This window comes from Rhinatrema bivittatum, chromosome 8 (assembly GCF_901001135.1).
Source record: "Rhinatrema bivittatum chromosome 8, aRhiBiv1.1, whole genome shotgun sequence".
Taxonomy (NCBI): Eukaryota; Metazoa; Chordata; class Amphibia; order Gymnophiona; family Rhinatrematidae; genus Rhinatrema; species Rhinatrema bivittatum.
The window spans coordinates 163,947,994-164,053,859 of record NC_042622.1 but is presented as its reverse complement, the minus strand read 5'-3'; the positions used below and the strand labels follow the sequence as shown (position 1 = coordinate 164,053,859).

Here is a 105,866-nt window from a genome sequence, read left to right as displayed (position 1 = left end):
TGCTTGGGCTGTGAGGGTGGAGGGGGTCCTTTTTTTGGGCTGGAGAGGGGATGTCTGCTCTGGGAGATGGGGGGAGGTGGAGATCCTCCTTGGGCTGGAGAAGCTGGGTCTGGGAGAAGGGGTTGGTCCTTGGACTGGAGAAGAGACACTGGGTCTAGGAGAAGGGTGGTCCTGCTTGGGCTGTGAGAGCAGAGGAGCTCCTTTTTTGGGCTAGAGAGGAGACTCTGGGTGTGGGAGACTAGGGGTCTTCCTTGGGCTGGAGAGGGGAAGGGGTTGTCCTTGGGCTGGAGTGAGACGGTGGGTCTGGGAGATGGGGGGAGGGGGTTCTCCTTGGGCTAGAGAGGAGACCCTGCGTTTGGGAGAGGGGAGTGGTCCTTGGGCTGGGAGAGGTGTGAGGGTCCTTTTGGGCTGGAGAGGAGACACCGGGTCTGGAGACGGGAGTCTTCCTCGGGCTGCAGCGGGGATGCTGGGTCTGGAAAAGGGGGGGGGGTGTTCCTCCTTGTGCTGGTGCGGAGATGCTGGGGCTAGAAGGGGGAGGTCCTTTTTTGGGCTGGGAGACGGGGAGGGGATCTTCCTTGGGTTGGTCAGAGATGTTAGGTCTGGGGGAGGGGAGCCTCCTCAGGCTGGACAGGAGATGCGGGATGTGGGGGGTTTTTTTTTGGGGGGGGGGGGTCCTCCTTGGGCTGGAGAAGAGTCGCCGATGGGGCTGGGGCCAGCAGATTACTGAGCAGAATCTCTGCCAACCTGCGACTATAAGAAGGGAGGTGGGTGGAGCAGTGGGAGCCGACAGGATTCGTTATCGAGCGTGGCACGCGCATCGCCTCTTCTGTCAGCACCCGATCATTTTATAAGATAGAAAAGGACGAAAAGATCACAAAATGGCAAGAAGTGAAATAAAGATGCAGATTATGGACAGCACAATATCCGGTTCGGGCTTATGCCACTTTTCATATTTTGCTGCTCTTTTCCCCTGGATTTGCGCTCTCAGCTTTGCGAAATCTTTTCGCGTTTCTGCAGGATTGCATTCCAAGTGTCGTCTGTCCCTTCCGAGCCGCCGTAGTTAGGCGCTTGATGTCTCTTCTACTTCCGTCCTGACAGACTCCGCCCCTCATGCTTGGAACAGTAGCTTTTGATTGGTCGGGCTGTTTTCGCCATGCTTCATGCCTGTTCTCTTCTAATTGGCAACGGCGGCACTACGGAAGCGGAGTGAGGATGGTTGTGGCGGCCGTGGGTGAGGGATGCTTGTGCGATATCGCGCCGTAGCGCGTGTGCTGAGGGCGATGACCTTTGCTCGCTATCCCGATAGTCAGTGTGTCCTGCCATGTTGACGTTACGATAGTTATTGTCAGAGAATGGGACGTGATAAAGTTATGAGATGCTGGGCCCTCTCCTTTCGTTATTGCACCGGGTATAACCTGTCCTCCTCTCTCTATGCTTCACCCCCAGCCCTCCCCTTTTTGTTCCCTAGGCTGGGGCCGGTACGGGCGGACTGTTCAGTGCTCTTCCTTACCTGTCCTTGCCTGCGGGTCGGAAGACGGACGCTCAATTATGCCCTAGGAACTCTAGCGCTTCCTTTTACCGCGGGCCCTCATTTAAATACTTGATTGGGCGCCCAGAAGAGCGCCTCCTTTTTGACAGAAGTGGCGGCTGTTAGCGGGTTTGACAGCTGACGCTCAATCTTACCGGCGTCGGTTCTCAAACCCACGGGCCGAATTTTTTTATTTTTTTTAATTTTGGGTCCTCCGACTTAATATCGCTATGATATTAAGTAGGAGGGTTACAGAAAAGCAGTTTTTTCTGCTTTTCTCTACACTTTCCCGGTGCCGGCAGAAATGTGCGGCTTGGCTGCACATTTTACTTTCTGTATGGCACGGGAATAACTAATAGGCCCATCAACATGCATTTGCATGTTTCGGGCGCTATTAATTTCCAGTGGGTGGTTGGCCCCGTGTTTTTGACGCGCTATTACCCCTTACTGTATAAGGGGTAAAAATAACGTGTCAAAAACGCGTGGCCAATCGCGGGCTAACTGTATCGGCCTGATAGTGAGAGAAGTGCAGCAGGAGGCACGCTTCTTACTTAACTGATTAGTAGAGCTGCTGATTCTAGTCTATTGGCCGGAGTGGCTAAGTTAACTGAGTATTTTAGGGTACAAAAGGGTCAAGGTGACCACAGCCAATATCACTCTAAGGCTACCAAAAACGTTGTTATGAGAATTACTGTTGTAGTCAAAGAACGTGAGAGGTGACCCACAATACAGCTCTAAAGTAAAAAAAAAACAAACCCCAAATGAGCGCTCTTTATGTTGGCATCATTGAGCTGATTGAATCTCGAGATAGGGACCAACATGGTCTGACTCCAATGTGTGTAATCCTTCGTCTAGGGCTGACCTGAGCTGTAGCATCCTTTCCTATTCCAGTACTACAATACTCGCCCTGTGAAATGCGTATTGGGATTTGGAACTTTCTGATGTTCCTGCTGAGACTACTTGAGCCCAAGGATGAAGAGATTTCCTTCAACTCTGTATTCTGCTGTGATTGTGCCAGTCAGCCAGCTACAATGGGATTGGAACATGACTGGGTATTTCTCTGCCTTGATCTTGTCTTACAGAGGCACTGCGGGGGAAGTATACAGCACTTTGCATTGCAGCCATTGTGCTTGTGGTGGGGCTGCCACTATGGTGGAAAACAACAGAGACTTATCGGGCCTCACTACCATACTCTGAGATCAGCAAACTGGAGACACTGAGGGTAAGAAGCTGCATGCAGCTAGACAGTTCCTGTTCCTGGTCTTTGAAATCTTTAGTGCTTATGTCCATGGACCTGATGGAAACAGTTTGAGAACTGTAGGTCCTGTGGCCTGGTTCTGTTAGGTTTTACTGGTGTGTGTGTGTGTGACATTAGTTATTTATACTTTGACTTGGTTAGGAGATCATTGGGAGGGAACAAAATTTAAAAAAAAATTGCATCTACTCGGAGGTTTCAGTGACTGTAAGGCTGTGAAGTCTTCACTATTTAGATTGTGTGTATGTGTGTGTGTGTGAAACTGTGGGGAGCTTTACACGGGTTATATCTGATCGCTTACCTGGCCAACATCAGAATTATATCTTTTTCATAGAGTAGCATCTGATTATAGTATGCCCAACCTACAATTCTGCCAGTGTAACTAACTCCTACCCTGCAGCACCCCTCTGCTATTCCATTACTGAGACTGTCATAAACAGTTCTACCACTACCAATGCACCTCTCTATGCCCTGCCCTGCTACTCCAGTACCAAGATCCCCCACCCCTGACACACACAACTCTGCCAGTACACCTCAGTTCTGCCCTGCAGCACTTTTCCTGTTCCGGTACTGAGACTTCCCCCTCACACACACAGCTCTGCCACTGCACCTCACTCCTGCCCTGCAGCACCCTTTGCTATTCTAGTAGTGAGATCCTCCCCTCCCTCCACATACAGCTCTGCCAATACACTTCAGTTCTCTCCTGCAGCTCCCTCCTCTGCTATTCCATTTCAGAGACCCTCACAAACAGCTCTACCAGTACCAATGCATCTCGCTATGCCTTGCAGTATCCCTGCTGTGTCAATACCGAGATCCACACATACATACATATACTCACACATCATTGCCAATTCACCTCACTCCTGCCCTGCAGCACTTCTCCTTTTCCAGTACTGAGACTCCCTCCTCTCACACAGTTCTGGCAATGCTCCTCGCTCTGCTCTTTAGTCATTCATGTGCTAAAACAGAGCTCTGCCATTGTACTTCAGTTTTGCCAGGAAGCACTCCTTCTATTCTATACCTGGTTCTCTCCTGGAAAGGATTCTGTTGTGATAAGTTGTGTGTTTTACTTGTAAAATGTTTGTTCCCTGTACGTACCCGGATCAGTCCAGACTCCTGGGTTTTGCCTCCCCTCCAGCAGATGGAGACAGAGAAAGTTCTGACAGACTCTGCCATATATACCAGGGTGCCTCCCACAGTCTGCCAGTGTTATTCTGTCTCCAGCAGATGGTAGGGGTGCCAAACTCACAGTCTGGAATAGGTTACTTAGTAGATTAGGTTCTTTTCTGTTTGCTATAATTATAAAGCTTTTATTTAAAAAAAAAAAAAAAAAAAAAAAAAAAAGAAAAGTTAGAAAAGAGCAAGAGATCAAAAGATAGAAAGATTGCTGGAGAGTGCACTTCAGCCTCCCAGGGGGTCTGCAGGTTCTGAGGGGACTATCCCCCACTGGTGTGAGGCAGCTGCGGCAGGGGTTGAGAGCCTTTTTGCCTGGTGCAGCAGTCGCTGGGGTGATTCTGGGGAGCCTGGATCACTCACCCCAGCAGCACCGACCAACGACCATGGCAGACCGGCAAGTTTAGTAAAAAAAAAAAAAAAAGTGATGACAAGTTATTCAGGCAACATCCAACAAGGACTGAATTACACAGTCTGGATAAACAGATATGCATGGGTGTAGCTTGCTTATTGTGGTGGTTAATACCCTTAACTAATTAAGCTATTTCAATTAGATGCAGTTCCTACATTGCTCTCTATATTAATGGTGGGGGTGGAAGGGAAATAAAATAAAAAAGGTTACTAAGAGCCAAGAGAAACAGATAAGTATTTGAGAGAGAAAAAAAAAAGTGCAAAAGCTTGCTGGGCAGACTGGATGGGCCGTTTGGTCTTCTTCTGCCGTCATTTCTATGTATGTTTCTATGTATGAAAGTTAAATATTTTCTCACTCTCCCTTGTTGTCTTTGCTGCGACTGTGTGTGCGCCGGTATTTACTTACGGTCGGTTTTCCTTTTTGCTATAATTTCTGAGGGTTGAAGGGGATCTTCAGTTTTTCTGTGCCGATGCCGCGCAGAGCAGCTTGCCGCGCCTGTCCCGAGACAGACTTTGTTCTGCTGCTTCCCCGGTGGCGAGGGATCCTCAGCGGGCATCAGGGGGGTCGTGATTCGGGGTCGATGGGTGGCGCTGGCAGTCGGAGAGCTGCCACTCCCCTCCCCCTGTCCTTTCCCGCTGAGCACAGGAAACGGCGCTATTTTGGGTGCCTTTTCGTCGGCGGCACAGATCGCAGTGGGGGAGGAGAATCTCCCACCGCAGCTTTCCCCACAGCGGCCGGCTCCGAGACTGCGTTCTATTGCGCAGGCTGATTCACTGACACAGGGAGAAGAACCCGATTCCGATTCGGAGGACTCTGCCTCATCTTTTTCTTCTGAGTTTGTTTTGGTCATGCATAAGGCCTTTAAGGCCAGGAAAGCCAGCAAGAAATGCGCTATTCCGGGACCGGAGCCTTTGGATCCACCTCCCAAGGCCCAGAAGAGGGCTGTGTCCCAGGGGCCCGCAGGGGCTCTTAGGGAGAAGCGCCCCTTACTGACCAGGGTGCCGCAGGTTGACTCAGACATCTTCAGACGCAGTGTAAGTAGTATTATGCACTGACTTTCTGAGGCACCTCATTTCTGCTGTATTCCTGAATACTAGTTTTTAGACAAAGAAAGCAGGGGACCCTGACTATGTGCTGGAATGCAATGAGCCGACACCCCAGACTCATTAGCTGATTGGTCTAATACATACTCAAATCAAATGTACCGCACTTATCTAAAAACAACACTCTGAATATGCTCTGATTGGTCAGTATGAAGGGTTTATAATGCAATGCACACTGTTGGAAGAGCTGAGTAACTGGGTGTTAATACGATTGTTGTGAGGACCTGTGTTACTCCCCGGGACAAATTATTTCCTCATGCTTTGTTCCGGTCCCTGTCCCTTTGTCTTTGTCTTTCTCTAATAAAGTTTTGGTTTCAGGTTACAATTTGCAGTCTTTTCTCTCGAATCAACAGCAGCAGATCCAGATGGGCAGGATTTGCAGTCCCAGCCTCTGAGGGGGGTAGAGGGAGACGGGGACCAGCAGCAGAGTGCTGCACATGGTTCTTTTGTCATTGAGGGAGATGACCCGAAGGTTGTTCGTCTGTTCAGAAAAGAGGAACTGGTTCCGCTCATTCCCTCCATTTTGGAGGAATTGGGAATAGACGCTCCTGAGGAAGAGTCTCGCTTGGGAACAATGGATCCTGTGTTATTGGGCTTGAGGGGTCCACCTACCTCCTTTTCACTTCCATTTCTCGGCCACGGATCTCCTCTTTAAGGAATGGGACACCCCAGATTTGGGGTTGAAAGTCACAAAAGCTATGGACAAACTTTATCCACTACCTGAGGAGGCATTGGAGGTTCTTCATGTTCCCAAGGTGGATGCCGCAGTTTCGGCGGTGACAAAAAAGACCACGATTCCAGTAACAGGGGCGACGGTCCTGAAGGATCTACAGGATTGTAAGCTGGAATTGTTACTTAAAAAGATTTTTGAGGTCTCTGCACTTGGTGTCCAAGCGGCAATGTGTAGCAATTTTGGTTTGAGAGCTGGCCTTTGCTGGGTACAGCAACTACAGGCGAATGAATCTCTGTCTGAGGAAGAAGCTCGTCAAGCGGGACACCTTGAGTCAGTGGTTGCTTATAGTGCAAACGCCCTGTATGATCTTTTACGAACATCAGCCAGGTCTATGGTGTCCGCTGTTTCGGCCCGTAGATTATTATGGTTACGGAACTGGTCAGCGGATGCTTCCTTGAAGTCTCGACTGGGCTCCTTACCTTTTAAGGGCAAGCTGTTGTTTGGAAAAGAACTTGAGGATATGATCCAGTCTCTGGGAGAGAATAAGGTTCATCACTTGCCAGAAGACAGGCCACGGTCGAGGGGGTCATTTACTTCTCGAACCCGGTTTCATGGAGGTCGACGTTCTAGGACGTCCAGAGTGCCCACGGCTCCCTTTCAGCAGAACTCTAGCAGACAACAGTCGTGGTCTCAGTCTTTTCGTGGACGACGCTTCGGCAGACCAGGTACCTCTCAGTCCATGCCAGTCGGAAAGTCTTCACAATGATGGATGGCCGATCCATTCCTCGGTTCCAATGGTAGGAGGCAGATTGTCTCTGTTTTACGAGGAATGGGCCAAAATCACAGCAGACCAGTGGGTACTCTCTGTGATAAAACACAGCTACGCTTTAGATTTTGTTCACCTCGCCCTCAGTTTCTGGTCTCCCTGTGCGGATATGCCACAAAGCGTCGGGTGGTAAAACAGACGCTGCAGCGCTTGATCGACCTCGGTGCTATTGTCCCAGTTCCACATTCTACTCTACGGAGAGGCTGCTACTCCATTTACTTCGTCGTGCCAAAGAAAGAAGGATCCTTCAGACCAATTCTCGACTTAAAGCGAGTCAACAGATGTTTGCAGATACCTCGTGTCCGGATGGAGACGTTGAGGTCCGTAATTGCCTCTGTGAGGCCGGGAGAATTTCTCGCCTCTCTGGATTTGACGGAGGCGTATCTGCACATCGGGATCAGGCCAAATCATCAGAAGTTCCTGAGATTTTCCATCCTGGGACAGCATTATCAGTTTCAGACGCTACCTTTTGGGCTTGCTACGGCACCCAGGACATTCACCAAGATAATGGTGGTGGGCTCAGCTGCGCAAAGAGGGATTGTTGGTCCACCCATACTTGGACGATTGGCTGATTCGGGCAAAGTCGGAACCGCTTTGCCAGGCAGCAATACAACGGGTACTGCAAGTTCTGAAGGATCTCGGATGGGTGGTCAACTTCTCCAAAAGTCATCTAACACCTTCCCAGGTGTTGGAGTTTTTGGGTGCTTTGTTCGACACCAGACAAGGGAGAGTTTTCCTAACATCCAACAGCATTGCCAAATTGCAAGGTCAGGTGCAGCTCTTACTGTCCAAGCGCTCTCCGAAAGTCTGGGATTACTTACAGGTTCTGGGTTCCATGACCCCCACTCTGGAACTGGTTCCATGGGCTTTCGCTCACATGCGCCCTTTACAGTCAGCCTTACTTTTCCGCTGGAATCCGGTTTCCGAACAGTTCCATCAGCTACTGCTGCTGACTGAGTCCACTCGCTCCAGTCTGGATTGGTGGCTCATTTCGGACAATTTGAATCTGGGGGGGGGTTCCCTTGGTTCTCCCAGATTGGACGGTGGTAACTACAGATGCCAGTCTCTCCGGCTGGGGAGGAGTTTGTCTCTGGAAGTCAATGCAGGGATGTTGGTCTCCGGAAGAATCTCGGTGGTCCATCAATTGTCTGGAAACCAGAGTGGTCCGGTTGGCGTTGGAGGCCTTCCTCCTGCTTATCAGAGGTGCTGTCAGACAATGCAACCACGGTGGCATATATCAATCGCCAGGGAGGAACAAGGAGCCAACCACTGGCGGTGGAGGCTCGGTTGTTAATTGCGTGGGCGGAACAGAATCTGATCAGCATAGCAGCATCTCACATTGCCGGAGTCGACAACGTTCACGTGGATTTTCTAAGTCGGCATCTTCTCAATCCAGGAGAATGGGAGTTGGCGGACAAGGCCTTTCAGCTCATCTGCGACAGATGGGGCACTCCGTGCATGGATCTAATGGCGACGTTCAAAAATGCCAAGGCTCCGCGCTTCTTTGCTCGTCGCAGAGACACAGGAGCAGAGGGAGTAGATGCTCTGGTCCTGCCCTGGCCGACAACTATTCTGCTGTACCTGTTTCCTCCTAGGCCTCTAATAGGCAAGGTGCTCAGACGGATAGAGAGGCATCTGGCCTACATGATCTTAGTGGCTCCCGAGTGGCCGCATCGTCCGTGGTTTGCGGATCTAGTCAACCTAGCGGTGGAGGATCCCCTGAGGTTTCCGTAGCTTCCGAACCTTCTTCATCAGGGACTTGTCTGTTTCGACCAGGCCGATCGCTTCTGTCTAGCGGCATGGGCTTTTGAGAGGCGGCATCTAAACGGCAAAGGTTATTTCGATGCGGTGATGGCTACACTGTTGCGTTCAAGGAAGACTTCCACCTCTCTCTCTTACGTCCGCGTCTGGAAGGTCTTTGAGTCTTGGTGTGTAGACCGGGGGATTCTGCCCACTCGTGCGTCCATTTCGGACATCTTGGGTTTCCTACAAGCAGGTTTAGCTAAGGGCTTGTCCTGTAGTTCCTTGAAGGTGCAGGTGGCGGCTCTTGGCTCCTTGCGCGGTTCCATTCAGGGGGCAGCGTTGGTGGCGCATCCTGATGTCTCTCGCTTCTTGCGAGGGGTGAAGCATTTGCGGCCTCCGGTGAAGGTGATGTCCTTCCTGGAATCTCAACTTAGTCCTTAGGGTTTTGGGTTCGGCACCTTTTGAGCCATTGCGAGGGGCAATGTTGAAAGATTTCACATTGAAAGTGGTGTTTTTGGTGGTGATTTCCTTTGTTCGAAGGGTGTCCAAGCTTCAAGCTTTATCGTACAGGGAGCCATTCTTACGGATTTCGGATTCTGGTGTGTCTCTGCGGACGGTTCCCTCCTTTCTCCCGAAGGTAGTTTCCTCCTTCATTTGAATCAGTCTGTGGAGCTCCCGCCCTTCTCTAATCTGGATAGGTCGGATTCGTTTTCTAAGGATTTACGGAAGTTGGATGTTCGCCAGGCTCTACTATGTTATCTTGAAGCATCAAATAGCTTTCGTGTCTCGGATCACCTCTTTGTACTCTGGAGTGGTCCAAAGAGAGGTAATATGGCATCCAAGACCACGATTGTCCGGTGGCTGAAGGAGGTGATAAATTCCACATATTTATTACAAGGTAAGTCCTTGCCAGTCGGACTTCGGGCACATTCGACAAGATCTCAGGCAGCTTCCTGGGCGGAATGCCAGGAGATTTCTCTGCAGGAGATTTGCAGGGCGGCCACATGGAAATCATTGCATACCTTTGCAAGGCATTACCGTCTGGATGTTCAGGCTCTGGATGCGGGCAGTTTCGGGGCAGGCATGCTGAGAGCGGGCCTCTCCGGATCCCATCCCAGGTAGGTGAGCTCTGGTACATCCCAGGAGTCTGGACTGATCTGGGTACGTACAGGGAAAAGAAAATTGGTTCTTACCTGATAATTTTCGTTCCTGTAGTACCACGGATCAGTCCAGAATCCCACCCTTCTTGACACTGCGACAGTTGATGCATAGAAATAATGGAGAGTCCGCTCGTTTAGTGTTGATTTATTCTGGTCTGCAGATCAGTCTTGGTTACCCTGTTTTTCATGGGTTAGGGTCACGTGTGGGGTTAGTGATCCAGTTCAGTTTATGGTTCTATATAGTTAGTTTGTTGGACCATGCTGCTTTGACACTGAGTAATACTGGCAGACTGTGGGTGGCACCCATATATATGGCAGAGTTTGTCAGAACTTTCTCTGTCTCCTTCTGCTGGAGGGGAGGCAAAACCCAGGAATCTGGACTGATCCGTGGTACTACAGGAACGAAAATTATCAGGTAAGAACCAATTTTCTTTTCTGGTCCAGCTCCATCTGACCGTGTTGGTAGATGTTATCTTTGCCAAGGGGACTCTGACAGGAGAGCAGCAGAGGAGGTTACCTGCCAGTCAGTCCAGGGAGAAAGACTTTCCATTGAACTGTAAGTCCTTCTGAGTCCTGATTTCAATTTATTCCCACTGCAGTTGTTTTCTGTCTTCTGACATCTTTTTTTCATATTGAAATTTTCTATCTGTTTTTTTTCTTTACCTATATAAGTCCTCTTCCTTTTTCTGCTGTTGCTTTATTGCTTGGTCCTGTGTACGTTCATTCACTACTTCAGTTCAAAGAAAGTGTTTAGTCTACATTACAGCCAGGGGCCCTCTAGCACCGATTCAGTGTTCCTGTGTCTAGATACTGTTCTGTTTCTTCTTCAGCAAAAACAAGTTTTGTGCGCCGATATGAGTTCAAGTATAGAGGAGCGACAGCACAGGAGGAGGCAGCTCTACGAACACACAGCCTCCCAGGTACACACCTTTGATTCTTCAGTCATTCACTGCTGCAAGAAAGGAATCAGCATTCAGTTCTGCTAAATTTCCAGCATTACAGCTTTGTGCCAGCAGAGGGCACCATTGGTCACTTTGCCAGCACAAAACTCTTCCCCTAGAATTAGACTTTATTGTAGGAATTTTTAATATAGGCAACTGTTTGATCACATTTTTAATGTCTACAAAGAATCCACCACTACCACTTTGGACACTGAACCCAGAAAGTTCCAGAAACTAAACATGATCAGGACTGGTTTTGCAGGAAAAAAAGCTGGTGATGTAGTATGAGGCACACTTATCTTTAAAACTGAATGAACCCAAAGACCCAAAATTAGAAGATGCACTGACCCAGTGATCTGGCATGGTGTTAGGGGATGCTTCTTCCTCTGAGCAAGCACTGTGACCCAGTGTCCCATCATAGTTTTAGGGGATGATTCTCCCTCTGAGCCGGCAGTGCCCCAGTGTCCCAGCATGGTTTTAGGGGATGCTCCTCCCTCTGATCCAGTACTGATCCAGTGTCCCAGCATGATATTTGGGGATGCTCCTCCCTCTGATCCAGCACTGACCCAGTGTCCCAGCATGGCATTAAGGGTCACTCTTCCCTGTGAGCCAGTACTGACCCAGTGTCCCAGCATGGTGTTAGGGGAACTCCTCCCTCTGAGCCAGCCTTGACCCAGTGTCCCAGCATGGTTTTAGGGGATGCTCCTCCCTCTGAGCCAGTACTGACTCAGTGTCCAAGCATAGTGTTAGGGACACTCCTCCCTGAGTTGGTGTTTTAGTAGCATGGTTTCCCTGTATGTACCAGGATCAGTCCAGACTGCTGGGTTATGCCTCCCTTCCAGCAGATGGAGTCGGAGAGAAACTGAAAAGGCACCTCCCATATACCCTGGTGCACCACCTGCGATCCCTCAGTATATCTCTGACTCCAGCAGGTGAGAGAGCATAACCTGCGGTCCTGATCTCCTCTAAATTGGGAAGGGTTCCTCGGTCAGGTTTGATTTAAAATTTGTGGGGAATCCTATGACTAGATCAATTAAAAAAAAAAAAAAAAGTCAAACAAGAGCCTTAGCAGGCCAGGCAGGGCATTGCCCTAGAGCCTTTTCCCAGAGTGTAATTGCTCCCCTGCCCAGTGAGAGGAGGGGGAGGATTCATCAGTGGGCCGGTCACTCTCCCCCTCCGCCTCCAGAGATGCCTAATTCCTCGGAGAAGATGGGGCAGAGGAGTATTGTTATTTAACCCTCTGCAGGCTCTAAAGTTTTCGAATAAAGTTTAAAAAAAAAAAAAGACAATAAAGAAACTTCAGCCAGCTGCTGAGGGCAGCAATTAAAAAAAAAAAGAAAAACAAGGTAATTTACTTTATTTTGTATTGCCCTGTGCCTGCTTTCCTCACTTGGGTCTCCGGAAGGGGTGGCCTGCCACCCGGTCCCGTTTCACGCCGTTTTCGCGCCGCTTCAGGATGCCTAGGGGGACTGTCTGTGCCGCGTGTGGGGAGGCGGGGCTATGGCTCTCGCGCGAAGGCCTCTGCTCCCGATGTGTCCCCAGGGACAAGGGGCCTTCGCGGAGAACGGCCCCGACGGGAAAACCTCTGCTGCCGCGGCAGAAAGCCTCGGGCAGGCAGCGGCACGGCTCGCTCCCGATATCGGGGGCGGCGGCCATCTTGCCCTCTTCTGAGCAGGCGGTGGCCATTTTAGAGCAGTCGGGAAGTGATGCTGATTCAATAGGGGAAGAAGGGGATTTCCCTCCTCAGTCTCCTCCGGACCTTAGCCCTCACCGACCCCGCGATTTGCAAGGGAAGATTGATTCACCTCCATTGGGCACAAAGGGAGGTCCTTTGAAAAGACCACATCCCTTTTCCTCACAGTTTGTGCTATTACTACATAAGGCTTACATGGAAGCCGAAGCTGAATGGGAGCAAGGGGTCCCTATCCCCGATAAACGTGGTAAACCTTCTCCAGGTCAGGATGGCCTGGAATTGGGGGGTTCTGGTACGGTCTCAGCTTCTAGGCCTTCCCCCAGCGCAGATGCGGATCCGTTATCCCTGGGCTCGCACTCTCCGGATACAGGAATTGACGGGGCTGTACGGACTCAGTAGAAGGGGATGATCCGCAAGTACTTCGGTTGTTCCGCAAGGAGGAACTGGACCCTTTCATCACGCATGTCCTTCAGGAGCTGGGGATTCCGGTTCCACAGGCAGACTCCGATTCTTTGCCAGGGGACTTAGAGTTGTCCGGGCTCCGCGAGCCGTCCCATACATTTCCCTTTCATCAAAAGCTTTCTCAGATTGTATCCCGGGAATGGGATGCTCCGGAGGCTACTTTGAGAGTCAGCCGTGCTATGGATAAACTTTACCCGCTCCCTCTTGATTCCTTGGAGCTCCTTAAGGTGCTTAAGGTGGATTCGGCGGTCACGGCCATTGCTAAGCATACCACCATCCCAGTGACAGGGGGGCACGGCTCTTAAGGATCTTCAGGATCGGAAATTAGAAGTGTTACTTAAGCGGATTTTTGAGGTTTCAGCTGGGTACAACAGCTATTAACGCTCCGCTGGGTACAACAGCTATTAATGGCTCAGGATTTGCCTCCGGAGGAAGCTGAACAAGCGAACCGCATGGAGTCGGCGGTGGCTTATGCTGCAGATGCCTTGTATGACCTCTTACGCACCTTGGCCCGTTCCATGGCTTCGGCAGTCTCAGCACGGCGGCTACGATGGCTGCGTCACTGGGCGGCAGATGCCTCTTCCAAGGCGCAGCTAGGTTCCTTTCCGTTTCGAGGTAAACTTTTGTTTGGGGACAAGTTGGAGCAACTTATTCGCTCGCTGGGGGAGAACAAGGTGTTCAAGTTACCTGAGGACAAGCCCAAATCCTTTCGTGCTACAGGCGCTTTCCGTGGCCGTTTTCGAGGGTCAACGCCGGTTTCGCTCCCGGAGGAGCTCATCGTCATATGCCCCGAGGCAACCACCCACACGATCGCAAGCATGGACACATTACTTTCGGGGCAGACGGCCACCGAGCACTGGTGTGTCTCATGCCTTTGCCAACAATAAGATGACACAATGAGGGGACGCTGGTCCATCCCTCCGTTCCGGAAGTCGGGGGACAACTCTTCCACTTTCGGGAGGAATGGGCCAGGATTACTTCTGACCAGTGGGTTCTCAACATTATAAACCACGGCTACGCTTTGGATTTTGCACGACCCCTGCATGATCTGTTCCTCGTTTCTCCCAGCGGGTCTCCGGCAAAACAGCAGGTGATTTCGCAGACACTAGTGCGGCTACAGGCCCTGGGGGCTATAGTTCCGGTGCCAATAGCTGAACAACGAACAGGTCACTACTCAGTTTACTTCATCGTTCCCAAGAAGGAGGGCACTTTTCGACCAATACTGGATTTAAAGCAAGTCAACAGAGCATTACAGATACCGCGATTCAGGATGGAGACCTTACGTTCAGTCATTGCGGCCTTTCACAAAGGCAAATTTTTGGCTTCTTTGGATCTAACAGAGGCCTACCTACACATAGGGATCCAGAAGTTTCATCAGCGGTTTCTACGGTTCATGATCATTGGATCCCATTACCAATTCTGTGCCCTGCCGTTCGGTCTAGCGACTGCCCCGAGAGTCTTCACCAAGGTTATGGTGGTGGTAGCAGCGAGCCTTCAGAGGGAAGGCATATTGGTACACCCGTACTTGGACGACTGGCTCATTCGGGCAAAATCACGGATACTCTGTGAGGAGGCAGTACGGGCGGTCCTACACTGTCTGAGTTCCCTCGGCTGGGTGGTCAACCAGTCCAAGAGCAAGCTGACGCCTTCCCAGAGTTTGGAGTTTCTGGGAGCCCTTTTCGACACCAAATTGGGCAGGGTTTTCCTGCCACAGGTGAGGATGGAGCGTCTGATGGCACAGGTTCGTCGTCTATTAGCTCTTCCCTTGCCGGTGGCGTGGGATTACTTGCAGGTTCTTGGGTATATAGCGTCCACTCTGGAGTTAGTTCCTTGGGCTTTTGCGCATATGCGACCTTTACAGAAAGTACTCCTTTCACGGTGGGACCCCCAAGTCCGAAGAGTTCGGGTTGCCTTTACCGCTTCTAGACCCGGCCAGGTCCAGCCTGCATTGGTGGTTGGTGCCGGCGCACTTGCTCCAGGGCTTGGATTTGGAGCCCTTTCAGTGGATCATTGTCACGACAAATGCCAGCCTGACGGGTTGGGGAGCAGTCTGTCAGTCTCTGTCCGCCCAGGGGCTTTGGATGCCCCAGCAGACCAAGTGGTCCATCAATCGTCTGGAAACCAGGGCGGTTCGCCTGGTGTTACAGCGTTTTCTCCCCCTGGTATAGCATCGAGCAGTTCGGATTTTGTCCGACAATTCGACTACGGTGGCTTATATAAATCGCCAAGGGGGTACCAGGAGTCAGCTGGTAGCTACCGAAGCAAGCAGATTGATGGATTGGGCGGAGAAGCATCTGCTTCGCATAGCAGCGACACACATAGCCGGCGTCGACAACATTCAGGCGGATTATCTCAGCCATCAGCAGCTAGATCCAGGGGAATGGGAACTGTCTCAGGAGGCGCTAAAGCTCATCATTCAAAGATGGGGGACTCCTCGGTTAGACCTCATGGCGACTTGTTCGAATGCGAAGGCAGCGTGCTTCTTCAGTCGCAGAAGAGAACACGGGTCGGAAGGGGTGGACGCATTGGTTCTTCCATGGCCCACTCATGTTCTTCTTTACGTGTTTCCCCCGTGGCCGCTGATCGGGAAAATATTGCATCGAATCAAGTCCCACAGGGGACCAGTCATCCTCGTGGCTCCGGAGTGGCCAAGGAGGCCGTGGTTCGCCGACCTGGTCAACTTAGCGGTGGAAGGTCCCTTGCGTCTCGGTCACCTGCCTCGCCTTCTTGGAGTCTGAATTTGGTTCTTCGTGGTCTCTGTACTTCTCCTTTTGAGCCGCTACGGAGAGCTACATTTAAGGATTTAACTCTTAAAACGGTTTTCCTCGTGGCTATTTGTTCAGCTAGACGAATTTCAGAGCTTCAAGCGTTGTCCTGTAGGGAACCTTTTCTCCGTATTTCTGATTCGGGAGTCTCGCTTCGCACCGTTCCTTCCTTCTTGTTGAAAGTAGTTTCGGCTTTTCATGTCAATCAGACGGTTGAATTACTAGCCTTCTCCGTGAGCGACACTAACACTCCTCGAGACAAGGAGCTTCGGCGGTTAGTTGTTCGAAGGACGCTGTTACAGTACTTGGAAATTACCAATCCTTTTCGGTTATCCGACCATCTTTTTGTTTTGTGGAGCAGTCCTAAGAAGGGGACTAAGGCTTCGAAGACTACTATAGCCCGATGGTTAAAGGATGCGATTGCTTCGACTTACATTTGTCAGGGACGTGCTGTTCCGGAGGGACTTAAGGCACACTCTCTTCGATCTCAAGCGGCTTCTTGGGCGGAGAGTAGTCTTGTCTCACCTCAAGAAATTTGCTGGGCGGCTACTTGGAAATCTTTACAGACGTTTGCCAGACACTACCGATTGGATGTTCGACATCCAGCGGTGGATGTGTTTGGCAGCGGTGTGTAGAGAGCGGGACTCTCTAGGTCCCACTCCATTTAGGGCAGCTTGGGTACTTCCCAGCAGTCTGGACTGATACTGGTACGTACAGGGAAAGGAAAATTAGTTCTTACCTGATAATTTTCGTTCCTGTAGTACCAAGGATCAGTCCAGACGCCCGCCCATAGCAATATGAGTCCCGCAAGTATTCTGGTATTTCTGTTTCTTTTTTATTCCAGTTTTCGAGAGCATTTGGATTATACTTATGTACGATGGCATTTTTCGCCTGGTTTCCTCGTTTTCCAAAAGTTCAGGTTTGACTTGATCTAGTCACGGGTTGTTACCATAAGTTTTTATCATTCTGCTTTGATATCGATTATACTGAGGGATCGCAGGTGGTGCACCAGGGTATATGGGAGGTGCCTTTTCAGTTTCTCTCTGACTCCATCTGCTGGAAGGGAGGCATAACCCAGCAGTCTGGACTGATCCTTGCTACTACAGGAACGAAAATTATCAGGTAAGAACTAATTTTCCTATTAGCATCCTGAGGACTTTTAATGATCCAGTAGTTGGAGACGTACTTATTTATTGGTGTTATAAATCACTTCCCTCATTACACAGCATTCGCCCAAAGCGGTGTGCAGACTCAACATCTCCATGCATGAAACAAGCCATTAAATCAAATACAAAAAATTGTACAGCAAATTGTGGTTCCTGTTCGTACACCAGATCAGTCCAGATAAGTGGGTTTTGCATCCCTACCAGCGGATGGAGGCAGAGAGAGGCTGCGTTAGGCCATGTTCCCTTTCTCTCCTTCGTGCCGTGATCACGCGGCTTCTGTTCCTCTGCAGCAGGCCTGGTCAAATGGAGGCAAGATGGTGTCGTCAGTGGTTTCCCAGTGCGGGAAAGTTTGTCAGGCCGATGGCCTGGCTCGGAGACATCTGAATGCAGCAGTGCTATGCTGCGATTCGTTTCTGGAGGGGAGGGGCCCTCCAGGGGGAACGAGGCCGATAGGAAAGCCACAGGTTCCCAAGGTTCTGTCAGGATCAATACTGGGAGCATAAACAGCCTGTCAGGCAGGAGAAGGGCTACAGCTCAGAAGGTGATGGACTCCTCTCCCCGATTTTCTCTGGCAATCCCGTCGGGGGGGAGGGAGGGAGAGATGAAAGCTCAGGGCCAGACAAGTGAGAGGATGATGTGGCGTTTTCCTCAGAATTTGTCTTGCTTATGCATAAGGCCTTTTAAACCAGGAAAAACACTGGCTATAAAAGCAGTCAGCCATCTCAACCTGCTGCAAAGAGGCCGAGGGGCTCCTTGGTTAAGGGGTATGGGGATTTCCTTCACTGGCTGGGCCTGGACCATTCTGAGGGGCCTGGCGGCTCAGATGATTGGGACTTGGATAACCTGGAAGATGATCTTGGGGTTGGTCTGGTGGTGGGTCAGGATGACCCAGCAGATCTCACAGCGGCTGTTGATCAGGCTGATCCCGAAGAGGTCCCAATAACGGAGGGATATAACCCGCGGGTGGTTCGTCTGTTCTGTAAGGAGTCGAGGCCCTTTATTTCTCATGTTGGGAAGGAACTGGGTATTAGGGTGGTCCAGGAGGAGTCAGACAATGAAGGGGTGAATCCAGTGGTGTTTGGACTCCGGGGCCCACCGAAAGACTTTCCTCTCCCTAAAAGGATCAAGAAGCTGGTGAACCAGGAATGGGAATTCCCGGAGATGAGCCCCAAGGTGGCTAGAGCTGTAGCAAAATTGTATCCCCTCACAGAGGATATCCTGCAGCTGCTGGTATTGCTGAAGGTGCATGCTTCGGTCTCGATGGTCACTAACAAGATGACCATTCTGGTTGCAGGTTTGGCAATGTTAAAGGATGAGCAGGCCTGTAAGCTAGAGATTCATCAGGAGAGAATGTTTGAAGTCTTGGCGCTGAGCCTGTGAGCGGCAGTCTGTGGAAGTCTGATGCAGAGGGTTTGTTTACACTGGGTCTAGAAGTCTCAGGAGAAGTCTTCAGCAGACGCTGGTGTTAATAGCCAGGTCACTCAGGTGGAGGCCAGGATTGCATATGAGGTCGATATGCTTTATGACTTGAGCGGGACTTCAGCGGTGTGACATCTGCTGTGGTTGCAGAATTGGTCAGCTGATATGTGGTCCAAGTCTCATCTCTGTAATCTTCCCTTTAAAGGAAGGAAAATTGTTGTTCAAGGAGGACCTGAAACAATTGATGAAGGTTGTGGGGGAGTCTAAAGGGAATAAGCTGCCGGAGGATAAGATAAGTCAGGAAGTCTTTTCCACCTCCCTCTAGATTTTGGGAGGTGCTGCAGTTTTCTTCCCAGTAAGGGTTCTGCACTGTCTTCGGTACAGAACCAGGTGTCCGGTAGGTAGCAGTCCTTTCAAGGCACCTGTAGATTTCTCTGAAAGGGCTCTGACCAGGGGGCCGGTGGCAATAAAGCTTCACAATGAAGCTAGGCTTGTCCACTCTCTCAAGGTGCTGGTGAAAGGCCATCTGTCACAGTTTTACAAAGAGCGGATCAAGAGTACCCCAGACCAATAGGTCCTAGAGGTAATAAGGGATGGCTAAGCTTTAGAATGTTTTCGCCCCATCACGGAAGCATGGTGTCTCATTGCATTGTCTGAGGCAAGCAAGTGGCGATTCGGGACCTGTTGTGTTGCCTTTAGTTGCTGACGTGATAGAACCAGTGGCGGCCAGGAAATGTGGTCGCAGGAGGTATTTGATTTACTGTGTCATGCCAAAAAAGAAAGGAGCCTTTCATCCCATCCTCGATCTGCAAAGGGGTGAAATGTGATACTGCGAGTTCCCCGTTTTTCTGTATGAAAACGTTGCAGACGGTGATAGCAGCAGTTTGTTGAGTGGAGTTTTTCAGGCCTCGCTGGACTTGACGGAAGCCTATCTGCATGTACCCATTCGGGAAGAACATCAAAGTTTCTTCATGTTATGGTTCTGGGATAACTCTTCCAGTTTCAGGCCCTCCCATTTGATTTGGTGACTGCACCTCGCACGTTCACAAAGGTGATGGTGGTGGCAGTGACTCTCCATAGGGAGGGAATCGTAGTTCATACTTATCTGGATGACTAGTTTATCTGAGGGAAATTGGAGGAGGTTTGCCAGCAGTCTGTGCACACGGTGATGGATATGTTGCGGTATTCGAGCTGGGTGGTGAATTTGGTGAAGAGTCACCTGAAACCTACCCAGATGCTGGAAATCTTGGGGGTGAAGTTTGATACTCATCTCAGCAGAGTGTTTCTCACCTCTGAGAGGATTCGGAGTTACAATCCCAGGTGGTGCAGATTTTGCAGATGCCAATGCCTAGGGCTTGGGATTATCTTCAGGACCTGGGGTCAATGGCATCTATGTTCAATTTGGTCCCATGGGATTTTGCCCACATGCGCCCTCTACAGAGGGTGTTGCTGTCACGTTAGAATCAGTTGTTGAAGTTTCATTGGCCTTTACTGCTGTCGTAGTGGCTGTATTGGCCCAATTTGGAGAAAGGGATAGGCCTGGAGGTTTGGATTGGGTTATAGGGATCACAGATGCCAACCTCAAAGGTCGAGGGGGACGATCTGTCAGGAACATCTGGCACAAGGACTGTGGTCGCCAATGGAAGCATCCTGGTCTATCAGTCGCTTGGAAACAAGAGCAGTGTGTAGGGCATTGTTGGAATTCCTTCCACAAGTCCGAGGTCAAATGGTAAGAGTGTGTTTGGACAATGCGACAATGGTGGCTTATATCAGTCTGTAAGGGGGACCGAAGAGTTGTGCAGTTGCCCAAGTAGCCCAGGACCTTTTTGCCTGGGCAGAGCAACATTTGCAGGGGATAAGCTGCTTCACATGTCGTGGGAATGGACAACGCGCAACAGACTATCTCAGCAGGCAACAGTTGGACCCAGGGGAATGGGAGCTGTTGAAGGAGGCCTTCAGCCCTATCCAGTCTTGTAGGGACAGTTTCCGTTTGGATCTGATAATCTCAAGGAGCAACGCCAAGGCAGCAAGTTTCTTCAGCTAAAGGCACAGACGCTTGGGTTCTTCCATGGCCGACAAGGATCCTGCTGTACGTGTCCCCTCTGTGTCAGTTAATAGAGTGTTCAGGAACATCGAGAAGCATCCGGGCCAGGTGGTACTGGTGGTGCCAGAGAAGCTGCGTCGTCCGTGATTCACAGATCTGGTTCAGCATGCAATTGATGGTTCCCTGAGATTGCCTCATTTGCAGGGGCTATTAAGGCAAGGTCCTATTTTCTTGGATTGGGCGGATCACTTTTGTCTCAAGACTTGACTTTTGAGAGCAGGTGCTTGCAACAAAAAGGATATTCTGAGCCCGTGATTTTCAAGGGCTTAGTTTACAATTCCTTGTGGGTTCAAGTGGCAGCCATGGCGTGTCTGAGGTATACTCCAGGGAAAAGATCGTTAGCCTCACATCTGGATGTTGTGAGGTTTTTGAAGGGAGTCTAGCTTCTGCGGCCACTGGTGCATAGATTGGGTCTGGTATGGAATTTAAACTTGGTCTTGTGGGTGCTTTGTGGGCCTCCATTTTGAGCCGTTGAGGAAGGCGTCGTTAAAGGACCTCGCGCTGAAGGTGGTATTTTTGGAGGCGATTTGTTCATTCAGAAGGATCTCGCAGCTGCAGGCTTTGTCCTCTAGGGAACTATTTCTGAAGATTTCAGATGAGGGGGTGTCGTTATGCACAGTGCCCTTGTTCCTATCTAAGGTGGAATCTTCGTTTCACCTGAATCAGACTGTGGAGCTCCTATCTTCCTGAATTGGTCTGCTGAGTCACCAAAGACAAAGGTCACAAACAGTTTTCGGTAGTCGGATCATTTGCTTGAATTGTTTGGAGGTGCTGGAAATGGATGCAAGGCCTCCAAGGGCACAATAGTGCATTGGCTGAAGGAAGCTATTGATTCGGCCTACTTTCTTAAGGGGAGAAGAATTCCAGAGGGGGGTTGCGTGCGCACCCTACTAGAGCGCAGCCACCTTCAGGGCTGAGTATCAGTTAGTGTTGCCACAGGAGATTTGTAGAGCGCTGATGCGGTCTTCTTTTCACACTTTATCTTGCCATTACTGTTTAGATGTTCAGGCTCCAGGAGAGCCGACCTTTGACGAAAGTGTATTGAGAGGGGGACTCTCATGGACCTGTCCAGTATACGGGTGCTTTGATACATTCCACTTGTCTGAACTGATCTGGGGTATGAACAGGAAAGGAAAATTTGGTTCTTACCTACTAATTTTCATTCCTGAAGTACCATGGATCAGTCCAGAGACTCAGCCCTTTAATGTTCTCTAGACCGTTACGATAAATCCGTGTTCTGGCATGCTTACTGGGAAGAACTGTCAGACTGTATCTATACAGAACCTAAAGAGGTTTGCCAGGTTGTGGTTAGCCCCTTGGGTTGATTTGTGATTTTTCTGTTTGGGGGGGCTCCAACTTTTGGGTTTGGCGTTCGCCCTCAATTAGGGAGATGTTGAGCTGTTGAGGAATTGTTACTCTATAGTTGGCTTGGGTACAGCTCAATACTGAGGGACTGCAGGTGGCACATTCTGTTATGTAGCATTGCCTCAAAGTTTTTAGTTCTCTGCCTCCATTTGCAAAACCCACTTGTCTTGACTGATCTGTGGTACTTCAGGAACGAAAATTAGCAGGTAAGAACCAAATTTCCTTTGCAGTTAGTAATAAAGTGTGCTCTGTGTAGCTAACGCAGCGCCCTGATTAGTTTTTGGATGGGCTAGCAGGTGAAGTTCCCTCTTCCTTTGATCCTTTTTCATAAAGTCAGACTTGGTAAGCTCAGGGTTCTTGGTGAAGCCCGGCAGAGGAGATGCAGTCTGGTTCTAATGGAGTCTCCTCCTTTGCAGAGGCAGACGAGGCTTTGCAGCGGCTGAACAAAGCGTCCGTGGGCTTGCTCTCTGTTTATGTTATTCCAGAAACCTCCACGCTCCTGCTACAGGTAGGCTTGTTTATTTTCTCAAAAGCTGTGCTTTCACATGGGTTCTGTACTGTGAAGCTGCTGGGAGATCCCAGCTCCTTATGACCCCATCCATGATTTCTCATGTACATAGGCATGAGCGTGTGCCAGTGGCAAGGGACGCAAGAGACAGTGAGCTCTCTCTCCTCTTGTTTTATGCTAAGAAATATCAAGAAATCCATTGAAAAGATTCATTAGAGCAGCAGGGAACACAGTATGTAATGCTTAGACCTTACTGGAGGGCCACATTCATAAGAACAGCTAAAGTGGGCCAGGACAAAGCATCTTCTCTCAGACTGCAGCTGGCAGCAGGTGCTCAGAGGGATTGTATAAGAAACTCGGCCTGTGGAGAGTTGTTCACCCCTGCCAGACCTTTCTTGTTTCCATCACCTTAAGCATTGAGCTTAAGGTGATGTCTCTGACTGGTACAGTATGTGATAGCCTGGGACTGATGCATCTTCCATGAATGTGTCTAATCCCTTTCTGACCTCCGTTTTACTGTTTACTGCTCACCCCTACACATCCTGCGATGAGTCCCCAGGGTACCATCCTACTGTCTTATTCAACCTGCCACCTGATAATTCAAGAAGGCACCAGATAACACAGTGTGAATAAGTGAATAATTGCATTTATACCCCTTTGTAATCTCCCCACTCAGACTGGAAGGGCCTTTGGGTCCTCAATGTGCTGCTGTGGCTGCGAGGAGGGACCTGGCTTCAGGGCTTCTGCTTGCCAGGTTGACCGGGCCTGGGAATACAGCAGAGGCGGCCCCTAGATGGGAGGAGAGTACCCTGTCATTATGCAATGACACAGAGTCTCAGAAAGCATGGGTTGCACTTAAAGTGGGAGGAGAACAAATCTGCAGGATTTGGTAAATAAAAGCTCATGACAGCAAATTGCAGCCTCCGTTCTGAACACGCTGAAAGAGAGAGGGGAAGTGCTGGGCCAGAAAGAATTCAGACAGAAAAACTCCATCCCCTGGAAAACTTTACCATGAAAGGGCTGTGCAGTATAGTAACTGGAGACTTTTCCGTTTCTCTGCAGGGCACCAGTGGCTACATGGGGAAGCATCGCAGCGCTGTGCTGAAGTCCGCCTGGGACCCCGGGCTCCGCACAGAGGAGATTCTCACTGCCCTTCTCAGGAAGGTGGAGCGCATTGTGCAGGCCATGACCTTTACTGATGATGTCATCAGTGCCGCATTGTCTGACCGTGTTCCCATTGGCAGTTTGAGCAGCGAGGCATTTGCAGATAACAAGAGAGCTTTCAAGTCCAACTTAGGTGGGTGCATGGGGAGGAGGCCTGGCTCCATGCCAGAAACCCTCAGCCGCTGCCTTTTAATCTCTCTGCATGGCAGAGCCCCTGGTGCCTTGACACTCCCCATAGAGAGAAGACAACGTTCAGTAAGAGATTGTCAGTGAATACAGCTGTGCTCTTACAGAGGTCTTTTCCCCACGTAGTTACAAGCTTCTTTCACTGGCTAATCCATTTGTGTTTGGTGTCTGCTTGTGAGATGCCACCAGGAGCCGCAGCTGCACCATTTTTTTTTTTCGCCACTCCTTCCCTGAGCCCAAGGCACCCTGTCTGGTAAAGAGTGAGGGGCAGAGTTCCTCCTTTCCCTGTCATCTCATCTCTTGCCTTTCTCTCTAAAGGTTACGAGATTACGTTCAGCCTGCTGAATCCGGACCCCAAGTCTCATGATTTACATTGGAACATTGAGGCTGCAGTTGATAACTACATACAGCCCTTTCTGGACAAGTTAGCGTTCGTGGCAAACTTCTCGGTAGACTCTCAGGTAGGAGGTGTGAGGAGATAAGGCAGAGAGTCCTGCAGGTAAGGTGGTGAGGACTGGGAAGGCCCAGCTGACCCAGAATTTTGATCGCCAATTCTTCTTCTTTCTTTTTCTTCCAGATCTTGTACTACGTACTACTGGGGGTGACACCCCGCTATGACAAGAACACCTCCAGCTACATCCTGAATGCTAACAGCCTGCCTCATGTCATAAACCCTCTAGAGGCCAGGCTTGGTGAGCCAGTCTTTTCTATGTTGTCACACTTCTCCTGCTGCAGGCCCTTTTTCTGCTGCCTCTTTCCTTTCCATTTCATTCTGTCAGCTAGGCATCAATACGTCTCTCCTCCTGTCTTAGTGGCCCTTTGCCTAATTAACAGTGACTGCTAGAGCCACTTCTCTTGGTTTGTAAAGAACTTTACTTTAGGATGGATTTGGTGAAAAGTGCTATTTCTGCAAAATGGATTTCTCTCTGGCGCTTGTGGCTGCAGAGGAGAGGTCCAAGGAGGCACATAAGAGAGGCTGAGAAACTCTGTAATGTGGAAAAGGGTTTAGCATGGTGTGGGGAAAACAGAGAGGAGCCAAATCTCGGTGCAAATTCCCGAGCTGATGTGGTATGCAGGGAAAGGGGTTGGAGAGTCCCTCCTGCTAACCCTGATCTTATTTTCAGGTTCCAGTGCCGCGTCGCTTTACCCCGTTCTGAACTTTCTGCTGTATGTTCCTGAAAGTGTTCATTCACCGCTGTACATCCAGAACCTGGATGGAAGCCCTGTGACCACCAATGCCTTCCACAGCCCACGCTGGGGTGGGATCATGGTAAGGTAGCGTGGCTCTTTTACTGGGTGATGCCTGAGCTGAGGCGTTCATGGGCGAGAGAGAGAGATGTACTGTGACTCTTTTGGGGCAGTGTCTCCAAAGGACTTTGTTTTACATATTCCATGACCTGAATTATCCTCACTCAACCAGGGTGTGTAGGATCCAATCTCAAGCTCTCAGAAGTACATCATCTTACTACTTGGTTTGTGCCTTCAGGAGCTCATGGAGTGCAATATGCATAGGCAGCATGTGAAGGTGCACCTGGAAGCTCTTTTAATGAGGCTTGTGGCACCCAATACAAATGGGATTATTTCTGTATTTTGCTGCCACATTTTCTTGGTCTCTGACTATATTGTTTTATACTTGAGGATCTTCTCTTTCTCCAAGGACAAGCAGGATGGTAGTCCTCACACATGCGTGACATCATCAGATAGAGCCCAGCACGGAACTTTGATCTCAAAGATTCTAGAACTTTCAAACATGCCCTACTGAGCATGTGCAGCTGTAGTCATCACCCTGCCCCCTAGGCAGAGTCCCTCAGTCTCTTCCCCCCCCCCCCCCCCCCCCCCCCTGCGGAGTCGTGTGTGTCACGGTATTCAGCTTTGCTCTCTCCTCACAGTTTTTGTAAGCAATTTTTTTCTAGAGCTGCCGCTGTTTTCTTTCCTTTACCTTAGTGTACTTTTAATTTTTCCTTTTTCTTCTTCTTTCCTGTGTCTGCCAGACGCATGGCAGGCCCTTAGACACTGTGCAGAGTGTATTTCTATCCTTTATTAAAAAAAAATAATACTGCACTGGCAGTTTAGTATCTGCGTCCTCTCCTTGCTCTTTTTGTTTTTGTACCTTTGTCAGGTGCTGGAAGGACTGACTGAATGTAGTCCGTGGGTGATCCGTGTAGGCCACTGAGCCCGGGGACTCGCCTGAGTTCTACCCGGGCAGAAGTTTCATGTTTCACCAATTGATTGGCATTGATAGAGGTTCAGACAGTGCAGAGTTCCCTGTATGTACCCGGATCATTCCAGACTCCTGGGTTTATGCATCCGTGCCAGCAGATGGAGACAGAGAAAGTTTAACTGACATTGCTTGATAAGCACAGGTGCCACCTGCAGTTCCTCAGTATTTCTCTGTCTCCAGCAGATGGTGGCTGGTGCATTCACTTGCAGTGTCTGGTGATTTTTCGGTCTTTTTTTTCTTTTTCTGTTTCTTTTTCTCAGGATCATTTCTCTCCACCTCAACCAAACCCTTCCCTGTTTGGTTGAGGTGGACGAGCTGGCGGTCGGTGACTTTTTTGTATGCTTGCTCCGGCTCCCATCTATGAGGTGCAAATCTGGTGGTCAAGATCCCTCCCTTCACAAGGCCACCTAGGTGGCTTTTCAGCTGCTTTTTGTTTTTAGGGCTCTCCTAGCTTTCAGGCTGAGCTGAAGCTGGACAGCTCCCCTCGGCCTTAGGAGAGCAGAGGCCCTGTTATTTTTGTAAAGTTTAAAAAAAAAAAAAAACTGTTTTAGCAGGAAGCAGCTGCAGCAGGACGGTAAATCTCTCCAGGCCTCTCTGGGCGGCATTTTTGCTATCTTGGCGGCGTTTTTCGGGGGACAGTCTCGCTGGGCTCCGTGGTTAACCATGTGCTATGGTTCGCGGTCGGGCCTGCTGCGCATATGGTGCGGTTCCTGCTCACCTCAACCGTCTCTCTCTGCTCGGTGTGTGTTTCGGGTGGTGAGGGGCCTTCTCTTTCCCCTCCTCCCGTGAAACGCCGGCATGTCGGGCCTCCTTCCGCCGCCCATATAGTTGTTGTCAGGGACGGGGTTTCCCACATCGGGCTTTCAGCCTCAGCCAGCACAGCAACAGTGGTCATTTTAGGTTCCCTGACAGACTTGGCAGCGCTTTCGGGGGGGCTGGAGGACATCCCCCCCCTAACTGCTTTCTCCAGTGCACACGGGCTGTGTAGGGGGACAGAGGAGCCTGGATGACACGCTGCTGGTGGATTTAGCTCGGTCGGGGAGTGCTGGGCCTATGGGGTCTGCTCCCCGCGGTTTCTCCCTGGAATTTATTTTACTGCTCTACCGCGCTTTTTTGGCACAGCAGGAAGGGTCAGACCTTCAGCTGGGGGGAATGGCCCCCTCCTCCTCCCTCCCCAGCCATTCAGGCGGCTGGGTCTGGAGCTGTTTGGTCACGAGGTACTTTGGTCCCTGGGGTGCAGCGTTTACTGGGGCTACCACAGTCGGACGGGTTCCGGGGGGCCCTCGGAGACTCCTGGGGATACAAGGCTCCCCTTGGAGGGGATTCCGGCCCCTAATCGTGGGGAGGACAACCCAGATGTTGCGGACCCAGATGCTGCCAATACAGATCTGGGGGATGATGTGGCTGATATGCCAGTGTCTGGGGACGATCCCAGAATTATTCATTTGTTTCTTCAGGAGGAATTGGCCCCCTTAATTCCGCTGGTCCTTGAGGAGCTTGGTTTGAAGCTCCCTCAGTCGGATATGGACCTAGATGGGGCGGACCCGGTTCTGGATGGGACTTGTGGTCCTCCCTCGGCCTTTCCTTACCATTGGTCCGTGCAGAGGATGGTGGACCAGGAGTAGAGTTCTCCGGATGCAGGATTACGAGTGGGTCAAGCTATGTCAAAGCTCTATCCTTTACCTGAGCAGACGTTAGAGCTCTTCGCTATGCCGAAGGTGGATGCTGTGGTATTGGCTGTCACCAAGAAGATGACTATTCCAGTGGCGGGGCCGCGGCTTTAAAGGATGTCCAAGACCGTAAGCTGGAGATTCACCTCAAGTGGATCTTGAGGTTTCTGCTTTGAGCCTTTGGGCGGCTATTTGCTCAGCTTCCTGCAGCGGACATGCTTGCATTGGGTTCAACAGCTGCAAGGGGGACCAAGCTGGTCTTGCGGAGCGCTTGGAGGCTTCAGTGGCGTACATAGCTGACACCTTGTATGACTTAGTGTGGACCTCTTCACGGCTTATGGCTCCTGCGGTGTCAGCCAGGAAATTATTGTGGTTGCGGCATCAGTCAGCAGATGTGGCGTCTTTTGTTTGGCGAGGACCTCGAGCAGTTGGTAAAACAGGGGACAACAAGGTCCACAAGTTGCCAGAGGATAGGCCTAAGTCCAGACAGTCCTTTTAGTCTCAGGCCCATTTCTGTGACGGCAGAAGGCCTCAATATGCGAGGGGGGCAACAACCCCGCAGAGGCAGTTTGCGAGTCGTAGTCAGTCCTGGGCACAGACTTTTTGGGGAGCTCGGAGGCCTTTTAGAGCCCTCTCCAGAGGTGGGGCTCTGAGGGCAAAATCCTCCCAATGAGGCGAGGCCGGCCCACTCCATCGTTTCCTTCTTAGGGGGGCATCTAGCGCTTTTGTACGAGGAGTGGGCCAGTCTCGCTCAGGATCAGTGGGTCCTCTCGATCATAAGAGATGGTTACGCTTTAGAATTTGCTCGTCCCGTCAGCAACCTCTTTTTGGTCTCCCCTTGCGCTTCGTTGACAAAGCGACGCGCAGTTCGGGAGACCTTGGACAGGCTGTGGGGTTTAGGAGCCCTGGTGCTGGTTCCCTCTTAAGAACAGGGCACCGGGTGGTTCTCCATTTATTTTGTGGTTACCAAAAAGGAGGGCACTTTTTTGGCCTATTCTGGATTTAAAAAGAGTAAATGCAGTGCTGAAAGTCCTGAGATTTCTCATGGAAACCCTAAGGTCGGTGATTGCAGCAATTCGCAGTCCAGAATTCCTAGCTTCCTTGGATCTAATGGAGGTGTAGCTTCATATCCCCATTCTTCGGGATCACCAGCGTTATCTGAGGTTCATGGTTCTCGGTCAACATTTCTAGATTCAGGCCCTTCCTTTCGGCCTAGCCACGGTGCCGTGGACCTTCACCAAGATCATGGTAGCACATTTAAGACTAATCGGAGAAAATTCTTTTTCACTCAATGCACAATAAAGCTCTGGAATTTGTTGCCAGAGGATGTGGTTAGTGCAGTTAGTGTAGCTGGGTTCAAAAAAGGTTTGGATAAGTTCTTGGAGGAGAAGTCCATTAACGGCTATTAATCAAGTTTACTTAGGGAATAGCCACTGCTATTAATTGCATCAGTAGCATGGGATCTTCTTAGTGTTTGGATAATTGCCAGGTTCTTGTGGCCTGGTTTGGCCTGTGTTGGAAACAGGCTGCTGGGCTTGATGGACCCTTGGTCTGACCCAGCATGGCAATTTCTTATGTTCTTAGTAGTGGCGGCGGCTTGCGGCTGAGGGAGTTCTGGTACATCCTTATCTCAACGATTGGTTCATCAGGGCAGAGTTGGAGGCCAGTTGTCACTCAGCGGTCAGGAAGGTCATTCAACTCCTTCAGTCGTTGGGCTGGGTGGTGAATTTCGCCAAGAGCCATCTCAATCTGACCCAGTGTCTCGAGTATCTGGGAGCCTGGTTCGACACGATCATGGGCAAGGTGTTCTTGATGGACAAGAGAGTGAACAAATGGAAGTCACAGATCCACCGTCTATTGGTGTTGCGGGTGCCCAAAGCTTGGGATTTTTTTGCAGGTTCTGGGATCCATGGCTTCCACCCTTGAGTTGGTTCCCTGGGCTTTTGCGCATATGAGACTATTACAGATAGCTCTGTTGGCACAATGGAATCCGCCGTCGGAGCTTTTTCATCAGCCGGTATCGCTGGATGTTCCTACGAGGGAGATCCTCTCTTGGTGGCTCCAAAAATCTCACCACCTTCCGGGGGTCACTCTAGAGGTACCAGATGGGATCGTTGTTACTACCCATGCTAGTCTGTCTATCTGTGTGGGGCAGTTTGCCAGCTTCAGTCTGCTCAGGGGGTATGGTCGCTGGAAGAGCGCTCCTGGTCTATCAACTGCTTGGATACCAGGGCGGTGTGATTAGCATTGCTGGCCTTTCTACCGATGGTCCAAAGTCGTTCAGTCAGAATTCTGTTGGACAATGTGACGACCGTGGCTTATATCAATTGACAAGGCGGTACTAAGAGCCGGATGTTAGCTCAAGAGGCTCAGGAGTTAATGATCTGGGTGGAGGCACACTTGATCCAGATAGCGGCCTCTCATATTGTGGGCAACAAGAATGTCCAGATGGATTTTCTAAGTCACAGTCTTCTAGATCCGGGCGAACGGGAGCTGTCAGAGTCGGCGATGCAGCTCATTCATGAGAAGTGGTGGCGTCCACATGTAGATCTGATGGCGTCTCGCCACAATGCAAAAGCCCCACGATTTTTCAGCCGCAGACGAGACTACAGAGCCGAGGGAGTCGATGCTCTAGTGAATCCTTAGCCTCAGGGAGTTCTAAGTTCTATTTTACGTGTTTCCTCCGTGGTCTCTGGTGGGCAAGGTTTTGCGCAGAATAGAGAGACACCCGGGGGATGTCGTATTGGTGGCTCCGGAGTGGTCAAGTTGCCCGTGGTTTGCAGATCTCATCAACTTGGCCGTGGACAGTCCAATACAGTTCAGTCACCTCTCTCATCTGCTCCATCAAGGTCCCATATTTTTCGATCAGGCAGATCGCTTATGTCTAGCGGCTTGGCTTTTGAGAGGCAACGTTTAAGGCGCAGGGCATACCAGAGTCGGTTATTATTACACTTCTGCATGTGAGGCGCACGTCTACCTTGTTGTCTTAAGTCTGAGTCTGGAAGGTTTTTGAGGCTTGGTGTGTGGCCAAAGGTGTTGCTGCTTTGCAGGCTTCGGTGTCACAGATTTTATCCTTCCTGCAAGATGGCTTGGACAAAGGCTTAGCATTTAACTCTCTCCGACTTCAGGTAGCGGCTCTGACCTCTTTGCAAGGAACGATTGACAGAAGATCTTTGTCCTCTCATCCTGATGTTGTACGTTTTTTTCGAGGGGGTCAAGAATTTGTCTTCTGGTACAGAAGATCTGTCCATCTTGGAATCTTAATCTGGTCCTTGTAGCTTTGTGTGAACCACCTTTTGAGCCTCTTCGTAGGGCGACTATTAAGGATTTGATCTTGACGTTTGTTTTCATGGTAGCCGTTTGTTTGGCGTGGAGAATATCTGAGTTGCAGGCTTTATCTTGTCGGGACCCGTTCCTACAGATTTCGGATTCGGGAATCCTTACGAACGGTTCCATCTTTCCTTCCCAAGGTGGTCTCAGCTTTTCATGTTAATTAGACGGTCGAATATCCAACTTTTCCCAATTTGGATGCTGCTTCTCATGCGAGGGAACTCAGGCATTTGGATGTTCGGAGGGCCTTACTGAGATATCTGGAGATGACCAGTGCCTTTCGGAGATCTGATCACCTATTTGTTTTGTGGAGCGGCGCGAAGAAAGGGCTCTTGGCTTCCAAAGCTACCATTGTGAGGTGGCTCAAGGAGGCTATTGGGTCAGCCTATATTCTTTAGGGCCGCCAGCTGCCGGACGGTTTACGGGCTCATTCTACTCTATTGCAAGTGGCCTCGTAGGCGGAGGCTCAGTTGGTGTCACCACAAGAGATTTGTTGGGCAGCTACATGGAAGTCGCTGCATACCTTTTCAAGACATTATCGCCTAGACATCCGGGATCCAGAAACTCGTTCTTTCGGCGAGAGTGTTTCGTGAGCAGGACTCTCCAGGACCCACCCCGGCTAGGGGGCTTTGGTACATCTCAGTAGTCTGGAATGATCCAGGTACGTACAGGGAAAGAAAAATTGGTTCTTACCTGCCAATTCTCGTTCCTGTAGTACCATGGATCATTCCAGAGCCCACCCGCCCGCTTGATGGAGGTGGAGAGTCTTCCACTCAGCTGTGCTCTTTTTGCTATGCAGATTTTTCTTCAGAGCTTTAACAAGTGTTTTCAAGTTGTTTTTTTTAACAAGTTTTTGCTAGTGAGTTTTTGTGCTTGGGTGCATATTATTTCTGAGGAACTGCAGGTGGCACCAGTGCTTATCAAGCAGTGTCAGTTAAACTTTCTCTTTCTCCATCTGCTGGCACAGATGTATAAACCAGGAGTCTGGAATGATCCATGGTACTATAGGAATGAAAATTAGCAGGTAAGAACCAATTTTCCTATTGAGGAGACATCGGAGGCCATGCCTGGATTCGTGCACCTTCATCATCCATAACCACTGGTGAGGAATGCCATCGAGCTCACAGCATCAACATCCTTGGACAGATAAGTGAGTTGAGGGGAATAGTCGATGGCGCTGGCAGCCATCAGTTTCTATGGGCACCGATGAGGCATGTCGGGGCTGTGTCAGGGCTGCAGAGCCTCTGCCTGCAGGCGCTCCTGGCATCCTTGGTACCGCCGGTCCATCGATGCCTTCAGGCACTGGAGTCTCTATCAGTGCCGCCGGGCTGTTGAGGTCTGTGGGTGCCTGTGGCGCCAGGGATGGCACTATAAACCGTTGAAATGATAAAGATTCAGTCAAGTGCCATTGAAGTCCTGGGTGCAGAGTTGTTTGGTGTACTTGTGTGAACCATGTTGGTGAGCGTGAAAGTGCTATGGGCCCTACAGGCGCCTTCACCACATTGGGAACCAGGGACGCAATCAGATGCCGCGTGACATGACTGCAGAGCACCATGGGTACCACTGGTCGCCATGGACTTAGCTGCTGTCTTTCCATGAGGGAAATGGTGGTGAGCAATTCCTGACGCAGTTTCAAGGGCTGTGTCCCACCCTCTTGGAGCGTTATCAGGTACCGGAAGGGATGATGCCATAGAACACCACCCACCACCCACCACCATGCCATACTGGGGACACCATTGTCACACTGTTCCTATGCACTCCACTGGGAGTGATGGTGATAGTGGAGTGCACCACGCGTGGTCAGATAAGGCAAGGCATCTACTCCAAGCACCCTGGGCAATGGCAGGCAGCATTCTCCCTGTCTGTGCAGTTCTCAGCCATACCAGGTTCTGCCATCGTCATGTCAAGGTCTCAGCCTCCTTGTCAGTTGTACCCCACAAAGTACTGGGGAGCACTGGTGAGGAAGGCATCATCACACACTCTGTGATTTGCCTTTTAGCAGTACGCAACCACCGACTCTAGTGCTCGGTCCTTGCTGTGCTGTGGGATTCTACCCATAAGCCCAGCGTGTGGAGTCATAGGTGTGATGCCATCCATAGGATGGGATACCACTGTATGAGTACTGGTCAGTGTGCTTTTACAGTGGAGAGCTCTATTCTCCAGTTGCCCTCTACTGTATGGGGGTGTGGGTGCATTTGTGTTTCCCTCGGGGCAAGCACAACAGGTTGTGTGCCACAGCCGCAGGACTGACTAGGACTGCATTCCTGGTCAAGGGGAGTAGAGCCCAGGAGATTAGTGTTGGGAGTCTACTTCTTCAGCCTATCGCCATATCCATGGCTGAGGGAGTTGGGAGTCGAGGGACCCCGTAACAGAGGTGCTGTTCTTTGATTGCAGTGGCTTGCAAGCTATATATCCCCATTTTAGGGATAACCCTGTCTGCAGACAAGGGGGTCCTGGTTCGTGCAATGATTGTTCCATTTACTGGACCGCGTGCTTCTTTGGGGGTAGTATATTTAATCACGGCGGAGGTATTAATACCTAAGCTAAGTTTGTGGACAGTCTGTTCCGAGATCACACTGACCCTATCCTGGAACACTTAAGGCTTCCAGGCTGGTGAAGGCATCCTGTTCAACAGGGGTTTGCATTTGCAGCACCCTGGTTTCCTGTGTCTTAGTGGAGTGTTTCTGGATTTCTTCCCTGTGGAATTTGCTCTCAGTTTCAGCTGTTCCAAGCAGGCTGAGGGCCCTATCTTGGTGGGTAACTCCTTACTGGCATTGATAGTGAATTATTCACTTGGAGTTGAGATATACAATCTAGCAACTTATGCCTACCAGTCCAGTGGTCTGCCTCCTTGTGTTCTTCGCTCCTGACTTCCAATTGAAATTTCAGGGAGGAGGGCGAGAAAAGCTAAGGCATTTGTGGTATATCTTAGTGTATACCTGCAGGGAAAGATTCATCACTTTTTCCCTATATTTTTGCCAAGCTATGGCCAATATTGCCTTTAGCTTTTCTCACTTCACTAGGTTGCCCAAAGTGCTTTCCTGCTCACCTGAATTATCCTGTACGCAGGATGGATAGCCCTGCCCTTAATAGGGTGCAGCATGGGTGAGCTTCAGGCCTAACATATCTCCCTGCTTGGAGGTTTGGGCTAGCGATCCCATTCAGGGATTGCCTTTCATCCCCTGAAACTCTTGATGCTGTTCTGCTGGTCAATTATATCTGGTGCTTTGGCACATAGGGTCTGTCACAGCCCCTGTTTGTGTTGCTGATTATTCTTCCAAGCGTTGCTTGGGTTTTCTGCCCATTATGCTTATTAGTCAAACATGGGTGGACTTTCTGTCCTTCAGATGTCAGTTGACTGCAGTTTGTTTCTGGGGAGTTCTCAAGCCCCAGTTGGTTTTTTGGTTGTCTTGTAACACTGAAGAAAACAGTGCAGTCTTCATCCAAGAGTCTTTCTCTTGTTTACATCTCTAGACTTTTTCTGTATTAGGGGGTTCTAGACCTACTGTTGTCAGGATTTATTGATCCGAAAGCCTGCTTGTAATGTTTTTCGTGATGCAGAGTATGTTTCTTGCTAGCACTCGCATCATTCTCCTGCTTTAGGTGCCTCTGCTATGCATCGGGGTTTTGTGTCTGTCTCTTCTCTTTGTAGAACCCAACTCTTTTCCCATTTAGACTCCTCTGTGGGTTGGCTGCTGGGGCCCTCAGGCAAAAGGGAGAGGTGGTGCTTTCAGCACAATGCAGTTTCCCGCTTTGTCCTGCTCAGACAGCCTATAACTTGGGATTTACCCATGTGTGAGGACTACCCATCCTGCTTGTCCTCAGAGAAAGCAAAGTTATTTACTTATAACAGGTATTCTCTGAGGACAGTAGGATGTTAGTCCTCACAAAACCCACCCGCCTTCCCTCGGAGTTGGTTTCTCTATGAATTAGCTCTATCGTGGACTGAGGGACTCTGCCTAGGGAGCAGTGTGATAACTACAGCTGCACATGCTCACTAGGGCATGTTTGAAAGTTCTAGACTCTGAGATAAAAATTCCACACCGGGTTCCATCCGATGATGTCACCCATGTGTGAGGACTTAGATCCTGCTGTCCTTGGAGAACACCTGTTACAGGTAAACAACTCTGCTTTCTCCCCACATCGTACAAAATAGTCGCTTGGGACCAACCCTTCTCCGAGGAATGCTGTTTTTGTAATTGTCTTCTCCTGTGTGGGGTCTACTGAAAATATCTTCCTGCTATGTCCTTTAACAGTCTGGGGCAGTCCACAGCAGTGGATTTTGTCCTTGTACCAGCAGATGGCAGCAGAGTAAGTGAATTCTTCTGTGACATCATTGCCACTACTTAGAAGCACTGCAGCCCAAAGAAAGCCAGGATTCTCTGCCTCCAGCAGATGGTAGAACAACACCTGGTGGTGAGGTAGGATTGGGATTGGCAAGGCAATGGTGTAGTTTGAAGGCTGAGCCCATTGGAGGGGTCCCAGTCCCAGAGGGGACCTAGTTGATCTAAATTAAAAAAAAAAATGGAGAGGAGAAAATTTGGTTTTTGCAGCCTTGCCTTAAGCTTTCAACATTGAAAGAAATCCTCTCCTTCCCCCACCTTGTTTTCTGCTCAGAAGCTCTATCTAAAGGCATCGATTAGAGCAAAAAGGAAAGACACAGTAAGGCTAGAGGAGCTCCTTACTGAAGAGAACCACAGAGCTAGGCCAGTCACTGCAGTGGCTTGGACCTAAACCTGGGCAGAGGAGATGGCCCAGGGTCTGTAGTGACAAGAAGGTTTGAGCGACCACACAAGGTAAGAGCCTATTGGTGCGAGGAAGGGGCTTAATTTTGCTCATTACCTCATTTTTCTTTCTGCAGGATGGAGTGGTGCGAGTGTGGCCACCACTACAGTGTATGTGATTGCGAGTGTCCTGCCTCTTCAGGACCGCTGTGCTCAGTGTGAGCTAGAGCGGGAGAGGACCCTGGGGAGTGCTCCCTCTGTGGCAGCTTCTTTAGCGGCGGCAAAGATATGTGGCTATGTTGCTCAACCTGGTCCTGATCCCAAGGAAATTTTTAGTGGGCCCGTTTTGCCGGGAACGACCACCATCTTGCCCTCTCCCCTCGTGGAGATTCTGGAGTCCCCACAGCACTTGGCCAGCTACAACATGGATGCGGATCTCCCCCGGCTCTGGTTCCACTTGAAGCTGCTCCTCCTCTGGTTTCTAGGAGTCAGGCAAAGGATTTTTCAGGACTTAGCGCTGAAATTTTCTGCTTTCTGTGCCATTCAGAAGCCTGGTCAAGCTCCTTTTAGCTGCTTTTCGAGGAGGATTTGGAACATTTTGTGAAGAATTTGGGGGACTGCAAGCCACTCCCTGAGCCTGGTCAAAGTCAGGGCAAGCTTTGGGACTACAGGCACTATAAACCATGGAAGTTTTCAGGATCTTACTCCTTTCATGCCTCACAGGGCGCAAAAGGTGAGGGTCACTTCTTTTGCATTTTCCGCAGGTGAAAGCTGAACTCAGCAGCTCCTTCAGGATCCAGTTGATCTTCTCAATGAAGGGCAGCAAGTCCACTCCTTGCTGCTTCTAGTGGACAGCTTATGGAATTTTTATCATCAGTGAACTATGATAACTTCAGATCATTGGGTCTTGGATATAATCTGTCTCAGTTTTGCCCTGGAGTTGGTCGCTTCTCTTACTGACATCTTTATGGTTATCTCCCTGTGGTTTGGCTGTCAAGCAAAAAGCAGTTCGCAAAACTCTGATCAGGCTCCAGTTGTTGAAGGCTATAGTGCCGGTTCCCTTGTTAGAGCAAGGCCAAGATCATTATTCCATTTATTTTGTAGTCCCCAAGAAGGACTGTTCTCAGAGATCCATTCTCTATTTCAAGGGTGTGAACAACAATTTCCGGATGGAAACATTGCGCTTAGTTTTGGTAGCAGTCCAGAAGGGAGAGTTCCTTTCCTCTCTGGACCCCTCAGAGGCTTAGCCTCATATTCCCATCTGGAAGGAGGATCAGAGATACCTCTGTTTTTGCATAGTTACAGAAGCACTTTCAGTTCCAGGCATTCCCATTTGTGTTGACAACTGCTCTGAGAACATTCATGAAGATTATGGTAGCAGCCTTTTGATGTGGAAGGTGTTTTGGTACATCCTTATCTGAACGATTAGTTAGTGAAGACCAAATCCTATCAGGAAGGAATTCAGGCTTCTGCCAGAGTGGATCAAGTTTTAGAAGGCTTGGGCTAGGTTACCAAGAGCAAGCTTATTCCTTCACCGTCCCTATAGCATCTGGAAGTGCACTTTGATACTCATGAGGGTTACGTGTTCTTAACTGTGAAAAGGGGCAAACAAGCTGATTTCTCAGGTAAGGAGTTTTTCCGCCCTGGCTGCCCCAAAGGCTTGGAACTATCTACAGCTGCTCAGGTCCATAGTGGCATCTGTAGATATTGGCCCATGGACCAGAGCTCATATGTGACTTCATTTCTCTTTTGCTGGTCACTCAATCTCAGAATTATGAGATCTGTCTTTCCGTGCCTCCACTAATAAGAAACAGTCTTCTCTGGTGGTCTGTTCCTCAGAATCTGTTACATGGGGTCAGCCTGATGCTTTCCTCCTGGTTTTGGTTATGGTGGATGCAGGGTTTTTATTAAAGAGGATGTTGGGGAGATACTGGTGCTGGAAACTGTATTCAGTGGTAAAGATTCAGAAGAACTGAAACAATCCCTGTGAAGCTCAAAGATGTAATAAGGCAGAGTGACAAACTAAAGAGCAGCAAATCACCCGGACCAGAAGGCATAAGCCCCAGAGTTCTGAAAGAACTAAAAATTGAAATTGCAGATCTATTGCTAGTAATTTGCAACCTATCATTAAAATCGTACCCATTGTACCCGAAGATTGGAGTGTGATTAATGTAATTTCAATCTTTAAAAAGGGATCAAGGGGTGATCTGGGAAACTATAGACTGTTTAGTCCGAATTCAGTCCTTGGACAAATCATGGAAACTATTGTAAAGAATAAAATTACAGAACAAATAGAAAGACATGGATAAATGGGACACAGCCAGCATGGATTTACACAAGGGAAGTCTTGTCTCACCAATCTGTTACATTTTTTTGAATGGGTTAATAAATATAAGGATAATGGTGAGTCGGTGCATTTTCAGAAGGTGTTTGGCAAAGTGCCCCATGAGAGATTCCTGAGAAAATTAAACAGTCACAAGACAGGAGGAAATGTCCAATTGTGGATTGCAAACTGGTTAAAAGAAAATGGAGAATAGGATTAAATGGTCAGTTTTCTTAGTGGAGAAGGGTAAACAGTGGAGTGCCTCAGAGATCGGTACTGGGACCGGTGCTTTTCAATATATTTCTAAATGATCTGGAAAGGGGAACAAATGAGGTGATCAAATTTGTAGATGACACACAATTATTCTGAATGGTTAAATCACAAGTGGATTGTGATAAATTGCAAGAGGTCTTTGTGAGACTGGTAGATTGGGCATCCAAATGGCAGATGAAATTTAATGCAGATATGTGCAATGTGATGTATATTGGAAAAAGTAACCCACACTGTAGTTACACAATGTTAGATTCCATATTAGGTGTAATTACTCAGGAAAAGGATCTAAGTGACAAAACTTTGCAATCCTTGGTTCATTGTGCAGCAGCAGTCAACAATATAAACAATGTTAGGAATGAAGAATAAAATAGAGGATGTCATAATCCCTCTTTATTGCTCCATGGTTGTATTGGAAAAGGTACAGAGAAGGGCGACCAAAATGATAAAGGGGACAGAATGGCTCTCCTATGAGGAAAGGGTAAAAAGAGGTTAGAGCTGTTCAGCTTGGAGAAGAGATGGGTGAGGGGATATGATAGTCTATAATCACGAGTGGAATAGAATGGGTAAATGTAAATCAGTTATTTACTCTTTCAAATAATTCAAGGACTAGGGGACACTCCATGAAGGTAATAAGTAGCACATTTATTTATTTAAAAAGATTTATATTCCGCTTATAACAATAGTATGTGCTAAGCAGATTACAGTACATGAGTATATATTAAAACAATATAATCATTAAAATAAACACGGTATATAAAAAAAACAGTACGTAAACCTGTTCGAGTTGCATTGGCACAAAATTGGTATGTTATTTCGATTCAAATGCCTGCCTAAAATGTACTGTCTTCAAATGTTTTCTAAACTGACTAAAGTCATCAAGCAAACACAAAGCCTTTGACAATGAGTTCTATAATAGAGGTCCTGAGACAAAAAATGATCAAAACAAACCAGATAAAATTCTTTCACTCAAAGGAAAATTGGTTCTTACCTGCTAATTTTTGTTCCTGTAGTACCACAGATCAGTCCAGACTGCTGGGTTTTGCCTCCCTTCCAGCAGATGGAGACAGAGAAATTTTCACACGCACCGCCTCTTAACTTGGTGTGCCACCTGCTGCTCCTCAATATTTACTCTTACCCCAGCAGAACAATCTTATAGACCATCCTACTTATGAATTAACCTAACTTTTATCCCCCAAATGAGCAGAGGATGAAGAACAAAACTTTGACAATTGAAACAAGGAACTTCCTTAAAACAATATGAAAAGCCTATGCCATTCTTCAGAAAAGGCTAGAGAAAATACACACCCCTAAACCCTTCATTGGGTGGGTGTCTGGACTGATCTGTGGTACTACAGGAACAAAAATTAGCAGGTAAGAACCAATTTTCCTTTCCCTGTACGTACCCGGATCAGTCCAGACTGCTGGGATGTACCCAAGCTCTCCTAATTAGGGTAGGACTGCGAGAGTCCCGCTCGGACAACACTGGCCCCAAAATTGCTGGACGTCCAAACGGTAGTGTCGAGCAAAAGTGTGTAAAGACTTCCAGGTAGCCTTCCAGCTGGGAGACCAGCTGGCATTCCACCCAGGAAGCAGTCTGCGCTCGAGTAGAATGAGCTTTCAGCCCTACTGGGACTGAGTGACCACAACAGATATATGCTGATGCAATGGCCTCCTTCATCCAACTAGTGTTCCCTGTACGTACCAGGATCAGTCCAGGACACCTGGGTTGTGACTCCGCACCAGTAGATGGAGACAGACTAATACTTGTGGGCGGAGCCATATATGCCCCTGTGCCAGTCACAGCCCCTCAGTCTTACTCTGTCTCCAGTAGGTGGTGCAGGTCCGGTCACAGCTCCTCCCTGCCCTGATTCTGGGGCCCCCTGGCGATACGGGGCCCAACTCGTCACAATGAAGAGTGGTCGGCCCATCTCCCGCCGCAGCCCCAGCACTCCGTTGCCAACGTCGGGGCGTGGTTGATGTCTTCTCGGGAGATGGGCCGGTGTAACGTCGGACCAGTGGGTCCTCAGCGTAATATTATACGGCTACGCGTTAGATTTTTGCTCGCACTCCAGTGGACAAGTTCCTTGTCTCGCCCTGCAAGGCCCCGAGAAGAGGGCGGCGGTGCTAGGCACCATTCGACGCTTAGAAGCATTGGGAGCCATTTTCCCCGTCCCGGTCAGCCAACACGGCAGGGGCTGTTACTCCATTTACTTCATCGTCCCAAAGAAAGGCGGCTCGTCCAGACCAATCCTGGATCTCAAAGGGGTAAACCGATACCTGCGCGTTCCTCACTTCAAAATGGAGGCGATTCGGTCGGTCATCGCCGCGGTAGGACCGGCGAGTTCCTGGCCTCCCTGGATCTCACGGAGGCGTATCTTCACATAGGCGTTCAGCCGGCGTGCCAACGCTTCCTCAGGTTCTGCATTCTAGGACGGCTTTACCAGTTCCGGGCGCTCCCGTTTGGGCTCGCAACGGCTCCTCGTACATTCACGAAGGTGATGGTAGTGGTGGCAGCGCAGTTGCGCCGGGAAGGTCTCCTGGTCCATCCTTATCTGAACGATTGGCTGATTCGGGCGAAGTCCGGGAATCAGTGTCGAATGGCAGTGGACAGGGTTCTCCACCTCCTGCAGTCCCTAGGAGGGGTGGTCAACTTCAGCAAAAGTCATCTGGCACCCACGCGGACCTTTGAATATCTAGAAGCGGGGTTCGACACGAAGCAAGGCACGGTGTTCCTGTCACGCGACCGGGTATGCCAACTGCTATCTCAGGTACAGCGTTTACTGTCGCTCCGTCGACCGCGGGTCTGCGACTACCTTACGGTCCTCGGATCTATGGCTTCCACGCTGGCGCTGGTCCCCTGGGCGTTCGCTCACCTGCGACCATTACAGTCTTCTTTACTGGCCCGCTGGAAGCCGGGCTCGGAGGACTTCCACCTTCCGCTTCCTCTAGCGGGTCACGCAAGGTCCACTGGAAGCCGGGCTCGGAGGACTTCCACCTTCCGCTTCCTCTAGCGGGTCACGCGAGGTCCAGCCTGCTTTTGGGGCTGGATCCCAGTCATCTGTTTTTCTGGAGTCTCCATTCCGGCACTCGACTGGACAGTGGTAACCACGGATGCCAGCCTCTCTGGTTGGGGAGCGGTCTGCCTACGGAGTTCGGTCCAAGGCCAATGATCGGTGTCGCAAACCCAAGGGTCTATCAATCGCCTAGAGACCAGAGCGGTCCGTCTGGCCTTACAACACTTCCTTCCGTTGCTGTGGGGAAGGGCAGTCCGGGTGTTGTTGGACAATGCGACCACCGTGGCTTACGTCAACCGCCAGGGCGGAACGAGGAACCCCCAGGTGGTGGAGGAGGCTCAACGCTTGATGGCCTGGTCGGAGCTGCATCTCAGCAACATAGCAGCATCTCACATTGCGGGAGTCGACAACGTTCAGGCGGATTTCTCAGCCGTCATCGTCTAGATCCCGGAGAGTGGGAGCTGGGGGACGAAGCGTTCCTTCTCATTTGCGAAACGTGGGGTGTGCCCCACCTGGATCTGATGGCCACATGGCACAATGCGAAGGCTCCGCGATTTTACAGCCGACGTCGAGAACGGGGGGCAGAAGGCGTCGATGCGTTGGTGCTTCCCTGGCCGACGGACGGGTGGCTCTACGTGTTTCCCCGTGGCCGGTGATCGGCAAGATTCTGCGGCGCATAGAGTTGCACCCGGCCAAGGTGCTCTTGGAGGCACCGGAGTGGCCGCGCCGGCTGTGGTTCGCAGACTTCGTCCAGCTGGCGGTAACGGCGCCCCTTCGGCTCCAAGGAATGGCGGGCCTACTCCGCCAGGACCCCGTCTGTTTGGAAGAGGCGGATCACTTCGGTCTCGCGGCATGATTTTTGAGAGGAGGCGCCTGACGAGTAAAGGTTACTCGGATGCGGTGGTGGCTACGTTGCTGCGTTCCAGGAAACAGTCGACGTTTCTGGCTTATGTCCATGTCTGGGTGGTCCTTGAGGAATGGGCGAGGTAAGGTCCGTGGTGCGTCCTTGGCGCTTCACCCGGATGTTTCTCGTTTTCTTCGGGGGGCTATACGGCTCCCTTGTCCGGCTTGGAACCTCAATTGGGTTCTCTCCGCTCTCTGTGCGGCACCGTTTGAGCCCTTGCAACGCGTAACGCTTAAGGATCTCACTTTAAAAACGGCGTTCTTGGTGGCGATTGCCTCGGCGCGGCGTGTCTCCGGGCTACAGGCCCTGTCCTGTAGGGAGCTTTTCTTGCGTATTTCAGATTCCGGTGTTTCTCTGCGGACGGTTCCTTCCTTTCTTCCGAAAGTTGTGTCGTCTTTTCATGTGAATCAATCGGTGGAGCTGCCCGCTTTCGCGGGTGGGGCGACCTCCGTTCCAGAAGCAAGGGACTTACGGAAGCTAGACGTGCGGAGATCCCTCCTTTGGTATCTGGAGGTCACTAATCCGTTTCGGATCACGGGTCATCTGTTTGTCCTGTTCTCTGGTCCAAGGAAAGGGGCCGCAGCGTCTCGCACTACGATCGCCCGTTGGCTCAGGGAGGCCATTGGTTCGGCCTCCTTGATGCGTGGAATGCCACTTCCTGTGGGCCGGAGGGCTCACTCGACTCGATCTCAAGCAATGTCTTGGGCAGAAGCTTCGCAGGTGTCGCCTCAAGAGCTTTGCGAGGCAGCTACCTGGAAGTCGTTGCATACCTTGTTCAGGCATTGCGGGTTGGATGTCAGGGCTACAGATCCCGGGTGTTTTGAAGAGAGGGTACTCCGAGCGGGACTCTCTGCTTCCCACCCTCAGTAGGTTTGCTCTGGTACATCCCAGGTGTCCTGGACTGATCCTGGTACGTACAGGGAAAGGAAAATTAGTTTCTTACCTGATAATTTTCGTTCCTGTAGTACCAAGGATCAGTCCAGGATCCCGCCCGCAGTGCTGCGCTGAAGTAATGGAGAGTCCGCTCATTGTTCTAACTTACTCTGTTCCGCTTGTTCGCTCTCTCGGTTGGGGAGTCTGTTTCCAGAAGGGGTGTTCTTCCCCGTTTTTGTGTGTGGTTACTAGCTAGTTTGGTTCTCTGGTTATGTTCTACTTTGACATTCCGTATGACTGAGGGGCTGTGACTGGCACAGGGGCATATATGGCTCCGCCCACAAGTTTTAGTCTGTCTCCATCTACTGGTGCGGAGTCACAACCCAGGTGTCCTGGACTGATCCTTGGTACTACAGGAACGAAAATTATCAGGTAAGAAACTAATTTTCCTATAGTGGCTTTAGACGCCTTCTGTCCTTTCTTCACGCCATGCCATAAGACAAAAAGGTGATCCGATAAATGAAATCCATTGGTAGCCTCCAAATAGTGCAACGAGGCCCATCTGATGTCCAGATGCCTCAGTTCTCTGGAATGAGGATCCTTCAGCTCCACATCTGTAAAGGCCGGAAGCTCCACTGTTTGATCCAGATGAAAAGCGGAGACCACCTTCGGCAAAAAGGATGGGACCGTTCGAAGCGAAACTCCGGAGTCCAAGATGTGTTATAGGGTAAGGCCCGAATCTCAGCCACCCTCCTGGCTGAACAAATGGCCACCAGAAACACCACTTTCAGCGTGAGATCCTTCAAGGTAGCCCTCCTGATAAACTCAAAGGGTGCTTCGCACAAACCCTGGAGAACCAAGTTCAAGTTCCATGAGGGACACAGCTGACGAGTTGGTGGGCGAAGATGCTTCACCCCGCGGAGAAAACGCACTACATCAGGATGAGCTGCCAGAGAAGAACTCTGGATCTGGCCCTGCAGACATCAGAGAGCGGAGATCTGAGCCTTTAGGGAATTAAATGATAACCCTTTCTGAAGCCCGTCCTGCAGAAAGGAAAGGACCAGGGGGACCGAGGCTTTTCAAGGATCCACCCCCCAAGGCTGACACCAGGACTCAAAGATCTTCCAAACACGAACATATGCCAAGGAGGAAGAGGCTTTACGGGCTCTTAGTAGAGTAGTAATCACCTCTTCTGGGATATCCTTTTGTCGTCAACTGACGCCTCTCAAAAGCCAGGCCACAAGACAAAAGCGATCTGCCTGATTGAAAAATATAGGGCCTTGGCGGAGGAGATTTGGGAAATGACTCAACCATAGGGGACCATCCAAGCACAGATTCACGAGGTCCGTGAACCATGGCCAGCGCAGCTACTCTGGAGCTATGAGAATCACTCGTCCCGGGTGAAGTTTGATCCTCCTGATCACCTTGTCCACCAGCGGCCACGGAGGGAATACAGAAAGTAGAATATTGTGCGGCCAGGAAACTACCAGAGCATCGACTCCCTCTGCACAGTGATCCCACCTGTAACTGAAGAAGCGCTACACCTTGGTGTTTACATGGTTTGCCATGAGGTCCACATGAGGCTTGACCCACTGGCGAGATATCAGGCGCATGGTGTCGTCGGACAGCTCCCATTCTCCCGGGTCTAGCTGGAGACGGCTGAGGAAATCTGCTTGGATGTTGGTTGACCCTGCAGTGTGTGACACAGTCAACATCTTCAGATGGCGCTCCACCCAGGACATCAACAGCTCCACTTTGAGGGCTACCGGACGACTCCTGGTTGATATAGGCCACTGTTGTCGCATTGTCTGACAAAACTCTGACCACCTGATTGCACAGGAGGGGGAGGAAACTTTCCAGAGCCAAGCAAAAGGCCCATGTCTCGAGCCAATTGATCGACCAGGACGCCTCTTCCAGAGACCACTGGCCCTGAACCATTCAATCCTGACATACTGCTCCCCAGATGGAAAGGCTGGCATCTGTCGTCACCACCATCCACCAGGGTACCTCCAGATCCACTCCGTGCTCCAAGTGTTCCTGGACAAGCCACCATGAAAGACTGGACCTGGCAATGTCTGTAAGCGGCAGTGGGAGATAAAATTGCTCTGACAGTGGGTTCAAATGGGACAACAAAGCAGCTTGTACAGGTCTCATGCGCAAAGGCCCACGGAACCAACTCCAGGCTCGATGCCATGGAACCAAGAACCTGTAAGTAATCCCAGACCCTGGGCACTGAGGTTCACAACAGGGACTGGACTTGGCTGCGCAATTTGATGATCCTGTCGCCGGAGAGGAATACTTTGCCCACTTAAGTATCAAAACATGCTCCCAAAAATTCCAGAACCTGGGAGGGGACAAGATGGCTCTTGGTGAGGTTGAACACCCAACCCAGGGACCTTAGGCGACGTAAAACCATATCCACTGCTTGCAAGCATAGGTTTGCCGACTTTGCCCAAATGAGCCAATCGTCCAGATAGGGATGTACCAACACTCCCTCTTTCTGCAGGGACGCCTCCACCACCATCACCTTGGTAAAGGTCCATGGAGCCATGGCAAGGCTGAATGGCAGAGCACAAAATTGGAACTGTTGTCAGAGAACCACAAATCTGAGGAACCTCTGATGATCCTGACATATCCCGATGTGGAGATAGGCTTCCGTCAGATTCAGGGACGCCAAGTATTCACCCTTCTGCACGGCTGCAATGACCGGAGCGTCTCCATGTGAAAATGGGGCACCTTGAGAGCCACGTTGACCTTCTTCAAGTCCAGGATGGGGCGAAAGGTTCCTTCTTTCTTGGGAACACCGAAGTAAATGGAATAACGTCCCTTTCCCTGTTCTGCTTGAGGGACTGGTAAATGGCCCCCAGACTTCGGAGTCGTTGCAGGGTCTGGCGAATGAGGAACTCCTTTCCCGGAGACCCGCAGGGGAATACCGGAACAGGCTTCAGAGTGGACGAGCAAATTCTGAATCGTAGCCGCGTTCTATCACACTGAGAACCCACCTGTCCAACTTGATTTTGACCCACTTCTCGAGAAAGAGAGTCAGCCGACACCCTATAACAGGATCCGTTGAGTGGGTCGGTCTCGACTCATTGGGTGGACTTGACCCTGCTGGGTCCTTGTCCGGCACTGCCACGGGTCGCTTGATGCCCACAATAGGCTGGAGACCAAGACTGGAACCTCCCGAGGTTTGTCTTTGGCCCGTGTTCTGAGCCCAGCTCTGACAAAAATGCCACTGGCCGTGAGAGCAGGTGGAAAGGAAGGCTTTCTGCCCTTTTGGCTTGTCTTCCGGAAGCTTGTGGACCACCTTATTACCCAGATGCTTGATCAGCTGCTCCAGGTCTTCCCCGAACAGGAGCTTGCCCTTTAAAAGGGAGTGCCCCCACCTGAGCCTTACAAGAAACATCAGCTGCCCAGTTCTGCAGCCACAGAAGCCTCCGAGCGGACACCATAGACACCATAGTGTGCGACGAAGTGTAAAGCAGATCATAAAGTGCATCCGCACCATAAGCCACTGCGACCTCCAAATACTCGGCTTGCTTCACCTCCGAAGGAGCTAGGTCTTTGGCACTTTGCAACTGCTGCACCCAGCGCAGGCTCGCCCTGAGCATATAACTGCTACAAACCACAGCACAAATGCCCAGGGCAGAAACTTCAAAAATCTTTTTAAGATATCCTTTCGATTTGTGATCTTGAAGATCCTTCAAAGCCGCTGCTCCTGCCACTGGAATGGTAGTCCGCTTGGTAACCACGGAAACAAACGCGTCCACCTTAGGAAGACTCAGCATCTCCAACATGTCCTCAGGCAATGGATACAACTTATCCATTGCCCTGCTGGCCTTGAGGTCCGTTTCCGGGGAGTCCCACTCCCAGAGCATCATCTGTTTCAGCATGGTGTGCAAGGGAAAGCTCTTAGCAGGCCCGCGAAGACTGGATCCACCGTGTCTGGGCTTGGCTCCAAGAGGGAGTCCACAGTGCCAGCTCCGTGAGGACACGAGGAATCAAAGGAGTCAGTTCTTCCCTCTGGAATAAGCAGACCATCTTAGGGTCGTCTTCCTCCACTGGGGGAATTTGATCAGGCGTGACGCCGAGGTCCGTGACGTCCGAGGGCGAAGTGGGGTTTGCGGGCCCCTCCCCCGGGTCCGAATCTTCCGAAGAGGTCTCCCGGACGGTCCCCCATACCACAGGGGCTTGAACTCGCCGAATCTGAATAGCCGCCGGTGCCTCCTCCTTTCTGGGCATCTTACCCGACGGGCCCGAAGACCACTGAAGGCTAGAAGTCCCCCTCTTGCAAGAACTGCTGGCCAGGAAAGCCTGGTGTATCAGCAGTTCAAAACTTTGGCGAGAAGAGCGCAGGACCCGCAGATGTAACCTCCAGGGGGTCAGGGTCCACATCAGGGAGCTCCCCCCGGCCCCTCGAGCCGTCACTCTTTTCCTCCACAGTGCGAAAAGCGCCTAAAATGGCCATCGTTCCTGCGCTAAGTGTGAATGGGTCAGCTGGGGGTTCCGGAACAGTGAGCAGCTTTCCGGTGCTGTGCTGCTGTAAACCTGTCACTGCAGGCGTGCCAGGAGAGCCCTCTTTCTCCCCCCGGGGGAGGCAGCAGCTGCAACAATCAGACAAAGCATGGTTGGAAAGCCGATCACTGCAGCTTGAGCACCGACGCGTGCGCGGCATGCTGCCACAGAGGAAACACGGGGCAGGCGCGGGAAGCCAAGAAGGGTAAAAGAAACGGCCCACCTCACTGTAAAGACGTTCTGCCGCACAGCACTGCAGAAAACAAATGCCTCCACGCTGTTGGGTTTTTTTTTGGTTTTTTTTTTAAACTTACCAAGAGCCCCAGAGAAGGGAAAACAGGGATACTTCCCTGAAGAAACTGGCAGAGGCTGTAGGAGACCGGTGCTGAAGGAGAGAGGGAGCTGGACCACCAGCTGTCACCCCGCTGGCAGACTCAGGAGCAAAGTTTGGGGTTCCCACCGCTGCTCGTCCAACGCCTACAATCAGGGAGGATGGTCCCACTAGGACCTCACTACTCCCTGGGAGACCACAAAACTGGAAATTCTACATCTGTTTTTTTTTTGTTTTGTTTTTTTTTGGGGGAGGGGGCAGGGGTTATGTTTAGCTTGGGATCAGAACCACAGGTTTTACACCACCTCCATCTGCTGGAGACAGAGAAATACTGAGGAGCAGCAGGTGGCACACCAAGTTAAGAGGCGGTGCCTGTGAAACTTTCTCTGTCTCCATCTGCTGGAAGGGAGGCAAAACCCAGCAGTCTGGACTGATCCGTCTACGTACAGGGAACGCACAATTAAACTCTGGAATTCATTGCTGGAGAATGTGGGTAAGACAATTAATATAGCTGAGTTTAAAAAAGATTTGGACAAGCTCTTGGAGGAGAAGTCCATAAACTATTATTAACCAAATAGACTTAGGGAATAACCACTACTTATCATTGCACGATAGCAACATGGGATCTATCTACTGTTTGGGATCCTGCCAGGTACTTGTATCCTAGATTGGCCTCTGTTGCAAACAGAGTACTGGGCTTGATGGACCCTTGATCTGACCCAGTATGACAAATCTTATGTTCTTAAGTCTCTCTGGCTGGGGAGGTCATTCTCTGGAGCAGGTAGACCAGGGATCTCGGTTGCCAGAAGAAGATCCTGGTCCATCAACAGACTGAGGATCAGGGTGATACAGCTGGCCCTGTTCCAGTTCCTTCCCTTGCTCTGTGGAAAAGCAGAGTATTTTCCGACACTGCAGTAGCAAATGTGATCAGACAGTGGGGGACCAGGAGCTGGGGGGTGTTGGAAGAGATGGACGAATTATTTCCTTGGGTGGAACAGAACCTGCAGCTGAGGGCGGCTTGCATCATGGGCCAGGACAACGTTGAAGCCAATTATCTGAGCAGGAATCCTCTGGAGACAGGAGAATGGGAGTTCAATGGGAGCTTCAAGCAGGGTTCTCACTGGGGCATGCCTCACATGGATTTCATGGCATTCTGCAAAAATGAAAAGGTGCCTCAGTTTTTCAGTCTTCGCAGAGACTTAGGGGTAGAGGGCATAGATGCTGTTTCAGCTTTGGCTGAAGGTGGAGCTTCTTTATGTCTTTCCCCTGAAGCCTCTGATCAGCAGAGTGCTATAGTATGTCATGTCGAGGGCAATCAGGTGATTCCGTTAGCTCCAGATTGGCCTTAGTTTGTGGATCTAAAGGGGGTTCAAGTTGACTGCTCATTGCATCTGCCAGAGTCTCGGACACTTGGTGAGGGTCTAGTTCTCATGGAGGATCCAGCTCTATTCTGTATTATAGCTTGGCTTTTGAAAGGCACAGTTGAAGGCTGCTCTGCACCTGTTCTCTTACCCTTCTCAAAGCATGGAGAACGTCCTCCTCTCTGGCCTAAATTCGAGTTTGGCCAGTTTGAGTGTTTTTGCTTGGATTGCGGGGTTTCCCCCTGGTGTGTAGATATTCCTAGCGTCCTGGCTTTTCTTCAGAAGGGTCTCAGCAAGGGATTAGCTTTGAATTCCGTTAAAGTACAGGAGGTAGTAGTCCCTTACTATAGGGGCAAGCTGATTGGTACATCAGTTGCAACTCATCCAGATGTATCTCTGTTTCTTCGAGCCATTAAAAGACTGAGACCCCCATTTAGACCTTTAGTACTGCAGTGAGATCTGTCTAGTTTTGCAGGGCTTGTCACCTTCATTTTTGAGCCTCTCAAGTGAGCTTTGCTCAAGGACCTCTCCTTGAAGATGGGATTTTTGGTTGCCATCTGCTTGACTCTATGCATTTTTGAGATCCAACCTTTGCCCTGTAGGGATCCCTTCCTTATTACTTTGTCAGATGTGTTGTCCTTTCACCCGGTTCCTTCCTTTTTGCCGAAGGTCTTGTCAGAATTTCATATTAATCGGTTGATCTTCCAGCATTTTCTAAGGAAGAGTGTCAGGTTGTAAATAGGTCTTTGCAGTTGCTTGACTGTCATCAGATATCTTGAGGTTACATATTCTTTTCAGAAATCTGCTGGGTTTTTTCATTGTGTTTGGAGGGCCGCTTAAAGGGGAGGCAACTTCGAAGGCAGCTTTGGCTAGATGGATCAAATGTGCCATCTCTTCAACATATTTGCTCAAGGGCTGGCAGGCCAAGAAGCTCATCTGCACTCATTCCACTAGAACGCAGTCTTCATCATGGGCTGAGGAAGTAGTGATTTCTCACTTCTGACATTTGCAAGGTGGCAGCTTGGTCATTTTTGCGTTCTTTTTTCAAAACCTTACAGATTAAGAACATAAGAAATTGCCATACTGGTCGGACCAAGGGTCCATCGAGCCCAGCATCCTGTTTTCAAGTGGCCAAACCAGGCTACGAGAACCTGGCAAGTACCCCAACACTAAGAAGATCCCATGCTACTAATGCCAGTAGTAGCAGAGACCATTCCCTAAGTCAATTAGATTAATAGCAGTTAATGGACTTCTCCTCCAAGAACTTATCCAAGACGTTATGATGAAAGAGGACTCAGCTTTTGGAGCTGGGGTTCTCAGGGCGGCCCTTGCTTGCTTGCTTCCTCCCTCCCTAATTAGTTGGGCTTTGGTGCTTTCCACTGGTATGGACTGACGTAGACTGGTGTAGCAGGACAAGATGGAAGGAGAAATTTTTACCTGTTAATTTCCTTTCTATGAGTCCTGCTATGGCAGTCCAGGATGCTCCCGGGAAGTTGGGCCTTGTTTTTTTTTTTTGTTTTGTTTTTTTTGTAGCAAACTTCTGCTCGCTGGATTTCTGTCTTGATTAGGAAAATTAGTTCTTACCTGCTAATTTTCATTCCTGTAATACCACAGATCAGTCCAGACAAGTGGGTTTTGCAGGGAATAAAAACTTTTCTGGCACTGCTACATAACTGAGAGTGCCACCTGCAGTCCCTCAGTATTGACCTGTACCCAAGCCAAGTAGAGTGAAAAACACCAAATTACCCTAACCAGGGTGAACAAAGAATTCATGGTTGGAGCCCCCCTTGTCAAACAAAGGAACCAAAAAAACCATTGTGACTCTACCAGTTCTGAATGTATACACACAGAAAAATTACAGACTGAGTCCATAAAGGTCTTTCCACAACAGGGGAACAGGTCTGTAGGCTGATCTGTGGTATTACAGGAACAAAAATTAGCAGGTAAGAACCAATTTTCCTTTCTTGTTTATACCCAGATCAGTCCAGATAAGTGGCATGTACCCAAATTCCCCTACACTGAGCAGGCACCTGAAAAACCTGCTTGCAACACATTCTCGCCAAATGTAGTCTCATCCGATGCCGTGACATCCAGTCAGTAATGCTGGGTGCAAGTGTGAAGGGAAGACCATGCTACTGCCCTACAGATCTCCTGAGGACAGACCAACTGACATTCTGTCCAGGAGGCTACCTGGGCCCTAGTAGAATGCACCCGCAACCCCTCTGGAATCTTCCAGCGCTTACAAAGATAGGCCGAGAAAATAGCCTCTTTTAACCATCTAGCAGTTGTAGCCTTGGAATCTTTATTTCCTTCTTTGCCCTACCAAATAAGACAGATGATCCAAATGCCAAAAACTGTTAGTGACCTTTAGATAGTGTAACAGGATCCATCTCACATCCAACAAGTGAAGCTTCCTAGACTGTGAAGTCTCCGAAGCCCAGTTCAGAAACTCCACTATCTGGTTAAGATGGAAAGAGGAAACTACCTTCTGCAAAACCGATATCTGCCTGGCCGAATAAATCACCACCAGGAAGATCGCTTTCAAAGTAAGATCCTTCAGGGTCGCTCTTCACAGAGCACTCACAGAACCAAATTCAAGCTCCATGCTGGACACAACCTGTGCACCGGAGGTCTCAAATGTTTGGCCCCCTTTAGAAACTGTACCACATCCAGGTGAAGACACCAAGACACTTCTAAGCAGCTTATTCCTGAGACAACCCAAAGCCACCACTTGAACACGAAGTGAATTATAGGCCATGAATTCAGGGCCAGGGAAGAACCAGAGCGTCCAAGCCCTCTGCGCCGACCTGTGACTGAAAAAGCAAGGCACTTTGGCATTTTTCCGAGTCGCCATTAAATCCATCTATGGGTTGCCCCACCTGGTGCAAATCAGGTCGAAGGCCACCATTGACACCTTCTATTCTACTGGATCCAACTGTTGCCTGCTGAGATAATCTGCCTGCACATTGTCCACTTTGGCAATATGTGAAACCACTATCTCCTCCAGATATGATAGAGGTGTTTAAAATCATGAGAGGTCTAGAACGGGTAGATGTGAATCGGTTTTTAACTCTTTCGGATAATAGAAAGACTAGGGGGCACTCCATGAAGTTAGCATGTGGCACATTTAAAACTAATCGGAGAAAGTTCTTTTTCACTCAACGCACAATTAAACTCTGGAATTTGTTGCCAGAAGATGTGGTTAGTGCAGTTAGTATAGCTGTGTTTAAAAAAGGATTGGATAAGTTCTTGGAGAAGAAGTCCAAAACCTGCTATTAATTAAGTTGACTTAGATAATAACCTTTTGCTATTACTAGCAACGGTAACATGGAATAGACTTAGTTTTTGGATACTTGCCAGGTTCTTATGGCCTGGATTGGCCACTGTTGGAAACAGGATGCTGGGCTTGATGGACCCTTGGTCTGACTCAGTATGGCATGTTCTTATGTTCTTAGATACTGTTCTGCCCAAACAAAGAGTTCCTGGGCCTTGAGAGCCACACCGTGTCTCTTAGTCCTGCCCTGACGATTGATATAAGCAACTGTTGTGGCATTGTCCGAGAACACTCTCATTACTCACACTCGAACCTGCAGGAGAAAACAAAGCAATGCTTTGTGCACTGCTTTCATTTCTAGATGATTGATAGACCAGGCTGCTTCCCTAGCAACCACAGACCTTGGGCAGACTGCCCCCAACCACTGAGGCCTGCATCTGTGGTCACCATCACCACCCAGTCTGGAGTCTCCAGATTTACCCCTTTCTCCAAATTGCAGCAAGAAAGCCATCAGGACAGACTGGATTTGGAGTCCCCCTGAAGTGGTAACGGCCGCTGAAAATCCTCCTCCAACAGATCCCACCAGGATAGTAAAGCTCTCTGGAGAAGGACGCAGGTGGGTGAAGTCCCTCGGAACCACTTCCAGAGTAGACAGCATTGAACCCAGCACCTGTAAATCCAGGCTCTGGGGATCGGAAGGCGTAACAAACGAAGTATCTTCCCTGCAAATTTGTTTCCCCAGGGTTAGAAACACCTTGCCAATCCAGGTGTCATATCGCACTCCCAGATACTCTAGAGACTGGGTTGCTGCCAGATGACTCTTTGACAAATTTATCACCCAGCCGAGCGCGCGCAACGTTTCCATGACTCAGTACACTGCCTGAGTGTATTCCATCTGCGACTTTGCTCGGATAAGCTAGTCGTCCAGGTAATGATGCACTAGAATCCCCAACCTTCTCAGGGATGCCGCCACAACTACCATCACTTTTGTGAACAGCCGTGGCGCATTTCGCTAGCCTGAAAGGGAAAGCCTGAAACTGGAAATGCTGCCCTAATACCATGAACTGCAGAAACATCCAACCGTATGCAGGTATGCCTCCGTCAGATCTAAGGAAGCCAGAAACTCTCCTTCCTGTACTACTGCTACATTGCCGTGTTGACCTTCTGAAGATCCAGAATAGGCCTAAATGTGCCTTCCTTTTTGGGCACCACAAAATAAATGGAGTACCTGCCTTTTCCTCTCTCTGCCAGAGGCACTGGCACAATCGCCTCTTTCTCTTGCAGATGGAGCAATGTCTCTTGGACTGCCTCCCGCTTGCTTCAGGATACACAGTGGAACACCAGAAAAGCCTCTCTCAGTGGAAAAGAAAATTCTAAGGCATAATCTTCTCTTACCACCTGTAGAACCCACTGGTCTAACGTGATTTTGGTCCACTCCTCAAAGAAAAGGGTTAATCTCCCCTCACTGCTTCTATGGAAGAATGGACCTGCCTGAATTCATTGTGAGGTCTTACCTGTTCTGGTCCCCTGATAAGAACCCTCCCTGGAAGTCCTGTGGGCACTCCGAAAGGACCGCTACCATGCAAAAATTTGCTTCTGCCCTGAGGCTGGCGGCCCCTTGCCAGATTGAAAACACCTCAAGTCTTGGAAATGAGAACGCATTGGAAAAGTCTTTTTGACTGCTTTCTTGTCCTCCGGAAGCTTATTCTCCTTAGACTCCCCAGACTGCTGCTTCAGCTGTTCCAAATCCTCTCCAAACAGCAGCTTTCCCTTAAAGGGAAAATTACACAATTGCGACTTGAACCAAACATCTGCCGCCCAATTGCACAACCACAGGAGCCTGCAATCCACCATTGCCAAAACCATGTTCCTGGGCGAAGTGCGCACCAAGTCAAAGAGTGCATCTGCCACATAGACTACCCCAACCTCCAATTGGGCCTCCTGCCTGGAAATGTCCACTGCAGCATGCTCCTCCTCCTGTGCCTTCTGCATCCAGTGTAAGCAGGCTCTTTGCATCAGGCTCCCACAAATGGCCACCTGGAGATTCAACACTGAAACCTCAAACATCCTTTAAATGGATCTCCAGCTTTGGTCCTGAACATCCTTCAGTGCAGTCGAACAAAAGGAATGGTGGTGGTCTTAGTGAGTGCTGACACAGCCGCATCTACCTTAGGTAGTCTAAAAAGCTCTAAGGCCTCCTACAACAGCAAGTACAATTTTGCCATTGCCCTGATGACCTTCAAGCCAGCCTCCGGGGAATCCCATTCCCAGTTCACTAACATCCTTATCTTCTTGGGCAACAGAAAAGCCTTCGGTGGCCCCTGAAGTCCATCCGGGACTGGGTCCATGCCCTCATTGTCCGAGTCCTCCTGGGTAAAATCCCCAGCTCCTCCAGGACGTGAGGAATGAGAGGTTTCAATTCTTCCCTTCCAGAACAACCAGACAACCTTCGGGTCATCCCCCTCCGAAAACGGCGCCTGAGACGTGCATTTTTTTTTTTTGGCACGGGGGGGGGGGGGGGGGGGGAATAGATAATAGCCTCATCAACATCACATTTGCATGTGATGAGTGCTATTACCTACGCATGTTTTGGATGCACTAACTCCCGTTTTGCATCGGGTGTTATGGACGCTCGTCCAAAACGCATGTCCATATGTGGGTTAAACCGTGCACTGCAGCCAGCGCATGGTATAGCATCAGCCTGTATGTTGGAAGTTTAACATTATTATTGGGGTTGCTATGATGCGTTTTGTTACAGTGCTTTGTCAAGGGAATCCTGGCTTTCTCCGGGCTGCAGCACCTAAAAGCAGTGATGATGATGTCATAGAAAAATTCACTGTGTGCTCTGCCTCCGACTGCTGGTGGAGCAGGACTCATGAAAGGAAATTAACAGAGAAAAATTTCTCCTTCCTGTTGAAAGTGGTTACAATGTAGCAAGATTTACTAGCTGCTCTCCTAGTTGTACACCAGCCTGAACCTCTCCTGGCTCGGCTGTGCCTGGTGAAGCTCTTCTGGCTCGCCACATGGCGGCGTTTCTCCTAGCCATATCTGTGTCCAGGAGGCTCTTCTCCCAGTTCTACCTGGGCCAGGATGACTCTTCTGGCTGTGTCCCGAAGGATCTTCTCTCGCATACAGCTTGGTCCAGCTTGGCTGTGTGCAGGAGGCTTTTCTTTCTGCTGTGACCGGGTACAGGGTGAGTCTTCTCCTGGCTGTATCTAGGGCAGTTCTTCTCACAGCTGCAGGTGCTTGTCCTGTGCAGAATCTTTTCCAGGCCGAGCTACACTGACATGAAACCCCCAAAAAATGGTTTCTCATTTTATATCTAGAAGGTGATTCTGCAGCTTCAGCATAGTCCAATCTGCTGTTTTTGTGCTTGTTTTGTAGGTCTATAATGTGAATTACAGAGGTGCAGGTAACATGACATTCCCTGTTCGTGTTGATATTGACATGGTGCCAGTGATGGAGGTTTTCCTTACTCAGCTGCGGTAAGAACTTTGCCAGCGTTAGTGGGTCTCCTCTCATCACTGTTGTAAATGTTTATTCTGTTCATTTTTTTAGCTTTCTTTTCTGGAAGCTTTAGTGGGAAGAGAAGGTGCGTGTATGCTCGCACGCATGTCTGATATCTCCATCCATTCCTCCCTCTGCAGGTTGCTCTTCGGGATTTCAAGGGGGTCCATGCCAGCAGACTTTCTCCTGGAGAGTCCAGGGAATGAGGGGTTGACAGACTGGGAACTGGACCGCTTGCTGTGGTCCAGGACAGTTGAGAATATTGCCACAGTGAGCACAACCCTGACCTCCTTGGCTCAGCTGCTGGACCAGATTGGAAACATTGTCATTAACGATAATGTGGCCTCTGAGGTGAGTGAAGGGAGCAGGGCATTGGCAGTAGAAAGCATCCATGCACTGACATGTCTTGCTGAAAGTACCTCTTATGCTATAAGTGTTACTGACGTGAAGAAAGTAACTCCTGTAGACCAGGAAAGGGTTCCCCACAAAAAAACTTACTCATTATGAACTGCACATGAATTTCACAGTTTGAGTTTTTAAAGGTTTTAAACAAGGAAGGACATATTCCTGTCCTCCCTTGTCTCCTGTGTGCAGCAGAACTTCTTCTGTAAACCAGTGAGTGGAGGGGGGAGCAAAGCAGTCACTCCACCAATCTGAGTAGCCAAATATGCCCTTATGCCCTCTAGTGTCTGGTGGCACTCACCTGCCCGAGGGACCAACAGTGAGCCTTAGCCCTGATTGTAAGATTGTGCTTCTGTCCACTGCCTAGCTCAAGGTCGGAAGAGAAAAGCTGTCTGGAGGCTCATCTCTGTTCTGCCTTCTGCAGGCCTAAGAAAATAGCCTGTCGCATGCTGACATCTGATCCTGCTCCACTCTGACCATTTCTGCTTTTCTATCTGCTTGTGTTGCCTTGCCTAGGTGTACCGTGCTGTGGACTCTGTTCATGCAGCAATGCTGGAGCTGGAAGCAGGGAGGCTGGAACCTGCATTCAGGTCTAGTAAAGATGCCATCACCTCCTCTGAAAAAGCCTTTTTTGACCCGTCATTACTCCATCTCCTGTACTTCCCCGACGATCAGAAGTTTGCCATCTACATTCCGCTCTTCCTGCCTATGGCTGTCCCCATCCTGCTGTCCCTGATAAAAATTGCCAAGGAACAGAAGCAAAGGGAGAAGGAGCCCTCCAAAAGTGACTGAGTTAGCCCCATGTCTGAGGAAGTCAAGGGCACCAGGAACTGAGGAGAGAACGTTTGTTATTTATTGACAATTTGAAGATGACCTGGGTCTGAAGCATGATTTAGGTTTTTACAGGAGAATATAGGGTGAAAGTGATGGTGTACAGTAGGGTCTTGTGTTGAAGGAAGGCTGAGTTGTGAGGAGGTGGTGTCTAGAAGAAAGACTGTTAAGGTTGGCTTTGCAATGGCCTGCCATGTCTCTTACGCTCTAAAATGTGACTTCAGACTAACTGGGGTAGAGATGCCATTTTACACACAAACCTCAGACTAAGGCAAAAGCATCCATTAATAAGTCTCTGAGAGCTGTTCGGCAAAAGGTGAATGTTTTTAACCTTTCAGTAATGGTAATGTAGCCTGTGTTCAAGTTCTGATTTCCTAAACCAGAGGTGCCCAAATGGGTCCTAGAGGACCCCCAGCCAGTCAGGTTTTCAGGATGAATACAATGAATTTGCATGCTGTGGAGGTTGTGCATGCAAATCTACATCATGCATATTCATTGTGGATATCATGAAAACTTGATTGGCTAGGGGTCCTCTAGCACAGCTGTGGGTACCTGTGGTCCTAAACAAAGGTATAATGCAACTACTGTCTGTACCCCTTCATACTTTGCCTTACGTAGGTTTGTTGTTGGAAAGGTGGGTAATAAATGCGCCACCAGATGACTCTTCGTTCCACCCTGCTGGCAGTTGTCACATTGTCTGAGAACATTCGCACCACTTTGTCTTGAATGAGTAGGAGAAACGCCAACAAGGCTTTGCGCACTGCCCTGGTTTCCAGCCGATTGATGACCAGTTCACCTCCTCTGATGACCACTGACACTTGGCTGATTTTCCTTGACACATCGCCCCCAACCGGAGAGCCTGGCATCCATGGTCCCCACCACCCAGGTGGGAACTTCCAGATCCATCTCTTTCTCCAGAGTGTGCCGATACAGCCAACAGGAGAGACTAGACCTGGCATCCTCCGGCAATGGCAAAGAAAGCGGAAATTCCTCTGAAAGTGAATTCCAACAGGATACCAGCACCCTCTGCATTGTGCGCATGTGAGCAAAAGCCCATGGAATTAATTCCACTGTAGAAACAGACCCTGGGAACCAACAGATGCAGCAGCCAAAGGACCTGACTCTGCGTAGTCAGGAACACCTTCCCCATCTGAGTATCAAAGCGTGCCCCAAGATATTCCAATCACTGGGCCAGCTTCAAACAACTCTTTGCCAGATTCGTCACCCAGCCTAATGAATCCATAAGCTGCAGGACCTGCTGGACTGAGCAACAGCACTCCACTTCCAACTTTGCCCATACTAGCCAATCGTCCAGGTACGGGTGCACCAGGATACTTCCTGAGCGCCGCCGTCACTACCATCATCACCTTTGTGAACATGCGCGGCGCTGTCGCCAATCCAAAGGGAAGGGCCCAAAATTGGAAATGCTTCCACAGGACCACGAATCTCAGGAACCTCTGGTGTTTGGCCCAAATGGGGATATGGAGATAAGCTTCTGACAAGTTCAACAACACCAGAAACTCCCCTTTGCACACTGCAGCTATCATCGTGCTCATCGTCTCCATTCGAAACCACAGCACACGGAGGGCAGCATTGACCTTCTGCAGATTAAGAATGGGCCGAAAAGTCCCCTCCTTTTTGGGCACCACAAAATACAAGGAGTACCAACCTTGCCCCCTCTCCTGAAGGGACACTGGAATAATGGAGCGGAGGAGCTGCAGCAAATGCAAAGTATACTGTACTACCTTTCCCTTGTACCAGGAGATGCAGCGGGAGATTACAAAGGCATCTCTGAGCAGATGAGAGAATTCTAAGACAGAGCTGTCTCTTACCACAACCAGGACCCACTGGTCCGACATGATCCTAGTCCACTCCTCTTAAAAGAGGGACAGCCTCACTCTGATAGCCTCTGGAGAGGAATGGACCAGCCCACCTTCATTGACCCATCTTACTTCCATCTCCCCCCTGGGTCCACCATCCCTTGGATGTCTGCGTTGGGCTCAAAAAGACTGCTGTGTGCCCGAACTCTGTTTTTGCGCCGCCAGCCCAGGACTCATGCCAGCACAAAACCTCCTCATCTCTCAGAACCAATCTCGTGGAGGAAAAGATTTCTTGGGGGTTTTCCTGACCACAAGCAACTTTACCCTTCGACTCCCCCAACTGCTTCATAAGCTGCTTCAGATCCTCCCCAAACAGCAGCTTGCCCCTGAAGGGGAGTTTAGACAGCTGGGCTTTAGACCACACATCCATCAACCAATTTCGTAGCCATAGAATTCTCTGCGCTGCAATTGCAGAGACCATACTTCTGGCATCAGTCCAGATCATGTGATAAAGGGCATCCACCACCTAGGCCACTCCTGCTTCCAAGCCGTTGTCCTCTGCACCCAGCACAAGCAGGCTCTCTGCACCAAGCTTCCACACACCACTGCACAAAGACTCAAAGCTGAAACGTCAAACAGCCTCTTAGGCAGAATTTCTAGTTTCAATCCTGGATGTCCTTCAGAGAGGCCGAACCTGCCCCTGGGATGGTCGTTTTCTTGGTTACCACAGAAACCGCCACATCCACCTTGGGAATTTTCTACGACTCAGTCTGTTCCAGCAAGGACACTGGTCCAGATCCTGCATCAGATCCACGAAAGTGCTATAACAGGGTCTTTGTCCGGATCCACCAGACCTCCCTGCATCTGATCCGGATCATCCGTCTCATCTGACGTGTCTTCTAGAGCAGACTGATTGAGACCCAAGGACTGCAAGATTCCTATGGACTCTGCACGCCTCCAATCTCTAGGCTTCTTAGCCGTCCGGGACTTCCTAGGCAAAGGTCTCTTGGTCCCTGCTCTCTTGCTGCCCAAGTAGGCCTTATAGAGCAGAAGGACAAAATCCTTTGAAAAAGCTTCAGGATCCGACGAAGAAGGATCCGGATCAAAGTCCCCCTGTGCCTCTTCCCTTCCCCTGCCACCAGCAGGGTCTTGCTGAGAGGGAAGTCCCAAGGCTCTGCAACAGCAGCCTGCCTCCCAGCACGTGCAGACAAAATGGTTGCCGGCTTCCCCCCCCCCCCCCCCCCCGAGCCTCCAGAACCAGGCCAGTCGCCCTTGTGCTCCTGCCACCCCCCTGGGGGTCCCGCAGAAGTCCCAGGCCTCCGGAGATGCATTCCCAGCAAAACGCAGCCGACTCAAGGAGAGCCCTTCTTAAACCGCAGCTGCAACAAACTGCTGTGCTGCACGGGAGGTGGCATGCCGGTGCAATCGGGCCTAAAAATAGCCCCTACCCCCAGATGAGAGGAGAGAATGGAGCTGTCCAGTGCTAAAATGACCCCTGGGCCCGACAGAAAAAATAATTCCTCTCTCTCCCCCCCCCCCGCCTTGCATCTTACCTGCCTCCCAGCAGAGAACTAATTCAGCTGCTCAAACTGCCTCAGCCCTGCTCTTGCTGCTCTTCTTGCAGTCTTTTTTTTTTTTTTTTTTTTTTTTTTAATATATTTAAAGACACATATAGGGAAGTAAACTCAAATACTTCCCTGCTTCTGAAAGAGGCTGAGCACTGTGGGTGCCAGGGACCCAAAGGGGGTGAGGGAACCAAGACTCTCCTGGCTTTCAGCCCCCCGCCACCCCCCAAAAAAGGGCTGAGCCAGAACAGGGATCTCCAACCCTCCGCTTGCTCTGCTTTACCCATGGGATGGCCCACAAGGGAACCTAATACCTTGGTGACCCAAATCTTAAAATTTTCTCTTTTCTTTTTTTTTGAAACTCTGGACTACAGTTTTGCACCTCTACCATCTGCTGGAGACCAAGAAATACTTAGGGAAATACTGAGGGGCTGCAGGTGGCACTCTCCGTTATGTAGCAATGTTTCAAAGTTTTGTTCTCTACCTCCATCTACTGGTAGGGATGCATAAGCCCCACTTGTAGGGACTGATGTCTGGTACGAACAAAAATGAATGAGTTTGAATATTAATGTTAATACTTTGTAATAGAATCAGGATTGTGCAGGAAGCCAGTGCAGTGAGATCAGTAATGATGTACTGTGATCAAATTTCCTGGTTCTAATAAAAATCTAGCTGAGGCATTTTGTAATAGTTGTAATGGTTTCAAGAGACATGCAGGAAAATTGAGTAATAGAGAGTTATAGTCTACATGTGAGAAAATAAAAGTTTGCAATACAGTATGGAAGTCTTTGAAAGTTAATAAAGTTTTCAACTGATGTAATATATATACCTTGGTATAACCTGTATTAATTTATTGATGTGCTTTTTCATAGTAAGGTTTTCATCCAGGTGCCTACCTAAATTCTGTACTTGGGTTGTGGGAGTAATTTGAAAAGTATCTAAGTCTAGAACCGGAGGTTTAACTATAGAAGGATTTCTCCTTAACCAAATAACTTTAGTCTTTCTATGCTTTAATGGTAGTTTAAGATGGAATAGTTCTTCTTGTATTGCTTTCATATAGGTCGATAGTGTTGATACTGTATTTTTATATGCTTTAGAGAATGGTATATAACATTATCAGCATATACAAACAATGAGCTTCCGCAATCCACCACTAGTTTGTACAGTGGAAGCATATAAATATTGGATAGTGTTACCAAAAGGGCTGAACCTTGAAGGACACCTTATCAGATAGGTGAGTGCCCAATTTGACTTGGAATGACCTATTAGCTAGGAAAGAAGAGAACCATCTGCGAACACTCCCTTAGCTCTCAAGCTTGCTTAGCTGATGGCATAACAGGGTCTGGTTCACAGTGTCAAAGGTGGCTGTTAAATTGAGTCACACAAGAAAATAAGATTCACAGAATCAAGCCCTCATCAAACAGAGTCCATCAAAGAGAACAGTTGATTAGGGAAAAGAATATCTTGGGCTTCCAAATGATTCACCAGTTTGGCTAGCACAGCTTTTTCCAGTACTTTTGAGAGAAAAGACAAGTTGGATATGGGCCCAGTGTTGTCCCAGTTGTAGATTCTAGCAGTTTTATTTTTCACAATCAGCTTTGTCATAGCTTGGTTTAATCCAGATGCTACAGTTTCTGCCAAAAGAGAGAGGTTAATTAAAGTTATGATGGTTAGAGTGATAACACAATGTACTTGTTTCGGGGTACTGGCTGGAATTGGATCTCGTGAGAGAATAGCAGGGCTATTTTGGCAAGAATTTGGCTAATTTCAAGATTTGTTACTCTGTTAAATGTAGTCCATGTCACCAGGCCATGTGGCTCTTCAGGGCCTCCTGTGATAGAACAGAGAGGGGGATGAGTTTTCAGTCTATTAATTTTATCTAGAAAAGATGTAGCATCCTTCTTCCAATCAGCATTTGAGGTGTTGACGGCGGGCTAGAGCAGGTGGTGCTACCTACCAATGCCAGGAGTATGCGCGCGCATAGCATTCACTTTTAAAGGGAAAGCTTCCTTCTGGAGATGAGACCGAATCCAAAGGGCCCTGGCACAGGATTACAGCAGCTGGCATGGGGCAGAAGCTTTCCTGATGTCACCGGCCAGGGCCGTCCTTTGCTTCTGTGCTTGTAGCACGCTGTGACCTAGGCCTGCCTTTTGCCGCATTGCATTTAGGGGTTTGTAGTTCTGACTCGGCAGTCCACGAGAGCTACGCATTCCAGCAGGCAGTTGGGTAAAAGCAGGCCTCGATGAAAGCCTGAGTGGGGGGGAGCCGGAGGTTACTTTCTCCTCCTCCCCCTTCCCGTGAGATCCGCGGTTTCCGTAGCTGCCGGTAGCGCCCTGGCCCCTCCCTCCCTCCCTCGCTGTAAGGGCGGGCCGGGGGAGGAGCGCTATACCTGTGAGCGGCGGTGGTACAGCGAGGGTGCTCGGCGCCGGTCCCCGGAGGATGAGTTGTTCTTCGCCCAGCGCCGCGGACGCGCTCCCCGGTACCCGGAGGCCGCAGGAGCCCCGCACCGAGGAGGAGCCGCCGCGGCCTGGCTCCGTCAGCCCCGAGGACGTCCTGCGACTGCGGAAGGTGACGGCGGGTCAGTACCGGGCGCTGTACGCCGCGTCGCCTTTTTACCTAGGGGATGGATGGGCTCTGTATGCGGCCTGGGCCTCATTAGCTGGGCTTCCTGTGCTCACTGCGGCCTCTTCCTCGTTTACTTTTCATTTTCTTGTGGTTCATTCAGTTCCTGCTCTGAGCCCAGCACTGGGCTGAGTATCTTCTCTCTGCAGGCCTCGGGGAGCCCCAGGGCTGGGGAGGTTCCCTCTGTAGGGCTGGGGATGAGAGTGTTATTCCCCTTTGTGTAGGTCTAAGGAGAGGATGGTGGTCATGGTCCCCTCTGGGGTCCCTTTGTGTAGAGCTGGGGTGGGGAGAGTGTTGTGTCCTTTAGTAAAGGACCACCTTGGGGCTCTGGAGATTACCTTTGTCCTGTAACTCGCCACCAGCTTTTCAAACTTATGTTAAAAGCAGCTTTATTAGCTAAAAACATCAAAATATCAAGTTTCCTATTTCTGAACTTCTGTATCGTCTTTTGGCCTTTTTGCTGTGTTCTTCCTCTTTCTAAATATTATTTTTACAGTTTTACACTTTTGGAATTTGTGTAAACATCTTTCAGATTTGACATCAATTTAAGTTTCTTTTCCTGAGCCCACTCTTCACTTGTACAACTGGGACACCAACTTCATATGCTCTGAGGGTTAAAACAAAGCATTTCATAACCCAAATAAAAATGTACATTTCCATACATAGAAATATTGCAGATGTCTAATGGGACGGACACGGAACAGATTCCCAGGACTTACAGTCCAGGGTAACCTTATTGGCTTGCTCCTTGTTCCACACATAGGACCCCAGAGGCAGACTGAGCTCCAGAGTCTAAATGCATACATGAGATGATGGTGTAGGGAAGAGGGGTTTAAATTTGGTAGGAAATGGACAACAATCTGGGGAAGGGGGAGCCTATTCCAACAGGAGATATATTCAAAGGATACTAACATAAGAAGATATATGCTATACTGGATCCAAGGGTCTATCAAGCCAGTATCCTGTCTCCAACAGTAGCAAAGTCAAGTCACAAGTACCTGGTAAGTACCCAAGCATTAAATAGATCCCATGCTACTAATGCTGGCAACAAGCAGTGGCTATTCCCTGTTGATTAATAGTAGTTTATGGACTTCTCTTCCGGGAACTTATCCAAACTTTTTTAAACCCAAGTACACTAACTATCTTAACCACATCTTCTGGCAGTGAATTCCAAAGCTTAATTTGTGTTTAAATGAAAAAGAATTTTCTCTGGTTTGTATCTGGATGTCGTTATGAGTGGAGTGCAATGGGTAAATGCAAATCAGTTTATTCTTTAAAAAAAATGGAAAGACTAGGGGGTCACTCCATGAAGTTACTAAGTAGCACCTTTAAAAGTGGGGAAAATACTTTTTACTCAACGCACAATTAAGCTGTGGAATTCATTGCTGCAGGATGTGGTAAAAGCTGTTAGTGTAACAGTGTTTTAAAAAAAAAAAAAAAAAGGTATGGACAATTTCCTGGGGGAAAAGTCCATAAACTGTTATTAACCGGGTAGATTTGGGGAAAACCACCACTTCTTTTGGGACTCTGCCAGGTACTTGTGATCTGTATTGGCCACTGTTCGAAACAGATCAGTCCAGACAAGTGGGTTATGCATCCCTACCAGCAGATGGAGGCAGAGAACAAAACCATGAGGTACTGCTTCATAACCGAGAGTGCCTCCTGCAGTCCCTCAGTATTTCTCTGTTTCCAGCAGATGGTCGAGGTACTAACCTGCAGTCTGATCAAATTTATTTTGAGAGACACATCTGGTTTTTCTGACGTTCCGAAGCCTTCCTGAGATTTTAGGCTCCTTCGTGGACCATCCCTCAGGTGGAGCAGGGCGACCAGGGGTTGGAAACCCCTGGCTGGTTTTCACCCTCGACCGGCAGGAGAACCTGATAGCCAGGGGACTGGCTCCCTCAGGGTCACTGAGACCCCCTCCTGAGTCTGCACCAGCCTGTCAGGGAAGTTACGTTTTCTTTAATTAAGCTGTTAAAAAAAAAAAAAAAGTGGTCATTTCGTTTTGCAGCAGCTGGAAGGAACAGTCGGTGGTGAGTGCCTTAGAAACATAGAAATGACAGCAGAAAAAGACCAATCAGCCCATCCAGTCTGCCCAGCAAGCTCCCACATTTATTTTCCCATACTTATCTGTTTCACCAACCACCAAGTTCAGGGCCCTTGTTGGTGGTAACTGTTTGATTCAGAACATAAGAAATTGCCATGCTGGGTCAGACCAAGGGTCCATAAAGCCCAGCATCTTGTTTGCCAAAGGAGGCCAAACCAGGCTACAAGAACCTTGCAAGTACCCAAACACTAAGAAGATCCCATGCTACTGAGTTAACTTGATTAATAGCAGGTAATGGACTTCTCTTCCAAGAACTTATCCAAACCTTTTTTGAACCCAGCTACACTAACTGCCCTAACCACATCCTTTGGCAACAAATTCCAGAGCTTAATTGTGCATTGAGTGAAAAATAATTTTCTCCCATTAGTCTTAAATGTGCTACTTGCTAACTTCATGGAGTGCCCCCTAGTACTTCTATTATCCGAAAGTGTAAATAGTCGATTCACATCAACTCGTTCAAGACCTCTCATGATTTTAAAGACATCTATCATATACCCCCTCAGCCGTCTCTTCTCTAAGCTGAACAGCCCTAACCTCTTTAGCCTTTCCTCAAAGGGAAAGGATAAAGGTCACCCTTCTCTGACCTTCTCCAGTGCAAGTATATCTTTTTTGAGATGTGGTGACCAGGACTATACACAGTACTCAAGGTGCGGTCTCACCATGGAGCGATACAGAGGCATTATGACCTTTTCCGTTTTATTCATCATTTCCTTCCTAATAATTCCTAACATTCTGTTTTGGTTTTTTGACTGCTGCAGCACACTGAGCTGACTATTTCAATGTATTTATCCACTATGAATCCTAGATCTTTTTCCTGGGTGGTAGCTCCTAATATGGAACCTAACATCATGTAACTACAGCATGGGTTATTTTTCCCTATATACAACACCTTGCACTTGTCCACATTAAATTTCATCTGCCATTTGGATGCCTTGTCTTCTAGTCTCGCAAGGTCCTCCTGCAATTTATCACAATCCACTTGTGATTTAACTACTCTAATAATTTTGTATCATCTGCAAATTTGATAACCTCACTCGTCGTATTCCTTTCCAGATCATTTATAAATATATTGAAAAGCACCAGTCCAAGTACAGATACCTGAGGCACTCCATTGTTTACCCTTTTCCACTGAGAAAATTGACCATTTAATCCTACTCTGTTTCCTGTCTTTTTTTTAACCAGTTTCTAATCCACGAAAGGACATTGCCTTCTATCCCATGACTTTTTAGTTTTCTCAGAAGCCTCTCATGAGGGACTCTGTGAAACACCTTCTGAAAATTCAAATACGCTACATCTACCAGTTCACCTTTATCCACATGTCGGCACTTCAGGAGGGGAAGGTTGGGGGGTATTCCTTTCCCTTCTCCCTCGCTCCAGGGTTTCCGGGAATGGTGAGGGAGATCGCGGCTTGGCTCTCTGGGACCACAGGTGCAGTTTCCTTTCTCATTCCCTGTCAATCAGGGCCTCGGGTTGGTGCCTGCGTACCTTTTGCCAGCGGGACCCTCTGCTTTCGCTTCGGGGTTTTCCCGTGTGCCGCTCTGACTGCTTTTGCTGGGTGGCCGACACATGCTGTTATTGCCATGTGTGCAGCCTGTAGTCCTGTGCGCGCTGGTTGAGCTGCATATGGGGCCTGTTCTGCTATGGGAATGGCGCCAAAACCACATGTAGTGACCTGCAGGGCCTGTGGGACTTCGTCTGCTCAGCTGAGCAGTAAATCTTGTGCCCCAGTTGCAAGGCGGGTAATGAAGGGACCTTTGGGGGGGTTCCCTGAAGAAGTGGCCCCTTCGTTTGTCGGGGACCCCAACTGTGGCTCTGGGGGGCGGCGGCGACTGTACCCACTGGAGATTGCGTGCAGGCCTCTGCGCCCATCAGAGATTCACAGGATTGCCCTCCCCTTCTGTCGCCTGTGGTACAGGATGATTGCGATAGGGGTCAAGATTTGGAGGCTAGCCTTGCTGATCAGGGGGCTGAGGACCCAGAAGATTTTTCTCCAGACTTCTACTCCTTCATAAGGCCTTCCTGGCAAGGAAGGGAGCAGGGATCAAGCATCCAAAGAGGCCACCCTTGCATGCTTCTAAGATCCCTAAGGTGGTGCTTACAGGGGGATCTGGGGACCTGTTGCAACGACTGGGTTTGGGTTGAGCAGGTCTGGAGCCTGACCCCCAGGGAGGGGGAGGACTCTGATTTTATTTCAGAGGACCCCCTCGATTTACAGGATGCCGACCCAGATGGGGATGCAGATCCAGATGCGAATAAGGATGATCTGGACCCAGATGAGTTGCCGGTGTCGGAGGTTGATGGCCCTTGAGTGTTCCACTTGTTTAATAAGGAGTTGTGTCCCCTTATTCCACAAGTTTTACAGGAATTAGGGGTGAAGGTGACTCAAGAGTCAGTTAACGAGGGCGTGAACCCGGTCCTGGACAGTCTGCGGGGGGTCTCCTAGTGCCTTTCCTTTGCCGAAAGAATTTGCAAGCTGGTGAACCAGGAGTGGGACTCCCCGGAAGTGGGCTTGAAGGTAGGAAGGGCCATAGCTAAGCTTTACCCCCTGATGGAGGATACCTTGGAGCTTATGCATGTACCGAAGGTGGATACGGCTGTTTCAGCAGTGCTAAGAAAACTACCATCTCAGTGGCAGGGGTGGCCGCTTTGAGGGATGTACAGGACTGCAGGTTGGAGATTCAATTGAAGCGTTTATTTGAGATGTCTGCTTTGAGTCTCTGGGCCATGATCTGTGTGATGCGGAGAGCCTGCCTATGCTGGGTGCAGAAGTTGCGAGAACCGGCTTCCTCCAGGGATGAGGATTCTCTGCAAGCAGCACATTTGGAGGCTGGAGTGGCCTATGTCGTGGATGCGGTTTACGACTTGGTCCGCACTTCGGCCAGGAGCATGGTCTCGACAATAGCGGCTCTCAGGCTTTTATGGCTGAGAAATTGGTCTGCAGCTGTGGTCCAAGGCCCAGCTGTGTATTCTTCCCTGTAAGGGAAAACTCCTGTTTGGGGAGGATTTGGATCAGCTGATGAAAACTTTGGGAGAGTCCAAGGGAAATAAGTTACCAGAGGACCAAAAGTCCGGCAAGAGAGGTTTTCCGCCTCTGCCCCGGTTTCGGGATTTCGTGTAGGTTCCGTTCTGGCAAGCCCATCTCCGGGACAGGGACTAAGCAGTTAGCAGAATGTCAGCAGTCCTTTCGAGGATCCCGTAGACCCGCCAGGGGCAGTGCTGGCCAAGGGGGCTGGTGGTGGAAAATCTTCGCAATGAAGCCAACTTAGCCCATTCTTCTGTAGAAGCAGAAGGGGGAAGATTATCTAGCTTTTACGAGGAGTGGGCCAGTATTAGAGGTGGTTCGCGATGGTTTCGCACTAGAATTCTCTCATCCTGTCAGGGAAGCCTTTCGGGAATCCCGTGTCTCAGAAAAAGCGGGAGACCGTCCAGGGGACTCTGCAGAGGCTGTTACGCCATCATTCTTGTTCCGAAGGATGAACAGGGATGAGGAAGGTATTCCATTTACTTTATAGTGCCAAGAAAGGAAGGCACATATTGGCCCATCCTCTACTTGCAGAAGGTAAACAGAACTCCTCGAGTGCCACGTTTTCAGATGGAAACGTTAAGGAAAGTAATGGCAGCGGTTCGCAGAGGAGGGTTCTTGGTGTCATTGGATCTGACTGAGGCATATCTCCATATTACCATTTGGCAGGAGCATCAAAGGTTCCTATATTTCAAGGTGTTGGGCCAACATTTTCAATTTCAGGCCCTCCCCTTCAGGTTGGCCACAGCACCTCGGACCTTCACAAAGGTGATAGTGGTAGCAGCAGCCCTTCGCAGAGAGGGAGTGGTGTTCCATCCATATTTGAACGACTGGCTGATTTCAAGCAAAGATGGAGGAAAAGTGTCAGAGGTTGACCAGAGAGTCACTAGGTTGGGTGATAAATGTGGCAAAGAGTCACTTAGTTCTTTCTCAGTCACTGGAGTATCTGGGGGTGCTATTTAATTCCCAGTGGGGCAGAATGTTTTTGACCCCCAACAGAGAGACCAAGTTGCCAGGCACAGGTCACTCAGCTGCTTCATCTTTCAGTGCCAACAGCCTTGGACTATTTGCAGGTTCTGGGATCCATGGCTTCCACGTTGGGTTTGGTCCTGTGGGCATTCGCACACATGAGACCGTTGCAGAGCGCGCTTTTATCCAGGTGGAGTATCATCTGCGTTTACCTCTCCTACAGGAATCCAGATCCAGTCTGTCGTAGTGGCTATCATGCCCCAACCTGGAGAAGGGTGTGGATCTGGAGACCCCGGACTGGGTGGTAGTGACCACAGACGCCAGTCTTCAAGGTTGGGGTGCAGTGTGCCTGGGGCATTCAGCCCAGGGCCTGCGATCGGCGGAGGAGAGAGCCTGGACCATCAATTGCCTGGAAACGAGGGTGGTTCAGGCATTGGAGGTGTTTCTCCCCTGGATCAAAGACAGGATGGTCCATGTTTTTCCAGACAAAGCAATGACAGTGGCATACATCAACCACTAAGGTGGGATGAAGAGCCATGCAGTGGTACTAGCATCTTGTCAGTTGTTTGCCTGGGCAGAGCTCCATCTGGAAGGGATAGCTGCATCTCGTTGCAGGTTTGGATAATGTGCATGCAGATTTCCTCAGCAGCCAACAGTTGGACCCGGGGAAATGGGAATTGTCCCTGGAAGCTTGGGATTGCATCTATGCCAGAAGGGGCGTACGTCAACTGGATCTGATGGTGACGCAGGCTAACGCAAAAACAAGGTTTATCAGTCGCAAAAGAGAGATTGGCTCGGTAGGCTTGGATGCTTTGGTGTGCCCTTGGCCGATGGGGATTCTACTGTATCCCCTGTGGTCCCTCATCAGACGCGTTCTTCGGCGCATAGAGTTTCATCCAGGATCGGTGATGCTGATGGCACCAGAGTGGCCACGTCGTCCTTGGTTAGCGGATCTCGTGTTTCTCGCGGTCGAGGACCCCTCAGGTTGGCTCACCTGCCTCACTTGCTATGACAGGGACCCATATTTTCGGATCTGATCACTTTTGTCTCACGGCTCGGCTTTTGACAGGTGACGCTTGCATCTGAAGGGCTATTTGGGACAGGTGATTTCTATCCTCCTCTAGGTATGGTGACCCTCGACCTCCGTAGTGTATGCCAGAGTGTGGAGGTCTTTTTTGAGTCCTTGTGTCTGTAGCGCCAGCTAGATCCCCTTTCAGTGGACGTGCCCCAGATTTTATCATTTTTGCCGGAGGGCTCGTCAAAGGGATTGGCCTTTAATTCACTCCGTGTACAGGTGTCTGCTTTGGGGTCCCTTAGGGGCAAGGTGCGAGGGAAGTGGTTAGCCTTCTACACTGATGTGGTTCATTTTCTAAAAGGAGTGAAGCATTTGCGTCCGATGTAGAAATTGTGTCCCGATTGGAGCCTCCATTTGGTTCTTTGTGGATTGTCCTTTGAGCCCTTGAGAATAGCGATGTTGAAGGACCTGACCTTGAAGACTGTGTTTTTCTCATGGCAATTTGTTCAGCCAGGCATATTTTGGAGTTGCAGGCTCTGTCATGCAGAGACCCCTTTTTTGCATATTTCTAATGATGGGGTTACATTGCAAACAGGAGGTGTCCCAATGTCTTCTAGCAGCCCTCTGGCCCCTAACGCAGATGCAACGCGTCAAAACACTGCCAGTGTCGGGCAGGGATGTCTTCTGATCATTTTTTAAATACAACAGCTACAAATGGACAAGCAAACACGATAAATAATAGAGCTGCTGCACTCTGAAATTTGTATCGGAAGGACTATTTATTCAGGACAAGCACCTTGAATTTTTTCTAAGAATAAAGGGTTTTGTATTTTATTTGCATAAGAAAACAAAAAATCAAAAAAAGAGCTTTAAATAGAGCAAAGCAGTACTTGTCTTTTAATCGAGTTTTAGCCTAAAATGGTTATTACCCATTATAATTCGCGCCAAATCCACCAGCAGGGTTTAAATTCTGTTACTTAAGTTTGCTCAAAGTGCTCCTGATTTAACTTGAGACAGTTCATGTCACAGGTATGTTTGTGAATGGTTTCTATGTCTGCCTTGCTTACCCAGTTATTGTGCATTAGTCAATTTTAAAAATTGCCCCCCCCCCCCCCCCCCCCCGAAGCAGCCGGACTGGCGAAACACGGGGCCGTGTTGGGGATTGCTGTATAACACTGTTTTACTGAAAGGAGTCACCGTATTGAAAATAAATACATTACAAGTGTTGAACTGTGACCAAAAAGGATTTATTTGCGCTTCTGGTGTCTACAATATATGCGTTGAGTGCATTCTCGCTCCAGGGTGATATTGGACTATTACCCATTATAAGTAATACCGGACATCAGATTTTGGCACAGATTTGTGTATCCCTAATTATGGTTTGTCAATTTCATTATAGTGGGATCCACTATAGAGGCTCTCGTTTTTTGTTTAGACTGCAATAACAATTAAATGAAGATGTGTTGGGTCCTTAACATGCCAGAGTTGTTGCTCAGGCTGCTGTAATATTGGACTGGGGCTCTGAAGTAGATTAATATTAGCATGTGCTTGCAGAGGCACATAAAGGCCAGAGCTCTACCTTCACATTCTCACCACTAGGGATCTTCTCTGCTTAGCACAGGATTTCTCAAATTCTCTTACCATTACTTTTTTTTTTCTCTACCAGTCCACTACCCTTTTCTGATGTTACTCCAGAGGCTGCTCCATTTCTTCCTCAAACTATGACATCCTTGTTCTAGAACTTCACTTTGTGGTATCTGAATGTCTGTATCATACTCCCTTGTCTCGTCTCTTTTCTCTTTTGGTGCAGACCTGCAGCAGCATTTTGGAAGCCTCTCTCTGGACTGCTGCCTCCTTTCAGTCTCCAGGATTGAACACAGTATTCTAGGTGACCTGGACTGAGGCATGATCACCTTTTTCTGCTGGTTGTGCCTCTCCTTGTGTACCCATGCAACCCCTCTGACTCTGGCATCTTTCCTGCTTCATGCACATCGATACATCACCTGTGTACTACAGTCTTGGATTTATGCATCTTTATGCCACATCTGAAGAAGGGGCCTGTGTTTTCAAGGACTGCAGCATCATAAGATTACGTTGGCCCAATACAATATTCTGCAGCTCACGAATGATCTAGTGGTCTCTAGAACCAGCAAAGTCCTGCCCTTTGTGACTTAACATTTTTCATTTCAGTACAAACTTTCCTGTGGAAGTTCCCTTCCCATTGCCTTATCCACTCTGATGCTAATCATCTTGTGGCACACTGGGCGGATCCTGGTATTGTTGCTTCTCCGAGGACCAGCAGGATGGTAGTCCTCATACGTGGGTGACATCATCAGATGGAGCTCTGATGCGGAAAACTTATGTCAAAGTTTCTAGAACTTTTTTGACTAGGCACACTGAGCATGTGTCCATGCAGGTTCCCGCTCCAGTCTTTTTTTTTTCCGCAAAGCTGTAAGCATCGCGATGTGAATGAGCTCACTTTGGCTGTTTTTTGGCCTTGTGGAAAAAGTTTGTGTTTTCTCACGTTTTTCATGGGGTTTTTCTCGTTGTTCCATCACTGGGTCCCTCTGTGCCTTCCCATAGTGTCTCCTAATCGAGGTTTTCAGCGATTCAGGTAAGTTTCCTTTCGTGGTCGATTCCCCCGTGGCAGCAGTGCATCAGTGCCTGCCGGCCATCGATGTCCTGCCACCATCATTTTCTGTTAGTACTTCTTTTGTTTCGCCCATCATGACCACTTCCGCTTTTCAGCGATACCTCTGATGCCCGAGGACCATGTCCATTATGGATTCTCATGAGACTTATGCCCTCTGCCTAGGGGCATTGCATATGACATCTGGGATTGCCGATTATGCACCCAGAAGACCCCGAAAGGACATAGACTTCAACTCAACAAGATGGAGCAACTCTTCAGGTCGAAGAAGTCAGAGCCGTTAGCATCGGTGGCATCAAAGGACTAAGCCGCACAGATGGACACCGAGCCATCTACATCAGTGGAGACCATTGGTTCCATCGATGTCGTGCTGGCAGACAGACTCTGGAGACAAACCATTGTCTATCTCCTCCAGGCCAAGGACATCAGTTCTTCATCATTGGCCTTGGCACCGGGGAAGGACTGGGCCAAGCATCAAGGAAAGCCTCCCAGTCAGTGCACAATGCCGGGCTCAAGGAGGCACCGACTTTTGCCGTGAAGCCCCCAAAGTATTCCTGTGGAGATGAGTGCCAATCCTCCATTGGTGCCAGGGGTTTGAGATGGTCTCCACCGGTCCTGATGCCAGTCACAGATCTACCTAGAGGTTCTAAGGAAGATCCTTCCTCCCAGTCTGTCTTGGCATTGGCAATGATTGAGGAAGAACTGGAGCCTCGAATCCAGCTAGAGGTGGACCATGCGCTACAAGGTGTGAGTCCTGTGGCACTAGTTAGTGTCTGTTCCTGGGATAACAGCAGTGCCTGACTGGGCATAGAGGCCTCTCCCTATCAATATGATGGTCGTCGCCAGTTCCTCCTCCAAGGAAGCTCCACAGAGGCCAGCGGAGACTCTAAGGCCTGCCATCCCCTGTCCAGTTCTACCAGTGCCTGCACCTCTGGACATAGGCCAAGCAGCTAGGGACCCATCCCCTGTTGCCTTCAGTGAGGATGAGGAATCCTATGACCCCTGGGGGATGACTATTCGGTGTCATTCTTTGAGGGCTCTGATGGCCTCCCTTCAGACCCTTCTCCAGAGGAGCGAAGGAAATCTGTCTGAGGACTTGACCTTCGCAGGGTTTGTGAAGGTGGTGGCGGAAACCATCCTTTTTCATTTATTGACCAAGGAAGATGCCAGGCACAAAATGCTTGAGAATCTCATGTTCATGAAACTTCCTAAAGAGATCATGGCAGTCCCAATAGACAAGATTCCTTAAGGAGTTGTTGCTGAGGATATAGGAACACCTTCTCACAGTGCCTCCCATCAATAAGAAGACAAACAGGGTTTACCTCATCCAGAAGGCTGCCGGATTTGATAAGCGTCAGCTGCCCCACCAGTCGGTGGTGTTCGAATCCGCCCTCAAGAGGGCCAAGTACTCTCAGATTCATTCCTTGGCTCCCCCAGGGAAGGACCATAGAACAATGGATGCTCTTGGGAGAAAGGTATTTAAAGGTACCATGCTCATTGCCACCTACCAGCTCTATATGAACCAGTATTTGCGGCATATCTGGAAGCAGGTGCAGGAGGTGTTTGAGCAGCTGTCTCAACAGCAGCAAGACACGCTTGTGTCGCTGATGCATAAGGGCAAGGAGTGCGGAAAACACGAGGTCCATGTGACCTATGATGTGTTCAAGACAGCATCAAGAGTCTCTGTAGCAGGAATTGGTACCTGCAGAATGACATGGCTGCGGGCCTCTGATCTTCGACCAGAGTACAGAAATGACTTGCTGACACATTGTGTACTGGAGAGAATCTCTTCGGAGATAGGAGGCGGGATGCTGGATCCAACTTCTGGACCACCATGAAACCTCCAACAACTCTCCACCAGTATTCCGGACCCGCCCTCCTCATCCATGAGGCTGGCGAGACTTGGGCCAAGGAAGTCTTTCACCAAAGGAAGTACTATTCTTTGCCTCCTTGCTCTCGTCATTACCATCAGGGCTCCCTCGGCCAATCCAAGCAGTAGAGAGCCCATAAGCCCCAGCTGACTCCTCAGTCAACTCCAGAGACAAGGTTTTGACTGGCCGTAGGGAGCATAAGCCATTTGCCCAGACCCAGGCTGATGGACCCTCCAGTTAAGGGAAGGCTGTGGTTCTTTGTGAACTGGTTGGCCCAGTGTAACCTCGGACCAGTGGGTTCTGTCCTTTAGAGTACCAATTGAACTTATTGGGTTTTCTGCCAAATTGCCCTCCATGCCCATTTTAGGGGCTGGTAGCGCATCAGGAGGTGCTACTAGCGGAGCTCTCCTCCCTTTTAACAGCCAGAGCGGTCAAGCCTGAACCACCAGGGCAAAGAGGGCAGGATTTCTACTCTAGGTATTTCCTGATTCCAAAGAGAACAGGAGGACTGCATCCCATCCTAGACCTAAGGCCTTGAACAAGTTTCTAAAAAAAAAAAAAAAGAAAAGTTCAAGATTATTTCCCTGGGCACCTTGATTCCCCCTCTTGCAAAAAGAGGACTGGCTATGCTCCCTCAACCTAAAAGGTGCATACATCCATATCAAGATCTTCCCTGCTCACAGGAAGTATTTCCGATTTAGTAATGGGAAAACAGCACTTCCAGAACCGGGTGTTGCCATTTGGGCTTGTCAGTAACACATGCCTTCACAAAATGCCTATCCATGGTGGCGGCACACTTCTGCAGACTAGGAGTGCAAGTGTTCCCATATCTGGACAATTGGCTGATCAAGAGCACGTCTCAGATCAGATGGCAAACCAGTCTTGGATGCCCTTGCTCGTAATTGGGGCAAGGGTCTTCTGTATGCATATCCTCCAATTCCCTTAGGGGCGAAGACTCTCTTGAAGCTTCGTGAGGAAAAAGGGACTATGATCCGTAGGAGCGCCTGTTTGAAAACAGGATTTAGTCCCAGGTTCTGGGCATTGCACCTAAAAGCAGAACAGAGCTGAGTGTGTGAGTGAGGGGAATGCACTAGACAGCTGTGTAGGCAGAGGATACAGGGCTGTGAGACCAAGGTGGTCCCCTCTCACAGACTCTGTGATCTCCAGTAAATCACTTTATTACCTCCCTCTGTTGCTAGGATCCAGTTGAAAGCAAGATTCTTTGCTTTAATCCAAATTTCTTGATTAAGAAATTGAACATTTTTTGGAAGTTCATGTTTCTATAGTTCCAGAGCAGGGGGGAGATTGGTCTCAAGAGGCTGAAGGTGGGTGCTATGGCATGAATTAGACTGGAGAGATGGGGCATGGCTAGCTATGCTCTGTGCAGAGATGATCCTTGCCACACTCCAGATTGTTTGTTTGAAATGGTCCTCTCATTTTATCTGTGATCTCAGGCAGAGTATGTTTTGGGAAGACACCTACAAAAGGCCGCCTGTCTCCGTAGGCCCAGGCAGATACCTCTCCTACATAATTTAAGGTTACTGAGCTAAAGATCACAGCAGGCACATTTAGAGCAATAGTTATTCCATCTTCCTTTCCTATGCTGCAGGCCAGCCATCAACTTGATCCAACTTTGGGATTTGGGGTACCCCAAACTTGTCTGTCCCCTGCCTGCATGCAGCTGCTCTGTGGAGAGTCCTTTCTTGCCAGCGTCTGGTAGGAAGAGGGTGTCATGGAATCGCATGTCTGTTTTTGCCATTGTTTAGTGTGGTTCGTTGGTAACTAACTCTTCCAGATGGGCTACTCCTTTAGCCAGCTGATAAAAGTCCCAGTGTTGGGGACTGGTAAGTAAGAGATTGGCTGGTGATAACTGCCATCTTCTCCCATCTTCTCCGGTGAGGGCTAATAAAATTAATTCCTGAGAGAGAGGGTCCTCGCTTGTGGTGGGTGCTGCGGGGAAGCAGTGAGCGTGACATCTTTCCTTGCACACTTTAAGCCTCTTTAGCCTGACGCACTACCCAGCTGCTGGCTGAAGAGGTCAGAGGGCTGGGCTGGGCATTGTGTGTGCATCTGGGGATCACGCTCCATGATGGCCAACCAAGCCGTGAGAGGTACACCTGTGTAATTGAAGTAATTCATGAGTGAGACTTGACACTAAAGAACCATCCTCTGTTAACACCCCACATATTATTTTTTTTTCTTTTTCCATAGATTATTTGTGCTCCCCAGAAGAGAACATTTACAAGATTGATTTTACCAGATTCAAAATTCGTGACATGGAATCCGGTACAGTCCTGTTTGAAATCACCAAACCGCCAGCCTCAGGTGAGACCATCATTCTGTTTCCAGGTATCAAGCTAGAGACAACCCCCCCGGGATCTGTGACCTCCAGCAGGGAATTCTCTCCTTGTGCTTGTAATGTAATCCCAACTAATCTGATATCTTGTTAGTTGATTGTGATCCTTTGTAGACCCCCCTCCCCTTTCAGTCATTTTCTAACCCACATGTAAATCTCAGGAGGAACCATATCAAATGCGTCTGCAAACTGTCCCCTTTCCCACAGCAGGTGTATTTGTAACATTTTTGGAAAAGCCTGGGGGGGTGACAGGACCTGCTCCTGAGCCTGTGCTGCATCTTGCTAAGCATTCCCCCAGCTCCTTCTCTATGATGGTTTTCAGTGTTTTTCCTGGACTCCACCTGACTGATCAGTCTGAGGAGCTTGATTCCTGAATAATCAAAGTATAGTAAAGCAGTCACTTCCCTCAAACCCCAAACAGCCTGTGCAGGAAACTCATCTGGAACTGGTGCCCAGATGATGATGATTCCTTTTTTAACCGATTTTGCTTAATGATAGGGCATGAGTAGGCAACTCCGGTCCTGGAGTGCCACAAAATGGTCTGGTTTTCAGGATATCCATAATGAACATAAGAAGTTGCCATACTGGGTCAGACCAAGGGTCCATCGAGCCCAGCATCCTGTTTCCAACAGTGGCCATTCCAGGCCACAAGAACCTGGCAAGTACCCAAACACTAAGTAGATCCCATGCTACTGATGCCAGAAATAGCAGTGGCTATTCCTAAGTCAACTTGATTAATAGCAGTTAATGGACTTCTCAAAATTTATTATTTATTTATTTATTTAAAGTCTTTTCTATACCATCGCAACAGTTTACATGTAGGCACATAAGTAATGTTGGAGTAAGCGTATTATAGTACATTCTAACAGGTGCCATTAAGTTTCGGTTACATTAAATCATCAAAATACGTATAAATGTTTAGTGATGTAGATTCTGGCCAGGTGTACCTGGAAGGTACTTTACAGGTAAAAAATCTCATATCCTAACCTTTTTTTTTAAACCCAGCTACACTAACTGCATAAGCAGACTGAATTAGCCATGTTTGGGGAATGTCCTCCGGTCCTCTAGCTCTGTGTGCCTGCCTGAGTGTCCTTCCCCTGCGGTTCCCAGTTTGCCTCAGTCTAGTTTTCTCCATGGTGCAGGCTGCTTGTGGAGCTCCTCAGTTAGTGTTGCCAGTGATAGGCTACGAGTATACCAGTAGTTTTCTCTTGTTTGCTGTGGATACAGAAGGGCAGCAATGCCTAGACTGCCTGGCTTTATATTCTGCCAGTGCAGCAAGATTATGTCAGCAAGAGATGCCCATGTGCTCTGTTACCTCTGTTTAGGACTGGACCATGAACCATCCAACTGCGGTCGCATGTCCCTGAGAGCAAGGAAGCAGTGGCTGGCGAAGATAGAAAAGCTGAGGGAGGCAGCCTCTGGCTCATATGCCCCAGAACCAGCTCATGGATATATACAGTCAGGAACCCCCGAAGATAAGAAGGGAAGAGTGTTGCCTTGGTAGGCCCATCAGGCGACCCAGGGGCCTCGCTAATGCATGCTCAGACCGCATCGATGCATGGAGTGTCGGAAGATCCGCGAGAAGTGAGACCCGGGCAGGGCTCCGGCGATGCAAGTACATCGCAGCCGCCCAATGCACGCACCCGACGTGACGCTTGACGCACAATGCCACGCTGACGCACATGCATCAAAGAGGAAGAAACCCGATGCAGCGTCGGGGAGTCGGAGAGTCTTAGCTGACGCAAAGAATCAATGTCAAAGCACCATACATCCAGGAATGGTACATCGAAAGCCATAAAGCCTATAGACCATAATAGTCCCACATGTTCACCAACAGAAGGGCACTCATTGACGGCAATGTGGCCACCAGTGATACAGGGAGACTCTGTGCCAGACTTAGAACTTGGCTCCTCAGATGTGGAACCAGTATCCATGCACGGATCATCGGGGTCATCTTACTTGTCACAGATCTTCTCGGATCTATCAGCGACCTCCAGGCGCAAGCCAGAGGGGTTGCACCTCCAAGAGCCCCTGGAGAAGAGAGACAGGCCAGGCCCCAGGGTGGAGTGCACAACGGCCTGACCCAGAGGCCCAGACTCCGATTATTCTGCTAGCAGCAGTTCCCCCCCCCAGAGGAAGGGGTCAACAACCAGAGCCACAGGGGATGCTAACATCCCAGCCAATGACACAAATATCTCAGATCCGAGCTCAGTTCTTGTCCTCAGTGGAACAAGGCACAGTGGAGAGTGGAGAAGACCACTAAGGCTGTAGCACCTACAGGGCCTCGTGATGCCAGACAGCAGCCTAGAAGCCCCCTGCAAGAGTCCCAACAGAGCCTCTCACTTTCTGAATCAAGATACCACATCCCTGGAGTCATCCACTGGGTACCCTTCGGACCCCCCACAGGAGCAGCCGTGATCAGTGTCCCCGCCAGAGGACCTGTACTACTCCAAAATTGTAGAGAAGATGGGAGACACCCTTCATGTGGGAACTCATAAAATACCAGAGTGGAGGACTTGGGTGTCCTGAAAATATTCGAGATACTTTGCCCTCGCATGCAGTGCTGGATGAGGTGATGACCAGAGTAGGGAAAGCTCCGCTGTCAGGATCCTCAACAGCGAGGAAGACCGACCTGAAATTCCAGATGTGTGAGTCGCCCTTCTATGCAGTGGTACAGTTGCCTCACACCTCCATTGTAGTGGAGCAGCGATGAGAAAAGCAAAGAAATCAAGGCTTCATTCTAATGCTTCACCAGGGAGAGATAACAAGCTCCTGGATGTGTTTGGGAAACGGATGAGTCAAGCAGGCATGCTACATGCACAGATCCAGCAGCATCAGTTTTACATGGCCCAGTATCTTTATGAATGTCTTCAATCATTGAAACCACTCATAGGGACCTTTGCCCCAGGAGAGAATCCACCGCCACAGCTGCATGCGATGGAAGAAGGGCTGCGCCACTTGCTCTGCTCCATCTACGAGGCGTTTTGATACCTCGGCCAGGACCATTGTGGGAGTCATTGCGGCAAGGCGGCTCACATAGTTGTGAGCGAGCTCAATCCAGGAAGATGTCCACAAAAAGCTTGCTGATCTTCCCTGCTTCCCGGACAATTTGTTCAGAGACATACTGAAAGAGCGTGGCGCAGCTAAAAGAGCAAAGCATGGCAGTCCAGTCCCTGACTTCCCCGAGAGACAGAGCATCATTGAGGAGATACTACCATACCTCCCGGAGGTCACACATGCACCAGAGGGGGTAGAGCGTACCCTACTTTTCGTCAGCCTGCGTACCAGCCCCCAAGGGGGAGCACAGCGGCAGCAGCCACCGAACTGGAATTGACAGCGCAGCACACACCTCCTGCGGAGACCTGGGGACCCTAACAGCGAGAAGGAACAGTTAGATTTTTAACAATGCCTCGCTTACCCCCACCGCTAACAGTAGGGGGCAGAATATCCCACTTCTACCATGCTTGGGAGAGAATTATCATAGACTGCTGGGTGCTCTGAATTGTCAAGGAAGGATACACTTTGAATATCAGCAGTACACCAACACTTCCGCGGCCCCTACGACTGAGAGGGAGTGGGGCACGCGACAAGAGGGCCCTGGAGAAGGTGGTGGCCAGGCTGCTTCAACAGAACTGCATCCGCCGTATCCCTGTTGCCCGGAGGCAACGGGGCTTCTACTCCCCATATTTCCTCATTCCCAAGAAGTCGGGGAGCCTCCGTCCCATCTTGGACCTGAGAGCGCTGAACAGGTTCAATTGCAGGGAAAATATCAAGATTACCATCCTCCCTTTCTTACAGCCCAGCGACTGGATGAGTGTGCTAGATCTGAAAGAAGAGTATGTCCATGTTCCTATCCACCGTGCCTGTTGGCAGTACCTCTGCTTCCAAGTCAGGGAGCAGCATTTCCAATATAAGGTGCTCCCTTTTGGATTGCCATCCTCCCCCAGAGTTTTCACCAAATGCCTGGCAGTGGTGGCCACCCACCACCTACAGCTATTCCCCCTACCTCGACGACTGGCTGGTAGGAGCCCCGAGCCAGTCTGCCCTACAATGCAGCCTGCAGATCACTACTGACTGCATGGGGGACTTGGGCTTACTGATAAACTATGAGAAATTGCACCTGCAGCCAACGCAGGTTCTGCAGTTCATTGGAGCAATTATCAACACGAGAATCGGCAGGGCCTACCTATCAGAGTCCAGGGCACACACCATAAGGACCCTGGCAGCACAACTGCTAGTGACCAGACATGTGCCAGCCAAGCAAGTACTGACCCTCCTAGGCCACATGGCAGCGGCAATTCAGGTGATGCTGAATGCGCACTTGCATATGCGCAGACTGAAAGCACAATTTGCATCCCTTGTCACAACGAGTGCTAGTTACTGCAAGCATGAGGAAGGATCTTCAGTGGTGGCTGCAGTCCAGAGCACTGACCAGGGCATGCCCTTCCGACAACCACAGCACCAGGTTTTCTTAATCATGGATGCCTCCCTACAAGGTAGGGGAGCCTACATAGGCCAGAGGCAGACCCAGGGGCAATGGTCTCAGCAAGAAAGGTCGCAGCAGATCAATCCGCTGGAGCTGCGTGGGGTGCATTACGCCATGAGCACGTTCAGGGACGCCCTACGGGGGAAAGCAGTGATGGTTCATATTGACAATCAGACAGCATGTTGTACATAAACAAACAAGGAGTTCTCGGAAACTTTGCCAAGAAGCGGTGCGCATCTGGGAATGGGCAGATACAGACAGGATCTCCTTCCAGGTGACCTTTCTTCCAGGCGTTGAACGCCAGAGCGGACAGTTGAGCAGGATGTTCAGCTCCCACGAGTGGGAGCTCGACCAGGGGGTAGTTGACCGAATCTTCCAAGAATGGGATTGACCAGCCATAGACCTTTTTGCAACAGGAAGGTGCAAGCGTTTTGTTCAGTATACCCCAGCAAGCATCGCATAGCACAGGACACCTTCCTCATCTCGTGGAAGCAAGGACTGCTGTATGCTTTTCCACCCAACCCGCTGATAGCGAGAGTTCTGCAAAAGTATAGAGCCAACCTCATCCTCATAGCGCCGGCATGGGTACGGCAGCCGTGGTACACATACCTGGTGCTGCTCTTCGTCAGATGACCGCTGCCCCTGGGGCAGGCTGAGAATCTACTATCACAGGAAGGGGGATCCCTCATCCACCCCACACGCCCATCACTTCACCTCATGGTGTGGAGGTTGAAAGGACAGTATCATCATATCTGAACCAACCACCACCAATCCAGGAGGTAATGGTATGCTCCAGGAAGTTGTCCACAAGGAAAATTATCAGGCCAAGTGGGCCAGATACTCAAGATGGTGCGAAGAGCACGACGTGAATCCCTTCTCCTGCCCGCCGGAACGGCTATTGGAGTACCTCCACTCCCTATACCAAGCAGGATTAGCAACAGCATCAGTCAGCGTACGCGTCAGCGTGATCACTGCGTACCATCTTCCTCACGGGGGCACCCCGGTGTTCTGCCACCCACTAGTCTCAGTTTATGAAGGGCATCCTGCATCTGCGCCTGCTGGTCCAAAAAGCGCCGGATCTGTGGGATCTTAACTTGGTTCTGGAACAACTGATGCTCCTGCCCTTCGCGCCCATGGACAGTTGCCATGTGAGGTATCTTTCCTGGAAAGTCCTGTTCCTAGTTGCCTTCACCTAGGCCAGGAGAGTGAGCGAGCTGCAGGCGCTAGTGCATTATTCACCGTACCTACAGTTCCACCATGATAAAGTGACACTACGTACACACCCCTCCTTCCTCCCTAAAGTGGTTTCGGCCTTCCTCCTCAATCAGACCATCGACTTGCCGATTTTCTTTCTGAAGCCGCACAAGTCTGATACTGAGAGATGGCTGTACACCTTGGATTGCAAGTGTGCCTTGGCCTACTACAAGTGCCGCACTCACTTGGAGTCAAGGGCCTCTCAACTCTTCATTTCCTTTAACCCGAATGGCCCTGGGCTCCCGGTATCAAAAAGGACCCTCATCGTGAATCTCGCAATGCATCCTATTCTACAACAGAAGATCGGAGTCTCTAGCTACATCACCAAGAGCCCATCAAGTAAGAGCAATGGCAGCATCTATAACCCACCTGCACGACGTACCAATCCAGGACATATGTAAAGTCACCACATGGGCATCCCTGCATACCTTTACTTTGCACTACTGCCTTAATCAGCAGACAGCCTCAGATGTAGTGGTGGGATGGACTATACTCACAGCAAGAACAACCAAAGAGACTGCCCACAACCAAAGTCTTGGCTGAGACTCCCCTCGGCCTACCAGAAGGGACTGCGCATGGTGCCAGAGATCCAGTGGGGCGCTCAACCGTTCAGCTTGGGACTCCCCAGACAACATGGCTAATTCAGCCTGCTTATCCAAGGGAAACAAGAGTTGTTCCGTGGATATCAGGGTGAATTACCCATGGTAACCCGCCCACCTCTCCGGACAGTCTCAGCCAGTACAGCACAAGCTCGGATAATAGAATATGAGGCAAGCTGGGAACCACAGGGGGAGGACACGCAGGCAGTCACACAGAGCTCCGTCACCTAGAGGACAGGAGGACGTTCCCCAGACATGGCTAATTCACCCTGCTAGCCACAGAAAACACTGTTTACGCTAGGCGAACTTGCTTTTTTTCTCCGATTAGTTTTAAATATGCTACTTGCTAATTTCATTGAGTGCCCCCTAGACCTCCTATTATCCAAAAGAGTAAATAACCAATTCACATTTACCCGTTCTAGACCTCTCATGATTTTAAACACCTCTATCATATCTCCCCTCAGTCGTCATCTTCTCCAAACTGAACAGCCCTATCCTCTGTAGCCTTTCCTCATAGGGGAACTGTTCCATCCCCTTCATTATTTTGGTTGCCCTTCTCTGTACCTTCTCCACTGCAACTATTTCTTTTTTGAGATGCGGCGACCAGAATTGTATACAGTACTCAAAGTGCAGTCTCACCATGGAGCGATACACAAGCATTATGACATTTTCTGTTTTATTCACCATTCCACTATAATGCTTAGATCTTTTTCCTGGGTGGTAGCTCCTAATATGGATTCTAACATCATGTAACCACTGCAAGGGTTATTTTTCCCTATATGCATCATCTTGCACTTGACCAAATTAAATTTCATCTGCCATTTGGAAGCCCGATCCTCCTGCAATCTATCATAATCCGCTTGTGATTTAACTACTCTGAATAATTTTGCATCATCTGGAAATTTGATTACCTCACTCATCTTATTCCTTTCTAGATCATTTATAAATATATTAAAAAGCACCAGTCCAAGTACAGATCCCTGAGGCACTCCACTGTTTACTCTTTTCCATTGAGAAAATTGACAATTTAATCCTACTTTCTATTTCCTAGCTTTTAACCAGTTTGTAATCTATGAAAGGACATTGCCTCCTATCTCATGACTCTTTTTTTTTTTAGTTTTCTTAGAAACCCAACACCTTCTGAAAATCCAAATACACCACTTTTACTGGTTCACAGTTATCCACATGTTTATTAACCTCTTCAAAAAAAAATGAAACAGATTTGAGAGGCAAGACTTCCCTTGGGGAAATACATGTTGACTCTGTTCCATTAAAGCATGTCTTTCTATATGCTTTACGATTTTGATCTTGAGAATAGTTTCCACTATTTTTCCCAGCACTGAACTCAGGCTCACTGGTCTATAGTTTCCCAGATCTCCCGGAGCCCTTATTAAATATTGGGGTTACATTGGCCACCTTCCAGTCTTCAGGTACAATGGATGATTTTAGTGATAGGTTACAAATTTTAACTAATAGATCAGAAATTTAATTTTTGAGTTCCTTCAGAACCCTGGGGTGCTTACCTTCCAGTTCAGGTGATTTGCTATTGTTTAGTTTGTCAGTCTGGCCTACTACATCTTCCAGGTTCACAGTGATTTGGTTCAGTTCATCTAACTCCTCACCCTTGAAAACCATCTCCAGAACCGGTATCTCCCCAACATCCTCATTAGTAAACACAGAAGCATAGAATGCATTTAGTCTTTCTGCAATGGCCTTATCTTCCCTAAGAGCCCTTTTAACCTCTTGGTCATCTAACAGTCCAACTGACTCCCTCATAGGTTTCTTGCTTCAGATATATGGTTTTTATTATGAGTGTTTTCCTGTACGGCCAACTTCATTTCAAAATTCTCTCTTCGCCTGTCTTATCAATGTTTTAGACTTAACTTGACAATGCTTATGCTTTTTCCTATTTTCTTCAGATGGATCCTTCTTCCAATTTTTGAAGGATTTTTTTGGCTAAAATAGCCTCTTTCACCTCACCTTTTAACCATGCCGGTAATCATTTTGCCTTCCTTCCATCTTAATGCATGGAATACATCTGGTCTGCGCTTCTAAGATTGTATTTTTAAACAATGTCCACACCTGTTGCACACTTTTTAACCTTTACAGCTGCACCTTTGTTTTTTTCTAACTATTTTCCTCATTTTATCAGTTTCCCTTTTGAACATTTAGTATTAGAGCTGTAGATTTACATATTGTCCCCCTTCCAATCATTAGTTCAAATTTTGATCATGTTATGATCGCTATTGCCAAGAGGCCCCACCACAGTTACTTCTCTCACCAAATCCTCTTTCCCCTAAGAATTAAATCTAAAATAGCTCCCTCTAGTTGGTTTTATGATGTATATTCATTGTGGATCTCCTGAAAACCTGACCTGTGTTGTGGTGCTCCAGGATCGGAGTTGACCACGCCTGTACTAGGGTCCAGGTGCCTTTAATGCAAAGCTTCCCAAACCTATCCTGGTGACCCCACAGCCAGTCGGGTTTTCAGGAGATCCACAATGAATTACATGTCATGGAGACTCAAATGAATCTCATGCATATTCATGAGACTGGCTGTGGGGTCCGCAGACAGGTTTGGGAAGCCCTTCCTTAATGGTCTGTCCACATCTAGCAGCCTTTTCACTATAAATATTGTTGAAGAAAGTAATTTTACCGCATTGTCCTATCCCCAGTAATTGTTTTTTTCTGCTGCATCTAGAAAAAGCTCTGGATCTTCTTGGTTAAAGTTGTGTTGGTGATGAAGAAATTGTTTGGGACTGTTTTTGCTGCCTTTAGCAGTTTTTCTTTGCTTGCCTGAGTCTGGTCTTAGTCTCTGTAGCTTAATGAGGTTTTCTCGTTCCTTTCCTCTCATTATTTGAAACATCCTCTTTCTTCAAACTCACAATTCCCTGCTTTCTTGGTTTAGCCACTTCTGTTTTCCCCCCTTGGAGTACCACACTTTTTGACAACCATATAACATCTTCAGTATCTGCTGTTGGGTGGAGATACATGACATCTGCTGATTGCATTGGCCACATAGGAGAAGGTAGAAGGGGACAGCAAAGACAAGCAAACATAAATGCAAAAAAATCCTCCAAAATAGATAAAGCAAAACCTTAGAAGAAGACATTTTTCCCCTGGCTGGTGCCTCAGTTTATATATTTCCATTCCATGATTGTACCAATAAACTCTTGGCTATCCTGGTTTGGAAGTTATGCAGACCCTTATAATATCCGGGTTTGGCCTGATCTCAGATCCCATGGTCACTCACAGTCCCTGCCTGGTTAGAAACGCTTTTCCTAGTCTCATGGGGGGCCCAAGCAGGCCCCCAGATTTGTGCTTGTTTCTGTGCTAATTTCAGTTCAGTGTAATACTGGGGAGAGGGTGGCTATTTCTTCACCCACCCACCCCAGTCTGGACAAGGCCGGATTTAAGATTTTATGCTGCACATAGGCAAGATAGTGGAAATGGAAGGGCAGCGGGGCAGTCCCAGTTTTTGGGTGCCTTCAGAATTTGGTGGCCTGGTCCTGGACTTTCTCTCATTCTGTCTCACTTCTTGTCATTTTTTTGGAAATTAGTAGAGTTGCATTATCTCTGGGTATCTGAATCAGGTTGCTTTTAATTGGCCTGCAGCTTGGAATTATGTTCCTGATTCCATCAGTATCTAAAACTGTTTATTGTAAACTCCTCCACCCCCACCTCCTTCTCGCCTTTCACTGTTTCCATAATCCTTGGGCAAGGTTGACTACCTGTACAGTCTTTCTTGCTAGTCCCTCCCTCTTCTCTTCTAGTGGAGCTGGCCCACATCCTTTTTGTTTTTCCAGGAGCTACTGCACAGCCAGACCCTCTAGCCCTGTGCCTCTCACCTCTGGGCCTTGGGTTTTCAGCAAATCCATGATTTGCATGCACTGCCTGCATTGTATGTACCTGTTAATTGTGAACCGATGTGAGGTTACTAAACAAATGTCGGTATATAAAAACTGCAAATAAATAAATAAATACATGTAGATTCTCCTGCATATCCATTGCTGACTGGCTCTATGCTTGTATTGCCAGCAAGCAGGCAGCTTGTACCTTTGTACTGCCACAGCTTTCACACATAACTTCAGAGAGCAGATGAGTGGTCAGACTTGCCTGGGATCATTGAAGGGGCAGGAAAGCTACCATATGATAGAGAGGCTGATATAATAAGCTGCACTTGGCAGAGTGCATACTTTTTTTTTTTTTTTTTTTGTGTGCAAACGTTTTACTCCCAATGCAAGGCGTTGTACACACATTGTTGTGTGCAAAGGTGCATGTAAAGCTAACCCAAACCTGTCCTGGGGACCCCACAGCCAGTTGGCGTTTCAGGATATCTACAATGAATATGCATGAAATAAATTTGCAGCTCCATGATATGCAAATTTATCTCCTGCTTAGTCATTGTGAACAACCTGAAAAGTCGACTAGCTGGGGGTCCCCAGGACGGGTTTGGGAAGCCCCGAGTTAGTGCTATCTGATGAAAAATTAACGGCAATGATAGCATTAGCTATTTCCCTCCCCCACAGTACAGAGATGCCTGATGCTTTAACCGCGTTTTCTTAGCGCTGGAAACTTTAACGCCTGGTCAGAGGTGGGGTAAAGTTTCTAGGACTATTGTTGGTCTCCAGCCAGAAGCTATAGTTCTGGTGCCAGGACCTTCACTTGGCATAGATGTACAGAAAATGTGCTTTCTGTGCTGGAAACGTTTTATGAGCATGAAGTCCTTTTTGTTACACACACTTCCAGGTTAATGTCATCCCCTGCCCTATTAACCGCTACCTGTTAATGTTATTATTGTAAAGCTTGTTGCTAAGTTATGTTACATTGTGAACCGAGGTGATGTTTTGCAAACGTGCCTCGGTATATAAGAAACCCTTAAATAAATAAATAAAATAAAATAAATGTCGTCTTTGTAATCTCCCAATCAGTGCATTAGCATAGCCTTAGCTTACTGCATCAGGAGTAAAAACCACTTTGGCATGTGCGTTGGTGTGCTCTGAATGTCAGCGCTCAGCTTTGCGTGGCCCCTGATAAGGTATTTGTCAGAATGTTACTGCAGGATCTGCTGCCTTCCTGCTGATAGCGATGGCAGATGAAGACCAAACTGGCCCATCCAATCTGCCCAGCAAGTTTTGATTTATTTATGCCTTTTTAAGTTTAGTTTTAGGGCGGTAGCAGCTGCCGCTCTGTGCAGGCCACCCCCAAGCCTAAATGTAAACTGCAGGTATATCAGAAAAGTTACCCCATTTCTTCCTAAAGGTTCTCTGGCCAGCAGGGCTCCTCTGGGTCTGCCACATGCCCTTTTGAATTCCATGACTGTTCCCGATTTTCACCACCTCTTCCAGGGGGGGCATTCCATGCATCCACCACCCTTCCCAGGAAGAAATATTTCCTGATGTGTAGTGAGTACCAAGGAAGCCTTCCTGTGGAAGCAGATTTAATTTCCTTTCTCTTGTAGAACGGGAACAGTCTGATAAGAAGGATGTTGACCCCAATGCTGGCCGATTTGTTCGCTATCAGTTTACTCCGGCATTCCTCAGACTGCGGCAGGTTGGAGCCACGTGAGTAGAGATGTTCTAATTCTGTGTTGTGTGTTGCTTGAATGACGAGTCATTCTGCTTGCTTCAGTATTGCTAAGACCCTTGCTGGCATACGCCAGTTTTGGACACCACATATCGGGGATGAGGAGATTTTGAAGGAAATTTTGGAGCAAATAAATAGAAGGGTCCTAATGCCCTATAAGGAGAGATTGAAGGAGCAGTGTTCTTTAGCCTAAATGTCGAGAGGTGAATTAGCACGTGACGGGGTGATAAGTTCTCAGTTTCTGCTGGAGGCGTGACGGCCTTTATATTACAAGAGAAGAGATTTAAGTTGCATGTCAGAAAGCTCTTCCTAACTGTGAAGGTAGCTGAGCACTTGAAGCTAACCTGGCAAGTGCGGCAATCTGTTAGGGGATTTTAAGAATCGGTTAGATGCCCGCCTGTCTGGGATACTGATAGATGACCCTTTGAGGTCCTTTCCAGCCCTATTCTGTGAATGTAGGAGTCTCCCCAGTGGCAGACGCGAGGCAGCTTCCATGGAGTGCAGCACCTGGAAGGAGGGTCTGAGAGAGGTTAAAGAAATTTGGGGGGAGGGTTGGCCTGCGTTCTGCAGAAAGCCTGGTTCCATAGGGATGTGTTCTGTCTTCAGAGACACCTGATTTAATTGTTTTTAAATCCTGTATAGGTACAATATCTCACAAGAAGAGCGGAGTAAACAGCACGAACATAACGAAAAAAATGTGCGGCAAACAATATATACTGATCAATATTTCTTAATAATTTTTAATAATACAGTCACCTCAAAGGTAAGGGTCCTCATTTTCCAACTGATTGATTTATAAAAATGTACCTTTGAGGTGACTGTATTATTAAAAATTGTTATATTGATCAGTATATATTGTTTGCCGCACATTTATTTCGTTGTAGGTACAATATCTGACTATCTTTGCATACAAATACAGGGAAATTAGGTGTGGGCTTTGAAGTCTTGTAGCATCCCTATTTGGGCTTCCTTGGGCCCATTTCTGAGCAGGTGCAGTGCTGCTTTTCCTTGCAGGGTTGAGTTCACCGTTGGTGAGAGGCCCATTAACAAGTTCCGAATGATCGAGAGGCACTACTTCCGCAATCAGCTGCTGAAGAGCTTTGACTTTCAGTTTGGCTTCTGCATCCCCAGCAGTAAGAACACGTGTGAACATATCTACGAGTTCCCACAGCTCTCCGAGGATCTGAGTGAGTATTCACCTCCTCCGGCCGCCCATTTCCAGCTCTGACTCTCAGATCCAGGTTCAGCCGGCTAGCAGAAGCCCTGATGGTGCTTAGTGCCCCTCCTCCATCAGGGCAGACCTTGCATGAAAGATTAAATACAAATCTCCTGCCCCATTGGTCTGAACCATTCCTTGACTTGACACCTGTGACATTGTTGTGCTGGGGGAGAGGGGAAGGGATGCCAGCAGGCATGCTGTGGGGGAGGCAGTCTGAAATTTCATGTGCTCATGATGGTCATGTTAAGGGGAAGGCAATATGAGACCTCTCTGTGTGCCTCTCTTACAGTTCAAGAGATGATTCTCCATCCCTACGAGACGCAGTCGGACAGTTTCTATTTTGTAGACGAAAAGCTGGTGATGCACAATAAAGCAGATTATTCCTACAGCGGGGGACCTTGAGGACTCCTCGGCACTGGAAGATGATGCAGTGCTCGGCATTGCTTTGCCTGTAGCAATTCCACCAGAGATCCCAATGTATTTATTCAGCTCTCAGGCTCTCTTAGCAGTAGACTTTTCATAACTTACTCTATCTTCCATTCCCTGAGAGTTGTCACAGGTTCTGGGGCCCTCCTCACTGGGCTCTTGGAAGCTCTCGTCTGAACCAGGGCATCTTTTGTGTTGATTGGGGCAGCTACTGTGGCTGGTTGTCCTTCCTGAGCACTCGGCACATCATGGCAGTAAACCTGGGCACATGAAGATACTTGTTTTGATATTTATTTCTTATAACGACTTTAGTGTGCAGTAAAGGAAAGCTGAATGCAGTGAGCTGCCACTGTAGCTCGTCTTCCCTCCTGCCAGAATCACTTTTTTACAGCACCTTCCTGCTCCTTTCTACCGGAGATTGTTGCCTTGAAATGCTGTAAGCTCTGTAGATGTACAGAAAACCCATAATCCCTTCCACTGTCCAGCACTACTGAATCATGACATTAAGCTATTGCAGTGGAGAAGCTCCTTTCTATAGGGCACGTCTGCAGGTGCCAGAATGCATCTTCTGCTCCTGCCCTGTGCATCTTAAAGCAAAGGGCCTCAAATTATCTAGGCTATTTCCCTGTCTGACTGCAGGGACCGGATCTTTTTGCAGCAGAGGTGCTGGCATCTCTGAGCACGTCTCACTGGGAATAATTCACAGACAGAAAAGATGTATGTTTAGCATAAACTTGAAAGTCTGAACTGTAGCACCAATCACCAAGGTTTCAGCCCTGGCTCCTGATGATTGGTGCTGCAGCTCACCAGCCCTTTTTGTGTCTGTTAACACGTGTCCAGTCTCTGTGTATGCACTTGTCTGCAATAGTCTTGCTGTCCTGCCTGTCCCCATCCTTGTTCTGCTTTCCCTCTCCCTCTCTCCCTCTTGTCAGTTTCATGTCACCGCTTGCACAGAGTCAATCCCAGGTTGCATTCTGCCATGGTCCTCTGACAAACCATAGGCTTGGCGGGCTGAAGCCTCTGTTAATGGTCAGTGCAGCTCAGTAAAGAAAGTATATTTTTTATTTTCTCCCGCCCTTCGTATTCATATTCAAAGGACAGACCCTTAAACTTTGGTAGCAGTCAAATCCTCACAATGCCTTGTCATGATGGGTGGCGAGCTGGGGAGGGCAGAGGGGATGACGGTTAGACACCCTGAAGCCATGGAGGGAGTGATGTGCATTTTGGAAAAACCCCCAGGCTTAGTGGACGGCCACCCACCCCTTCCCTCAGCTGCTGGAGGGCTTCTGCTCGTGTGGCTCTGGCAGAAGAAGGTGACGTCTATAATGTTAAATGGACCATTGTGTTAGTCTCCGGTGTGACTGAAATAGTTTTTGGGAAGTTATCGGACCTTCATTGATGCCCCTCATCTACAAGGTGATTCCAGCATGTTTTGATCATGCTCTTCTTAACAGAGGATGTTGCCTGTTTTGATTATTGGGGATGTTTCTTGCTTTTTGTTTATTTGTATTTTTATGAGCAGGTCCAAGTCTTATGCCTGTTTTCTTGGGTATTCAGAGGGAGGTCACTTGTATAACTAAACTATCTTTTGATTATTTTTATGGGGTGGGTCCTAAATGCTCTGACTCAGATTCTTATACCTGAGGTATACCATGATGTGACCTGCTCAGGCTGCTCACTAATGTTTATGCTTTGCTCTTCTCTGGCAGGCAAGGGTGTGGTTCTTTTGTAATGATATCTAGACTGTGTACCAGATACCAAGGACCCAGCCCATGCCCACTTGGCAGACCTCCTGCTGCTTTTGGGATTGGAGAGCTGCTGGGATGGTTGTGGCTGAGTTAGAGCTGAAGAATAGAGGCCGTGGAATAGGAGCCGTCTCGTGAGGGATAATAAAACAAGGAATTGTGTAGTTTTATAAAGGGACTAGCTGACAACATGGGACATAAGACTCCTTCGTGGCCCCAACCTCATTGTTAAGTTTGTAATGTTTTAATCATGATAAAAATTAAAGCAAATACATATTATCCAACTGGAGAAACTGCTGACCTTTAAAAGTAAAGAACCTTTCTCTGACTTTTCTTTACTTCAAGGAGAGCTGCCTTCTCAGGGGCCAGCAGGGGCATGGGTCCAGGAGAGGGGCAAAGCAATAATATTACGTATGCAATATATTCCAAACCTGGAAGCTAAGTTGAATAACAGGAAGATTTCATTTTTTGTTTAATGAGAAGCCGCCTCCTCAGCAGTTGTTCCTTTTATAAGAATGCTCATTGCTCTGCGTATTTGATTCACATCTGTAGGTCACAGCAATAGGAGTAAAACTGAATCTTAAAATGTTATACTGAAATAAGACGTGATGACATTAAACAACACTGCTCTTTCCAGGCCGAGAGGATTCGGTAATCTCTTGAGATTAGAAGCCACCATGTTGGCCTGGATCTAAGACGAGGGGAAGCAGGAGTTTAGCAGCTTAGACTGGTCTGAGAGAGGGGGGAGGCAGCATCTGCTCAGCACAAGTCGAGGAGGAGGAGTCTACTGGCCATAGGTTTTCTGTTCTACTGGCCCAAATATATGGTGGTGGTTGTGATATCAGGGCATGTTAATGTTGCCTTACAGTGCTTCCATGCTCATCGTCTGAATAGAAAGTGATTGGGGATTTTGTGCCTCAGTGTAAGAGCCCTGGAATTGCCCCGTGAAGCTGACTGTACCCATTGCGTAGTGCCCTGGGAGGAGATGCCTGTCCTTGCAACGTGTTGCAGATATCCCCACATGCAAGTCTGAGCATAAGTGTGGTACCTTGGGGAAGACGACGTTGGTCTGCCCAGGATCCGCATCATTGCACCTGCCCCAGACTCCCTCCTGCAGCTTTTCCTTGGAGCTGGTTTCCTTTCTGTTTGGGCAGCTGCCGTGGTTAATCTAGTCCTCTGTTTTGGTGGAAGTGATTTCTAAATTCTCTTTGCCTCTGGTCTTGGTAAAATGCAGCTGAATGCCAGCTCTGGAAGTGGCATTTTTCTAATCTGGTCGTTCTCGGCACTTCAAGGCCACCAAATGTTTAAAGATGTGAGTTTGGCTTTTCTAAGATGCCCCCTCAGTGCCTGCAAGCTGCATTAACCAGTGTTTAAATGCAGCTCTGCGCAGCCACTTTACTGTTCTTTGTAACTTCAGCTTTCTCGTACGCTCACCAGTAGGAACGTTTTACAGACACTAGGGTCCATGATGGTTGCTGCTGCCTGGGAGCTTTCAGCCATGCCAAACAGAATTCTAGCAATTTTTTCAAACACCTCGCATTCAGCGCTGCTGTGTCTTGTACAGTGGAGGAAGGTAAACGTATAAACCCTAACGTCTCGCTTCCCATAAAGCTCTTTTGTGTCTGTATTAGCCATGGCAGCAACACCGACACTGCCCAGCTAATGGGGAAAATATATCCATAGAGGAGTAGGTGGTGAAGGAGAACTGTTCCCACAACTTCTAAACAATCAAAAGGATCCTGTGTGTGTGTGTGTGCTTATTCCTGCAAATATAATGGATAAAATGACCCCAGCATCACCTCGGCTGGGCTAGTGGCACTTAATATAGATTTAAGTTGGCAGCTGCCAGATCCTCATGAGAAGGGATGAAGTTCCTCTGCTCTTTTTGGAGTGAGAAAAAGCAGGCGATTAGCTCCAGTCTCTCCTCTGACAAAGGCTTGGAGGCTGGGGCACGAAGCACTTGACTGTCACGGAGGTGCTTGCTCGAGCACAGGGAGCCACGGAGGTATCTGTCCTGCCATTGCTGTCCCATAGCTCTGTTACTTCCAGAACTGCAGGTCCAGTGTCTGGGTTTCTGATTTGTTCAAATATGTGGGGGGGGGGGGGAGAGAAGGGGGCATTTCCTGTCTCCTGCTTGCTACAGTTAGGCGTTGCCATGTAGAGGGCAGGCTGTTTTAATTTTATTATACTGCCTGCAGGACAGCAGCCCTGACTGGTCTTCAGGCCGATACACGCGGGAGAGCCAGCAAGCACACAGGCCGCTCTCCTGGGTGAAAGATGCACCAGGATGAAAGCTCAAGCAGGTGGGTGGCCTATGCAAATTAGGGCCCGCGGTAAAAGGAGCACGGCGGCTGTCAGCGGGCTTGACAGCCGACGCTCAATTTTTCTGGCGTCTGTTCTCAAACCCGCTGACAGCCATAGGTTCGAAAAACGGACGCCAGCATAATTGAGCGTTCGTCTTCGACCCGTGGGCCGAATTTTATTTTTTTTATTTAACTTTTGGGGCCTCCGACTTAATATCGCTATGATATTAAGTCGGAGGGTGTACAGAAAAGCATATTTTTCTGCTTTTTTGTGCACTTCCCCGATGCCAGTCGAAATTAACGCCTGCCTTTGGGCAGGCGTTAATTTCTGAAAGTAAAATGTGCGACTTGGCTGCACATTTTACTTTCTGTATCGCGCGGGAATAACTAATAGGGCCATCAACATGCATTTGCATGTTGCGGGTGCTATTAGTTTCGGGGGGGAGGGGGTTGGCCGTGTCCAAACCTGGATTAACTGTATGGGCTTGCTTGAGCATTCATCCTGGTGCATCTTTCATCCAAAGGTTAAGCAGCTCTAGAGCAACAGGTTTCTTTCTGCTCAGCTCTCCTCTCTTGCCCCTGGCCAGATGTTGACTTTTTTTTTTTTTTATCATCACCCCCCACGCTGTGACAATAACTTGGAGAGTGCTTCTAAGACATGGACCTCTTGGGATAGCTAAAGCACTGACTTTCCATGTAGTGGTGAGGGCATTGGACACGGATGGAGTGTTTTGTGGTATTTCTCTTGTAATCTTAAGTCATGCTAACTGCTGGTTTCAAGACTGTGTCCTACATATTTTCAAATGATTTTGTGTAAACTGTGCTTGCTGTAATTTTCTATCACCGGGCAGTATAGCATATTGTTTAGAGCGTGTGTAAAAATTCAGTGTGTTTAAAAAAGAAAAAAAAAATCTATTTTTTGTGAGTAAGAGGAGAATGTAAATAAGCTTGGCACTGGCTTTGTTTTGTAAAGTCCCTTGCAGCTGACCATGCCCTGTTGATGGCTGACTGGCTTTCCAGCCTGTCCTTTACTGACCGAAGGACTTCAGCGAGGCAAGGGACATGTGAAAAAGGAGTATCCCTTGGGGCATTCATGTATAAATGTGGACACATTTCTTTACTTAAATCCATTCCTATTCCTATTGGGAATGAGATACTTCATTCTTCCATTTTTTCCTCTGAAGGGGTAGGGTAACAGTTCTATGTATATTTTTTGTTAGAAAGTGTTTTTCAGCTTGTAATAATGTGAAAATATAAGGAAAAATAAACTGCTGATCCTAGATCTGTGTTTTTATTTATTACCATTACTCTGTGCAAAAGTAGAAATGGTAAATTATTGTAGCCATTTTTCTTCAAATGCATCTGTCTCCCCAAGCCCAGGGGCCTGGAGGTCTGTGCAACAACCATCAAGGGAAGGATGGTCTCAGTCTGGAGGGAAGACTGCTGTCAGAGCGAGAATCACAGGTGGTTCATCGTCTTCTGCATGCTGTTCCAACCGGAGTGATTTCCTGCAGTAAGATCCTGTGTCAGGGTGATAGTGAAGTGAGGTGAACCAGGTGTAGTGAGCAGAAGGGAATAGCAGTTCTGGAGTATTGCAAAATAGGCTTAAGGTGCAGGGTCATTTCTAGTGGCTGAGAGCAGTTTCAGCTCTGTGTCAAAGTAGTGTGTTGGGGTTTTTTGTGGTGAATAGGGGAAGGTGCAAGGTATTTCTGGGTGACAGATCAGTCCTGCTTTGGTAATGTCAGAGTGAGGCGTGAGGAGGTAGTTTTCTGGGTTTCATAGGGTTAGGAGTAATGAGTTAGAGGCTCTGGAGAAGGATCTTGGGGGTAAAGCAGTAGATCTGGCTGGGCTCATGGCTTGAGAGGCAGGCAGTTTCAAGTATATTACATGTACATTTACCATGCCTTGCAGCGTTCGGGGTGGGGTACATAAAACACACAATAGTCATATAACGTAGATCGATACATGCAATTAACTACCCTTGGATGTATCTGCTATCGGTTACAAGGTCTTCCTGGATGGTTAATCACTTAAGGAGGGAAAGGTGGAAGAAAACAGGAAAGTTTTCAAAGCCTTTTTGAACTCATAAGTCTTCCCCTAAGGGTCTATCCAGCCCAGTATCCTGTTTCCAACAGTGGCCAAGCCAGGTCACAAGTATCCAGCAGGATCCCAAGGGACTCTTCCATACTGTGGCGTTGCAGAGGAAGGGAATTCCCAAGGGTGGGAACAGCTTTAGAGAGTGCTCTTTTGGGGCTTGAAGGAAGATCCAGAGGCTGCTGACTGGAAGATGGAAGGGTTCTGGTGGGTGTAAAATGTCTTAACGTGGCACTTAGCCTCCTTTGGTTGGCAGAATTCAATATAAGATCTTTCTGATGGTCTTTAAGTTGATTAACAGCAATGCTCTACGCTGACTGTGTTGTGCATCATGGGCCTCGGTGAGGGGTTTAGTGGGTGTCCCTTCAATGAAACAGGCCTGGCTGTCCTCTGCGAGAGACTGTTCTTTCTAACCGCATGCCTCTGCACGATGGAGCTCACTTGCATCTTAGAGATCGTGTTAAATCATTTAAGGTAATGCTGAAAACATACATTTTGAAACAGGCTTTTCAATGAGCATGTAAGGTACTGGATCACATTTCCTCTTTTGGCATCTGGTGTTTTAACAATATTACAGAAAAAGGCTGGTGATGATTTTATTTAGTTCTAGTCATTTTATTTTATGTACTGTGTAACTGCATATTATGTAAGTGTATTTTATATATCTACTAGATAAAGAAGCGCTGACCGACGTGCCGCAAATGCACAGTAGAGAACAGCTCTACCGCGCATGCGCGGGCGAGCGTGTTGGTCAGAGCTTGCCTGTAACAAAAATGGCGCTGGGAGGAGCGGTAGCGGTGGCGAGCGCGAGGGAGGGAGGGACCTCACCTGGAGATCTTCCATTTGTACCATCCGAAGGGGTTGTGAATGAGCTGAGGGGGGGGAGTGACTGAGGGGAGGGGGGAGGGAGGATGGAGTGACTGAGGGGAGGGAGGAGAGGGAGGGGGAGGGGAGAATGAGGGGGAGGGGGGAGGAAATGGACCGAAAAACTTTTTTTAATGTAGCCCGTTGTTACGGGCTTAACGGCTAGTATATATATATAATTTATCAGGGCCGCATTAAGGCCAACTAATACCCTAAGCACAGCCCAATGCAGGTGCCCCCTCGGCCCTTTCCTTGCTTAACTAACAAGACATTAAATGCTGAAGGTGAAATAGATTAAAATTCAGTTGGTTTTTTTTCTGGGCCAGACCCCACAACTATATTAAATAACATTTAAAAAATATATATATTTAACACTAAGTAGCAGTAAGCAAATTATTTACTTATAACAGCAAATAAATGCAGCTCTTCAATACCCTGTGGTGCCCTATACACATGCTTGTTTTGCTTAATGGTTAATCCAGGGCTGCCATCTATGTACATCACTAAGAGCTTTTGTAATTAGCGATTTAAGAAAGTCTAAAAAAGATTGAGGAGACTCTGATTTATAGCTACTAGTTTATGCTGTATATGCCAATGAATTGGGAATGATTACAAGCCTGAGGAAATGCGCTCATGAATATTTGCTCCTGTCAAAAGGTGAACCAAGGCATTTTGAGCGATTGGTAAAACTTTGATTTCCTAGCATGTAGACAGATGGACTCAGGACCAATGGGTTATGCTCCCCTGCCAGCAAATGGAGACGGAGCAAGGTGACATCACAGTATATATATAACCCTGCAATGACCCCAGCCTGCCAGTATTCTCGGTCTCCAACAGATGGTGGATGTGCATCTCCCTATGGGGATTGCTTCAGATTTTGTAAGGAGAATTTAAATTAGAAAAAGAAAAGCCCCATCTCCTGTGGTGATACCAGATGGTCCCTCCCCCAGTTGAGAATTCCTGAGGTGATTTTCTGTGGTCCCTCAGATGTGTGCTTTGGTCCTGTAGCTGGGTTTCTTGGCATGGACTTAGCTGATTGTACATCTTAAAGGCAGCGGTACTGGAGGCTGTGCAGGGTGGTGACAGCAGATGCCCTCTCTCTCCACAGCCAGAGACTCTCTGTACTCAGCTGGTAAGGTCTGAGCTCAGGTACGCTTAAAAAAAACAAACAAACAAAAACCCCTCACCTCAGTCATACACACAAGGTCGATCTTCACCAAGTACAGAAAGACCACAAATTACAAATACGGAGACAAATTGAAATGGAAACCCAAAAAAGCCACTCTGCTTCTTTCTTATGCATGCAATGTGAACCTGGAGAAATGGAAAGAGAAATATAGCACCTAACAGACTCTCAGGATTTGCAATAATGCACACAAACTAATCCATCCAAACTTACACCTGGATTAGAGAACACATTCAAACAGTAACAACCCTATCTAAGAAATACAACAATTAAACTAGGCCCTAAACACTGATACATTTCCTATTGGGAAAACAGAATAAGTCAAGCTGCTATCAAGCCCCACACAGAAATAATTATAAACTATATGAATAAATGTTTCAAAACAGCTAATGAACAGAATAACATCCAACAATTAAAAACTCTTAAATTATTAAAAATTCTCCAAACACCATTAAAATATTTCAAGACAGCAGATACATCACATAATACCCAACAATTTAAAAAAATTGACTTAAAAATCCACCATTGCTTACCTTCTCCAGTAGTTCTCCCACTCCTTTCTCTTGCAGACCACACCAGAAGCAGCAGTAGCTGCTGACACTGTCATCACAGTCCTCTTCCTTAGGGACCACAACCAGTCTTCTTTCTGTCTCTCTCTTTCTCTCATCACACCCTCAGGCCCGGTTTCTGTCTCTCTCTCACACACACACACCATTCACCTCCCCGACCAGTCTTTCTCACACACACACACCATTCACCTCCCCGACCAGTCTTTCTCACACACACACACACCATTCACCTCCCCGACCAGTCTTTCTCTCACACACACACACACACCATTCACCTCCCCGACCAGTCTTTCTCTCACACACACACACACACCATTCACCTCCCCGACCAGTCTTTCTCTCACACACACACACACACCATTCACCTCCCCGACCAGTCTTTCTCTCACACACACACACCATTCACCTCCCCGACCAGTCTTTCTCTCACACACACACACACACCATTCACCTCCCCGACCAGTCTTTCTCACACACACACACCATTCACCTCCCCGACCAGTCTTTCTCTCACACACACACACCAGTCACCTTCCCGACCAGTCTTTCTCACACACACACACACCAGTCACCTCCCCGACCAGTCTCTCAGACACACGTCACCTCCCCGACCAGTCTTACACACACACACGCACACCAGTCACCTTACTGACCAGTCTTTCTCTCACACACACACCAGTCACCTTCCTGACCAGTCTTTCTCTCACACACACACACACACCATTCACCTCCCCGACCAGTCTTTCTCTCACACACACACACACCATTCACCTCCCCGACCAGTCTTTCTCTCACACACACACACACCATTCACCTCCCCGACCAGTCTTTCTCTCACACACACACACACACACACACACCATTCACCTCCCCGACCAGTCTTTCTCACACACACACACCATTCACCTCCCCGACCAGTCTTTCTCTCACACACACACACCAGTCACCTTCCCGACCAGTCTTTCTCACACACACACACACCAGTCACCTCCCCGACCAGTCTCTCACACACACGTCACCTCCCCGACCAGTCTTACACACACACACACGCACACCAGTCACCTTACTGACCAGTCTTTCTCTCACACACACACCAGTCACCTCCCCGACCAATCTTTCTCTCACACACACACACACCATTCACCTCCCCGACCAATCTTTCTCTCACACACACACACACCATTCACCTCCCCGACCAGTCTTTCTCTCACACACACACACCATTCACCTCCCCGACCAGTCTTTCTCTCACACACACACACCATTCACCTCCCCGACCAGTCTTTCTCTCACACACACACACCATTCACCTCCCCGACCAGTCTTTCTCTCACACACACACACCATTCACCTCCCCGACCAGTCTTTTCTCTCACACACACACCATTCACCTCCCCGACCAGTCTTACACACGCACACCAGTCACCTCCCCGACCAGTCTTACACACGCACACCAGTCACCTTCCCGACCAGTCTTACACACACACACACACCAGTCACCTCCCCGACCAGTCTCTCACACACACGTCACCTCCCCGACCAGTCTTACACACACACACGCACACCAGTCACCTTACTGACCAGTCTTTCTCTCACACACACCAACACACACACACCAGTCACCTCCCCAACCAGTCTTTCTCACACACACCAGTCACCTCCCCAACCAGTCTTTCTCACACACACCAGTCACCTCCCCGACCAGTCTTTCTCACACACACCAGTCACCTCCCCGACCAGTCTTTCTCACACACACCAGTCACCTCCCCGACCAGTCTTTCTCACACACCAGTCTTTCTCACACACCAGTCACCTCCCCGACCAGTCTTTCTCACACACCAGTCACCTCCCCGACCAGTCTCTCACACACCAGTCACCTCCCCGACCAGTCTTTCTCACACACACACACACACCATTCACCTCCCCGACCAGTCTTTCTCACACACCAGTCACCTCCCCGACCAGTCTTTCTCTCACACACACACACCATTCACCTCCCCGACCAGTCTTTCTCTCACACACACACACACCATTCACCTCCCCGACCAGTCTTTCTCACACACCAGTCACCTCCCCGACCAGTCTTTCTCTCACACACACACACACCATTCACCTCCCCGACCAGTCTTTCTCTCACACACACACACACCATTCACCTCCCCGACCAGTCTTTCTCTCACACACACACACCATTCACCTCCCTGACCAGTCTTTCTCTCACACACACACCATTCACCTCCCCGACCAGTCTTACACACGCACACCATTCACCTCCCCGACCAGTCTTACACACGCACACCAGTCACCTTCCCGACCAGTCTTTCTCACACACACACACACACCAGTCACCTCCCCGACCAGTCTCTCACACACACGTCACCTCCCCGACCAGTCTTACACACACACACACGCACACCAGTCTCTCACACACACACACCAGTCACCTTCCTGACCAGTCTTTCTCTCACACACACCAACACACACACACCAGTCACCTCCCCGACCAGTCTTTCTCACACACCAGTCACCTCCCTGACCAGTCTTTCTCACACACCAGTCGCCTCCCTGACCAGTCTTTCTCACACACCAGTCGCCTCCCCGACCAGTCTTTCTCACACACCAGTCACCTCCCCGACCAGTCTCTCACACACACACACACACACACCATTCACCTCCCCGACCAGTCTTTCTCACACACCAGTCACCTCCCCGACCAGTCTCTCACACACCAGTCACCTCCCCGACCAGTCTTTCTCACACACACACACACACACCATTCACCTCCCCGACCAGTCTTTCTCGCACACCAGTCACCTTCCCGACCAGTCTTTCTCACACACCAGTCACCTCCCCGACCAGTCTCTCACACACCAGTCACCTCCCCGACCAATCTTTCTCTCACACACACACCATTCACCTCCCCGACCAGTCTTTCTCTCACACACACACACCATTCACCTCCCCGACCAGTCTTACACACGCACACCAGTCACCTTCCCGACCAGTCTTACACACACACACACGCACACCAGTCACCTTACTGACCAGTCTTTCTCTCACACACACCAACACACACACACCAGTCACCTCCCTAACCAGTCTTTCTCTCACACACCAGTCACCTCCCCGACCAGTCTTTCTCACACCAGTCACCTCCCCGACCAGTCTTTCTCACACACTCACACACACCAGTCACCTCCCCGACCAGTCTCTCACACACACACAAACACACACACACCAGTCACCTCCCCGACCAGTCTCTCACACTCACACTCACACACACCAGTCACCTCCCCCACCAGTCTCTCACAGTCACCTTCCTGACCAGTCTTTCTCTCACACGCACACCAGTCACCTTCCCGACCAGTCTTTCTCTCACGCGCACACCAGTCACCTCCCCGACCAGTCTCTCACACACACCAGTCTTTCTCACACACACACACACACCAGTCACCTCCCCCACCAGCTTTCTCACACACACACCAGTTACCTTCCTGACCATTCTCTCAATCGCACAATGCTCTCTCTGTCACGTCTACACAGGCTGTCAATCAAACAGATGTTCCATCTTTCTCACACACAGAAGCACCCTCCCATGTATATGCCACACACCACGCACACGTACAAGCACCCTCCCACGTACATACCACACACCACGCACACGTACAAGCACCCTCCCACGTACATACCACACACCACGCACACGTACAAGCACCCTCCCACGTACATGCCACACACCACGCACACGTACAAGCACCCTCCCGCGTACACGCCGCGCACGAGCACCCTTCCACGTACACGTACAAGCACCTTCCCCCTCCCAAGTACACGGCACACAACACACACATACAAGCACCCTTCCCAGTACACGGCACACAACACACACATACAAGCACCCTTCCCAGTACACGGCACACAACACACACATCGGCCCCCAGCTTTACAGCTTGTCTTCAGCCCTGCCGGCCTAGTCTCTGGCGGCAACCAACGTCTCCGATCTTCGGCCCTGCAGGTAGCATGCGACACACCTGCTGGTGCTTGGCGACACACTGATGTGTCACTTAACACCGGTTGGGAATTGCTGCTCTACATCTGTCAGCGCTGTTTAGACACTCAGGGAGAGTTGTCTTCCTCTGATTTCGCTAACCCTGGATTCTCCCAATCTGATGGTGATCTGGTTAAGGTTCTGGCTGGAGGTATGCCGGATCTTGGAACTACCTTGACTGGTTCCTCCAGGAGAAGGCAATTCAGTGGGCCCCACTGCAGTTCCTTCTGGGTTTGGCCTGGATCTGGCTTTTTCTTGGATGGAGTTTTTTCAGCTTTGTAATCCTTTCTTCAGGTGCAGTCCTCCACTTTGCCCACTCCTGTCAGGTCGGACCCTCTGTCAGTGACCCCCCTCCCTCTTCCTGTTTCTGTTTAAGTGCTGGGGTGCGCCTTGATTCGCTGTGGGTATTCCTGACAGGAACCTGGATGGCATTGATAATGAGGTAGATGATAATTCCCAGTAAGATGGGGGGAAAATCCTCCAGGACTGGAACCGTATCTGACCATGGTGCGGTTCTTTCATAGAGATGAACTGCTGGCCCTGACCTTGAAGATGCTGGGTGTTCCTGGTGCAGATTCCATGTCTGAGCCAAAGAATCATCCCATTTTGGTTTCCTTGCATAAAGCCTCTTGTTTTTCCCCCGTTATGGACACTATTTAGGAATTGATTGATCTTAAATGGGCGCCCAGAGGCAAATTTCAAAAGGGGTCGGACATTGGAAGGCCTGTACCCCCTGGATCCAGCTGAGAAAGATCTTTTTCCCCAAAGTGGATGCGCTGGTCTGTGCTGTCTCTAAGTGGACGACTATCCCCGTGGAGGAGGAGCGGCCTTGAAGGATGTACATGATAGGAGGATTGAGGCTATCCTTAAGGAAACCTTTGATGCAGTGGTGATGACATTACAGATAGCTTCCTGTTGCACCCTAGTGGCACGTTCTTGACTGCGTCTCTCTAAGGAAGTTGATTCTTGAGTGAATGCCAGAGCGGTTATGGAACCCACTGCCACCTTTTTAGCGGATGCGGGCTGTGATTTGGTCCATGCCTCGGCCAGGGGAATGGCTTCAGTGGTAGTGGCAGGCATCAACTATGGTTGCGAAATTGGTCTCGCTCATTCTGGAATTTTTGCAGGATGAGTTAAAGGATTGGCCCTTAATTCTTTGAAGGTACAGGTTGCGGCTTTTGTCTGTTTCAGAGGCCCGGTGAATGGTTATTCCTTATAGTCTAATCCAGATATGGCCCATTTTTTGAAGGGAGTGAAGCATCTTCAGCCTCCCTAGAGGTTACCGGTTCCATTATGGAGTCTCAACTTGGTGCTGGAATTCTTGGTGAGCCCTACGTTCCAACCGCTGTGTAGCCTTTCCTTGTGGTTATTGACCTTGAAGACAGTGTTCCTGGTTGCTGTATGTTCTGTGCATCAGATTTCCAAGCTGCAGGCCTTGCCTTGCTGGGAGCTGCTGCTTCTGGTGACTCCAGAGCCGTTACAGCTGCATACTGTTCCATCTTTCATGCTTAAGGTGGTCTCAGGATCTCATTTAAATCAGTCCATGTCCTTACCGTCCCTGGATAAGGTCAGGGACGCAGAGGAGTTTCGCCTCCTGCGTCCCTTGGTTGGCAAGAGACTTGTCGTGTGGTATCCGAAGGTTTCTGAACCTTTCTGAAAGTCGGATTGCCTGCTTGTCCTTCATGGTGGCAGGAAGCAGGGCAAACCAGCTTTGCGGGCTACAGTAGCTCTTTGGATTAAGAAGGTAGTCATGACCACATATGTGGACACTGAAAAGCCGGTGCCTACTCAGATTAAGGCTCATTCCACTAGGGCTCAGACCATGGCATGGGTGGAGGTTAGATTGTTGTCTCCTGTCAACATTTGCGAGCTGCGATGTGGTCTTCCCTATACAGTTTTTTTCCAGGTTCTATTGTCTGGAGGTACAGGCCTGGACGGATGCAGCCTTTGCATGTGTGGTGTTGACTGGACCACAGGCAGCCTTCCACCCTACTCAGGAGTAGCTTTGTTATATCCTACTGGTCCTGAGTCCATCTGTCTACACTAAGGAAAACGAAATTATCAAGTAAGTAGTAGTTTCTCAATTATATTCTGAGGGAGACCAGAACTGGAGGAAATGCAGTAGAAGGATAAAAAAAATGACTGAAGAATTATCCTGACATCTGAGGGGTCAAGAAGTCTAAGGAGACTGAGCAGGTTCAGCTTGGTGAAAGGTTTGTATTGTTTTGACTTGGCTTGTAGGGATAGACAGGGTTGACAATGACACCTCAATTCTGCACTTTTTGAGAGATGTTC

General features: G+C 49.0%; 2 protein-coding genes across 2 annotated transcripts; both read left to right on the top strand.

Moving 5' to 3' along the window:
- Positions 1 to 959: 959 nt before the first annotated feature.
- Positions 960 to 61,410, top strand: PIGS (phosphatidylinositol glycan anchor biosynthesis class S). The gene is made up of 12 exons (XM_029610944.1): positions 960 to 1,231; positions 2,611 to 2,750; positions 10,318 to 10,429; positions 10,704 to 10,793; positions 22,205 to 22,296; positions 23,359 to 23,593; positions 23,965 to 24,107; positions 24,224 to 24,338; positions 24,771 to 24,916; positions 55,844 to 55,944; positions 56,107 to 56,317; positions 56,885 to 61,410. Exons 1-12 carry the CDS (start codon positions 1,111 to 1,113, stop codon positions 57,158 to 57,160), a joined length of 1,782 nt encoding a protein of 593 aa, XP_029466804.1. The 5' UTR covers positions 960 to 1,110; the 3' UTR covers positions 57,161 to 61,410.
- Positions 61,411 to 62,575: 1,165 nt separating this feature from the next.
- Positions 62,576 to 95,105, top strand: UNC119 (unc-119 lipid binding chaperone). Its single transcript, XM_029610945.1, has 5 exons — positions 62,576 to 63,162; positions 77,052 to 77,165; positions 88,996 to 89,098; positions 90,135 to 90,307; positions 90,629 to 95,105. Exons 1-5 carry the CDS (start codon positions 63,024 to 63,026, stop codon positions 90,739 to 90,741), a joined length of 642 nt encoding a protein of 213 aa, XP_029466805.1. The 5' UTR covers positions 62,576 to 63,023; the 3' UTR covers positions 90,742 to 95,105.
- The last annotated feature ends 10,761 nt before the right edge of the window (positions 95,106 to 105,866 follow it).

Coding starts and splice junctions, on each gene's coding strand:
- PIGS (XM_029610944.1), top strand. CDS start 1,111: ATGCTTGGAACAGTAGCTTTTGATTGGTCGGGCTGTTTTCGCCATGCT. Junction 10,430..10,703: donor GAAAGACTTTCCATTGAACT/GTAAGTCCTTCT, acceptor TTTCTTCTTCAG/CAAAAACAAGTTTTGTGCGC. Junction 10,794..22,204: donor ACGAACACACAGCCTCCCAG/GTACACACCTTT, acceptor CCTCCTTTGCAG/AGGCAGACGAGGCTTTGCAG.
- UNC119 (XM_029610945.1), top strand. CDS start 63,024: ATGAGTTGTTCTTCGCCCAGCGCCGCGGACGCGCTCCCCGGTACCCGG. Junction 63,163..77,051: donor ACTGCGGAAGGTGACGGCGG/GTCAGTACCGGG, acceptor CTTTTTCCATAG/ATTATTTGTGCTCCCCAGAA. Junction 77,166..88,995: donor CACCAAACCGCCAGCCTCAG/GTGAGACCATCA, acceptor TTTCTCTTGTAG/AACGGGAACAGTCTGATAAG.